The sequence below is a fragment of the Staurois parvus genome, unplaced genomic scaffold (assembly GCF_062004578.1).
Source record: "Staurois parvus isolate SC_StPar_1 unplaced genomic scaffold, SC_StPar_1.0 ptg000232l, whole genome shotgun sequence".
Taxonomy (NCBI): Eukaryota; Metazoa; Chordata; class Amphibia; order Anura; family Ranidae; genus Staurois; species Staurois parvus.
The window spans coordinates 3,392,813-3,536,991 of NW_028318028.1; the positions used below are offsets into that span (position 1 = coordinate 3,392,813).

General features: G+C 42.0%; 1 protein-coding gene across 1 annotated transcript; it reads right to left on the minus strand.

The window, feature by feature from the left end:
- Nucleotides 1-4,259: 4,259 nt before the first annotated feature.
- On the minus strand, nt 4,260-116,779 carry LOC149460238 (leucine-rich repeat and fibronectin type III domain-containing protein 1-like protein). The gene is made up of 5 exons (XM_089679808.1): nt 115,386-116,779; nt 50,567-51,958; nt 19,425-19,921; nt 17,108-17,182; nt 4,260-4,633 (listed from the first exon to the last, which is right to left on the minus strand). Exons 2-4 carry the CDS (start codon nt 51,946-51,948, stop codon nt 17,124-17,126), a joined length of 1,938 nt encoding a protein of 645 aa, XP_089535934.1. The 5' UTR covers nt 51,949-51,958; nt 115,386-116,779; the 3' UTR covers nt 4,260-4,633; nt 17,108-17,123.
- Nucleotides 116,780-144,179: the final 27,400 nt, after the last annotated feature.

Here is a 144,179-nt window from a genome sequence, read left to right on the forward strand (position 1 = left end):
AAGCAAAAAGAAAGAATCTTTGGGCTCAGAAAAAAGCCTACCTGGCAAAAGGCATTAGCAGGAAGTGTAGGTTGCAAATATAGAGTTGTGGTAATTCCTGCTTTTGCCAGTACCATCTTGTTGCCTTGAACTTTATATGTTCGTTATGTCAATCCACCACGTTATCACATAAGCCATAAAATATATAGACTAAGGTGCGTTGGACAATAGTAAATCTAACAGAATTATATAATTGGTGCTAAATTTTGATGCTGGTATTTATGACCTGATATTCAAATATGGTAGATCTAACATATCATTGAGAATTCTTTTAGGAATCGCCATTAGCAAGTGCATTAAGCAACTGTTTCCAGATGGATACTCTGTGCATTTATTCAAACAGATCAACATGTGAACCTTGGCATATGTTAGGAATACTGAGCACTGTGCTCTGAAGTGGTACTCTAAAGAAAGCGTATAATGTACTATCCTTTTGGTTGGAGTACAAATACTATGAATACAATTGTGGTGGAAAAATGATGTTGTGAATCATCTGATACATCTTTATATTGAAAATTGTGTATATTCTTTACAACTGTTGCTGTATTTTGATCCTTTGGTTTATTTGGTGTTTAAATGTTATACATATTACTGGTTTAGGGAAGAAAGCACACTTAACCTTGGCGTTTGTGGTTTATACATAATGTACAGTTGAATTGTATTCGTCCAGAAGTCCATAGCCTTAGACTGTTGTTCTTGCATGTTTTTATACTGTATGTTTGTGAATACTTGTGCTAATATTTATATTTTGCTGGTAACTGGAATGTTAATATATCTAGTCTGCAGCACTGTCAGGAAAAGGATTCTCTATCTAGCAGCAGAGGGGTCTTCTAGGCCTCAGGCTTTTGAAGTATCTTTTTTTAGCCCCTCTGAATGCCACAATTCCTGACAGGAAAAAATTTTCCCTAAAGCTGCGTATTGCACATCCTTTTAGGCGTGTCAGGCGTTTGACCTATAATGGATTTCCTTGGCCAGAATTATAATTTATTCTGGCCATTGGAATATAATATCGCTGAAATTGTCCAATCAGATCACGCAATTTCTCTTGGTGGGTTGGACTAACATCTGATAAATATCAAATCCTTCCAGTTAGAATCCGTCCAATTAGATAATATATAGCAATCTTCTGGAAAAACTGCAACATTTTCCAAATCCGCCTGGACCAACAAATATATGAAATGAATGCCAAACATACAAAACTAATTCCGAAAATGAATCAATTCAACATAACAAATATGATCAAACTAAATTCTTCAATGAACTAATGCATCCGAAACAAAATGAAAATGTCTGGAATGCACATGTCTAAAAATGACTTTGGTTACACTTTATGCAGCTTGCTCACTAGGCCACCTCAGTCTCCTGACTGGTGAATAGGGGAGCAGCAGGGCATTGATAAACTCAACTCTAAACTCTCTACTCCTGTAAGCATGTCTAAGAAAGGAGAGTGAAAACACTGCACAGTGCACAACAGTCTGATTGTCAAAGAGTACTGCCCCATCTTCTTCCAGTATGAGTGCTGCTGTACAGCGGGTTACAATAGACTTACGGTATATCAAGGCAGGTTCAGGTACTTACGGTATTTTAGTTACTTATGTTCTGTGCAAAAATACATTGTTTTAATAAATACATAACTGAATTAAGAAATGTTTCCTAATATATGCCTGGAGTTCAACTTTAATAATATTCAGATCAGTGATGTGAAAGAAATTTTAACTCTGTGTATACAGTGGGGCTAAAAAGTGGGGCTATCTGCATGGAGGAATGGGCCAACATACCAGCAACAGTGTGTGCCAACCTTGTGAAGACTTACAGGAAACGTTTGACCCCTGTCATTGCCAACAAAGGATATATAACAAAGTATTGAGATGAACTTTTGATATTGACCAAATATTTATTTTCCACCATAATTTGCAAATAAATTCTTTCCAAATCAGCCAATGTGATTGTCTGGATTTTTTTTCTCATTTTGTCTCTCATAGTTGAGGTCTACCTATGATGCCAATTACAGGCCTCTCTCATCTTTTTAAGTGGGAGAACTTGCACAATTGGTGGCTGACTAAATACTTTTTTGCCCCACTGTACATGTACTCCGTTTTGTATGCTATGCTTATATTTTGCACATGACCACCCTAATCTATCACATAATCACATTCCTGAGGCCTTATAAGAAATCTACTCACCTAAGAAACTAGCCTGTGTATTGTTTCAGTTATGCTATGCGTTACCTTAACCACTTGCCCTCCTGAGGATTTCCCCCCCTTCCTGACCAGGCCATTTTTTGCGTTCCGGCGCTGCATTACTTTAACTGACAATTGCATGGTCGTGCAATGCTGCACCCAAATAAAATTTATGTCCTTTTTTTCCCATGAACTGAGCTTTCTTTTGGTGGTATTTGATTGCCTGTGCATTTTTTATATTTTGCGCTTAAAAAAATGAAAATTTTGAGAAAAAAACAATATTTTGGACTTTTTGCTATTAAACATGTCCAGTAAAAAAATTGTCATAAATTTAGGCCAAAATGTATTCTGCGACACGTCTTTGCTAAAAGAAAAACCCAATACGTGTAAATTACGTGATTTATGTGACAGTTATGGCATTTACAAATGGAGGTATAGATACTGGGGTTTTTTTTTATGGCAACAATCAGCTACTTTTAGCAGGACTGCGGTGGACATTCTGACATTGGGGGAACTAACATGGTGTCACTGACATCCCCAGTGACACCAATACAGTGATCAGTGCTGAAAAAAAGCACTGATACTGTACTAATGGCACTGGGCAGGAAGGGGCTAACATGAGAGGTGATCAAAGGGTTAACTATATGTAGGGAGTGTGTTACTAGGGGGCATGTTCTTCAATGTAAGCACACTGATCGGGATGGTTATACTGTGCGCAGCCATCCCGAGCAGTATGTCCGAGCTGACAGGGAGGAAGACTGTTTGTAAACAAAACAGTCTTCCTCCCCATCAGAGATGCTCGGTAATCACCGGGTGCCAGCGGGTAATTACCGGCCAGGGCCCGGTGATTGACAGCCATGGCTGCCAATGGTGGATATACGTGATTTTGTGCACCCGTGCCGCCCTGCAGCAGTATTTCTGCTTTAGGGCGGTCAGGAAGCGGTTAAAGTGGTTGTAAACCCTTACATATACCCAGTGAAGGTGATATACAGAGAAGAAACAAGTTTACCTACATAAGTTGTATACGTTTATCCGTAGCTTTCTCTTCTTTAGAGCCTCGTAAAACACACAGATCAAAGGTTATTTCTCAGCTCCAGCATGCCAAGGGCAAGGATCTGATGCAGCTGTGCAGCATAGAGCAGGGAACTGAGTGTAATCTGAGACCTGAGTGAAGAGAATGAGCACTCCTCCTACTACACAGTCTCACTGAGAACAATGCATAGCTGAGGCTGTCAATCACCTTATGTGTGCTAGAGGAGGGACTGGGCCATCTCCCTGGCCTCTGTTGGCTGTTGACATAGACCAGAAGTCTCCAAACGTTCGAAAAAAAGGGCCAGTTAACTGCCCTTAAAACTGTAGGGGGACCAGATTGTGGCCAGTGACTTGGGTGGAAGTAAATAATGCCATAGGATTGGCGGTCAATGGGAGTAAAAAAAAATAATCGGTTTCAGTGTGACAATTAGTTCGCCATCTCTGGTGTCAGTGGAAGGATCATCCCATCATTTGTATCACTGGGAAGAATAGTGCCCCAGGGGCTGGATAAAGGCAAGCAAAGAGCCAGATCTGGCCCATGGGCTACAGTTTGGAGACTCTTGGCATAGACTGTCAGAACTAACTGATACAGTAGCAGAGGAATGACACTATGTGCTTTGGATTGAGGCAAGTACACACTATAGAAGGATATGCTCTGTTCATTTTTTATTTGAGGGGTTTACAACCACTTTAAAAGTACATTTGTAACGTTAATGTGATACCTACAGTAAGTATGAATGTGTATAGAAAAACTATAACACAACGAATAAAGGCAAGGAATAAATAAAGATGCTGAGTGTTTCTTTTTGTGTCTGTTCCCTACTGCAGTAGTTGTTAATATTATTTAGAACCACTAATCAGTGTGAAACTAGGAGTCGCTGGTCTAAAAAAAAGACAGTGATATTCAAAGTTAGACTCTGCAGTGACATTCTTTTCCACTATATTTCCTGTGATTTGTCACGTGATTAAATACCTCCTAGCCTATCTAACCATATTCATGACAAGAGCTTCTCAGAGGACAAGCTTTTATTACAAAACATCTGGGTGGTTTACAAAAATTATATATAAAAAACTAGAAAAACATCTTGGAGTTCTGTGGGAATTAGAAATGGTTTTGAGGTTGTTGCTGTCCAAGGTGGTTTGAAGAAGAAAGTGTTGGGGGGCTGATCGTGTTGTGAGAATAATATGAGGCGGCTAGAGGGGGGGGGATCAGAAACTTCATCCAGCTCATTTCCATGGAAACAAGTCTGTAACAGCGATCTGACGGCAGATGAGAGGGTAAGGAAACAGCCACAATGTAACCTCTCTCAATGAATCAGCTTTTAACCATCTGATGGCCGATGGGGCTTCCGGTAAATCCACATCCAACTGGCCTCTTCATCCTTATAACAGAAAACACAAACAAACACTAAATAAATAATCTAGGCAATCAATAATTTATTGCATGCTCATCTAAAAAAGCAGCACAAACCCCACCCCTGGGTACTTTGAGAGATCAAATGCTCCCATTTTCTTCAACAAGTCATTTTTATGATGATTTTGAGATTGGAGGCTTTCACGGACAAGTTACGCATCTCAAGAAGAGAGACGCCTGGGGCACAGATGTAGGACATAGTGAAAGACATTTAGATAGACCTACTTTTTACCAGTGAGCGCAAAGTACCGAAATCATCTTAGAATTGTAATAATGATGAAATCCTCTCTAGCAAATTTTTAGGTTATCAGATTTTTTTTTTTCTCTACATCTCTTAATAAGCACATCATTTTGGGACTTAGGATCGCTCCCAATTAACCATATATCTGTCCTTAAAAGAGAAGTGCGGATTTGGAAAAAAACAAAAATACATACTCACCTTGGTGGATGCAGCCTCGATCTGATGATGCATTTGTCCATCGCTGCTTTTATACCGAGAACTGAGTGATCAAAGACCGCTGGATGCTTAGTTCTTGATCTTCAGTGAGCAGAGACTGTCACTTTCCAGCTCTCTACTTGGCCCCTCCAGTGCTCACTGGAATGCTGTGCTGGGGAGGGGGCAGGAGCGGCTGGCTCAGTCTCCCAGCGGCTCGCTGAGAGGGTGAGCCAGCTGCCAGCCAGGCATCTGATGGGATCCCAACATTAGTCAGGATATCTCCAGAGTCTGGACTGGCTGAGTGATGGCAGCCAAATACAAACTTTAGCCCACTGTCAGCTGAATACAGGTCACAGGAGTGCAGAACAAAATGCATTCCAGTGACCTACAGTGGAAGTAGGACCAAAAAAGCTTTAGCCCTACATCTCCATTAAATTTTAATTTGTAAAAAAAAAACCGCTCCTATCTATTTTACTCAATGCAGGGTGGGAATATTGCTCCATTGATGGTGTTAGTGTAGTGAATAGTGCCCCATAGTTGGGTTCGGTAGGAGAATTACCACATCATTGTTATCAGTGAAAGGATCGGTGGATCAGTGTCCCATCATTTGTGTCAATGGGAGGAATAATGCTCCATATCTTTTGCATCAGTGAAAAAAAAAGTGCCCCATTGTTGGTATTAGTGCAATGAATTAGGGGTGTCGGTGGGAGCAATATAAGCATTGCTTGCTCTAAATATATTTATGGTCTGCCTAATCGAAGGTATGGCAAGGATGTGCTTTGGTTTTAATATAACTGCATTAATCAGCATCTCTCATTCCCATCCCAAGAATCCAGGAGGTATTAGAACACTTTATAATCAGGGGAAGGTATCACAGCAACCAAGACAGTAGAAACTGTGCCAAATGGTTAGTTGCATCAATCAAATCTTGGTATATTCCACAGTATAAAGGATGTCTGAATACCTTTTGCTTTTTTTGTTCTTAATTTAAAGCAGAACACCCATCAAAATAGTTCTTTTTTTACCATGCAGTGGGACTGTGCCCCCGCTGCAAGGAAAGCTGCTCGTTTTTTCTAGGGGTGAGGACTAAGCTCATACTCACTTGACACGCTGATCCCATGGAAAACCGGAGTCCCCCACAGTCCAGTGGTTTACTGTTCCTATCTATGGAGCATGCATTCAGCATGCCGATGTCAGGAACAGTTCACTTACAAGCAGGGCTGCTGTTAGTAACCATGGGGCCCCATACAACCAACCTGACAGCCCCCCCCCCCCCCCCCACGAAAAAAAAAAAAAACACAGTTTACTATGATACAGTTATGAATGAACACAGTGAGTGATCAGTTCTGCTTGTGTTCATTCAGGAAAGATAGGGGCTGGTAAATATGACATTTTTACCGGACCCTTCCCTCGCTCTCCTTCCTGAAGGATCCTAATGTGTGCTTGTAGCTGCCGGAGGGAAGCAGAGGAGAGAAGCTGGCAGCACTGCAGGGTGGGGTAACACAGGGGGGCCTGGGCAGCAGGGGGGAAAGATATGGAGTACAGGGATGGTCATGGGTGCGGTGAGGGCAATTACTGGAATCGATCTTCTTTACGGAGGGGAGAAGAAGCCAGCATTCAGCAGCTGCAGAGGGAGCTATATAGGGGATCAGTTCCAGTAATTTCCCCCCTACTCTCCCTGTCCACATACAATTCACCTAGCTGCCTGGGCTCCCCTGCTGACCAGGGCCCTGTATAGGAGGAATGGTGGTACCCCAATATCCACAGCTCTGCTTACAAGACCGCTGGACTGGGGGGGGGGCAGGAGCTAAAAGGTCTTGTGCAGGGAGGATTGTTGAGTCAGGTGACCTCTCCCCCAGAACAAAACAAGCATTTAACCCATGCAATGTGGGCACAGCTCCACTGCACGGGCAAAAAAAAATCCTGGAATTCTGCTTTAAGTAAAACACCAGATGAAGGGGTTTATTTACTAAATCTGGTTCATTCAGAATCCCGTGCACTTCTGCATGGGAACCAATCGGCTTCCAGGTTTTATTGCTAAAGCTTAATTGAACAAGCTGAGGTTAGAAGCTGATTGGCCACCATGTACAGGTGCACCAGATTCTGACTGCGCCGGCTTTAGTGAATAAACCCCAAAACCTTTTTCTTAGCTTTGAGTAGAGCTGGAAAGGGAAAAATCTCAGAGAAACAATATTGCTGTCTGAGGCACTGTGAGAAGGCTTCTGCTTACTTCCTGGCCCAGTGACTCTATGAGAAATGAGAGGAAATCCCCAACTGTCCACCCCCTACCACCAAACAAAAAAAGACTGTAGTAAAATCTAGACAGAGGTTTCTTTTCCAGTCTACTCAAAACTAGAATAAAGCTGTATGGCTGGAGTTTCACCTTAAAGTAAACCTGTGACTAGGCAATGGGCATTCAAGGATTTACAGGATATATTCTTAACAAGCAGTAAAGTAGCTTTACAACCCTTCCCCTCAATGTTAGGTAGGTGTTAGCATTGGGAGGCAGAGGCAGTGTCCCAATCACGTGATAGCTGTGATTGTCCCTCATTGGCAGTCACATGGTCAGCAGCCCATCCTGCTAGCTCCTGATCACAAACAGAATAAGAGCTGTCGGTGACAGCTTCGTCAGTGTGCAGTGACTGCGCCCTCAGCACACAGCCTTGAACTCCAATGTATGTATACAATATGTGTGGCAGCTGAGCATTAAAGTCCAACCACCCTGCTGCCATATACAGAGGTTGGACAAAAATACGGAAACACTACATGATTTGCAGGTGTAAAAGTGACGACATGTTTTGCGTTGAAGTGGAAGTGATATACCATTCTTTTGCTTCCACTGTGTCATGAGATACTTAGCTAAAAGTTGAATGCATCACTTTCACCATTCACTGCATGCGCTGCTAGTAATGCGGGGTCGTGTCAGTGCTTACTGAGCTTCAAAGAGGGCAAATTGTTGGTGCTCACTTAGCTGGTGCCTCTGTGACTGAAGTTCCCAATTTATTCGCCATGTCGCGAGGTACAGTACGTTTCCAGGAAAACGTCATCTAATAAGCATATGTGAGGTCGACGTGCTCAACTGACCGAAAGAGAAGAAAGGATATTGTGCTGGATTGTGACCACCAAATAAGAAAACAACTGCTGCAAAAGTGACTGCAGAGCTCAATTTCAGTCTTCATGGGATTGAGAAAGTGGAGAGAGAGAGAAAAATTGAAACCACATGCCCTGTCCATGGAAAAGCTGCTACTGCTAAATCCAGGCCAGAAGAGATAAATAGGTAAGTGCTCCTATTTGTGACAGTTTACTATTGTTGCCTATAGCTTCTGGATATATATATATATATATATATACATATATATATATAACTTTATATATACACACATTATATTGCCAAAAGTATTGGGACGCCTGCCTTTACACGTGCATGAACTTTCATGGCATCACAACCTTAGTCCGTAGGGTTCAATATTTGGTTTGGCCCACCCTTTGCAGCTATAACAGCTTCAACTCTTCTGGCAAGGCTGTCCACAAGGTTTAGAAGTGTGTCTATGGGAATGTTTGACCAATCTTCCATAAGCACATTTGTGAGGTCAGGCACTGATGTTGGCCGAGAAAGATGGCTCGCAGTTTCCGCTCTAAGTCATCACAAAGGTGATCTGTTGGGTTGAGGTCAGGACTTTGTGCAAACCAGTCAAATTCCTCCACCCCAAATTCACTAATCCATGTCTTTATGGACCTTGCTTTGTGCACTGGTGTGCAGTCATGTTGGAACAGGAAGGGGCCATCCCCTAACTGTTCCCACAAAGTTGGGAGCATGAAATTGTCCAAAATTTCTTCGTATGCTGTCACCTTAAGAGTTCCCTTCACTGGAACTAAGGGGCCAAGCCCAACCTTTGAAAAACAACCCTCCTCCACTAAAGCACAATGCAGTCAGGCAAGTACCATTCTCCTAGCAACCGCCAAACCCAAACACATCCATCAGATTGCGAGACAGAGAAGTGTGATTCTTCACTCCAGAGAACACCTCTCCGCTGCTGTAGAGTCCAATAGTGGTGTGCTTTACACCACTGCATCCAATGCACTTGGTGATGTAAGGCTTGGATGGAACTGCTCATCCATGAAAACCCATTCCATGAAGCTCTCTATGCACTGTTGTTGTGCTAATCTGAAGGCCACACAAACTTTGGAGATCTTTAGCTGTTGACTCTGCAGACAGTTGGCAACTGCTGCACACTGTGGCCTACCACTTTGTGGCTGAGTTGCTGTTGTTCCCAGTTGCTTCCACTTTGTCATAATAGCACCAACAGTTGACTGTGGAATATTTAGTAGCAAGGAAAGATCACAGAGACTTATTGCACAGGTGGCGGTACCACGCTTGAATGCACTGAGCTCCTGAGAGCGACCCATTCTTTCACAAATGTTTGTAGAAGCAGTCTGCATGCCTAGGTGCTTGGGTTTTTTTTACACCTGTGGCCATGGAGGTGATTGGAACACCTGAATCCAATATATTGGAGTGGTGTCGCAATACTTTTGGCAATATAGTGTATATATATATATATATATATATATATACTGCTGACAGAAGTATATCAGTCCTTATGTTGTTAACTTACATGCACTATACCAGTTTAATAACTCTGTGATACAGTGTCCATGTGTAGTGGTCACCTTGCTGTATATTAGTGGGTGTCCCAGTCTATTGCAATACAGCTTTTATGCAGGTCTTGTTATTCTAGGTAATCATGTCCCTTCTGGTTTGGGATTCTATAGCTAGTTTTAGCCTAGGACCCTATAACCAGCATAAGTTAGAGCCAGGTTAGGCATCTTGTGGTAGTTAGAGGTCCAGTTGTGTGACAGATTAGAAGCTACTAGGGACCAAGACAGAGTAGATAGGCTGACTCGGAGTTCCAATGTCACACCATGACTGGTTGAACTACAGCTGGAGGATCTCCCCATCACTGCTGTCTCCAACACAAAGACGGATACTGCATAGTGATCAGCCTCAGGGGACCCTGAAACCAAACTTTGCTGCAACATTCATTTGGAGGTATCTTTATTAACAGGGTCCCCATCAGGGGGGGACAGCCAATACACCTGTAGGGGGCTCAGGCATCCCCAGGGGCCTGGGACCCCACCAACAAGTTGTTGCTGCACATCAGGGCCACAAATAGCAGTGGGCAGAAGTGACACTTTCCCTGGTCAGAACATTATTATATTGGGAGGGGCACAGGCTTAGCATCTTTCCTGCCTTTCCTCCTGATCCACTAGCTGCTGGGATCACCCTTCTTGTTTACAGTGAGGGAGGGGAGAGTAGGTGCAGTCACCAAAGCAAGCAGCGGGAGCAGCAGCAGGACAGTGCAGCCAGGATTTTCTTTTGATCCAGTACTGAGAGTCTCCCTCAATTTGCTCTGCATTGTGACCGGCTCCAATGTCTGAGTGTACAGCTCCCGTTATGTCCGCTCACAACACACTATCTGTGTCACTTCTCCATCATGGTGGGCCACTGGAAGGCAGCAGACTACAATCCAGCTAGCATGGGGTCTTTCTTTACTTGAGAAGGATGGGCAGGGGGGTCTGTGTTGTGGTCCCCTCTGATCACCCTACTACAGTCCTACTTACTGGGGGTCTCCTTCTTCTGGAGGTAGGGTGGGCAGGGGGGGCTCTCTGTTGAATCCCCTCTGATGACCAGCTGCAGTCCTTTTAAGCAGGGGGTCTCCTTCTTCTGGAGGGGGAAAGGCAGGGTGGTTTGTGAGGAGGCCCCTCTGTTCACCCCCCTGCAATCCTCCTAGCTGGGGGTCTTCCTTTTTGGAGAAAGATGAGTAGGGGGCTATGTGTGGGGGTCCCCTATGATCACCCCCTACAGTCCTCCTAGCTGGGGGTCTCCTTTTATTGGAGAAGGGGGTATGTGTGGGGTTTCCTCTGATCACCCACTTGCAATCCTCCCAGCTGGGAGTCTCCTTTTTCTGAAGAAGGGTGGGCAGAGGGGGTCTGTGTTGGGGTCCCTTCTGATCACCCCCCCCCCCCCTCTGCAGTCCATTTAGCTGGGAGCCTCCTTTAACTGCAGGGGGAGGTGATTTTATATATATAACTGCTGGGGAACGTTGGTGGTCAGGCCCGGGGGGGCCAAGGCCTAAAGCTGTGTAAGGGGCCCCAAAATATCTGATGGCTTCCTTGTTTATTAATAATTATATTTACCGGGGTATATTTTATGTGCACAATTCCACCACGACTTCTATCAAGCCCTTTGCTGATAATATATGTTAGTACATTGGATGTATGTGCTGTTATTAATTTTTTGTTATATAAATCTTGTATTATTACTATACTGGTGTGTATCTATGTGCTTATGGCTATATATATGCTGGCTGCAGTAGTTCTGCTCCCAGAAGAACTACTGCAGAATCCCTTCTGTTCAAAGAGGCCCTGTCCTGAGTGGAGGTACTGCCAACTTTATTATCAAACCAAGGTTTGCTAAGGTTCTGGTTCTCTTATTTGCCTACAGGTTTAGCGCAATATCCTTTTTTGGGGGTAGTCATTTCTCATAGACCTGATTGGTTTATCCTCCCACTTAACTGTCAGTCTATGAAGTGGTCAAGCAATATATCAATATGTTATTTACAGAACAGAAACAAGGATCATTAATAAAGTTCCCATAATCTTTGGAATGCCAATAATTGACTTAGATAGGATTATTTCTCCTTTAAGAAATTTGGGATTTCACTTTAAGAGCCTGTACAAACAAAAATGGAACAAAGTAAGCAGTAGACTTTATTTATAAAGTAAATTTTTTTTATACTGTTCTGCCTTGCAGTATCAATTTTTCTGCAAAGGTTTAAAAGGTGCAGTTATGCTTTGAAATAAAAGCCGAAAATAAAAATAAACACCAGTTGACTATGTTGTTCTTTAATCTCTCCACTGTTTGTGACCATGGGGTAGAACATTTTAGTTTATAAAGAATTATTTTGCTGCCTTTATGAAAAATGTATTATGTGGGCGGTTTATAAATAAAACATGTAATACAAGTAAGAAATACACAAATACTACAGGTGATTCAGAAGTCATTTGTAAGATGATTGCAGAGCAACAGTCTTGTCCAAAAGTACTACGCTTAATTCAATTGTGTAGTAAGATGACAGAAAAACGGGATGTTTCCAGAGAGTATGGGCAAAAACTGAAAACCCTCTATGTATACTGGGATACACAACAACTATCTAGCCTCGAGCTACAGTTGCAAGAAAAAGTATGTGAACCCCTTGGGATTACGTGGAGTTTCGCATGAATTGGGCATAAAATGTGCTCTGAACGTCATCTAAGTCACAACAATAGAAGAACACAGTCTGCTAAACATAATACTACACAAACATTAGATGTTGCCATGGTTTAATTGCACATAACATGTAAACATTCACAGTGCAGGGAGGAAAAAGTATGTGAACCTTTGGACTTAATAACTGGTTGACCCTCCTTTGGCAGCAATAACCTCAACCAAACGTTTTCTGTAGTTGCAGATCAGACCTGCACAACGATCTGGAGTAATTTTGGACCACTCCTCTTCACAAAACTGTTTCAGTGTAGCAATATTCTTGGGATGTCTGGTGTGAATCGCTCTCTTAAGGTCATGCCACAGCATTTCAATCGGGTTGAGGTCAGGACTCTGACTGGGCCACTCCAGAAGGCGTATTCTGTGCTGTTGCAGCCATTGTTTTGTTGAATTACTTGTATGCTTTGGGTCATTGTCCTGTTACATCACCCATCCTCTGCGGAGCTTCAGTTAGCGGAAGATGGTCGTACGTTTTTCTGCAAAATGTCTTAATAAACTCTGGAATTCATTTTCCCATCGATGACAACAATCCGTCCAGGCCCTGAGGCAGCAAAGCAGCCCCAAACCATGATGCTCCCTCCGCCATGTTTTACAGTGGGGATGAGGTTTTGATGTTGGTGTGCTGTGCCTTTTTTTCTCCACACATAGTGTTGTGTGTTCTCCCCAAACAACTCAATCTTGGTTTCATCTGTCCACAGTATATTTTGCCAGTAGTGTTGTGGAACATCCAGGTGCTCTTTTGCAAACTTCAAACATGCTGCAATCTTCTTTTTGGACAGCAATGGCTTCCTCCGTGGTGTCCTCCCATGTACTCCATTCTTGTTTAATGTTTTCCTTATTGTAGATGTGTCAACAAAAATGTTAGCATGTGCCAGAGATTTCTGTAGGTCTTTAGCTGACACTCTGGGATTCTTCTTTACCTCATGCAGCATTCTGCGCTGTGCTCTTGCAGTCATTTTTACAGGACGACCACACCTAGGGAGAGTAGCAACAGTGCTAAACTTTCTCCATTTGTAGACAGTCTATCTTACCGTGGACACATGAACATCAAGGCTTTTGGAGATACTTTTGTAACCCTTTCCAGCTTCATGCAAGTCAACAATTCTTAATCGTAGGTCTTCTGAGAGCTCTTTTCTGCGAGGCATGGTTCACATCAGACAGTGCTTCTTGAAACCAGTAAACCCAAAACAGGTGTGTGTTTTTTAAGGGCAGGACAGCTGTCAGCAACACATCCAATATCATCACACTGATTGGAGTCAAGGTTGGCTCACTCCTGGCTCCAATTAGCTCTGGGAGAAGTCATTAAGCTTGGGCCTCACATACGTTTTCCTCCCTGCACTGTGAATGTTTACATGTTATGTGCAATGAAACCATGGCAACATCTAATGTTTGTTTAGTATTATGTTCAGCAGACTGTGTTCTTCTATTGTTGTGACTTAGATGACGTTCAGAGCACATTTTATGCCCAATTAATGCAAAACTCCACGTAATCCCAAGAGGTTCACATACTTTTTCTTGCAACTGTATAAAGAAAAAAGTAGCAAGTAAATGACAGTAATGATAAGACAAAATGAACAACAATAATGCCATTTCAAAATGGGAGCTGAAAGCAAATGAACAGAAGAGAAATACATATCGATAGATATTTGGTGTGGCCACCCTTTGCCTTCAAAACAACATAAATTCTTCTAGTTACACAGTTTTTGAAGGAACTAGGCAGGTAGGTTTTTACAAACATCTTGGAAAGCTAACTACAGATCTTCTGTGGATGTAGGCTGCTTCAGATCCTCCTGTCTCTTCATGTAATTCCAGATAGACTCCATGTTGTAGAGATCAGGGCTCTGTGGGGGCCAAACCATCACTTTCAGAACTCCTTGTTATTCTTTATGCTGAAGATAGTTATTAATGACATTGGTCATATTTTAGGGGTAGTTGTCATGATGTAGAATAAATTTAGAGCCAATCACATGCCTCCCTGATGCTAAGGTATGATGGATAAGTATTTGCCTGTATTTTTCATAATTGAAGATACCATTGATCCTGACCAAATTTCCAACTCCATTTACAGAAATACAGCTCCAAATTTGCAAGGAACCTCCACCATGCTTCACTGTTTTCTGCAGACATTCAATACTGCACTGCTCTCCAGCCCTTCCGTGAACAATCTCCCTCCTGCTACAGTCAAATATTTAAAATTTTGACTCATCAGTCAAAGCACCTGCTGTCATTTTTCTGCACCCCAGTTCCTATGCTTCCATGCATAATTGAATTGCTTTGTCTTGTTTCCACATTGGATATATGGCTTTTTGGCTGCAATTCTTCTATGAAGACCACTTCCGGACAGTTTTCTCCAGACAGTAGATGGATGTACCTGGGTCCCACTGCTTTCTGCGCTGATGGCACTGCTGGATATCTTTCGATGTAAAAAGGAAGTAAGGAAGATGTGTCCATCATTGCTGCTTTAAGTTTCTTTGGCTAACAACTGCGCCTACATTCCTTGTTTCTTTGTGCTTCTTAAAATAGCTTGAACAGAACATTTTTAAACCCCAGTCTGCTTTGAAATCTTTGCCTGGGAAAGACCTTGCTGATGTAGTATAACTACCCTGTGTCTTATTGCTTTGCTCAGTCTTGCCACGGTGTATGACTTGTGACATGAAACTGTCTTTCACAACCTCCCTTAATAGCAGAGTTTGGCTGTTCCTCACCCTACACAGCTGTTTCTGTTTCAGTTAATGACAGTGTTTCAACCTACATATGAAATTAAGGATCATTAGCACATGGGTGGTATAATTGGTAAGGATACTCCAAAAAAATCCTTGACTCTTTGCATGTGTACAATTTGTGCAAGTGTAAGAATTGATGCTGGTTTGAGACCAAATGGTAGTCACACCAAATATTGATTTAATGTAGAGTTTTCTTCTGATCACTCACTTTGCATTATGTAAATCAATAAAAATAAAGAATTAAACCTAAAAAACATGGACATTTTATAATGTCAAAAATTAACTTTAACAGAGAGATGTTTTTAGGAGTACCAAAAGTTGATTGATTATAGGCTTCTGTAATGAAAATACAGCCCCTAGTAGCATAATTACATCCCCTAAATATTTACACATGCCTGGAAATTGGGTATCCTGCATCCTGGATGACTTTCAATCAATTTGTAGGTGACAACTGGATTTCTGATGGGAATAATGGTGCAGTAATCATCACCCTTGGATTTAATTGGCTAATACTGTCTTGATAAGGGCCAAATTAAGTATATTACTTCTATATTTGGATTTAGCGATGTTACAGAGGGGAGGCATCTAATCTGGGGGCTGCTGACAGCTTCCAGCTCCACAATGGCCAGACTCGATAGACCACTTGGTGTTTTTTATGCCATCACTTTTCTATGTTTTTATGTTTCTATCTGTCTCAAAATAGTCCAAGGACTTTTCAGGAAACACTATATGGCTTTTGTTGTGGTGGAGGAAGCCTCCAAAAGTGCAAAAACAAGTTTATGGGATCCTACACCCAGCAGTCACTCACTTGTCAAAATCACCGTGCAGCTCATTTTTAACACTGGGCACATGCTTGTGTTGATGGCTCTCTACTGCTGGACACTTCTGCTCCCAGCAGTGTGGGCCATGCTCCTTCCACACTGGCAGGAAGGAGGATAGGGGAGTAAAAACACAGCCGGCACTGCGTCCCGGTTTTCGCCTCCTCTCCTCATTGCTCTCAGCACTGGGCTGACAGGAGTAGTGATGCCTGTTGTCACTACTCCTGTCAGCCTTGTAACAGAAGGAAAGTGCCCCCATCCCAACAGTAAACCATCGTGCCCAGGGCTACAGCCCCTCCCGCCCACCCCTTGTCTTGGCCCTGTGCACTTCTACTTAGACCCTCAACCCTTGATACCCAGTATGTGTCACAGCTCCCACCTTTTCCTGAAATGCCACTATGACTGAGGCAAGTAATAGAGCTGGCATTGTTCAGGAAGTGTTAAAATAAAGCTGCAGTTTGGTCATGGAATCTTTTTCCTACAAACATCACAATCAACTTCCCTATAGCTAATCACCCCAGCATTAAAAAAAAAGCTCCATTTACATACCTTGATCCACCATCATGACATTCTGGTCCTGAGTCTTCTGACTCACAGATTGGGAAGGTCCACCTTCAGGTGTTCATTTCTCTGCAAGAACACTTGAGCAATACCTTTCAGTATTCCATTGGTGGAGTCCTCACAGGTCCTGAAGACTCCAGCAATGGCAAAATGACATAAAAGTGAGGTGCAACAACAAGAGCCATCAATGGTGGGTCTGGCCTGTGGGGGTCACCAGTTTTCACACCTAGGACAGGCCCAGCAGTGGGTCATGGCATATTCACTGATTAGGAATAGTTTTGTTTTAAAAAAAAAGAGATGGAGGGTCCAATTTTGTTTTTGTAGGCTGTAAAGCACTTTAATATCAGAGTCAAGACACGTTTCACTTACATCCTCCACAGCCACAGCCTCTCTATCTCAGGATCCTCCTAAATGCTAGTACAAAAAATGCTCAAAATTAGCATTTTTTTCTGCCAAGAGCACTGGCATTTTTTTTAGCCAGTGTACATGGACCCTTACTAAATCATTTTTGGCCATACTACAGCTTTAAAAGCCCCTTTAAAAGTGCTCCTGCATTCTGTTCGTGATCATCAGGGCCTCGTACCTTTGTAGAGTTTCCATCAAATGTTGATGTCCGTCCACTCAGAAGATTGCCTCTTCTCTGCAGAACTTTTGCAAGCTGTGAATTGAACAAGAAAATGGACTTTATTGAATGTTAATCTCAACCTTTGGCTGTCAGTTGCTGAGCTTCTTAACATAAATGTCATGAGGCAGATTGAATTGTTGGCTCAAGCTAATTGAACAGATGCAGGTCAGTGAGCATTTGCTGGAACCACATAAAGCACATAAATGAAAAGCTACTGCTACTGATTTCAGACTTCGTAAAAACTGCACCTACTGATGTCTTTATCAGTTAATGAAGAACTCTCATGATCAGTTCAAAAATAGTGCTCCCGAAAAAAGCATTTTCAAATAATTAGAATTTTCTTTTATAATAATCGCAATAATTTTGTTGGAGAAATGCCTTATATCTAATCCAATGCCTGCTTCTCTGCTTCTCCTCATAATGAAAGTACAATTTTGGGCAATACTCCTAAGTCGGGATGAGCTCAGGCATGTATAGTACAAACCCAATGAGCAATTCTACCAGGAGGTTGCCACCTGTACTGGGCCAAGTATAGGCATCCGAGGTATTCCCAGCCTGACAGCCACATACATATATACATGCTTCTTATATATGTGCAGCCTCACCATAGTGACACTGAACTACTTGGGGTGGGGGGTGATCAGGGATTTTTTTTTTACACTGTGATTATCACTGTAACAGCAATCGTTTGAACTGTCATGAATGGATTTCTAATTAGACACCCGACATATTTTGTAAACTGAGCGTCCTTCATGTACCCTGTATTAAATGCTTAATTGTATGATAAAGATGTCATAGAAATATTTCAAGCAATCTATATATATATATATATATATATATATATGTATATTTACATTGAGCAGAAATAATTGCACTTTTCTTACAAGAAGCTATCTCATAGGTAATCTTAGCCTTTGTCGCCCACGCTCTGACTTGTTCTCATTAAAAGACATGTCCATGTTTTATACCGGTTAAACTACCCAGTGAAAAAAGACAGCGGTCTGAAGAAACGTGCCATTTCCAACTGAACATGTGTTAGTCTGAGAAAGTCTGTAGAATGATTATTTGTATGAAAGATCTTTTGTAAGTAAACATTGAGAAATCAATCTACAGAGTTTTTTTTTCATTTTTTTATTGGGTAAATGATATTTCCGTATGTCTATTAAAGATACATTTTAAAAATCACCAATTTTTGTCATTCTGCATTCAGTGCAATTAATAAAGTGGATTTTTAAAAACGCCCGTTGTAAGTACCTAAATCTGACTCAGTGGTTGCCTCTTGTAATCCCTGAAAAACAGAGCTCAGGCTGGGAGAGGGAGAAGCAGAAAAGGAAGCCTATTAGGTGTGCTGTAGTACTCATGTGCTGACAAGGATTACTGTATGTTATTAGAAGGAGAGAGCACAGTGAGAGGTGTGATGACCCAAGATCCTTCTCTTTTATGCTAGGTTCACACTAGTGCGAGTCGTGCGGCCCATGTTTGTCTGGGCATGGCAGCCTATTGATTGTCATCAGAAGACATCGATGAGTGCAGCACACATACTATGTATTGCCATACACATGTGACACCGATAATTCCAGGGCCATAATTTACAGTTAACTCTAAATTGATGACCTGTGACTTTGGGTATCGTTTCACAGGCTTGACAATTTTGGTGTCTAGTTGCACACAACATTATCTTTTATATTTGGGTATTGTACAGTATTACATTTGTGTGCACTAAAATTCATTTCAGCATATTTCATTCCAGTACAGCAAATATCATGCTACATCAAAAAATGAAAACTGCCACCTTTTTATTTTACGGGGTCTCTGTTCTCAGAAAATATATAATTTGGTGTGTGTGTGGGGGGATAAGTAATATTTAGGCCTAAAATGTGCATTGTAAGGCACCCTAATACTTGCAGCCAGGGGACACTGAATGCCCACCTACAAGTGGACATGGTGCCACTCGCATGGGCACACATTGCCTTGACCACAATGCAATTCATTGTGGTGCAACACTAGCTGCCGGTATTGACAGATGACACCGCCTGTCAAACTCTCACATATAAGTGAATGTGGCTGTGCCACAACTACAAGCCAAATTCTTGACTCAGTTACAGCGCATTCCCGCAATACAAAATTGGAGATCAGCAATAGAAAAAAAAGCAAGAAACCTCCTTTCACCATCTTCTACAAAGTGGTAGACACCACCGCAAGTGTTGAGAATCTTAACGTGTGCAAATAATAAAAAAAAATGGGACTGGCAGCAAAAGGGTTCATATAAACTCACCTTGTTTGGGCAGGCTATTCCTTGGTTCACACATGTCCTGTGCTGTTTTTGAGCTTGGTGACACCTCCTCTTCAGTACTGAAATTGGTGGTTAATGGAAGTTCTTCTGGTGCTCCTGCCAGCTTGGCACAGGAGTGGGCACAGGCCACACCTTGCTGTCCATTTGTCTGGGAATACACATTGCTGACCCTGGTTTTGCCCCCTTCCTCCTGGCCACTGTACACTTTGTACCGGATCATCAGGATGATGATAAACACCAGAACCGAAGCCACAATGATCCCTCCGATGATGATAATCATGGTGCCTCCCAGGAACTGGGTGTGGATTGGCTGACACTGGGTACTCTCCTCTTTAGTGTTGAACTGGACACATCCAACCATTCGGGTAGCCGTCAGGGAGGTCATCCCATCATCGTAGACAGCCAGCACACAGAGGTCATATTCACGGCCTGGAGCCAAGTCATTGACCAGAAAGCTTTTGTTACTTGGAGGGATCATTCTGAAAAGTAGAGAAGACAGGGTTAGAACAAACATGGCACTGTATGAGAGGCAGTCCGTAACTCATAAAGAACACTCATAAAGAACAATATACTGCAAATGAGATGATTCGGGAAATATGGCCTAAAAAGGTTTGGACGATGTGTAAAATCTACATAAGATCAGAATGCAATGATTTGTAAATCTCACAAACCCATATTTTATTCACAATAGAAAATAGAAAACACATCAAATGTTTAAACTGAATAAATGTACAATTCTAAGAAGAAAAAGCTAATTTTGAAACTGATGGCAGCAGCACATCTCAAAAAAGTTGGGATAGGGCAACAAAAAGCTGACAAAGTAAGTGGTAAAAACAAGGTAGAGCTGGAAGAACATTTTGCAACAAATTAGGCTAACTGGCAAAAGGTCATAACATATTGGGTATAAAAAGAGCATTTAGCCTTGGTTTGCATCTGTGCGGTCGCGCGGGCCGTAATTTGCACAGACACAAGAGCCCATTCATTTGAATGGACTCCCATGCCCCGGGACACGCAGGGAAGAAGTCCCTGCACTACTTTGTAATCGCAGCCCGCACGTGAACTGAGGTTCCCAGTACGGTTGCAATTTTGAGTGTGTGCGACGTGACATTAGAATTAATCTCACGTGCCTGCGGGTCCCACATTCCTCTGTGTGGGTGGTGTGGCTGCAGGTATTTGTGTGGGTCCCGCAGTGGCACCACCCACACAGATGTGAACCACGGCTTAGAGGCAGGAGCAATTACAGGCAGGAAAAAAAAACATCACTTGTGAATTCTGGGGAGGAGCGTTTCATCAGAAAAAACATTGAAACATGGAAAAAACATTGAATGAGCCTAAACGCCTGTAAACACTCCTAAACGCACCCAAATCTCAGCTGTATTTAGCGTTTGAGCATTCACTCATTACAATGGCCAGAGTAAATGAATATTCTGGTCAAAGGAATTAATGAACGTCCAAACTCTTGACATGACCAAACGCAGCTTTAGGTGCATTTTTAAGCTGCTTTTTCCTCCCTTGTGGAGTCCCGGGCCAAAGGCATCCCGGGGAGAGAAAAAAAATGCCATGTATGTATGAGGCCTTAAACTGATACTGTATACTTTTTTAAATATATAAAACTTTTTTTTAGAAATAAACATTTATCATACATTGCATTAACAGCACTGGTTTTGCAAAGCGGTACAATTTTTCTAAAAATAGAACACACCAGCACAACTGTTGTTTGCTTTCAACTGTCTCTCTCTAATTGAAACTTCATTTGGAGTCTTATAGAAGAGTTTATAAGAAAGGGGTGTGACTCACAGCTGTGAGTAATCTGAGATTTGTAAACAACATATTATTGGGGGTAATTGGAAAGAAGCCAGAAAAAAAATGATGCATTTTCAGCAAAGTACTGGTACGTCGCTGCCTGCTTCTAGGTACAGGTGCCCGCCCCACCCCCATCCCCGCTGATACCTGCTGTGATTGTACGCAGAGTCTACCAGCAAGTCCTAGCCAAGACCTGTTGGTTGCTGAGTCCAATCACAGCCCAGAGCCCTGTGTTGACAATCAACACAGGGCTTTGTAAAGAGAAAGCAATCTCTGTTTCTTATTCCTGCATAACAGGAATAAGAAACAAAGAGATCTTTTAGTAAAAGCAGCACACATTGCACATTGTTAGGTGCACATGTAACCCCTTGATCGCACTATATGTTAACCCTTTCCCAGCCAGTGTCATTAATACAGTGACAGTGTATAGTATTATCACTGATCTCTGTGTTAATGTCACTGGTGATGTCATTTCCCCCAGCCTCAGTTAGTGTCAGATTGCCCACCACTTTATCACAGTCCCACTATAGGTCGCTGATCACCGCCATTAGAAGTAGGCACACAGTTGATTCCCCTAAAAGTTAATTCCTTCCTACCCATTATTTTCATTAGTACTGTGTCAGTCACAGGGTTGGTGCTTCCACTAAGCAAACTAGGCAGCCGCCTAGGTCACACTGTCACCTAGGAGTGCCTGGGCACAGCACAGGCCACAATTCTCTTTGTGTGGGACACCGCCACATCATAATGACCCTTCAGCTGAGAGCAGGGGTGGCAGAGGGGAGGAAGAAAGGACAGAGGAAGATGCCGGGTATCTGGGGCCAGTGTAGCAGCTGAGATGCAGCTCCTTCCAGTGTTCCTCTCAGACTCAGTCCCTTACTGCACGCTGGCTGGTGACTGCTGATCACTGTGGAGTTCCAGCCCTTCTCTTCCCATTCATCAGTAGAGGTGGAGCTGCACCTGCAGAGGAAGGTAATGTCTGATTCTGAGAGGAATTGACGTCATACGCAAGGAGCAGGAACCGGAAGTGTTACAGCGGCCATCTTTGTTGGGGAATCGCTGGATTCTCGTGTGTGAACTGCTTGGGAAACTGTGGGAACTGCCTGGTAATCCCCACATAGTGGGGTTTGTCCATATCACAAATTCTAATTTTAAATGCAAGCAGATTCATTAAAATGTTACTACTCTGAATATACATGGAGGTACGTCATGCTTTATAGACCTGTGAAAGTGGATGGCATTATAACATCATCCTAACAATAAGTGAAGGAGGAGAGGAGGAGAAAGTTCCTTTGGAGGATTTCTACAAATTATACTATTAAGGCGTGGGTTCGATCTACTGTTGGTAAGGGTATATTGGCCTTACTCACTAGAAGTGTCACGTGTGGGTAGGAATCTCACTGAGTGGATCACTTCAGGATTTTATATATTCTTTGAGCACAAGTGTTTTATTACCTATTTTGAAGGTTTTCACAAGTGTTTCACTAATTTTATATCACTTAGTGTTGCACAATTTATGATACACATTTGTGTTTGCATGTATGTGTATATATAGGTGTATATATACATATATATACTTTTTTTTTTTTTTTATTATGTTATGGTAATGCACTATTGTGAGTTTCTTTATTTTTGAGGTTTTTTCCACAAAAATCATTGAACACAATCAACACTGCAAGGAATACATCTCTTTTAGTTCTACCAATTCTTGATTATCGAGACACTGGACTTTTATGATTTGGTTTTGATCACTGGGACACTGGACTTTATGTTTTTGTGTTAGTTTACGTATACAATTATATGGGGAAAGTTTTGTTGTTATACATATAGGTAGATTATTTGGTAAAAGAGGGTAGATTCTCTTTTGGACCTGTTTATTTAATGTCTGATTCTGATGTCTCATGTCTGTGTGAGTGTGGCCCGGTCGGCCAGCCATCCATTACATGTACAATATGGCAGCGAGTGATGACATAATCACAATCCCACAGCCTGTTCTTCTAGTCCCTGCTGATCTTTGTTGGTGTTGGTGGTGGTGTGTTGCATCGGATCTGTCACTGTGTGAAATTGCTTAGTTCAGGTGTTCTCTGTGTCTGCGTGTCTGCTGGGCTGCCTGCTGACACAGAGTTTTATCTCCCCCCACTGCTTGGGGAATTCCAGCCTGAGATCTGTCAGAGTATGGATCCATCATCCTCCACTCACTACAACTGTCCCCTGCCACCGCCAGTCACAGATACAGTCCGTCCGTGACACTGATTTTGTCTTTAATATTGGTGTTGGTGGCATGTTATGGCACTTATTTTTGCAAATTAAAAGAAATTTAGCAGTTTCATCTTCTCATGTTTTGTTGATTTAATATTCTCTGCTGTTTAAAAAAAATATTTTTTTTTGGGGGGGGGGGGGAGCACGAGTAGGTTGTCCCCACAACAGGAGGAGAGGGGGAATTTTCCATTAGGGACACTAGTTCTGGTGACACATTGGGATTTCCTCACTTTGGAGGGATTTCATTTTACTTAAGTCCTCTGTACTCATTGAGAATATCTGAAGAATGATCATCCAATTTTTTATTGCAAGCTGGTCTCATATTGAAAGTGAAGAGATTACTATAGTTATGAAAATCTGTACAACAGAATAAAAAAAAAAGATACATATTAAAAATTAAAATAAAAAATAAAGAAAAATACCTAGATCAAGGTTTGATCTAATTCAGTGCCAAGGTTAGTGTTTGGGTCAAGGTCAGGGTCAAAGGCCAAGGTCAGGGTCAAAGGTCAGAATTTATTTTTTTAAATTAGTATCAGTGTCAGTTAGTGTCAGTGTGTTTTACGTAAAAAAAACAAAATGCACACTATTGATTCTGGGCTGTAGTACAGGTACAAACAACAAATAACATACACGTACATGGTATAGCTGCGATAGTCAAGAGCTGGAAAATTTAATTTGGGATGTTCTTTGGTGGTAGGTTATGGTAGTAACAAGAAACGCACAGCTAAATTAAAAAAAATCTTTTTTTTACTATTTTGGGCTTTGATAATACAAAAAAAGTCAGGAGATATCCCCTTTGATAATATAAAAAAAATCAGGAGATATCCATTACCATTTACTACCAAATGAAAGCCCAATTTGTCCTGAAAAAAAACAGTCTAATTCACCTGGATGTACAAATAGTTGTGGTGATATGTACAGGTTTACTAACACATGTCAAAGTTGTAAACTTAGGCTTTGAGATTTGTTTTCCACTTAGGCACGAAGGGGTTAAAAGACTAAAAAAGTAAATCTAGCTCTAAAAAGTTCTTTCTGTGCTGAAAATAATGAATTGCCTATATATAAGAACAGTGTACATTTCCAGAAGAGGCAGCCAGAGATGATCGGGAATGTGAGAGCTGATACAGGTAGTCAGATGTGTGCTAAGAGGGAACAATGTGAAGTAACAGGATTGGGCAGGTGAAGCTTATAGAAAAGTAGGTCATGAAGAAGCCTTCTGCCTGCTGCCAATCAAACCATCATTTTATTCGGTTCTTTGAGTTTATTAAAGAGGAGCTGTCATTACAGAAATAGGAGAACTGCCATTGCTGAGGTGTTTCTAAAAGGTATGTGCTCTGGATCTGTCATCATTATCCATCCTTTTATAGTCATTGGCCTGGAACAAGCACATGAATTTCAGCTGTCCATACATTTGAGATGCACATACTTGTCCTGGGACAGTAACTAATTAAATACTACAATAAAGCTGTATTAACCCAAAAACAAAAATGTATTATATTGCAGCTTGCCAATTCTTAGTCTAGGTTCACACCTATGCGTTTTCCAGAAATGCACGGCAGTCCATTTAACATGATTTCCAATGAGACATGTTCACATCTCCGCGTTTTCATCCGGTGCGTTTTTTGAAAAGGGTCATAGACTTTTTTAAATACAAAATGTTGTGTTTTTGGTTCTATAGACTTCAATGGAGACACTGCAGAAAAGCATCTAGTGCGTTTTTGATACGTTTTGTATTTTATTCTGCCAAGCAGAAAGTTGAAAAAAAAAATGCAGCAAAAATGCATGTGCAAAAATGCAAAACACACTGCAGAGTCAGATCAAACGCAAACTGCATAGGTGTGGCTTTATCACTAGAAAATAAAAAAAAAGCCTGAAAAAAGAAAACTAGAGCAATCATCGTATTTAAATTGTATTTAAATTGTACCCAAGCCCAAGGAAAAAAACATTTAGAGCATTGCGTAATTCTTAGAAGCAGTAGCTGCATTAGTTTTCTTTATTCACACTTTTTTTTAAACATGGTACTTCTTCGATTAACTCACTTCCTGTCCTTGGTGACAGCCATACTGAGCGGCATTATCAGCCTAGGACAGGGAATGTGTGAGGACTACATAACACTATACTAGGACTACATAACACCTCCCTCTATTCTCCATTAAAGGGGAAAGTGTTTTGTAGTCCACCAAGATAGCAGGGAACAATTCTAACTGATAACAGTCCAGTGGCAGAGATTACAGGAAGTTCTAAATCTCAACATTTCTGGTGGGATGAACAGATATTTTTTGCACATGTTGAACAGATATAATTGCCTACCAGCTCTGTTATTGGCTCTCTTACATGGCGATTAGCAGGCCCCAGCCAATGATTCTTGGCCAGGACTCGCCAATTATCATAGCTAGTGGCAGGAAAGAGATCTGTGTTGGTAAATAACATAGACCTGACAGAGAAGAAAAGCGCCTCTAAGTGCAGTATCCAAAGAAAATTTATTAGAACCTAATGTCGGACACAAAGTCACCTGGTAGCCAGAAATCCTGCTGAATGATAGGGGATCATATACTTATTTCCTTCACTGTATATTATCTGAACAAATTTATGTGCGAGAATGACCTAAGAATGACATCTAGTGGTGGAAAAGTAGAAAACATGGAAAATGTGTAGCCCATGTGTAACATTGCGCCAAAATGCTTCACATTGCATTGTGGATCCAAGTAATGTCACCATGCCTATGCTGCACTCCACGGTGTGCTCCACTAACACCAGGGGATTGATTGATCGGCTCTCCCTTCCCAGCTAGAGGCACGATCAGCGCTATTGGCGTTTGGATGGACTCCCTCGGCTTTCCTATATACAGATGAGCCTGTTTACTTCTTTAAATGTGAGTGGTTCGACATTGGGTTCTAATAAATTTTCTTTGGATACTGCACTTAGAGGCACTTTTCTTCTCCGTTTCATTTATACCATAGAGTCCACTACAGATCCTGGATCAGCTTGCGCTAAGTGTCATCCACCAATAGACTATTGCATCCTTCCACACTGGATCCTATGTAGTTGGACTTTTAAAACTTTGCGCTTTGTGTCCATTGTTGTTAAACAACACAGATCTCTCTACTGACAATGGAGATGTGCCATTTTTTGTCTCCCTGCAAAGCAAGGAGCCAAAAACTGTCACATCCCCTAGTAAAACAGCACAGAGAACAAACATTACATATAGTTAGGCCCAATATGTTAACTCCTTCCTACCTAGTGTTATTAGTACAGACGCAGTGCATTTTATTAGCACTGATCACTGTTTTAGTGTCACTTGTGATGCCAGTTTCAGTTAGCCAGTGTCAGAATGCCCGCTGTCAAAATCCCTCTATAAGTTGCTGATCGCCGCCATTACTAGTACAAAAAAAGGGCAGGTAAATATTTAACTGACTGAAAGGAAGCAAATAGGAGAAATTTTTTGTTCTAAAAAATAAATAAAATATTATTATGTACATTTTAAGAATTGGTAAGCTGCAACATATTAAATTTTAGTTTTGGAGTTTAATACTGTTAAAACTCCTTAAAGCGATATTAAAGGCAATGTCCTGTCCCTCCTGCCGAGTGCCCCCAAAGTAAGCTGATTACTATGGGGGCACCCAAGCAGACTCACTTCCAAGCTGCTGCTCTGCATGTCCATTCACACACAGAGATGCGGCTTGGCCCAATCCTGTCTCTCTTCTCATTGGCTCACTGGCTGTAATTGACAGCAACAGAAGCCAATGACTCTGGCTGCTGTCTCAGCCAATGAGAAAGGAGAGTCCCCAGACAGCCGAGGCTCTGGTGCACATTGCTGGATCGCAATGCAGCTCAAGTAAGTATTGAGGGGGCTGGGGGGGACTGCTGCAAACAGAAGGTTTTTGAAGATAGAAAAACCTTCAGCCTTTTCAACCACTTTAATGTGGCTGCCTGGCGGCTCTTTTAAGTGGGCTTTAATGTACAGGAGATGGAGTAACTTCTGTTCTATGTGACCATTGTAATTGACTGTTACTGCAGTCACATGATCTGGAGCCTGTCCTTAGAGCTGTCAGGACTGCTCAGTCAGGGTGCTGGTAGCATGCTCTCAGCACACAACCTCATTCCACTGTTGACACATATGTGCGGGCACTGGGCCCTAATGCCCACCTTTCTTGCCATCACATATGGTGTGGTTGGCAAAAGGTTAAGAATAAAAATAATAGCACATTTAGAAAAAAGGAAAATGGCATTTCCCATATTTGTTTTCCGAGATTTTCTTTTTAAATAAGACCCCTTAAGAACAATAATGATGTGTGAACCATACTACCCCCAATTAGTGAAAGGGAATTGCAGGTGCTTTTTAGATATATCATGTTAAACCTCCATAAAATATCACATAGGTATCATCAACTAAATCTAATTTAATTATTACATCGACTGGGAAATGCAAAGAGCTCAACTGTGTAATCCGACCTCCTACATGTATTGCTAAAGTCAAGGATGAATTTAGACAGAGGAAGGAGAGGCACCCACCTTTGGAACTGTACAAATGGAACACAGCTGGGCCAGTAGATTCTTCTGCCTCAACATATAACCTCTGCCATCTTCTGGGCTTTATAGACCTGAGTTGTCAAAATGACAGCTCAGTCCTCCTGACATCACTGGGAGATCATGGCTCTGCAAAGAGTGGAGCTCTGCTGTCAATTTGACAGCCACCCGCTCTTATCAGGTGACACTGCTCTTGGTTAACATGGCACAGCGACCAGCTATCAAATTGAGGCAGAGCTCTTCTAATTATAATGACAAAGTCATTCTCACCTAGTGTTGGGCTGTCAGTGTGATGACACAGTTCATAAACCGAATGATGAAGTCATTTATGAGCTGAACAAAATACATGCTTTTCTGAGATATGGACGCACCTAAATAATATACCATGCCATCATCACATACAATGTCACTGACTACAGTGGCTGCTCTGAATAAGGTCTAAATGGTGGAGAATGTTTCCCCATAGTCTGTAGCCCAACATAATTTGTCTGTATTGGCCTGGGAGACCTGTATTCTGACAGCTGCCCAGAATAACCAAACAGTGCTTACATCTGATTGGATATAAGTGTTATTTGGCCAATAATATTACCCCCTCCTGGCTCCATACATTTTTCTACAGTAGATGTGAGGCAGAGTGGGGCCAAAAGGACCACCCACTGATCAAATTTCAGCTGGTTCAATAAGAACCAGCTGAAATTTCTCAGCATACGGCCATCTTTACTTGTCAAAAGTATCTGAAAGCAAGCGGTCTGTTTTCCACAGCAATCCGTCTTTGGAGGGCATCTGCTAAGAAGTAACAAGCCTTTATCTAAAGCGTAATTTATCTTTTCCGTAAGCTTTCAGTGATATATGTGCTACACTTTTACCAACATAATTGTGTTCCTTATCTGTGTTCTTTTCTTCTATCTCTGATAAAATTCCCAATTTGATTAGACTGTATAAAAAACCCTTGCACAGTGTGCCCTCATAGCCTTGTATAGAGCTGGAGATGCTTAGAGATGGTTATATACGAGTCTGTGATTGCTCACTGTACAGAAATGACAAGTGTAAAAAAGAGGATTTTGAATGAAAGATGATAACAATTGTGCCTCGGAGTAGGGCGAGTTTGTTTGATGGTTTACGAGTAGGGCGAGTTTCTTCTCTTCAGGTAAGTAAATAGCTGCCGTTGGGGGGAATGGTTTAGCTTAGGAGGGTAATTAGCTGTGGGTTGGTGTACTTGTACTGATAGTGCACTAAAACCGGCTGCACATTAGTATTATTTTGTTCAAAATGTTTCATTTCAAGAATGTTCCTTTGAGTTGATCATTAATCATTAATGAGATAAAATCAAGGGTCAATTTGAACAGCAGTGACGGGAAAATCCAAAGGAGTAAGATGGAAAATTTTTCTTGAAGGAACTTATTTCTAACAGAGTGCAATACCTACCTTGAGATTTGGTGGCCAGGCACTATAGCTGGCTTCTGTGTTCTTTGCCTATAGCAACCCTTTCCCATAAGGATGCACTCAGGTCTTATACACAGTGCTCTAGTGCCTGGGCAGGCTCAAACTAAACACAGTGAATAAGTACTTGCATTTGACATCCGGGTTCAGGGCAGGCAGTGTTCAAAGAGTAGTCAGGGTCAAAAGGCAGGGCTTACATCTGTCCATAAATCTACAGATAGTTCATAAATATCGAGCGATTTACAAGCTATGTCCGCTATGGACAGTGGCCACCCTGTAAAAAATAAGGCCATGGGCTAGCTTTGGAACTGTACATGCAGTTCCTAAGCTGGCCAGGCTCAGCCAACCTCGGGAAGAGGGGGCTGATGTTGGTGATGTCATGGCACTGCTTGGCGCATGTTACAAATTACAGCAGGTCCGGAGCCAAGAGGACCCGGGGGCGCTGCCGGGAGCCCAGGACTTCAGAGGAGACTGATGGTACAGACTGAAAAGTAGAAGCCTCGCTGCTTGGAGCCAGAGGACTGTGGTGGGACTCTGACTAAAAAAGTATCTGACTCGAGGCTAAGCAAGCAAAAATTTGGGAGGTCAGTGTGACATTATATTACTCCAGGTACCAACCAGGCCACACAGTTTCATTGGGGAAAGATAAGGGGGGGACGCTGATATACAGGTTCTCCTATATATCATTAACCCCCCTTACCTTAGTTTATTCTCTCTGCGGAAGGTGGTCTGTTATTGCCAGAGTTCCCCCCTAATCAGTGTCCTCAGAGTTTCCCTTTACATCAGAGTCTGCAGGATTCCCCCTTGCAATGCAAGGAGGAACTCTGCAGACCATGATGTAAAGGGGAACTCTGATGTAAAGATTAATGCTGCAGACTCTGATGTAAGGGGAGGTATTTAGTGACCAGAGACCACCTTACATCAGAGTTCCCCTTTACACCAGAGTCCCCAGCATTCTACCTTATATTATAATCCGTAGTATGCCCCTTTACACCAGAGTTCCCCTTGTACAGTAAGGGGGAATCCTGCAGACTCTGATGTAAGGGGGAACTCTGTGGACTCTTGTGTAAGGAAGAGGGGGGCTCCAGTAATTGGAGACCCCCTTACATCAGAATTCCCCTTTACATCATGGACGGTCTGCAGAGTTGCCCTTAATATCAGGGTTCACAGTGTTCCCCTTTATATCAGGATCCACAGAGTTTCTCCTTACATTGATGTAAGGGAGAACTTTGTGGACTGTTATGCAATGGGGAACTCTATGGAGTTGGATGATAAAGGGAGCTCTGTGAACTCTTATGTAAGGGGGGGGGGCTCTGATTAGTCCTCAGGGTTCCCCTTTACATCAGGGTCCACATAGTTCCCTTTTACATAAGGGTCCACAGAGTTCTCTCTTGCACTGTTCAGGGGAACCCTGTAGACGCCGATCTAAGGGAGAACTCTGTGCTGGGTTATATTATCCTGACCTTCATGTAAATGGAGGAATATGTTTTTTTGCCTTTTGTTATACCTTAAACACATTGCTAATAGCACTAGCTACATGTTTGTAGCTTAAATATTGATAGTTTCATTGTTTTGCACTGAAGATGGTCATTTTGTGTACTTTTTTTTAAGTGTAAATAAAAAATGTGGGGTCATGTCAGTAAACCTCACTAAGGTTGGCAATACTGTCAAATAGCAGGCTGTATTCTGAGAGCAAAGTCCAATCCAGGATCAACAACAAAGGAATACAAACTAGCTGGCAGGGCAGGGCAGGGTGTGTTCGAAGATGAAGGTCAAGGCACGGGAACAAGGCAGGAAACAGGGAGCTTGAAGCACGTGTTGCAAACATTATCACAAGCATGTCACTGAGGGCTTGGCAGACTGAAAACAGGTTTGGATACCAACCAGCCAACCAGAGACTGTGTGAAGCAATCATCCAGCAGGTGGACAAGCAGACAGGGAGAGTGCAGCTCAGCCAAAATCAGGATGCTGGAATGAGACCAGCAGCTACTATGGGTCAGGAGCGTTACATTGGTTTTTGTTCAGGGAAGACCATTCAGTCAAAAAGTGAATGTTAAATACAAATACAATTTTTAAGTACTTTCAAACCACAATTTGTCAAGTCACTGAATGTAGGTAGAATTTTCGTATGAATGTTCGTTTGAAAATCTGCGGGTGTATGGGCAGCTTAACACTTAAAAGTAACCCTTAATCACCTTTTAGCTAAAAGCCTTGCATAAGAACAGACATGAAAAGACACCGCTATTACCTTTATTGGTCAGATTATTCTCTTCTGTGCATCTGGGGCCTGACATTTCTTGACATGGAAGCTAAGTTCCACCAACTGCCATCCCCCTGTACTGGGTACTGATTGAAAAGTGTGTGTAAACTCTAATAATACATTTCTCGTATTTGCTCCCTTATGAGCTGCTAAATATACTATCGAAAGCATAGTTATTCATCCAGCCAGGAATCGTGTGAAGTGATAATGTCCTTTGCTTTCTTCTGCAGACAACATTGTTCACAGCTCTCTCTGTTGACTATAAAACACTTTCTTCTATGGTATGCAAAGCGGGAGGTGTTATATAGTCCCAACACACTTAGGGTGATAATGCTGCATTTCCTTTATACAGTATGGTTATCACCCTAAGACAAGAAGTATGTTCCTGGCAGAATCGCCAAGTGAAAATAAAGAAGATAAAAGTGTGAAAGAGGAAAATGAAATCAACCACCCCATCTATGGAGAGGTAAGCTGCAATGCATTCTGTTTTTGTTCTGGCTTTGGAAATGCTTTAAGTGCAGAAAAAAAGAGCAGAAAAGGTTCAATCGATAAGGCAGTCAAGTGCAAAAGATCGTCTCTTATTAAAAGTTGATAGCCAACATGTTTCAGAGGTAACAGAATCTTCTTCTTCAGGGCTTCAATGAATAGGTGAGTGATTGACTCAGCAGAGAAAAGTCCAATTGCTGTAACAAATCTTCTGTTACTGAAGTCTTGATTTAGTGAGATGGCGAAGAAGCAATCATTTGCACTTAACTGCTTCATCGATTCCTCGTTTTTGGGGCTCTTTTTTCATTTACACTTCAAATATTTACCCAAGGCCACTCAGCAGGTTGAAGGTAATCCTGATTTAGGAGCAGGCTTAGTAGCATACTGAAATCCAAGTTCTTGATATTATCAGGACCTCAGAAGTCCCTCAGTTCCAGCTCTACTCCTATGTAGGGTTGAGCTTGGGTTCAGTCTGAGCCCATGTTCAGCCAAACCTGGAAGAAAGCTGTTGGTGCTGGGCCAATCATCTATGACCAAAGCTGCACATAAACAAAAGGGCAATGATGCTTGTGCCATCATTGACTTAATATGGCCACACGATCAGTGATGTCACATATGGGTCAATGTGGCCAGAGCAATGAGTCAATGTGGCTGGGGCAATGAGTCAATGTGGCCATCTATGGCTGGGGAATATTTCCACCACAGATGATTGAACCGTTTATGGCAGCTTCCTCCTTGGTAGGCTAAATATGACTTAGGAGCAAACCCTACTCTTCACCAAACGTTTCTGTGTAATGGCTTCTTAAAGTGGAATCACCACCATCTGGTGCCATCTTAGCCTATGTCTGATCTACAGTTGTCATAGTGCGGCTCAGCTTTGACACCAGCCTTGGTGGCTTGACAGTTCAGTTGGGAACTACCATAAGCATACTAGTAACTGTAACAGTTATTATTCATGGCATGTCATTAATGCAACTGTTTTGGGAAGCAGTTAAATTGATGGGTTTAGTTCTGCTTTAAGCAGTCTTATTGGACACAGAATGGCAGCTGTCTAAGTTATGAATTCAGACAAGGTGAGGCCCCTGTAACAAAGTGATCCCAAAGTCAAAGAGGGGCACAGAAAAAGCTTCCCTGGCTAATAACAGTAACAGGATGCATCCCGTAGTGTCTACACTTGGGCAGCACATTTGCATTAAAAATTAAGTACAGGTTTATTATCAGTTCCCAGGGGGCAGATGGGCTGAATGTCTAAACAAGTGATGTGCAAAGGAATACAGCAACATAGTCACAGGTCAATGAAGTTCAACACAGAGGCTAAAGAAATCAGAAAAATGATGGACAAGGCTAATATAGAGGAGAGAATATGAATAACACAGAAAGCAAAAGGTGACAGAAAGAGGACACATCTGGCCTAGATCATAAGGCTGCATCGCAGAGAAAAAAATGTGCACTCAGCACAAACATTATAGGCAATTATACACTCAAGCAAAACCCCAAATGAACACCAAAAAAGCACAGGACAAAACTCAGTGGAACAGAAGCAGCAAAAATACATCAATAGGGATGAGGTTCGGGTTTGGTGCTACCATGGGTTCAAGATGAAGCCTGCAAGTTTAGGATTCGCAATTCAGGTGAATTTATGTGATTTACCTGGGGAATTTTTTTAAACCATATTGCACAGCAAGACCTTTGAACTATGATTTACATGGACCAATAAGGTGGCATTTGGATAAGTCAGCCCTTTTACTATAAAATAATGGTGGTACAGTGCAGACATAGTGTCAGTGTATTGCAGTGGTCTCCAAACTGAGGTCCAGGGGCCGTATGCAGCCCTTTGGTTGCTTTATCCGGTCCTTGGGGCACCTATCCTTCCACTGACATTATTCAGCCAACTGACACCAACAATGGGGCACTATTCTTCCCAATGATACCAACATTGGCGGTATTTTCCCCCCACTGATGCCAGGTAAATTTCCAATTCTGCTGGCCACAGTCCGTCCCCCCTAAAGTCTGAAGGACAATAAACTGGACCTTTGCTCAGAAAGTTTGGAGACCCCTGGTGCATGGCAAACTGTTATAGGTAAAGAATGGGAAAAGCTGACAAATTGCATAGGAATAGATTAAAGTGATTCTAACGGCTTTTTTTTTTTTTTTTTTTAAAGAAAAAATAGCAGACATATCTATACTTACCTGCTGTGTGCAGTGTTTCTGTTCTGTGTGTGTTCACATGTGTTCATTCACATACGGAGCCTTGGCTATGCCCCTCCCCCTCTCTCTTCTCATTGACTCACTAGCTGTGATTGACAGCAGTGGAAGCCAATGGCTCCCACTTCTGTCTTAGCAAACTAGAAGAGGGAGTCCAGGGATAGCCGAGACTCCAGTGCACATTGCTAGATTGAGAGGGAGCTTAGGGGGGGCTGGGGGGGGGATGCTGCACATAGAAAGTTTTTTTATCTTCATATATAGAATGCATGAAGGTAAAAAACCTTGGGCCTTTGAAGCCACTTTAATGTCAGTTAAAACACTGTACTGGCTGATGGCTAGCGCTTTGGGCAAACAATCCCTTTGCTTCTTTTTTCATCTTACTTTATTTTGTAGTTAATTTGAGGTCAGCAGTCACTTTTAGTTGTTGTCCTGTTCTTTTTTTTAAGGGGATGTTTTTCCATTTAATTTAGAGTATTATTTTCTATTCTATGCTTTTTTTTTTTGCTACAAAACTTTGAAAAAGTGCCCATTTGTTTCAGGGGTGGCATTTTAAGGCATTCATTTTTTGTGGGTTTTTCGATTTTTATTTTATCTTCATTGGGCTGTTTAAGGTTTAGGGAACTTAAAGTGGGATATTCACTTGTTACTGTTCATCTGTTCTTTAGGCTGCTAAGTGATCACTGCACAAATCTGTATCATTTGAAAGAGAAAAAAAGAAGCAAAAGAACCACGTGCACCTAAATGACCTCGTGTTATGTCATTCATATTCAATGCACCCCTATCCCCATAGATAAACTAAAAGTTAGGCATACACCAGTTAGGCCTATTATACCTAATTAAACCAGTCCTGCTGCTGGCCAATTGTACATTGCTGTATCATTTGTAGTATATTAACCACTTGCCCTCCAGAGGATTTACCCCCCTTCCTGACCAGGCCATTTTTTGCGTTAAGGCATTGCGTTACTTTAACTGACAATTGCACAGTCATACAATGCTGCACCCAAATGAAATTTACGTCCTTTTTTCCCACTAATTTAGCTTTCTTTCTGTAGTATTTGATTGCCTGTGAGGTTTTTATTTTTTGCGCTTTAAAAAAAAAATAAAAATTGTACTTTTTGCTATTAAACATGTCCAGTAAAATAAAAAAAATAAAAAAATAAAATGGACAAAATGCATTCTGCTACATGTCTTTGCTGAAAAAAAAATCCCAATACGTGTAAATTAATTGGTTTACATGAACGTTATAGCATTTACAAATAGCGATATATATACTGGGATTTACAAAACTATTTTTACTAGTAATGGCGATGATCATCGACCTATAGCGGGACTGCTGGACTGTAGTGGGCATTCTGGCACTGGGGAGAACTGTCTTGGTGTCACTGATATCCCCAGTGACACCAATACAGTGATCAATGCTAATACAAAGCAATGGCACTGTACTAATGGCACTAGACAGGAACAGGTTAACATGTGGGGCAATCAAAAGGTTAACTGTGTGCTGTTTTTCTAGGGGCTGTGTGTTAGTGCTTCACTGTAAGCACACTGCTTTGCATGGCTGTGCACGAGCTGACAGGGAGGAGATCTGTTTTGTTTACTAACAGTCCCCCCATCGGAGATGCTTGGCAATCAAGGGGCACTGGCGAGTAATCACTGGCTGGGACCTGGTGATTGACAGCCATGGCCGTGAATTGTGGCACGGGTAGTACCTGGAGATACAAAATCACATATATATATATATATATATATACGTGATTTTGCGCACCAGTGCCGCCGTGTAGCAGTATAGCTTCCATAGGGTGGACGGGAAGCGGTTAATCCATGTAGCAAAGCCCCAGCCTGTGCTCTTTGAGGTTAATTTACTAAAGGTAAATATACTGTGCACTGCAAGTGCAGTTACATTAGATCCAAGGGGAATCTCTGAAATGAGGCGAACCTCTGCTGATTTCTTTCAATCAAACATGTACAAACAAAAATGCTGTTTTTTTTTCTTTTTCTTGCATGTTTCCCTCAGATCGAGAGCAATTGCACTTTCAAAGCACTTCCAAGTGCACTTAGAGTGCACTTGCAGTGCACAGCCTATTTGCCTTTAGTAAATCAACCCCATAGTCACTAGAAACTTTGGTCCTTGCCTTGCTATTTAACATTGCCCTGTTGCTGGCTAATTTTACACTGTGGTGTTATCTGTGGACTGTTAATTCTTGTTGTAAAGCACCTGCCTGTACACTTTTCTCTAGTAAATTTTAACCAATTATCCCATGCTAACAATGTCCTGCTTTTGGCCAGTTTTACATTATCATCTGCGGTCTCTTAATACTTAATGAGAGCTTAATAGAAATTATCCATGAAAACTTTGCACCAATGATAGAAAGAACAGTAACAGCACACTACTGGCCAATTTCTTTCTACCAGTCAAAGCATACAGTTGATAAGGAAAGCACCTGTCACTGCTAAAGTTACCTGAAAAAAGCTTTTTTTTTTATACTGAAATGAATCAAATTGGGGTGCCAATCTAGATTGTAAAGGAAAAAACAATTCCACAGCCAAATTTGTACTTCAGTGCATGCACTTCCATGGAGACTGTCTGTGAAACTCATACTGTTCTGTAACACCATCTACAGCTATAGGCTATCCAAAGCATGCTTAACCAGTTGCCAACCACAGGTAGCCAAATGATGGCTGCACTGCGGCCGGTCAATTCTGGGAGGCCGTCATATGACTCTCCTGCGCGCCCTTGGGGGTGCGCACCTGGCGATCTCCGTTATTGCTGTGTCCTACAGACACAGCTGATCACGTGATGTGGTAAAAGGCCAATCACAGCGGTCTTTTACCACGTGATCAGTCGTGTCCAATGACACGCTGATCACTGGGAAATGCAATTGCCGGTTCTTCGCTGCACTTTCCTCACGCTGTCAGAGTGTGAGGAAAGTACTGCCGAGAACCGGCAGTTGTCAGAGCAGAGATCGGCATTGATCATCAGGGCACTGCCCAGCAGTGCCACCCACCAGTTCCGCCCACAAGTGCCCATCAGTGCTGCCTACAAGTGCCCATCAGTGCCACCTACCTGTGCCCATCAGTGCCACCCAATTGTGCCCAGCAGTGCAACCCACCAGTGCCACCCACATGTGCCCAGCAGTGCCACCCACCAGTGCCACCCACCTGTGCCCATCAGTGCCCACCAGTGCCACCCATCAGTGCAGCCCAGCAGTGCCATCAGTCAGTGCCACCTAGCAGTGCCGCCAGTCAGTGCCCAGCAGTGCCACCTATCAATGCTGACTATCAGTACCCATCATCAGTGCCGCCTATCTGTGCCACCTCATTAGTGCTGCCTATCCTTGCAACCTCAATAGTGCTACTTATCAGTTCCCGCTATCAGTGCCCATCAGTGCCGCCTATTAGTGCCCATCAGCGCTGCCTATCAATGCAGCCTCATCAACGCACATCAGTGAAGGAGAAAAATTACCTGTTTGCAAAATTTTATAATAGAAACAAAGAAAAACACTTTTTTTTCAAATGTTTTACTTTTTTTTGTTTATAGCGAAAAAATAAAACACCTAGCGGGGAGTAAATGCCACCACAAGAAAGCTCTATTTGTGAGAAAAAAATTATAAGAATTTCATAGGCAAACATAGGCAAACGTAGCTACGTACTAATGTAAGGGGATTATTGTCACAGAAAACAAAAATTCTACTATTCACTGTTTGTAGCTGTTTAATGACCCAACATACAAAAGTTCCTTCTTGTGTATGATTTTTATTTTCATTGCCACCTTCTTCTGGGTAGTTCTGTTTCCCATCCTGCAGGTATTTAGTATTTGATTATTTCTGTACAATTACTGTACACATTGAATACAAATCTGACGTTATGTCAATGAATGATAAAAATGTTCTCGCTTGCACATTCTTTTTTTTTTCAGTTGGAATCGCCTGACGAAAGCACTATGCTAATGGACAGATAATAGACTGATCATTTATCTTGAGTAAATTTTCATCCAATTTTATTATTGTGTGTACAGGCCTTAACCACGTGCCAAGTGTCTTAAGTACATTTACGTTGGCAGTTTGAAGTGGTATACCGGTGTGATGCTTGCAATTAAAGGGATCAACCAGGTGCATTTATTTTTAGCCAGAGATTCTCTTGTATGTGAAAGCCATCCTAACTACCCCTCCCACTGCCCTCTAGTGCCTTTTTGGGCTTTCTCAACCAACCGGGAGAGCAGCAGTGAAGCCAACGACTTTCCATAGAGCTGATCAGGAACCGAAACTTCCCCGATCATCTCTATGGTATACCAAACTTCTGGTTTTGGCCAGTTGTTTACCATCAAGGAACCGATCTGTGTTTGATCCGAAGCTTTCAAAGGTACTCTCAGTAGAGAGTACCTGGCATTGCCTATTGCTATCACAAGGGATACATTCCTGGTGATAACAATAAAAGGGATCAGAAAATAAAAGCATACTGTGTAAAAATATACAAATTTAAAGTGACCCCGCCCCCCCCCTTGTGCGCAAAAGCGAATGTAGGCGTTGGTTGCGCACACATACCTAAATGGTGTTCACGCCACACATGTGCGGTATCGTCGCGAATGTTATAGCAAGAGCAACAATTCTAACACTAGACCTCCTGTGTAACTCTAAACTGGTAATCTGTAAAGACTTTTAAAGAGTCGCCTATGCAAATTTTTAATTACTGTATTTTGTTGCCATTCCACGAGCGTGTGCAATTTTAAAGCATGACATGTTAGGTATCTATTTACTTGGTGTAACATTGTCTTTTATTGTCTGCCAAGAATTTGAGTATTACATTGTGTTTTTGTGTATTACAATTCATTAAAGTGTATTCTTCAATAAAAAAAAATTGCATTTCAAAAATGCTGCACAAATACCATGTGACATAAAAAATTTAAATATCCACCATTTTATTCTCTACTGACTATGCTTAAAAATAGATATAATGTTTGGGGGTTCTTATTTTCTAGAAAAAAAATACTGATTTTTAAAAACAAATGTGTCAGAATTGGCCTGGTCTTAAAGTGGCTTAATACAAACACTGCATTAAAGCCTTCCAAAGAGAACAAGCAACATACTCTAAAAGTTAATAAGGGACTAAAATTATTTTAATTTTTTTTCTTTTTTCACAATTTATATATAACACCAATTTATGAATGAAGACTGTAAATGCAGCCTTAATTCATAAATGAAGGAAGAACCAGATTTGGGTTGCCCTATTGACAGCTTAGTCCTGCAGATTACACTGAGAGATTGACTTTACTGGTGTTATCCATGGACCTTCAAAGCCTGATTGACAGCTGATCCGTTGTGCTGTTTTCAATCAGGAGCTAACAGCATTCAGAGCAATCAGCCATTTGTAAACTTCAGGAGTTTAGGTCCTGCACAGTGGCTGAGCAATGATGAAGAGGTAGGACAAGCTCCTATCTGAAACATGCCACCCAAGCACAGCTGCCTCTCCTACCTGAGGACCGAGTCCTGAATTACATAGGAATTACACGTTCCTGTACAAATCCTATGCAACTGTAGTTCGATTTCCAGCCTATTAATTTAAATGGGCTGAAATTGCACAAGATTGCACCAAAACTAGTACTTGCACTAATTTTCAAAAAGGCATTACACTGGATCGCATGGTACTGTGGTGCCATGCAATCTGGTGCAGGCACACACACTGCGTTTGCTTTCAGCGTTTAGGGTTGTCCAGTGTCCACCACTGTATGTCTCACAGCATCCAGCAGTCTCCAGTAATCAGTCTCCATCTGATGCTGGTTGCTGGGAGGGTATTTAGGTACTCCCATTTAGTGTTTTGCTGGCAGTAACCCTGATCTTGCGCCTGCCCTGTACTTTTTACCCTGCTGCCTTGTACTTGCTCTCCTTTGTCTCTGACCCCAGTTTTTTCCACTTTCCCATCTGTTTACTGCACCTCCAGTTTCCCCTGCTTTTCTATGTTCCTTATGTTGTATATATTGTATATAGATAGCTGTTAGTTAGGTTTTCTGTTTACTATGTTTATTAGTTAGGTATTCTGTCACTGGGGGTTTATTCACATTAGTATCAAGAGCATGGTACCAGCGATCAGGCCAGGACTTGCTGTTTGGCTAATGCATGTGCACATGGGCATATGCATAGAAGACAGATTGCTTGTTTGCCCGCACATGTGGGCACACACACACGAGGCCTGTTTAAACCAGAATCTGCACTGGTCCTGTGCTGTATGGTCTTCATCCCTTTCCCCATGATCCAATCTTGATGTGCATCCTTGATCCTGTTGGGCTTCTGCTCTGACCATGCTCTTGGATTATCCTTACTTGCTCATGTCTGCTATCTTCCTCCGCTTCTGACCCTGGCCTGAACTACTGACCATGCTTCTGCCTAATGTATCTGTGCCTCGATAGCCAATTGTTGCTGACCTCTGCCTGTTTCTGACTCTGATTCTCTGTACATCCTTGGTGTGCACCATCCACTGAGCTTGGCGCTACCTCAGTACATCACCAGCTGAACCTCTGGTCATCATATACGAGCGCTTTTAAGTTCCTGCTCACAGTGGCTACACCTTGGCACTTGTGCCTTTCTTTCACCCCTGCAGTCCCTGTCCTACTATCCAGGGTTATTTGGATGGGAACTGTGCCAGAGGCCACCATCGTCATCTCAGGCTCCACATACAGATATATGACAGTTAGTTTTATGTTTGCTGCTGAATTTTCTTTCACTTAAAAATTGAAACCAGATTATATACTGTATACTTTAAGTGAGATTTATTTACAGTGAAAATAAATACTGTAAATAAATCTCACTTAAAGTATACAGTATATAGTTTGGTTTCAGTTTTTAAGTGAATTTTCTTTCACTGTAAATAAATCTCACTTAAAGTATACAGTATATAGTCTGGTTTCAGTTTTTAAGTGTAGCCATGCAGATCTGGCCATCTCTACTGTTGAATCCTGCCAGGGGTGTTGTTAGCATTATACTGACACCCACAGCAGATCGCATACCCAATGTGTTTTGAAACGCGTAGGAAACATTGATTTGCTTCATCATGTTCCGGTGCAAACTTGCCCTCAGACATGCATTGTGTTGTGCTAAGCTCGGTGAAGTCTTCTGCAAAATAAATGGTTTTGCAATCCACAGAATTTTTTTAAGGGATGGTTTGCAAGGCATTATTGCAGTGCACACATCTGTACACTGACGAATCTCTACAGGCTAGGATACCACATTTTCTCTAAGGACCAATCAGCCACAATTGGACATGCAGCTGTTCACTAACAATATGAAGCAATATGTTTCCCCTAAGGCTGTCAGTGTCCTGATTATTGTCACAGTGTAATACAAAATTTGCTGAGATGTAGGCACTTTGACTAATTTTCCTTGGTGTCCATAAAAAGTTCAGTGTATGCAAAGATCCTGACTCCATGAAGTTGTTTAGTACCAAGTCAGAGATTTACACAGAAGGTGCCAAAGCCGATTTTTCTCTGGTGATAGGTATGGCAGTACGAATTTAGAAATTAAAAGTGATTTCATCATTTTCAGTCTGTTCTACAGTATTAGAATCTTCCTTACCATTCAGAAGAACAGTTTTAGGCCTCCTGCACACAAATGCTGAAAATATGTCTAGCCTATAATTCCTGTTGTTTTGCAATGCTCATGAAGCCACAGGTACCAAGTACAGCTGGCCATACCTGTAAATGGATGTATATAACTGTGCCCATTGATCTGTGCATTGGTGTTTGCCCATGAATGGGCATACAATGTATTTCTTGAACATGAGACTTTCACGTTAAGGAAATACATCATACATACTGTATATGTCTACATACAGCCATTCACTTCTGTGGCTGGCTGGCTGTGCATGGCACCTGTGGCATCCCGAGGGTGAGAATACATCAGGAATTTTATGCTAGGCACATTTTAAGCCTCTCGCCATCCATGTGCATTGGGTCTTTAAATATATTTGCAATGTACACTAAATTGTATAAACTAATATCACTAGTAGTGATGAGTGAAGTGGGAAAAGTTTGGCTCATAGAGGGTTCCTACGAACCCAGGAAAAAAATCTGTGAAACCCAAACATAGCACTGGCCAATGAGAAAAGCTAGTGCTGTCATCTTCTACCCAGCCTCTTACTGATGCCGGGCTGCAGCCATTCTCATTGGCCAACATGGGATGACATCATTCCTGCGCATGCACAGGAATGCAGTCATCGTGGCACACAGGCGCTGTGCAGTAATGCAAACTGAGTTGCGCTTGGTGCACATTTCAAAAAAGACTGCAAGCAGGCAGGTAGGTTTTAGGCTTCTTATACTGCAGAAGAGACATGCACGTCTCTTCTGCAATAAAGAGCTGCCTGAGCACAGTTTTTATAGTGGAACTTTAGTTCCACTTTAAAAACTGTGTTATCGGGATGTAGCACCCTCCTGGTCAGCTAGGGGTCGTAGACCTCAATTGTTACTGAGGAGGGATGAGTAGCAGCCTGGGTGTGATAACCGGCAGGGGTCAAATGATGGTCAGATCTGAGAGGCTCTGCAGGCTAGCCCTCTGGAATTTCCCCCTGCTCTAGAACTCTAAAAGCAGTGGGTGGATCTGAGGACTGGCTGATCTGGACTTTTGAAGGATCCTGGCCAATCCCCAACAGGAGGCTTGGCAAGAGGCCAGGACAGCCCTCAAAAGTGAGAGAGCCTGCTCAGCAGTGTGAGAGCTCAGGTGGAACACAGAGCGGATTGAAAGCTGAAGGCAGGAGCTCACCTACAGGCAGTGGAGCTTGGAAGGAAGAAATATCAGACCCTTACCAGCCCCCAGAGCAAGAAAAACCTGTGGAGCAGGGAAGGAGCAGCCCAGCTAGAAGGTCTGGTAGCAGCCACCAACCAACCAGCAACACAGGAGAAGGACTAATTGAGTAGACTTGCGCCCCCTGGGCCAGAGAGGGGAAGGAGCACTCTGGTGGGAAGCCAGATTAGCCACCTGCCAGGACTGTCTTATTTCTTAAAGTGACAGGCACTGGCTCCCCTACTAAGGGATTCCTCCAGACAGCTGGGTAAAATAGAGGATTTATCTGGGGTCTGGGATGGTACTTTAGGAGATGCTGGCTAGCTCTCCAAAAGAGACTGTTTGCTGTGGGGATTTCTGAACAGTTCCAGGAAGTTGTCCTTGGTTTCTCATTTCATTGGGCATCCCAAAAACCCTTTACCCCATCCAAGCTGAAATTCCTCTAATAAAAACCAAAAAACCCAAGACTGGTTACTGACTCCTGGATGCAAGTCTGTGAAAAATGTGTGTTGCCTGGCTGTGAAGAACTTCAGGTGGACCCAGAACTACAGCAACTCCTAAGGGGGTAGTGCTGCATGGATTTTGGCTTTAATTTGTTAGTTCAGTCCATCTAAATCTGATAGTGCATCTAACACTACCCTTACCCCAGACCGACAAGGCTGCTGTCAAACGTTGTCTCCGTTAGTTCTCCACCCCTCATACAGAACGTTTTTCACAGGCTAGATCACCAGGTGAAAATAAACTGAAAAGGCCTAAAAAAGAAAAATAATGCAGCCACCACATTTAAGGACTTGTAAGCTGCAATTTTTGCTTTTGGGTTTCATACCTCTCTAATTTTTTCTTGTAATTTTTAAACTGTGTTCTGTCCTAAACATTCAAGGTCCTCCTATGTTGCAGAGCCCCATTGCTCTTTTAAAACTATAAAAAAAAAACATTTTAGGTTGATGGTACTGGGACTTCTCATGGGATCCTTGGAAAGCTAAGAATCATAAATCCCACAAGCATATTTGCTCACGATGTTTGGAACGTAGAGCTTTTCCATGGTCATCAACATCCACAGGAAATGGTTGGAAGTTGTGTAAGGCAGAATTTTTTTTTTTTCGCTGTCTGTAATCCCACTAGAAATATCTGCTCTTAATTATATTCCTGATAACACGGTGCAAAACAGACACTAAAAGATATATATATGGAAAAAAAATAGCTGTGTGAATATCTCAAGCATTAGTACAGCCTCCATGAATAATCTCCATAATTTGTGTCATATGTTTATTTCCTATGATTGACAACTCCATCTAGTGGCCAAAATGCAGCATTTTCTTGATTAGGGTATTTTTATTAAGAACTTTGTCAGGTGTGTGTGTGTATGTGTGTATTTATTTACATTAAATTTTTTGTGGGAATGGGTAAGGTTGCTTTCACACTGAGGAGTTTTTGAAGCACTTTAGTGTTCAAAAAAAAAAGTGTGGGAAAAGCTCATGAAAAATGCTTTTCTATGTATGTCTATGTTCACTCACTGGCCACTTTATTACAACTTGCTAATGCCAAGAAAATATCCCCCACACCACCACCACCAGCTTGACCCGTTGATACAAAGCAGGATGGATCCATGCTTTCATGTTTACGCAAAATTCTAACCCTACCATCCGAATGTCGCAGCTGTATCAATCTGTCCATTCTCCTCTGACATCAACAAGGCATTTTTGTCCACACAACTGCCACTTGCTGGATATTTTCTCTTTATCAGACTAAACCCCAGAGATGGCTGTGTGTAGAAATCCCAGTAGATCAGCAGTTTTTGAATACTCAGACCAGCCCGTCTGGCACCAACAACCATGCCACGTTCATAGTCACTGAAATCCCCTTTCTTCCCCATTCTGATGCTTGGTTTGCACTTTAGCAAGTTGCCTTCACCACGCCTAGATGCCTAAATGCATTGATTTACAGCCATGCGATTGGCTGATTAGCTGTTTGTGTTACCAAGCAATTGAATCGGTGTACCTAATAAAATGGCTGGTGAGTGTATGTCTATGCATGTTTTCACACTGGGATGTTGTGCTTTCATTGCGGTATAAAAAAATCCTCCAGCATTTTTGGAGCATGTCTGTTCAGTTAAAAAAACGCACCAAAAATGCGTCTTCCCATTGAAATCAATGGAAAACACCTGAAAAAATGCACCCGAGGAATGTTTTTGTTGCAGTTTTTAAGTCACGTGTCCTTTAAAACGCACCAGGAAGCGTGGCAAAAGTGCAGTAAAAAAAATGCTTCTGCGCTTTTGTGGCGGATTAGTGTGAAAGTAGTTTAAGGGATATTATTGAGGTAATTCATTAATAAGGGTTGATATCCCTTTTATTCTAAAGGAAGGTTTGAAATCACTATAAGTCTACCACAAACTGACACATTCTCTTGGAGACCGGATGTGGGGAAGAGGTTCTTCTCTCCTCAACATGGGGATGAGGTGCCTTGCAAAGGGGGTCTTTACCACCCTATGTTTCAAGGTACCCTCTCAGTATTGAAAAGCATGAGGCCTGGTATGGTTTGGGTGGGACACCTTCGTTACCCACTCAGTTATGCAGGCGGCATGTATGGATAAGGGTCTGGTTTCAGTTGAAAGTGTAACACCACACTGGTTCTTTCTGTACATGGAAAAAAGGGGGGAAAACTGTGTTGGCTTCCCCATAAAATTCAAACCAGAACCTTTTTCAGTTAGGGTGGCCAGGGCAGTGCACCCCCTTCCTTTTCTGAACCATATCAGGCCACATCTGTTAATATTGTGAGGGTACCTTGTTTGGGAACGTAGAGTAGATCTAGTACAAGTATCTCCAAACTTTCTAAAGAAAGAGCCACTGTCCTTCAGACATTATGCAGGCTGGACAATGGTTCATGGGAATAGAACATGCCCTGGCATCAGTGGGCTTAAACAATGCTCCATCTTTGATTTTAGGGGGAGGAATAGTGCCCCATTGTTGGTGTCAGTGATTGGAATACTGCCTCGTCTTTGATGTCAATGGGCGGCATAGTGTACCATCATTTGTGCCAGTGGAAGGAACAGTGCCCCATCTGTGGTGTCTGTGGGAGAAATAGTGCTCCATCCTTGGTGTCTGTGCGAAGAATAGTGCCCCATCGTTGGTGTCAGAAGGAGGAATAGCGCCCCATCATTAGTGTCAGAAGGAGGAAGAGCGCACTATCGTTTGTGTCAGAAATAGGAATAGCACCCCATTGTTGGTGTCAGTAAGAGTGGTCGCGCCCCATTGTTGGTGTCAGTTGGAGGAACAGTGCCCTATAGTTGGTGTCACTGGCAGGAACTATGCCCCATTGTTGGTGTCAGTGTGAGGAATAAGGCCCCAAGGGTTGAATAAAGGCAAGCAAGGGAAACCACTGGTCCAGTACAGTGGTCTCCAAACTACGGCCCGGGGGCCATATGTGGCCCTTTGCTTGCTTTTATCCGGCCCTTGAGGTATTATTCCTACCACTGCAAGCAACAGTGTGGCATAGTTACTCCCACTGACATCAACAACCAGTGATGGGGCACTATTTTCCCATTGATGCCAGCAATGGGGCACTTTTCCTTTCATTGATACTGAAGATGGGGCACTATTCCTTTCATTGATACTGAAGATGGGGCACTATTCCTCCCATTGATATTAGCAATGGGGCACTATTTCTCCCATTGATATCAATGATGGGGCACTATTCCTCCCATTGATATGAACAATGGGGCACTATTTCTCCCATTGATACCAATGATGGGGCACTATTTCTCCCATTGATACCAATGATGGGGCACTATTTCTCCTATTGAAACCAGTGATGGGGCACTATTCCCCCCATTGATACCAATGATGGGGCACGATTCCTTTCATTGATACTAATGATGGAACACTATTTCTCCCATTGGTACCAATGATGAGGCACTATTCCTTTCATTGATAAAAATGATGGGGCACTATTTCTCCCATTGATACTTATAATGGGGCACTATTTCTCCCATTGATATTAATGATGGGGCACTATTTTTCCCATTGATACCAATAATGGGGCACTATTCCTCCCCCTAATACCAATGATGGGGCACTATTCCTCCGCCTAATACCAATCATGGGGCACTATTCCTCCCCTAATACCAATCATGGGGCATTTTTACTCCCACTGACGCCAGGACATTTTCTTCTCCCATTGGTCACAGTCCAACCTCCCTAAAGTTTGAAGGACAGTAAACCTGCCCTTTGTTTAAAAAGTTTGGAGACCCCGGTCTAGTAGATGGGGCAATGTGTACTAACCTATTTCCCCTGCAGTGCCATCTTGTTGTGAAATCTGGTACTACAGCATGGCGGTAAGATGAAGTCATTCCCAGTGGTACCACTATGCAATTATACTGATTGCAAACAACTAAATGAGGGTCCTTCTGCTGTTCAGTAGGGGGCTGCAGTAGATATCCCATTACTGCACAGACAATCTCCCAGCATATACTGTACATTTCCTTCGTATTTGAATAACCTGTATTAAATGTAAGTAGTTAAATCACTTACAATGCATCTACAGTATTACATAAATGTATAATAATTTACGGCATTCTGTGATTCTCCATAACATATCTGTGCATCAGGTTAAGGTATTCTAGCTCTGCTGTATTCTCCTGAAATGTATTTTATTAGGTTTCTAACTATAGTACACTAAACATTGCTATAAAAAAATGTTCCAGGTCATTTGATGATTCAACTATGTCTGGTATGTCTGGATATTTTGAATTAACCCCTCTTGTTCTGTGACCTCTGTAGAAGCCAATGGGGCATTTACAAACGTCACTGCAGCTTGGCGAAAGATAATACATTAATAAACAACACATGCATAATGGAAAATCATAGCGAGCAGCAGATGAGAACACACAGGCCCTTAGCAAACCTTACACAGATCAGGGCTTAAAGGGGAATGTCATCCTATAACTTGCTATTTTCAGGCAAAACAAATTTGCCATAACGTGCTGTTAGAGTAAGGAAATCCTCAACATACTGTATACTTAACTTTCCTTTTGCTCCCCTAAAAATTAATTCAGGGCCAAGAGCCAAGGGAAATATTTGGTATATCCAGATATGGAGCATCATGTGACTCACTCCATGTGATAACACTGGGCCAATCAGCACTGTAAGATGGAGAGTCCACAGCTTGGTGCAAGTTGACTTTGGTGACTTGTAGCTGGTAGACCTTTTCTTCGCTCCTATCAGAGTGGAATGGTTCGGAAACAAAAGGGGTATAAATGAAGGTGAACCTGTAGCTTTGCTCCATGTGGGCAACAGAAAAAATTGTATGTTGTAGAGTGGGGGGGGGGGGCAAGTTCAACTTTTACAGGAAATGTTGAAATGTAATTAAACACATTTGCCTGTAGCAGTGGATCTACTGATCATTTTGGCATGGGGTTTTCATGCAGTGCAAAGCAAACAGGTCACTTTTGTAAATTAACATTTTTGAATTGGTATTACATTTTACATTAACAAAAAAATGTTTTTTTATTGGTTTTACATTAACAAAAAAAAAAAATCAACCAACACCCAAATATTATTCCACTGTTCTGTTATACATTGTGGGGGAGATTTACTACAACTGGAGCAATCAGAATCCAATGCAACTGTGCATGGTAGCCAATCGGCTTCTAACTTCAGCTTATTCAGTCAAGTTTTGACAAAACCTGGAAGCTGATTGGTTTCTATGCAGAGCTGTGCCAGGTTTTGCACTCTCCAGTTTTAGTAAATCTCCCCCTAAAAATCCTATCAAATAAATAGCATACCACACAACATTAAAATTAATTCAAGTTAAGTACAGAAAAATGATGGTGTAAAGATGTTGAGCAGGAGTTTTGGAGTAAGGCTTCTTTCAGACATGTCAGTAAGTTTAACGCTCTCTGAAAAGCAATGTAGGGCGGTGTAGGAGCGGCTCACAGGCATTCAGGAGATGCTACTACCTCCCTATACTATCTTTTTTTTTTTTTCTTCAAATTGCCAAACTGCAATTTCACTTTGCGTCACAACTGGAAGCTAAGCCTTTGGTGCAGTGCAGCCCCATTGAACTCAAAGGACGCGTGTGATAGATGCTGCCACCTGTCAAACTCTGCAGCTTGAGTTTAAATAGCTGCAGCTGCAAAGCAAACCATCATGGCCACAGTATGTGTACAGCCCTGTCAGACTGTAACATTAGAAATTGGGTGAGTGGCCGGAGGGCAGTAAAACTGCTTATTTTTAAAACCCCCCAGTCGCCTATGTGAAATATCCCCTATGCAATAGGATAGATCATTACTCAAGCAGAGCATGTCTTGGGAACATATCACCTAAAGAGCATATTCTAACAACAAACTGAACACTAAACATGTTCATTGCACGTAAGATGTCAAATTTGCTTTGTATAGAGGTCAGAAAAAGCTATCCAAGATAATGCTAGTTGCATTTGAAAACTGTGTTGATGGGTAACTTTTGGTGCCAACTCTTCAGCTATATTAGTGATTTCATAAAAATTCAGCAGCCCAACTGCAAGGGTTAACTGCCTATTTCTGCTGGTAATGCAGATTTACTTACTTGATCCTTGATGCTTTTAATACACTTTAATGGCACACGGTGCCTTAGCAAACCAAATGCCATACAGTAAAGGTTTAGATTTACTATAACACGCGTTATAGTACAATTTTTGGCACCCACTTTGACATTACATGTTGGATGCTAGCAGCTATTTCTACAAGCCATACAACATTCTCTGTAATAGAAGCACTGGGCACTGGACCACTAAATCTGGGTAATAATAGAAACTTTTAGCAATTCGTCTGGTATAGATGAGCTTTCTTTAGGCAGCTGTTCAGGAATCAATCACCATGCATGCAGCTCGTAACGCGAACACAGCTTTAAACTTAATGGAGGAAAGCGCCATAACAAGTAATGGAAAGCCAAGAATACATTTTGTTCAGAAGGCATAAACACTGAAAACAGCCAACGTGTTTTGGTGGGTTCAAAAGCTCTTCCTCCATCAGGGCTAAAAAAGTATTATATAAATGATTTTGCAAAGTACACATAGTTCTTAAAAATGAGCAACATGTATAAAAACATCTAGAAAAAGTATTTAAAGAAACTCCAAAAAATGTATATGTGTTGTAAATTTTCATAAGCTCTGAGAACTTGTTATGTATTAAATGTTTTATATATTTTCTATGTAGCCCTGAAGAAGGGGTCACTTTGACTCCCCCCCCCCCATTGCGTTGTCTATTTTTACAGCATACATCAGAATAAAACTTATGCTGGACTACTGTATATAAGCCTAGTCATGGCATGCTTCTCCATGAATGATTAATACAAATATGGGCCTGGATTATATCTATAACTTTACATTCTTTTGCACCTGCCTCTTACCTGTAAATCAAGCTGTCATCTGTGGAGCTGTTATACTGCACCTGGTACATCCGGATTCCAGGAATGTTCCTGTCTAAAACCCACTGTATAAGGACTGAATTATGGCTCAGCTCCGCGGTGATCACCTTCCTTTCTGGGTGACCAGAAGAATCATTATTAGAAGTTCCAGGCTTAGCTTGTGTAAGGATATCAGAAGGCCCCTTATCTGGTCTTTGTGCTCTTTGACTGGCATTGGCTGGATGAGGTAGGGGACTTACTGTCAACTGTACAGACCCTGTTGCATCCCCAGCAGTATTGGACGCAATGCAAGTGAACAAGCCTGTGTCTCTTACAGTAGTGATGGTAATCTCCAATGTGCCATTTTCGTAGGAGACAGCTCTAGAGGAATTTGAAACCACTTTGCCCTCAGGTGACACCCAGTGAATGGTAGGCTCAGGGTCACCCACAGCTTTGCATTTCAGGACAACTGCTTCTCCCTCCATAACTGCTGTGTGAAGTGAGTGGTGGGTGACAACAGGAGGGTCACACATAAATTCTTCCTCTGATATACTCCAAAAATATTTTCCTAGAAGGTTTGTCGGTGATGCACAGGTTTCTAAATCATCCTCCCTAGTCAACCTCCGAAGCCATAAAAGCTCACAGTTACAATGCAAAGGATTTCCTCCAAATCCCAGAACAAGTGATGACAGTGGTGACCCTTTGGACTTTGCGTAGACAGGGATGCGAAGAAACAAAGGATCTGGGGGAATAGTCTTTAGTTTGTTGGAAGTCATGTCCAGCCTAGCCAATTTGTGAAGGTTTGTAAAGACTCCTCCAGGAACATAGTCAATAAGATTGTGGTCAAGGCTTAGAGAGTTTACATTGGTCAATTTGGCTATGGTCTGCCAAGGAATTTGAGCCAGGTTGTTGTAGGAAAGGTCTAGATCTTCTAGAGTACCCACAAAATCCTGGAAAGAATTTGGTGATATGTTACTGAGCTGGTTGTTGCTAAGGATAAGATGTCTAAGGTTCATTAGTCCTTTGAGCTGCTCATCTCCCATCGATAGTATACGATTGTTGTCCAAGTGTAAAGCCCGCAGTCCACGCAGATCAGCAAATGTGTAAGGTGTGATGTGGCTGATGGTGTTTCTTGAGAGTGTAAGGTGGAGTAATCGGGTCATGTTGGTGAAATCCTTCCTGCGGATTATTGTGATGAAGTTATCAGTGAGCCTTAATTCCACAGTTCGACGATCTATCACTGCAGGGACAAACAGCAGTCCTGTTTTAGCACACAGAATTGCCAAGGATGGAGCAAGGTTCTGGCACAAGCATCTTTTGGGGCAAAACTGGGCAGCAGCAACACCCACAGTTAGGGTAAAAATCCAGAGACAAAACCCCTTCATGATGCAGGAACTACAAAGAGAAAACAAAGGTTAATAATGGGTCAAATATTGCATTTTTTATTAAAGTGTATTTAAAGACAGTTCTTTTATATTTTGGATTGACTGATAAACTGAATAAAATGCATGTATATTTTTTCTTTGTCATCTGTCCTTTGGAAAGATTTTCCATCTATTTCTATGGCAACTCAAAATTGTTTTTTTCACACTTTCAGTCAAAGTGACACTAGGGGGTCTAGTTATAAAAAATAAATAGTTGTGTGAATGCCTTAGCATTCACACCACCATTATGAATAATTCCCGTAGTGTCTAATATGTGTTTTTTTCTATGATTGTCAGCTCCATCTGGCGCCCATACTATAGTACTTTCCTAAAATAAGCAAAGTGCAGCGCTACAGGACAATATGAAAAGTTCGATCTCCAAAAAGTTCGATCAAAGAAATGATCTAAACACACACATAAATGTTCATAGGATCAAGCAAATGATAAATGAACACAGCTAAAATCGGATCCAGGAAATGGCAGGAATGCGCACTCACCGACCGCACATAGGAAATGCGCGTTTTATTATGTATCCAATCAAACGAGTACCGATATCCCACAGGGAGAGATGTCCTCAAACGATCTGCTCGGCTAATATGGTCTCCTTAGTTTGGAATGGATCACTCACGGCACACGTCCCTTCCAGGTGCAGGTATCCCTCCTCCGGGTGATATGTAGCTGTGTCTGCCGACCCCTCAGTGGGGGGTAAAAAATGGAAAAGTACCCATAGTGTAGTATATCCAATATTTATTGATAAAGAAAGGGTTAAAACCCAGGTCAGTAATATTGCTGGCAGTAAGCCAGAGAACACAGAATTACAAATAAAAGTAAGTTACTGACCCTTGTAAACAGCAAGCACCCAGACCTCCACGTGGTCTGGGTGGTAAAGAGGCGTCACAGGCTGTCAGTTCCTCCTGAGGCCTTTCGTGCTAAGGCACATCTTCAGAGGGGATACTGACCAGGTCAATATTACTGACCTGGGTTTTAACCCTTTCTTTATCAATAAATATTGGATATACTACACTATGGGTACTTTTCCATTTTTTACCCCCCACTGAGGGGTCGGCAGACACAGCTACATATCACCCAGAGGAGGGATACCTGCACCTGGAAGGGACGTGTGCCGTGAGTGATCCATTCCAAACTAAGGAGACCATATTAGCCGAGCAGATCATTTGAGGACATCTCTCCCTGTGGGATATCGGTACTCGTTTGATTGGATACATAATAAAACGCGCATTTCCTATGTGCGGTCGGTGAGTGCGCATTCCTGCCATTTCCCGGATCCGATTTTAGCTGTGTTCATTTATCATTTGCTTGATCCTATGAACATTTATGTGTGTGTTTAGATCAATTCTTTGATCGAACTTTTTGGAGATCGAACTTCTCATATTGTCCTGTAGCGCTGCACTTTGCTTATTTTATTTATATCAAAGGTGGTTGTGATCATCTTTAGTGCTATTAGCTGCTCACTTGAATTTCTATTAGTAGCGCTCACTTTTTCTGTATACTATAGTACTTTCCTGTTGTGGTATTTCCGGAAAATACTGCATTATGGTCATACTGCTAACATTCATAGAGAATACACACATTAGACACATTATGGAGATTACCTGAGAAGGTGGTGCAAATGTTGATCCATTTGCAAAGTGAATCTTTTATAAATAAACCCCTAGGACAAAGAATGAGAGAGTAAATCCCCCCAGAAGGGACAGAGACAACAATAAAAACCTGGCAGTGGTTCTAGCCTCTCATCACCCTATCCAAAACTTAAAAAATGTTTTGGCTTTACATATATCTTACAGTTTTCAACAGTGTTTTCTTGAACAGCACCAAAGGCTCTTAGGTGTACTGTCTCAGACCCCGGATGATTCTTTCTCTTCACCCAGCTGCCTGAGGGTATCCCTGGGTAAGAGGGCCCAGTAGCTGTTAGATTAAAACAGTGCCAGATGAAAAGGTAGTTGGGTCTTGCACCTGACTGCGCTCTCCCCTTTTCTGGGGGAGTACTCCCATTGTCCTCTCCTGTTAGCTTGGTGAGTTGGTGGTTGCCTTCAGGCCTTACACTGGGCTGTCTCCTTCCCTGCTGCTCAGGTTTTCCTCTAGAGGAGACGTTGAGGCAGTGGAGATCCTCTTCTCCAGTGACCTGCCTGTAGGTGGGCTTCTGTCCCTGGGTCCCTTCCCAGGCTCCATACTTCAGCCTTCCTCAATCTATCTGCCACCCAACACTGCCCACCTCCCAACAGGCTCTGCCACATTTGAGGGTTGCCCTGGTAACCATGCCCAGCCTCCTGCCAGGGGTTTGGCCAAGGTCCCTCAAACATTCAGATCTAGGCCCCCTCTCCTACTCCACCTCTCTTCCAGAAAGCTCTCAGGTTTCTGGAAAGGTGGGAGGGCTCCAGAAGCCCTGGCCTGATAGAGCCTCCCAGCCTGTCCTGAGGTGAACTCACTACTTCACTCCCAAGCTGACTCACCCCAGGCTGCTACTCAGCCTCTAACTAACAATAGTGCTACCTAGCTAAGCTAAAGGGCATTACAAGAAGTATTATAGGTTGTACAATGTACTTTTACATACAAACAAAACAGAAAGCCTCCATTATGTGCAGCATTATTACTGGAAAAACTAGCAAGCCCACTGAGGATGTAGCTGTATCTAAGCCAATAAAGCTGATTTGGGCCCAGATTGCTGCTACCACTGCTTAGGCTATTGGGAACTCTTGTGGATACTGCTTGTACTTACAGAAGCTTCTTACTACTCTGCTGAGTGCAAGGGTTATCACTTAAGGATATTTCTCAGAGCAGGTGCACACTGGTAATTTAAGTCCCGTACATAGTGGTGTATTTAGGTTTCGTGCTGCCCTAGGCAACACGAAAATTGGCTCCCCCCCCATAGAGAGACCCTGACACCGGCCAACACCTCCCTTCCCCACGAAGAGAGCCTGACATTAACCAACAACACCCCAACGCCCCCACCCGAGAGAGCCTTCCACTACCACCGCCCCTCCATACACTGGTGACCCCCCACCCCGGCAAGAGATAAGACACTAACCTTCACAGCTCACCGGGAACAAGAGTCAGGCTCTGAATACACCATCAAGCAGCCCACAGCCTCTCTCAGATCCCACCTGGTCCCCATGCTGCATGCGTTCCTTCTTTCTTTCCTTCTTTCAGGGGACAGCACTGCCCCCCTGAAAAATGCTGCTGCCCCCCTGAAAAATGCCGCCCTAGGCAACTGCCTTGTTTGCCTTGTGGTAAATACACCCTTGCCCGTATACATGATGAAAATATTGGATGAAGGATTGTCTGGGTTTTTTTTCGCATGCTAATCTCATATCAAAAGTGAGGAGGTTACTGAAGTTACGAAAATTCTTATTCGAGGGAATAAAAATTGGAAAGTGAAGTGATGTATTTGTGTTGTATTTTTGGACGAAAACTGTGCTGATTAAACAAAAATCGTACGATCTGGTATCAGACGAGAAACATTTTCATGCTTGTCCCTTCAAACAGTTTCAGACGAAAGCTGTGTACTAATGATCAGATTATCGTACGATCGTTTCAAAAGCGGTATTTCTGATTGTGTGTACTAGGCTTTAAGGCTGCCATTGCCATGCACATACTTGTCACTCATCGGGCCAATCCATGCAGGACATGGAATGGTCCACTCATTGATTTAAGTGTTCCTTTACCATGACCCTTTACCCTCTGCTGGTTGTTACTGAGCACTTCAGGTCTGTGCACACCTGCCCTCATTTATGGACTTTAAAGGAAACCAGAACCAGAGAACACTTTGGGTTTTTGTGTGTGTGTTTCTACCATGTGCGTATCCTAATCATTGGCTTAACTCTGCTATTGTCCAGCATTGCTCCATTTACCAGTCTGGAATTTATACACTATTTGTCTGTGCCTGACTTGGTTGTCAGACTGATGACTCTGCTATTGTCTATTGTCTGCTCTGTCTGAGGAGTTACTCTATTATCTGTCCTGCCTGTTGCTGGCTTTAGCCCCTGGCAACAGAGTGGGTCTACCAATCTTAGTGACACGCTTGCATTTGGTTGTTTTGCCAAGTGCAACATAAGACATATGAATAGGACTTGTTATTCTTTATAAAGGAAAAGCTTTCAAGGAAGCTGGAAATTTACTTTTTTTGTGGCCATTTTTTGTAGTAGTATGCCAAAATGCACCTTCCACTACCCTCTCATAAACAATGCTGCTGCTAATTAAAAGGCATTGGCTTGGTGTTGTCACCAAATTCACATAAAATGCCCAAGACTGAAAGTAGAGAAGAGTCCAGCCAACCTTTTTCAGACACCATTCAGAGAATGCTTTGCATTTTTTTGAATAAATGCAACAAATTCTCTGATTGGAAGATATGGAGACTTTGCATTCATTCAGAAAAAGCACAGCATTCTCTGAATAGCGCCTGTGCCCAGAAGCCAACCTCCAATGTTCAGAATGCAGATGGACAGCTGCTTGGCATGTTACCCAAAAGCAAGTAGAGATCATTGGCCAAAAGCAAGTAGAGATCACCGGCAGCAGTTTCTACTTCAGTGATTTCAAGCTTCCAGGGCCGTCTGCCAGATATGGTATTCACATACTTACATTGGACCAAGCTGGACCACAAACTTTAGAGCCCACCTTCAACCAAAACTTTATTAGTTTTGGATAATGCGGAGGAGGGTTAGAGCCTCTGTCTCCATTTATTGCTGTATGTGTCAACACTGGGGACAGTTTCCCTGAATTTCTCTGTAGTACCCATCACCAGAATGGGAAATGAGGAAAAATCTTCTCGCAAAGAGCAATAAAAACTTAATAGGGGGTTCTACACATCAAGGAGGTTATTTACTAAAACTGGAGAGTGCAAAATCTGGTACAATGCTGTATAGAAATCAATCAGCTTCCAGGTTTTATTGCCAAAGCTTAATTGAACAATCTGTAGTTAGAAGCTGATTGGCTGCCATGCAGAGCTGCACCAGATTGTGAGTACACCAGTTTTAGTAAATCTACTGACATGTGTTATATCCAAAACATGAATATTTGGAGTTTGGTTTAGGCAGGTGTCTCTGCAAGGGAAATCTTTATCTGAAGGTCTCTTTCCTGAAAAATTCTCCAGAGACACATGTTGCTATATGGAGGGTATCTAAGCAAATGGAGAGTTTCACGTTTTCCAGGAAACTCCCTTTAAAGAAAAAAGCACCTTAAACCACAGCTTCAGGCGCGGCAACCATTAATGTTCTAGAAAGAAAAACATTGCCGCCACCAATAAGAAAAGGAAAATGCACTGACAAGAAGATGTCTAAAATCTGCAGAATAAAAGCATTCATTATTCACAAAACAACTGTTCACATTTACAGAGCCCCAGAATAGGGAAATAAAACATGCATTATGGAGAATTCAGCAAAATAAATGTTAGCTACAAATCCCCTTTCAGCATTTTAGGTGATTATTTAAGCAAATGAATTTCTTAAAGGAGAACTGTCATTATGGAGCGCATTTTCTGTTCTTTGTGTATAATTAATTATACTTAAACCTTCTGATTTATTAACCAGGAAACCTCCCCCTCATTGCGCCTTGAGACGTCTTCTCTTAAAGGTCTTGCTTCAGGCAGAATGCCAAATCAGATTAGCATAAAGTTGGGAGGAAATTGGATGGCAATGGAAATTGTGCAGAGGAAAAAAAAAAAAAAAAAAAAAAAAAAAAAATATATATATATATATATATATATATATATACACAAGGCTTGAAAAACTGCTCGCCTGCTCCCCAAATGCGAGGAGAAAATCCTCTGTGGCGAGCGGCTGTGAGCGGTGAGCACAAATGAAGCATGGAGCGACTGCACCTGCGCTCCAAGCCTCATTGTGAAGCCGAGTTCCAGTTTACAACTTACGGTCTCTGGCTTCTGTGGCACCGCCACCGAGGGGACATGTGCAGGAGAGGTCCGCTATCCACCGCTGAGAGGAGACACCCTCTCCACCTCCGCGGAGGACTCGGGGGACAGTAAGTAATGTATACAACATGTCCTATCACTATAATGGAATACAGGGGAGCTGGGATATACATTACTCAGTAATGTATACCCCAGCTCCCCTGTACTTTATTATAGTGATAGGACATGTATACAGTAATGTATATCCCACCTCCCCTGTACTCCATTATAGTGATGACATGTATACAGTAATGCATATCCCAGCTCCCCTGTACTCCTTTATAGTGATGACATGTATACAGTAATGATTACTGTATACATGTCATATCACTATAATGGAGTACAGGGGAGGTGGGATATACATACTGTATACATGTCATATCACTATAATGGAGTACAGGGGAGGTGGGATATACATACTGTATACATGTCGTATCACTATAATGGAGTACAGGGGAGGTGGGATATACATACTGTATACATGTCGTATCACTATAATGGAGTACAGGGGAGCTGGGATATACATTACTGTATACATGTCATATCACTATAATGGAGTACAGGGGAGCTGGGATATACATTACTGTGTACAGTTTTATATTTTGGACTATTTATTCCAAATAAAAATGTAATTTCATAAGCGTTTAAAGGGGCGTGGTTGGGGGCGGGCCAGCAGTGGGTTTGGGGCAGGTCGGGTGTGAGACCTGGGCAAGGTTGGGTGGGGCAACAGGTGGAGAGTAAGTTTTGTGACTGGCTAGTATGTCTGGACTTGAAATTTTAACCCCTGTGTGTGCGTGTGTATATATATATATATATATATATATATATATATATATATATATATACACACACTATATTGTGAAAAGTATTGGGACACCCCTCCAAATCATTGGATTCATGGATTCAAGTGTTCCAATCACCTCCATGGCCACAGGTGTATACAATCAAGCACCTAGGTATGCAGACTGCTTCTACAAACATTTGTGAAAAAATGGGTCGCTCTCAGGAGCTCAGTGAATTCAAGCGTGGTACCGTGATAGGTTGTCAGCTATGCAATAAGTCCATCCGTGAAATTTCCTTGTTACTAAATACCATGGTCAACTGTTAGTGATATTATAACAAAGTAGACTCAACTGGGAACAACAGCAACTCAGCCACAAAGTGGTAGGCCACGTAAAATGACAGAGCGGGGTCAGAGCATTCTGAAGTGCACAGTGCACAGAAGTTGCCAACTGTCTGCAGAGTAAAAAGCTAAAGACCTCCAAACTTCATGTGGCCTTCAGATTAGCACAACAACAGTGCATAGAGAGCTTCATGGAATGGGTATCCATGGCCAAGCAGTTGCATCCAAGCTTTACATCACCAAGTGAAATACAAAGCATTGGATGCAGTGGTGTAAAGCACATCACCACTGGACTTTAGAGCAGTAGAGACATGTTCTCTAGAGTAACGAATCATGCTTCTCTGTCTGGCAATCCGATGAACGTGCCTGGGTTTGGCAGTTGCCAGGAGAATGGAATTTGCCTCACTGCATTGTACCAAGTGTAAAGTTTGGCGGAGGAGGGGATTATGGTGTAAGGGTGTTTTTCAGGGGTTAGGCTTGGCCCCTTAGTTCTAGTGAAGGGAACACTTAAGGTTTTAACATACCAACACTTTTTGGACAATTTCCTGCTCCCAACTTTGAGGGAACAGTTTGGGAATGGCCCCTTTTTTGTTTCAACATGACTGCGCACCAGTGCACAAAGCAAGGTCCATACAGACATGGATGAGCCAATTTGGGGTAGAGGAATTTAATTGGCCTGCACGTAGTCCTGATCTCAACCCGATAGAACTCCTTTGGGATAAATTATTATTATTGTGCTTCTGAAAAATGGTCAAACATTCCCATAGACACATTCCTAAACCTTGTGGATAGCCTTCCCAGAAGAGTTGAAGCTGTTACCTTTTTCTTCTTAGAAATTGTACATTTCTTCAGTTTAAACATTTAATTTGTTTTCTATTTTCTATTGTAAATAATATATGGGTTTATGAGATTTACAAATTGTTCCATTCTGTTTTTCTGTAGATTTTACACAAAGTCCCAACTTTTTTAGACTTGGGGTTGTAGTATATGAAGCTGGATGTGAAGCTCCGCTTCCATAAATAACAAGAGGGCCATTCTTCCCCATCCACCTCATTGGCAGTATATTGTTCTAAAACAATAGGCGTTCTTTATGAGTTATGGACTGCCTCCGACAGTACATCTTTGGAATGAATTAGAGCGGAGACTGCAAACCAGGCCTTCTCGTCCAGCATCAGTGCCTGACCTCACAAATGCGCTTCTGGAAGAATTGTACAGCGCTGAGCAAACCCTTTGGCGCTATATAAACTCGTAGTAATAATAATAGTCAAACATTCTCATAGTCACGCTCCTAAACCTTGTGGAAAGCCTTCCCAGAAGAGTTGAAGCTGTTATAGCTGCAAAGGGTGGGCCAACTCAATATTAAACCTTATGGACTAAGACCCAGGACGCCATTACAGTTCATGTGCGTGTAAAGGCAGGCATCCCCATACTTTTGGCAATATAGTGTGTGTGTATATATATTGATACAAATTTCCATAGCTGTTTTCCCAAAAAAACTGAGTGTATATTAATTCTGTGTGAATGGAAAAAATCATATGTTCTCCAGCTATATTCTCTGCATTCTGAATATGGAAAATACCATATTATGATAGGCCTTCCAGAAGATTTTTGCCTCTGCTCATGGCACATTGTGGCCATTCTGCCTAAGAGTTTTTGTGAGGTCAGGTACTGATGTTGAATGATGAGCTCTTGCTCACAATCAGAGTTCCAGTTGATCCCATTGGTGTTCACAAAGGTAGGTTTGAGGTCAGGTCTCTTGAGTTCCTCCATGCCAAACTCATCAAACCATGTCTTTTATGGATCTGGTTGAATTTGCGCAGTTGTCTAAAATGTCTTCAAATGCTGTAACATTAATAGTACCCATCATTGGAAGTGACAAAATTCAATAATTTAGATGAGTGTCCACACAATTTTGGCCTTATGGTGGGTTTAATGGACAAGTGTCAACAGACTTTTTGCTAAATAGTTTACTATCAAAGGTTCTTGAGGTAATGAATAATGGATGAGTATGACAGCGCTGGACCTTCAAAAACATGTTAGCAATAACAGATCCCTTATTACTATCTTGAGAGGTTACTTTTACATATTAAAACCTCCATCAATAGAACAACCAAGCACAGATTCTGCCTTTTTTTGCTATGAGAATAAATAAGGATAGATAGATATAAATAGCACTACCCCCTTAAGAGTTGCTAAAGATTTGATCCCTCTATAGTCCTACAAAGCCAGGCAACACACATTTCCTTCAGACTTTGCACACAGCAAACAGTACACAGTCCTTGAGCTTGTTTTTTTGGATTTTATTAAGGGGTATTGAACTTGGATGGAGTTGAGGGGTGTATGGGATGCCCAGGGTAACTATAAACTGAGGACAAACTCCGTAATAACTATGTACAAGTCCATTTGACAAAAATTATCTTCTTGGAAAGCTATCCAGCTTCTCCTGATGTAACTCTTCAGACCCCAGATGAAATCTCTTCCCCCAGCTGCCTGAGGGAATCCTTGGGCAAGGGGCCCAGAATCTGTCACTTTAGAATCAGCAGCAGTCCCAGATGGGGCTAATTTGATTTACCACCAGAATGCCCTCTCCCCTCAAGATGTGTAGGATTACTCACTCAGTCCTCTCCTGCAAGCTTGTGGGTTGGTGGCTTCCTTCAGGCCTTATGCTGGGCTGGCTCCTTCGCTCTTTCCCAGGTTGTCCTCTCTCAGGGGACAGTTGAGGATGAGAGATCCTCCCTTCCAGCTCCTCCACCTGGACCCCCTCCCAGGCTCCTCACTCCAGCCTGCTCACTCCATCTTCTACTCCACTCACTCCACTCTCCTGCTGCTGAGCAGGCTCAGTCACTCTTAAGGGCTGTCCTGACCCCATACCAAGCCTCCTGCTCAGAGATTGGCCAGGACCCCTTAAGAGTGCAGACCAGCTCCTCCTCACCCCCTCCCACTAAGACTTCTCCAAGTCTATAGATCAGGGGGAGGTATCAGTTAGCTGATCTGCAGAGCTTCTCAGCCCTGACCCAAATTTGGGCATCTGACTATTGCACCAGGCTGCTATTCAGCCTCTGAATAAAAAAAAAATATATATTATCTATACCCCCTAGCTAACTAGGGGGGTGCTACAGATAGATAGATAGATAGATAGATAGATAGATAGATAGATAGATAGATGAATAGATAGATAGATAATTGTGCACACGGAAACTGGTGCAGCTGTTCATAGTAACCAATCAGCTTTTAACTTCAGCTTGCTTCAGTTAAGCTTTGACAATAAAACCTGGAAGCTGATTAGTTACTGTGCACTGCTGCACCAGATTCTGTGTGCACCAATTTTAGTAAATCTCCTTCATAGAGTTGGTAACTATGGTCATTTTATTTTATATGCTGAATATTTCTATTGATAAATCGATGCTGGCCTGGGATCCAAAATCTGTTTTTCTGTGCGTCATAATGAACTCTTTTAGACAGCTATGTAACACCCTTGGATTGCATGAACTCCATTAATGGTAATCATTGTTGGGATGGAGGAAGCGGCCCCTTAAGTGAGATCTTATCATTGTCTCTCCGACAACCACTGACTAAGCTGCATTGTGAGGATTCTACTCTGTACATCTTCCCTAGCAATTAGCAGCTCAGAAAAAGCAATGTCTTAAGTCACTTAAAATTCCTGCAATGACAAAGTGAGTATTAAATAAATGCACATTGTGCAGCTTTAGCACGAGATGCAACAGAAACCTCTTCTGTTTTTTTTGTATTTGGCTAACCTTATAAAGTCAATGTGCCATACCCTAATCCTGCCAGTTAGAACAAGCCTTTAATGAGAGGCTAACGAGCGAATTATCTGTGGGCGAAATACATGATTCAATATGAAGAGTTTATAGTAATGGCTCAATTTCCTCCGCCCGGAGCCAGCTAATGGCAGGAAAGGGAGGGAGAGATGAGCTAAGATAGAGGGAGAAGAAGGGTGAGGGTGGAGGAGACAGTGATAGGCAGACTCACAGAGAGAGAGAGAGATGGGTTGTGGAGACTACGAAGCATCAAGAATAGGGACAATTAGGATGGGAAAGGCAGGAAGAGAGTGTAAGGGAGAGCCAGAGGGGGGAAGGATGAAGAGTGGACACAGGGATGGAGAGGAAAGAACATTAGACATGGCTAATAAAGGTGGAGGGGAGAGAGATATGAAAGAGAAGAGACAATAAGAGAAAACATGGCTAATAATGTGGAAGGAAAAAAGAAAGAAAAGCAAAGGAAGGAAGGGAGAGAGGGAGGGAAGGAAGGAAGGAAAGGAAGGAAAGAAAAAAGGGAGGAAAGATAGGAAGGAAGGAGGGAAGCAAGGAAGGAGGGGAGGGGAGGGAGGGAAGGAAGGAAGGAAGGAAGGAAGGCAGAAAGAGGGAAGAGAGAGAGTGAGGGAAGGAAGGAAAGGAAGGAAAGGAAGGAAGGAAAGAAAAAAGGAAGGAAAGGTAGGAGGGAAGCAATGAAGGAGGGATGGAAGGAAGTAAAGGTAACTGGCATGAGGAGGGAAAGAAAAAGAAAAGAAAGAAAGAAAGAAAGAAAGAAAGAAAGAAAGAAAGAAAAGGAAAGGAAAGGAAGAAAGAAGCATGCAGAGAAAGTGAGTAGGCATGAGGAATGAGGGAAGAGAAGGAGGGAGACAGGGAGAAAAATAGGTGAACAGGCAAAAAGCAGAGAACTCCCAATAGGAATGAGATGATGTATACTGCTGCAACACAGCATCTACCTTATTCGTAAAGAGTCTAGTTTTATTCAACACATATATCATTGCACTTGTTTCAGCCTCTGAGCCCTCTTGCTCCTTCATCACATTAGATAATTGTGCACTCGCTGAAACAGACAGATGAAGTGTGGAGCCCTGTGGCCTACCAGACTCAGGCACCTTAAACATTTGTGGTTAGGCTAAGCTGGGCAGATTTCCTCTGTTGCATACAAGAGAAGAAGCCTAGAAAATGAATTGTGGCAGCACAGGCAGACCGACAAATCTCAGAGGAGCAGACTGTGCCAGCACTGTGACCAGGGGCATTGGAGGAGTCATACTCTTTGCTGTGGTTTTCCAAATACTAAGCAGTGAGGGACACTTTCTTCGAGGGGCCTTCCACTCATATCCCCACTTCACTTCCATGGAATCGGAGATGAAAATCCAAGTTTACTGAGAAAATAGAATTCGATGGTGATATAGCATAACATGTTACAGCATGTCATTGCCTAAGATGGACGTTATTCACCTATAGGTGCCTTGTTCCTTATAATGCTCCTAGTCTCACCTCTTACTCTCTTCATATTACTTCTTCCATTCGATAATGTATAGGAATCATCACTAATTTTCTTCTCCCCTATAGTGTCACCCTCCTCCACCACCCCCCCCCCCCTCATAAAAAATAATCTGCTAAATACGTCCCTTTACATTTGAAAGAGAGATAAAGCAGATACATGTAAAATGTAAGCTGTGGCTGTGGAGAGTAAATGGTTGGGGAACATGGAGAATGAGGGCTGGAAGTAGAGGTGGGGTGCATGAAGAATGAGTTAGGGTCTGAAGAATACGAGGTAGGGGGTCATAAGAAGGGAACAGGGAAAAGGGAAAAAAAAGATAGAGAGATAGGGTGCATGAAGAATGAAGTCAGATTTAAAAAATTACATAATGCCTGTGGTCAGTAAGAGGAGGAACAGTGTCCCACCATTGGAAAGAATAGCGCCCCAACTTTGGTGTAAGTGGAAGGAATAGTGCCCCATCATTGGTGTCAGTGGAAGGGCTATTGCCCAATTACTGGGGTCAGTGGGAGGAATAGTACCCCATCATTGGTGTCAGTGGGAGCAATATTGCCCCATTGTTAGATGTCAAAAGGAGGAATAGTGTCCCATCTTCGATGTCTGTAGGAGAAATAGTGTTTCATCATTTATATCAGTGGTAGGAATTATGCTTCATCATTGGTATGAGTGGGAGGAATAGTGTCCCATCACTGGTGTTAATGTAAACAATAGTGTCCCATCATTGTTGTCAGTGGGAGCAATAGTGCCCCATGGTTACATATCAAAAGGAAAGATAGTGCTCCATCTTCGGTGTCTGTGGGAGCAATAGTGTTTCATCATTTATATCAGTGGGAGAAATTATGCTCCATCATTGGTGTTAGTGGAAAGAATAGTGCCCCATCGATGGTGTCAGTAGGAGGAATAGTGCCCCATCATTGGTATCTGTAGGAGGAATAGTGCCTTGTATCAGTGGGAATGATAGTGCCCCAAGGGACAGATAAGGGCTAGCAAAGGGCCACATCCAGCCATGGTTTGGAGGCATCTGGCATAGAGGAAGGAGCAGGGGTAATGGTTAGAGACAGATAGAGTAGAGAGACACAAAGATAGGTAGAGTGAGGGGGTCTGGACAGGAAAAGATAAGAAAAAGAGGGAGATAAAGAGTGATATAGATATAGCAGTGTAAAACAGGGCCGAGACAAGAGGTGGGCAGGAGGGGCAGCTGCCCTGGGCACAATGTTATCATGTAAGGTGGGGGCACTGTGTGGAGAGTTCCTTCCAACAAGCTGGCAAGTGAAGTGACAGCAGCTGCAGAGTAACAAACATTTGTGCTGGGGATGAGAGTATTTGTACTAGGAGGCGGAGGGAGAAGAAGCTTAGTGCTAGGGAAGGGGTTTTGGGGGGATATGTGCAAGGAGGGGAAATTGGGCAGGAGAGGATTTGTACTGGAAGCAGGAAATGCAGGGGCAATATGAGTGTATGATTTTAGGAGCCAAAATCTGGGGGGTGGGGTGCTTGGAGAGGATTTGTGCTTGGGAGGATGTACTCGGAGGTGATTTGAGGGGGTATGGGGGAAAGGATTTGTGCTAGGATGTGAGGATTTGTACTGGGGGGGTGTCGTGTTAGTAAGAATGATCTGGGAGAAGATGTGTGCTAGTAGGGATGAATTGGGGAGGGATTTGTGCTAGGAGGGGACATTTGGGGGGAAACATTTGTGCTAGGAGGGAGAATTTGGAGGGGGAGAAAATTTATCCTCAAAGGGGACTTTTGAGAGGTAGAGGATTTGTGTTAGGAGGGGGGATTTGGGGAGAGAGGGGATTTGAGCTCTGAGTGGGGATGAAGGGGACAAAGATATGTGCTGGGTTGGAACTTCAGCGGGGGGGGATTTTTACTGGAAGAAGGGGAATTTCTGTCTGAGGAGAATTTATTCTTGGGGGTAAGCATGCAAATTAGTGTTGATTTGTTTTGGGGGGAGGGGATTTTTGCTGACACATAATGCTTATACATTTTGGGGGCACCATTTGGCTTCTTCACCCTGGGGGCTAGACCAGTAGTGTATTTACCCCTTGTGCTGCTCTAGGCAACACTAAAATTGGCAGCCCCCATCTGCGACCACCACCATCCACCACTGCCGACCAACACCACCTTCACCCCCCCTAGAACCACAAGGGAATTCAAGCCTGTGTTCAGCGGTGGGAAAGAGGGTGACTCTAGGCTGTGGATGAAGAGTGGGGAGAGGATGGAGCAGAGAGCAGTACCTGGGCATGAAGGATGTGATGGCCAGGGCAGCCAGGTCCTCATCAACTCCAACCGAGGGGATGGCTTGCTCCTGCAGGGGACAGGTGAATTGTCCCAGTGTGCAGGGGCATAAGCAAGGAACCTGCAGGAGAGCTGGCGGGGGAATCAGGGAGCTCAGATGAGCTTGTTGGGGGAGCACCTGTCTTATGATAACAAGGGGGTTGCGTTGCCCCCGGGAAAATTGTCTCACCATGCCAACACCTTGTTTGCCTCTCAGTAAATACACTGCTGGGCTACATGACCTTTTCCAGCACTGGTGGAGAAGAAGAGAGAGAGCTGGGACAGAAAGAAAGGGAGAGGGAGGCAGAGAGGATATAAAGAAAGAATCTGGGTTAATGAGTGATGAAAAGAGAAACAGAGAAAGAGACTCATGATTATAATGCAAGGATTAAACATAGAGCAAAAAATTGGAACAAAAGCAAAGCCAGTGCAGGTGAAGGAGAATGCTGACACTGCATTTCAGAACACAAAGCTTCAAGCGAATCAGTTAGGAAAGGAATATGAGAACTGCTCCTACTGATTTGTTTTTGGAGTTGTAAGAAGAAAGGAATAGATGACATACAATGAGAGCGGGCAGGAGACAGAAAGGATGCTTTTAAGTGAAACAAGACGCAATAAAAACTTTCTATCCAAAGGATTCAGTCTATCTATTTTGTTTGTACATAAAGAAAAAAAAGTTGTATTGTGTAACAAAATATTAACGTATGTAGTAAAAGGTATTTAGTGAGCGCTACCTTAAAATAGGAATGAAAGTATATATATATATATATATATATACACAACAATGTTAATGAGCTGCTGATACACCGAAAAAGGTAACCAAGAAAAACCTCCAATAATACATGTATATCCAAATAATATGGTGCAGCGCTAAGTATTGATACACGTTAATACACACAATAATATGCTATTTCAAACTTATGCAAATACGTGATATCACTCTGAAGGTGATCATTAAATGTTAAAATTAGTTCAATGTGATTGTGTAGATCATATAGAGAACACAATTCCAGGTGAGTGGACGTCCTGATCCGGGAGTGACAATTGGTGCAAACCAAACGAGTGGATGAAAAACGCACTCACCAGATGTGCGTTTAAGATACGCAATAAATAATCCTGCGTCACCAGACAGAAATAATAGAGCAGCTATTTGGACAGCCATCTGGACAGTGACATAAAGAACTGCAATATTTCACCAGAGATACTGAAAACCCCAGGAAATTACAACAAAGACAGCATTCCTTTGAACTGAGATGAGCAACGCTTGCACATCCAAAGTGCCCATTTGGAGAAAAATATGACCCTGGTGGTGATACCTGGTAGTGGATCCTGGTGACCTTTTTCTGTGGAACTTGGATGGTGATCCGTGGGGTAACCCGACCCGAGATCTGACAACCTATCTATGGCCTGGTGACGCAGGATTATTTATTGCGTATCTTAAACGCACATCTGGTGAGTGCGTTTTTCATCCACTCGTTTGGTTTGCACCAATTGTCACTCCCGGATCAGGACATCCACTCACCTGGAATTGTGATCTCTATATGATCTACACAATCACATTGAACTAATTTTAACATTTAATGATCACCTTCAGAGTGATATCACGTATTCGCATAAGTTTGAAATAGCATATTATTGTGTGTATTAACGTGTATCAATACTTAGCGCTGCACCATTTTATTTGGATATACAAAATATCAACGTATGTTAAAGGGGCTTTCTTCCTTTAAGAATTAAATAGAAAATCCTGTGGCATGGTCACCAAAGTTTGGTCAGCATCTGTGGTCTACCAGCTTGGAAAACCAGCCTGTTCTCAGTACAAAGGAATGTAAAGAACTTCAAACTAATTTAGCCCTTTTCACTGCCTATAATTTCTGCTCAGAAGCTTGTGCTTCATTATTATCTAAATAATAAATATGCATCGGGCGTTTTCTGGTACCCAATCGTTACTGTGCTGGGAGTATGCTCTCAGCACAGTAAAGTGTTTACCTAGGGGCTCACATATGTGGCCGCTTGGCAATAAAGTCCACCTGCCAAGAAGCTGCATATATGTGCCAGGTCAATGGGAAGTGGTTAAAGTGTGTTTCTACTTTTGCAGCCAAATTGAGATAACATTTGTTTTATATTTGTTACATGTTCCCATTCACATAACATAACTGAAAAAAAATTGCAGCTTACCATTTTTACATGTTCATTTCTAGAAATTCCAGCACTGAAAATCTTACTGTGTTCTCCTTGTTTATGAATGGGCTATAAAGCTGTGATTGCCATATTTAAACTTGTGTGTAATGTGCTGGCAGATATTATTATCAGTTGTAAGCTAGAGTGGACCACTGTCTATACTAAAAAAGAGTTAACGATTTTGAAGCTTGCCCTCTTCATCGTACGTTATTGAGAGGATGTTCATCCTGTCCTAAGAATTTCTATCGGGACAAACTCACACAAAGTTGTTCAGAAATGCTTGCATTCAGTCATGACACCTTCTCAAAAGAAACATCTAAGAGGTAAGAAATTAAAAAACAAAATATGCATGTCATGTAAATGGGAACACATAACTAACATATACTGGGATTTTCTAAAAATTTACAGCAAAAGTGGACCTGGACACTCTCAAATGTATTGGTTTCCTAATGGACTTTGAAGGACATTTTATTGAATGGTGCAGAGTTCACCCTCAGGAAGAGTACTCACCAATGTCTTTTACACTTATTGCTTGACTAGGGAACTTTGCTATAGTGACAGGGTCACTTTAAATAACACATACTCTTTGGGGGAGATTTACTAAGACTGGTGCTCTCAGAATTTGGCATGGTAGCCAATCAGCTTCTAACTTCAGCTTGTCCAATTACGCTTTAACAATAAAACCTGGAAGCTGATTGGTTTCTATGCAGAGCTGCACCCGATTTTGCTCTCCCATTTTCGTAAATCTTCCCCTCTGAGACAATTGTTTCCTCTAGTAGACATTAATGAGTCACATAAATGTACTAACAATTCTCCAAGGAGGTCTGAAAAACCTGCAATTAACTTGGGAAACAGACTATTGTGTTGCCTCCAAGGGATCATCTCACTCTCTAAAAGATTCCCGGAATGCCATGGAAAATTATATACAACACAATGATTATAAAGCTAGAATATACTGTAAATTTTTATTTTTCATGTAAAATGTTCAGCTTTAATAATTACCAGCATGGCATGAAAACAGTAAACCGTAATAAAATATAGAGAAGATATAAATATTCAGTAGAAAAGGTGGATTTTAATCCGGCAGGTGGCTTATATTCATATTTCTAAAATGGTCAAAATGTAATTTTTCCAAGCATGGTTCTGTCCCTTGTTTATGAGGAAACCCCTCCCACCAAACGTAGCAGGGCTGACAGCAATATAGCAGAGGGCACACTTGCTCCTCTCCTATTGGAAAGGTGGAGAGGGGCACACTCATTTCTGTTTTTTTAAATGGCAGTTAAAGTGGAAAAAAATGAAAAGGTGTACTGGATCCCCCCACCCCCTTTACCACTACACTTACCTCTGTGGGTAATTAGCTGTCACTGCCTATGCAACCAGTGCAGCAGTCCAGGGAGCCCCTCTCTTCTCCTATGTCTTCTTAGGGTTTCTAGGATGGATCATGGTGATTTTGATTGGTCATATGCTGGCACGTGACCATTTTGATCAATCGGAATCATTCTGACCTGTCCTGGAACCCTAAGGAAAGAAGGGGAAGAAGAATGTGGATTTCAAATCCCTGGACTGCTGTGCTGGCAGTGACAACTCATCACCCACAGAGGTAGGTACAGCAGGGACCAGGGGGTGGGGCGGGTGTAGGGTCTTAATTCAGCAAGAAAGAGACAATATGTGATTAGGAGCCAAGTTAGAAGTGTCCAAATTGTGGTACCATCCCAAAATTTCAATCAAAGTAGAAACAAAAGAAAAGCATAAGTAACTACACCTAAGCATAAATATGGAACTCTCTTGCTCAGAAAAAAGGGACTTTACATGTACCTCACAATGGGATAAATAAAAAACACAAAACTAAAAAAAAACTATAATTTTTTAATACATCTAGTTAAAATAGGCATTTCACATAAAAGCAATGAATATCACGGTCAACCACCAGCATACAGTCTTTTAAGTTTGTGATGAACAAACAATAAGTATATAGGATCGACGCGTTTCACTGCATTTGCTTCCTCGGGATTCACACTTGAGATGCAACACTAAGTCATATCAGATCACCTAGCATGAAAGGATTGAAACAGTATACATCCCTTCTTGTGAGGGAGAAGAGGATCACATTGGTTGATGGCCTATGCAGTTTTGGCAGTTACCAGCTATTGGTTTTGTTGATCTTATACTTGTGGATAACATTGTAGGGGTTAGTTTTGGACGGCCATGGGTGTATGAGCAGTGTGTAATTGGATGTAGGATAGGAGCCGTATGGGAACAGCCTGGAGTGTTATGTACCTAATTATAAGCTGATCCCTGCTCTTCCCTGTTTAGAGCGAGATCAGAGTTTGATCCTGCTCTTTGCTTAATATCCCCCATTTGGTTCCAATTAGGTAATGTGATCCTCTTCTCCCCCACAAGGAGGGATGTATACTGTTTTAATATTTTCATGCTAGGTGATCTGATGTGGCTTAGTGTTGCATCTCAAGCGTGGATTCTGAGGACGTAAATGCAGCGAAACGCTGCATTTCTGCTTTTCAGATAAGCGGAACTTATCTGAAAAGCAGAAATTTCTCATTGCTCAAGGAACCCCTAGCAACCTCTGGAGGAACCCTAGGGTTTTAATCTTTTCCACACAGAGTAACCCTTGAAGTAACTTTTCAATCCCAGGGAACCCCTGTAAAAAACTACTATATCTACAACTCATGATACATTAGTGTGGTGGTCAGTTGGAAGAACGCTAGGTGATCTGATGTGGCTTAGTGTTGCATCTCAAGCATGGATCCTGAGGAAGTAATTGCAGAAATGTGAAATGTGTCGATCCTATACGCTTATTGTTTGTTCATCACAAACGTAAAAGACTGTATGCTGGTGCTAGACCAGCCTTTTTCAACCTTTTCCCCACAGAGGAAGCCTTGAAATAACTTTTCAATCCCAGGGAACCCCTCCTAAAGACTACTATATCTACAACTCATGATACATTAATGTGGTGGTCAGTTGGAAGAATGCTCCTTACTCTTGTGGTCATTTGGAAGACTTACCACCTAGTGGGTGGCTAAAAAGATCAACGGTGTCAGTGGGAACTTATCTGAAAAGCAGAAATGTTCTCATTGCTCAAGGAACCCCTAGCAACCTCTGGAGGAACCCTAGGGTTCCACAGAACCCTGGTTGAGAAACCCTGTTCTAGACCATGATATTCATTGTTTTTATGTAATATGTCTATTTTAACTGGATGGAATAATAAATACTATATATTTTTTAACGTTTTGTGTTGTATATTTATCCTTAGGCGTGGGTATATTTTTGTCCCTGCTAGGGTCTTAATTCACCCCTTTATTTTTCTTGAAAATATGAACTTGCATTTTAAATCTAAAGCTAAAGCTGAAACATTCAGCACCATGGAGAGCTATTCCCAGTAGATGTGCTTGCAAGGTAAATACTCTTCTTCGCATGTATTGTACAAGTGGGAATCTTTGTTCATTGACTGCATTCACCTGGTGCACATTCATTCTATTGTAAATTGGGTGAAAGTGATGATGAAATGCGCAGTGAATACTGACAATTCTCACTGGGCACATGTCCGTGAAGGATTAACTGGGCAAAGTTCCCCTTAGTTTACAAAAACACTATGTATCACAAACAGTTGTCAATTTTTTTTTAAATTTTTTTTTACTAATTGTCGCATCTAAGCACTGCTAATCCTGCAGCCTCTTTGCAGTCAGTTCCTGTCTACATGCACTCCAGAGATGACTGCACAGGGAAGGATACCTAATGGTGGCAACAGTGCACCATACTTGCCTAATGTGTGTTGAAACAGTCGCTTGTCTCCATTGGAAACCTGAGCAACAGAGTGGCAATGCAGGATCACAAATGGGGGAGGAAAGGCAGAGTATTGTCACCATATAACATACATTGCCTGAACAAGGACGTCATGGCAGGATCACCGGATATTATTTTAATAAACGCTGCCCATTTAAAAACATTCAAAATAACTTCTAAAATTACAGTAATATGTAAAACAGTAAAACCCAACTCCAGGAAGCTTGAAAATTCTCCCCTGCAGAGGAGCTGCAAATGCACTGCAAGGGTTAATTGCTCATGTAACCGCTTTCCCGGCACCATATAGCAGATATACTGCTACAAGGCGGCAGGGGTGCCCAAAATCACACATATATATAGATGTGATTTTGCATTTCCGTTATTCACGGCCTTGGCTGTCAATCACCAGGTCCAGGCCGGTAATTACTCGCTGGCACCCAGTGATCGCGGAGCATTACCAATAGAGGGAGGGAACTGTATGTAAACAATACAGATCTCTCCCCTGTCAGCTCCTGCAAACTGCTTTGTATGACTTTTCATAGCAGAGCCATGCAAAGCAGTGTGCTTACAGTGTAAAGCACACACAGCCCCATAGTAAAACACGCACAGCACACAGTTAACAATTTTATCACCCCACATGTTAACCCCTTCCTGCCCAGTGCCATTAGTACAGTGTCAGTGCTTTTTTATTAGCACTGATCAGTGTATTGGTGTCACTCAGGATGTCAGTGACACCAAGTCAGTTCCCCTCAGTGTCAGAATGCCCGCTGCAGTCCTGCTATAAGTTGCTGAATGCTGCCATTACTAGTAAAAATTAAAAAGAAATCCCAGTATACTGTATATACCGCCATTTGTAGACGCTATAAATTAATTTACGCGTATTGGGATTTTTTTTTAGCAAAGATGTAGCAGAATACATTTTGGCTGAAATGTATGACAACATTTTTTTACTGGAAAAGTTTAATAGCAAAAAGTTAAAAATATTGTTTTTTTCTCAAAACTGTCGGTCTTTTTTTTTATAGTATAAAAAATAAAAACCGCACAGGCAATCAAATACCATCAAAAGAAATCTCTATTTGTGGGAAAAAAATGATGTAAATTTCATTAGGCATGACTGCACAATTGTCAGTTACAGTAACACAGAGCCGTAACACAAAAAATGGCCTGTTCAAGAAGGGGGGTAAATCCTCTGGAGGTCAAGTGCTTAAAGTGGAGCTCCACCCAAAAAAGGAAGTTCCACTTTAAGGACTGCTCCCTCGCTCCCCGTTAAGGATTGGCACCTTTGGGGGGCGGGGGGGGGGCGGCTACCAGAATTTGACAGGTACCCGCTCCCACTTCTGATCCGATCCCCTAGGCGATCAGAAGCGGAAGGTGTCCTCGCTCTCTCCCTCCCTGTAGTCTTTTGGGACACGTGACAGGTCCCAGAAGACTACAGGACCATTCATGAAGCGCAGTACTACTCGCACATGCAAGTTTCCCAGAGCTGTGCTTTAGAGCGGTAATAAACCCAAAACCATAAATGTAATATATTGCAGCTTACCAATCATTGAACGTGGTGGCTGGATCAGTTTCCAATTCTTAAGCTTTTTTTCCCTTTGTTTTCACCTGTTGATCTGGTAAGTGAATGAGCACAGGAGGCACAGCAGAAAGCAGCATTGTCACTTTGGGGGGAGGGGAGAGTTGAAGTGGTAGTAAACCACTTCTAAAAAAAAAATCCCCTGCAAGGTAAAGGCATCGCATACTAACACATTATGCAAAACTTACCATAAAACAAAGCCCTCCAGTGGCTCACTGTCACCGATGTAGAGGTTTCCATTTACGCCCGGTCTTCCTTCCGGGTTCATGAGCTCCGCTCATCTGTCTTTCTGAGCCGCGATGACATCATCCCGCACATGCGCACAGGAGTCTTGGGACACAGCACAGTGCTCTGGCACGTGTATGTGGTTCCTTCAGAGTGCATACGCTGCTGTATGAAAAACCCAAATATCTCCTTAACCACTTCAAGTCCGGACACTTTTACCCCCTTCCTGTCCGGGCCAATTTTCAGCTTTCAGCGCTGTCACACTTTGAATGACAATTGTGCGATCATACAACACTGTACCCATATGAATTTTTTAGCATTTTTTTAAGACAGATAAAACTTTATTTTGGTGGTATTTATTCACCACTGGGATTTTTATTTTTTTTTTGCTATATAAATGAAAAAGTCCAAACATTTTGAAAAAAAGTGTTTTTCTTATAAAATTTTGCAAATAAATACTCTTTCTTCATAAATCTTAGCTAAAATTTATTCATCTATGTTTTAGTAAAAAAAATAACCCAAATTAGTTTATAACCAAAAATTATAATTTTTCAAAAAAATTTTTAAATTTTTTTATTTTTTTATATTATTATTTATGTGTTGTTTTTTTTTCACATACTGTCACCCTAGCAGTGCAGTGTCACCTTAGTGATTTTGTGTTTTTTACACTGATTGCTTTTAAACCCATAAAGGCTGTAAAAGCAATAATTTCTCCTTCTCTCTGGCTGCATTCTTGCAGCCATTGAGAAATACTGTGTGAGCTGTAATTGGTCACAGCTTGTCACATGGTACAAGGCTGTTGTGAATAGCCTTGTACCATGTGATCTCTGTGATCATTCACAGATTTCACACATAGCAAGCAATGATGTCAGGAAGTGACATCTTGCTTACTACTCTTCATGTGATCACTGATTGGCCAATCAGTGATCACATGATCGGGACCTCACACAGAGGTCCCATACAATGACCGGATTGCAGTGCTGTGTGCTCCCAGGGAGCGTGCACAATAAGGGAGTGGGGAGGACGTTTATAAACGGTCATCCGTCCCTGCACTGCTCCCATCTGGCCATTTTTATACATGGGCCATACGGGAAGTGGTTAACGGTGCACGTTTAGGAGATATTCTTTTTACCTACAAGTAAGCTTTATTATAAGTAAAAAGAAATAAAGTGGATTTGCTACCACACTTTATAATCAGTTACAGCAATTAATTTTTTCCTTTCGGGATAACGTTTGCTTGAGCAAATGAAAGCTGATCATTGTGAGCACCCCTGCCAGTGTTATGTGGTTTGTCTCATCTATATAAACTGATACATTCTGCTGAAGAGCTTGTTCTTTTGAAAAACAACAAATGTGTTGGCTGGATCACCAAATGAAAATAGAAAAAAAAAGTCTAAGAAAGAAAACTAATGCAGCAATCACATCTAAGATTTGATAAGCTGCAATATATTCAATTCTTGCTTTTGGGTTTATTGCTGCTATGGGTGAGATTTTAGTGATTGCATTTACATTCATACTAATGGGTAGTCGCTGATCCCAAAGAAGACACTCAGATCAAGGTGTTCCAACTGGCTGCAAATATTGTATTGATGAGTAATGGCAGTGCAGTGGCTCAATAGTTAGCCCTTCCACCTGGCAGTACTAGGGTCGTTGGTTCAAATCCCAGCCATGGCACCTCCTGCTTGGAGTTTGTATGTTCTGCCTGTGTGGGTTTCCTCCAGGTACTCTGGTTTCCTCCCACACTCCAAAGACATGATGGTAGGTTAATTGGCTCCTGTCTAAAATTGGCCCTAGTATATGTATGTATGAATGTGAGTTAGGGACCTTAAATTGTATGCCCCTTGAGGGTTAGGGACTGATGTGAATGTACAATATACCATATATGTAAAGCGCTGTGTAAATTGACAGCACTATATAAGTACCTGAAATAAATAAAATAAAGCTCTGGAGCCTGCACCTTCCAAACAAATTCAACAGGTTCTCTTTACCCCATCACCAGACCATTGTCCACACTAGCCTATAATAGATCCTACTAGACCTACCAGTGTTCAATCCACAAAGACCGCTCGCCTGGCAGGGAAATAATTGTTTTTTCTCACCTTGTCCTTCCATAAAGACGAAATGGGCCCCGCAGGAAACGCGTTCATGTTGCAGAAGGTGAGCAAACCGGATGGAAACGGAAAGCCAAAAAAACTGTGATAAGTGGAAGTCTTAGCGCCTCTATGTATCACAGTGAAGCTCTAAATGAAATGTTTGTTCCAAGAAAAATATTCCCCGAGTATAAATAGAATGGGACGAAGAGCGAATGTAAGCAAGAGGGATGGAATTCAATGTATCTTGTGGAGAAGAGAACAGATTGTGCTGGATCTCTATTCCAGATAATGGTGTTCTCTTCTACTCTCTCAGGCGGCACAATGCTGCTCTACAGCCAGGCAAGAGATGCAGACTAAATGTCATCTAATATCTGTATTTAGGGGAAAACAAACAGCGAGAACATGTAACGCTTGTTGTTACCGTTTTTCAGGGAGGGTGTCTGGCTTCATCCCTGGAACAGTCCTTGGTTTACAGTTTTTTTCATGTTATACCTAAAAATCTCTTCTTGTTCTGCCTATTTAATTCACATCATACAGTGACTAGAGACCGGTAAAATGGCAGCTGACATTTAATCTGCTTACGTTTTGCCTTCCCTGGTTCCTTCTTCACCCTTTTATTAACAGGCAACCTTTCCATTTTCATTACTTATCTTATTTGAATTCCGGTAATGTCATCACTGGGTCTCTGTGCTTCTCTATGCAATGCAGGTGGGTCATGACTGAGGGGAGGCGCCAGTACATAGCTTCTTTACAAAGCTTCCTGAAAACATCACAGCACCCTGTCTGAGTAGTCTTCAAGAGTTCTAACCCAGCAAGCAGTGGGCTGACTCTTGGGAGGAGATATGCAAATATCTAAATGCCTTGATGGGTGGATGTCAGTCTGAAGGGAAGGATTTTCCAAGGCAGACTGCATTTGCCTGCAGGCTGCCCTAGGAAATACATGTGATGCTGCGTCCCCAGGACTGACGGAACTGAAATCCAGTTAATAAAATGGGTGGGTTATGAACAGTAAGGCTAGGAGGAAAGGGTTAGAGCAGTGGTCTCCAAACTGCCGCCCAGGGGCCAGATGTGGCCCTTTATTTGTTTTTATTCTGTCTCTTGGGGCACTATTCCTCCCAATGACACCAATGAAGTGGCACTATTTCTCCTACTGACACCAATAAAGTGGCACTGTTTCTCCCACTGACACCAATGAAGTGGCACTGTTTCTCCCACTGACACCAACAATCGGGCACTATTCCTCCCTCTTACAGTAAGGCTAGGAGGAAAGGGTTATAGCAGTGGTCTCCAAACTGAGACCACTGGGCAAGATGCGGCCCTTTACTCTCTCTTTTTCTGTCCCTTGGGTCACTATTCCTCCCACTGACACCAATGATGAGGCACTATTCTTCTACTGACACCAATGATGGGGCACTATTCCTCCTACTGACACCAATGAGGTGACACTATTTCTCCCACTGACACCAACACTGGGGCACTATTCCTCCCATGTATAGTAAGGCTAGGGGGAAAGGGTCAGAGCAGGAATCTCCAAACTGCAGCCTAGGTGCCAGATGCACTTTTTTTCTGTCCCTTAGAGCACTATTCCTCCACTGACACAAACATTGGGGCACTAATTCTCCCACTGACACCAAGATTGGGGCACTATTTCTCCCACTGACACCAACTTTGGGGCACTATTCCTCCCACTGACACCAATGATGAGGCACTATTCTTCCACTGATACCAATGATGGGGCACTATTCCTCCCACTGACACCAATGATGGGACACTATTCCTCCCACTGATACCAATGATGGGGCGCTATTCCGCCCACTGATACCAATGATGGGACACTATTCCTCCCACTGATACCAACACTGGGGCACTATTCCTCCCACTAACCCCAATGATGAGGTGCTATTCCTCCACTGACACCAATGATGGGGCACTATTTCTCTTGCTGTCACCAACATTGGGGCAACTATTCCTCCCACTTACAGTAAGGCTATGGGGCAAGGTTTATAGCAGTGGTCTCCAAACTGCAGCTAAGGGGCCAGATGCGGCCCTTTACATGCTTTTTTTCTGGCCCTTGGGGCAGTCTTCCTCCCACTGACACCAACGAAGTGGCACTATTTCTCCCACTGACATCAACATTGGGGCACTATTCCTCCCACTGACACCAACAATCGGGCACAATTCCTCCCTCTGACACCAACAATTCAGCACTATTTCTCCCACTGACACCAGGTTGAGGCACTACTCCTCCCACTGACACCACATTGGGGCACTATTCATCCTACTGACACCAACATTGGGGCACTATTCCTCCCACTGACACCATCAATAGGGCACTATTTTTCCCACTGACACCATCAATAGGGCACTATTTTTCCCACTGACACCAACAATAGGACACTATTTCTCCCACTGAAACCAAGTTGGGGCACTATTTCTCCCACTGACACCAAGTTGGGGCACTATTCTTCCTACTGACAACAACAATGGGGCACTATTCCTCCCACTGATAAAAACTAAGGGACACTATTCCTCCCCCAGTACTGAAGAAAAGGCATTGTCAACTCCCAATGGCTACAGTCTGGCCCCTCTAAGGTCTGTATACTGGCCCTTTGTTTATTAACCTCCCTAGCGGTCTGATTATGTCAGTATTTCTGTGCTCAAAGTGGTACATTTTTTTGCATGGAAATATGTAATTTTTTTATTGTAGGCTGTAATTTTTAGGAATAACTCACTGAAATCTGTCCGAACAAGAGTCTAGTAAACATCCCGGGTATGATAAAACTTGAAACACGAAATCATAAATTATAATTTAATAAATAACCATAAAAAATAATAATATAATAATAAGGCATTTAATTCAATAATATAATCAAACCAAAAACACTGAAATTTGAAATATAGCGCCAAGTTCTCACATCGCTGAGAAAAGTCGCAAAATCGTTTTCAGTGTCTGATGATGAATTTCCCCACGAATCATTATCACTCAATTCTGCAAGTAGTTCTGATTTACTATCGCTGTTCTCTAGCTGATCTAAAACCACTTTTGACCTAAAGGGACGCTTTTTGGACGCCATGGACGTTTCTCAGTTTCCAGGCAGAAAGAACAGTAAAAATGCAGGCAGGGCGCAGGACAAAGCACTCGGGACAAAATGTATGTGAAATGGTTTGATACAGTAATGTTATACTATGTGATTTTAGTGAATTTAGTGAATGTCACTTTTTGTCATTTTCATATTTCCCGCCGCTCCGTCCCCGTACATCCCGACGCTCGCAGGGGACAGAACCCAGAAAACAGATGCCGGCATCGGCCGGAGGACATTACAGGGGACACTGCAGGAGGGACATCGTGGGAGCGCAGGACAAGGTAAGAGAAGAACAGATCCCGGGACAGCGTCGCATGGTATTCCCGAGTGTAGCTCGGGGTTACCGCTTGTGGTGCTGAAACTTTACCCCGAGCTGCACTCGGGAATACTGCCAGGGAGGCTATGCTTGGAGACCCTTGGGTTAGAGGATGCTGCATGTCCTCTAGCCTGGAAATTAAGAGGACTCCATCTAACTTGTTGCAGCTTCTATTGCACACTATTTTGCAAGAAGGACATTATTATTATTAATATTATTATTATTATTATACAGGATTTATATAGCGGCAAAAGGTTTGCTCAGCGCTGTACATTATAGTGGGGGACAGAACATGAGACAATACAGTAACAGTACAATACACGAGGGGTTCAAGGGCCCTGATCTTTTGAGCTTACAATCTAGGAGATCTTGTTTGTGAATTGCTGGTGATGGATTTGTTTCATTAATATACTGTGTGTGTGTATATATATATATATATATATATTTATATATTTTTTTTTTTTCATTTCTTTTACCCTCATAAGAAAGACTGATTAAAATGCAATTAATTGATTGGCTGTCACGGCCTTCTTCCTTTTTATTACTCGGAGCCCTACATGATGAGCAGGGATCATCACTAATCCCTGACCACTATGTGTTATTCTCGCTGTGCTGCGTCAGCCTATTTACTTCACACAGGGATTCATTGTAGTCAATACACTAAATTGATTTAAAGGCAGTTGAAGCCTGTCCTTTGTAATTTCCCATAGGATTACTCTACCAGAATTATCATGTTGGTGCGCTGCGACATCGGGCTTATTATATAGAGCAAACATCAATGTGCAAAGTACAGTAATCCAGAAGTAGCCAATCAGGCTTGATCTTTTTGCTGACCTGTCGTCAATAGACTGAATTTTGATTGGTCGATACAAGTTACTGTAGGAGGCACATTAAATAGCTCATTTCCATGCCTTATCGATCAGACAGCAAACATTTTCCCAAAACAACATTTGCTGTGCAAACTGGCCCCATACCCTGCAGTCAGCAGTTATTGCCATCTGGCCCATAAGCCTAACACTTTGGCCTCCGTAAAAAGGGAACAGATAATAAATTCATTTCAATCACATTTAAATAAATGATTTGCATTGATATCACTCCATTAAAATGCACTTGAATTTAATTTAATACATTCATTTCAATCCCTTTTAAATTATTAAACAGAAATATTATATTGGGATAAAAAAAATACTACTACTATCGCATTATCACTGCTTTAAAGGGTGACTCCACATTTGTAGGCAAAAAGATAGCAAATAAAAAAAACATAATAGGTAGGGATGCACTGAAATTTCAAGTGACCCTTCCCCTTTGTTTACTGTAGCACCGGGGCAAATGACAGCTCCTTCTCGGAGCTATAAAGTGAAGGAAGAAAAAAGTCGGCAATTGCATTTATAAACCGGCAATTTAGTGGTGGCAAGTGATGGAGCCTGTCTGTATAAACTGCTCCCTCACTGTATACACTGCTCCTCTCCTGCCCCCTCCTTGCACACACTGCCCTCCCCCCTATAAAGAGGACCTGTCACTTATATGCTATTATTATTATTGGTCCCCTATGTGATAGCAATAAAATCATAAGTTAAAAAAATAAATAAAAACACACAATAAAAGTTAAAAAAAAATTGAGCCTCCCCACCCCCACATATGCAGACATTTTGATTTTGGTTTTTGACCACATGCATCCTATATTTTCGGTTTTGGTTACAGCAGCAGAATTTACATTTCAGTGCACCACTAATAGGGCTAGTTCACACCACATGCGTTCCAATTCTTTTTTCTGCATGCATAGAAAGTAGGCTATATAGTTTTCAATGGCATAATTAACATCAGTGCTTGCATTTCTAGTGTGTTCCGGTTCCAGAAAAAAAAGTAGAACAGGCTGCATTTTTCCTGCACTGAACTGTATTGGAACCTGGTAAAACACGTCAGAAATGAACTAGAATGCACTGAAATGCTTCAAAAACACACTGGACCCCAGTAGAGTGAAAACAAAACTGAAAAAGAAGAAAAAAATCATCTGGGACACATCTGGAAATGCATTAAAAAATGCAACACAAATGCACCGAAATGGACCTGGAGTGCGTTTGTGTGGTATAAACCAACCCATATGGTATGTACAATTGCAACACAAGACATATTGTAATTGAATGTTATTCAAAATGACCTTTCCTTTTCATTCTGCAGTGCTGTCATTTTCTGTAAAATGCAGTTCAATATGGCTACCTGGAGACATTCTGTACACAGATTGTGTACAGAGCAGGGTCAGACTGACAACTCATGGGGCCCCTGGGCAATAGGGGATCATAGGGCCCCTGTATCCTTGCCCAAACTCAAAAAAGCCTATGAAAAAGGTACCAGGGGCATCTGATGGGGCCCCCTACTGACCCCGGGTCCTTGGGCAGTGCCCGAGTTTCCAAATGGTCAGTCCGCCCCTGGTACAGAGTGCCCCCCCAAATGTCATCTCCTGCTTGTGTGATTGGCTCACTGATTTTCCCAGAAGTCTGCATTATGACACAAGTCAGATTTTTGGCATCCTAAACAATATGGTAGTGTGACCAGAGCACCCCTACCTGGAAAAAGGAGGTTACTGAATGATCCACACGGAGTAATATGGGTACAAAAATTACAAACAATATTTTATTTGATCACATAGATCATAAGGAGGTTAAACATGAGCACGGTGAACATGTCAAACAGATAAAATCATGTTTAAAAACACTTAGCGTCTTCATTTCAGGGTCATTCTGGCAAGTAAGGTACCATATAAGGCAATATAGGGTAATGGTGTGGCTTAATCCTAGGTTTCCATAAATCTCCAACTGGTATTAGAATGAACCATATATTCTGCAGATATGTTCAAAATATGAGCCAGGATGTGTAGAGTAGCCTCCTGGTGTGTAGAAACTGGAACATAAAAATAAAAACTAAAAAATAGATATATATGAAGATATGGGAGCTGAATCGCACCTAAGCAACACCAAACCTCCCTATACAGTAGTCAGTGGACACTTTCATTACCTTCTCAGTTGTAAGGCTGTCATACCCGCTTCTCAAATGTGGGGACTTCCTGGGTAACCACCCCAAGTGAAACAAAGTCCACAGTACCAAATGATTCTGGGGATATATATAAAAATTATTGTATAGATCACAGGCATCAAGTAAAACCCTGAAAACAGAGACAAAATATAGGTATATTACCATCAATAAAGATCAATAAGACTCCCGTCGACTTGAAATAGGATCAGGTCCTTGATACTTGTTCAAAGGTGCATATGGGGGTGGGAAGCCAGGTAGTCACAATGCTTAAATTCCAAACACATATATTATGTATGTAGCAGGCCGTGAGTACCTGAGTCTATATACCCAATAAAGGGTTTCCAAAAATTACTCAATCTGAGAAAGATGAAGCGGTTTAAATAGGATATGGCTTTGTCACAGCATACAATGCCTAAGTAGGGTAGCGTATATATGTATATACATTATCCTCTGAAGAGGATTTCCAAAAAATTCCCCAAAAATGCAGGGTAAATTAGGCCCATATGACATACCCTCTTAACTCCATATATGCTCTATAAATCTAAACAGCAGTGAGCTAAAATAACTTGCCACCGGTGGAAGGTATATTCCCATAAGGGATTGCCGTTTGCGAACCGCTGTAATAGTAGCCTTATGGTAGTTTTCAGAGGGCCTCGTGCCTTCCTAGCAAGGAGCTGTGACACCGCCGTTCCTTCCCACCTCGTGGGCGCCGCACCCTATGAAGACGCCGAGCGTAGTGACGTCATTACGTTGACGCGTTTCGTCCGCCAATCACCGCAGACTTCGTCAGAACTGGGAGGGGACTTCATTCCTTTGCCTTATATGGTGCACTAATTGCATACCAAAAGTCTCCACGTCGCCCTCTTGTGTTGAAAAAGTATCACTACATTCAAAAAATCCAAAGTGAATTAAAAAACATATATTAAATTTAAATTGACTGCTGGCAATAGAGAGGAGGGACCATACTACAGTAAACCAGATCATCTTTAGAGAGGATAATGGAAAAGGATGATTATTATGATTCAAGAGGGGAGGTATCAAGGCCAGGTTCAAACACCTAATTTTAATATTAATCTAATTGTTATAGAAATTTAATCTACAGTGGGAAAAGAAAGGGCCTAGTGGTTAGGTTCATACTTTGTCCAAATAAGTCCATATTTCCTTCCCATACAGGATACCCCAGTACGAGTTATAGCTCAAGGTATATTAAAGGTTCCAGAAAATTCAATTTAAGAAAACTTTAAAATTGAGTTCTGTATTTAGTCCGTATGGGACAAGTGCACCCAGGGTATAGATCCAGAATTTTTCTTTTTGTAGGAGGACTTTGTCAAAGTCACCTCGACGAGCTGAAATATTCAGCAAAAAAATCCCTTTCACTTTCAAGCCTTCTGTTTTACCCCCATGTACTTCTCTAAAGTGTTGTGCCAGTGGGTTCTCTTTTTCTCCCTTCCCTACGTTCCTATTTTCATTTCTGATATCTCTCAGGTGTTCACCAATCCTAGTCCTGAGGTTCCTTTTAGTTTTTCCTATGTATATCTTCTTGCATGGACATTCTATCATATATATTATTCTACTGCTGGAACAGTTAATGAAACTTCGTATCTGGAATGCCTTAGATTTATCATTATTAAAGAACTGGTTGGACTTATGTACAAATGGACAGATTTGACAATGGCCGCATGGAAACATACCACATAGGCCTGTCCTCCTAGTTAACCAATTCCTTTGTGGTGCCCTCTGAAACTCTGATTGTACTAGTATGTCATTTAAATTCCGAGCTCTTTTTGCTACCATTTGAGGGCTCCCCCCTACCACTCTTGCTATCTGCGGATTTTGAGTTAGTAAGTACCAATGAGAGTCCAGGGCCTTCTTGACTTCACCCCATTGTTGTCCAAATTTAGTTATGAATCTTATTGGTTGGTTTACCGAATTCACCTCTACCTTTGATTTTGGTTTATTTATAAGCTCCTCTCTTGTTCTACCCAGAGCTCTTCTTTTTGCTCTTCTTAGGGTTCTATGTGAGTAACCTCTTTCTCTAAATCTCTTGTAGAGCTGAATAGATTCATTCCTATATTGAGCTTCTTCTGTACAGTTCCTTCTTATTCTCTGAAACTGACCAATAGGTATTCCCTGTTTTAAACTCCTTGGATGATAACTATTAGCATGTAAAAGTGTATTCGCCGCTGTTTCCTTCCTAAACGTTTTAGTGACTAATTTATTTCCTTGTATTGAGATTGATAAATCCAAAAATGTTATTACCTCTCTATCTGCTGTGTAAGTAAGTTTGATATTCCTATCATTGATAGGAATAATTGATAATGATAGGAATATCAAACTTACTTACACAGCAGATAGAGAGGTAATAACATTTTTGGATTTATCAATCTCAATACAAGGAAATAAATTAGTCACTAAAACGTTTAGGAAGGAAACAGCGGCGAATACACTTTTACATGCTAATAGTTATCATCCAAGGAGTTTAAAACAGGGAATACCTATTGGTCAGTTTCAGAGAATAAGAAGGAACTGTACAGAAGAAGCTCAATATAGGAATGAATCTATTCAGCTCTACAAGAGATTTAGAGAAAGAGGTTACTCACATAGAACCCTAAGAAGAGCAAAAAGAAGAGCTCTGGGTAGAACAAGAGAGGAGCTTATAAATAAACCAAAATCAAAGGTAGAGGCGAATTCGGTAAACCAACCAATAAGATTCATAACTAAATTTGGACAACAATGGGGTGAAGTCAAGAAGGCCCTGGACTCTCATTGGTACTTACTAACTCAAAATCCGCAGATAGCAAGAGTGGTAGGGGGGAGCCCTCAAATGGTAGCAAAAAGAGCTCGGAATTTAAATGACATACTAGTACAATCAGAGTTTCAGAGGGCACCACAAAGGAATTGGTTAACTAGGAGGACAGGCCTATGTGGTATGTTTCCATGCGGCCATTGTCAAATCTGTCCATTTGTACATAAGTCCAACCAGTTCTTTAATAATGATAAATCTAAGGCATTCCAGATACGAAGTTTCATTAACTGTTCCAGCAGTAGAATAATATATATGATAGAATGTCCATGCAAGAAGATATACATAGGAAAAATGAAAAGGAACCTCAGGACTAGGATTGGTGAACACCTGAGAGATATCAGAAATGAAAATAGGAACGTAGGGAAGGGAGAAAAAGAGAACCCACTGGCACAACACTTTAGAGAAGTACATGGGGGTAAAACAGAATGCTTGAAAGTGAAAGGGATTTTTTTGCTGAATATTTCAGCTCGTCGAGGTGACTTTGACAAAGTCCTCCTACAAAAAGAAAAATTCTGGATCTATACCCTGGGTGCACTTGTCCCATACGGACTAAATACAGAACTCAATTTTAAAGTTTTCTTAAATTGAATTTTCTGGAACCTTTAATATACCTTGAGCTATAACTCGTACTGGGGTATCATGTATGGGAAGGAAATATGGACTTATTTGGACAAAGTATGAACCTAACCACTAGGCCCTTTCTTTTCCCACTGTAGATTAAATTTCTATAACAATTAGATTAATATTAAAATTAGGTGTTTGAACCTGGTCTTGATACCTCCCTCCTTGAATCATAATAATTATCCTTCTCCATTATCCTCTCTAAAGATGATCTGGTTTACTGTAGTATGGTCCCTCCTCTCTATTGCCAGCAGTCAATTTAAATTTAATATATGTTTTTTAATTCACTTTGGATTTTTTGAATGTAGTGATACTTTTTCAACACAAGAGGGTGACGTGGAGACTTTTTGGTATGCAATTAGTGCACCATATAAGGCAAAGGAATGAAGTCCCCTCCCAGTTCTGACGAAGTCTGCGGTGATTGGCGGACGAAACGCGTCAACGTAATGACGTCACTGCGCTCGGCGTCTTCATAGGGTGCGGCGCCCACGAGGTGGGAAGGAACGGCGGTGTCACAGCTCCTTGCTAGGAAGGCACGAGGCCCTCTGAAAACCACCATGAGGCTACTATTACAGCGGTTCGCAAACGGCAATCCCCTATGGGAATATACCTTCCACCGGTGGCAAGTTATTTTAGCTCACTGCTGTTTAGATTTATAGAGCATATATGGAGTTAAGAGGGTATGTCATATGGGCCTAATTTACCCTGCATTTTTGGGGAATTTTTTGGAAATCCTCTTCAGAGGATAATGTATATACATATATACGCTACCCTACTTAGGCATTGTATGCTGTGACAAAGCCATATCCTATTTAAACCGCTTCATCTTTCTCAGATTGAGTAATTTTTGGAAACCCTTTATTGGGTATATAGACTCAGGTACTCACGGCCTGCTACATACATAATATATGTGTTTGGAATTTAAGCATTGTGACTACCTGGCTTCCCACCCCCATATGCACCTTTGAACAAGCATCAAGGACCTGATCCTATTTCAAGTCGACGGGAGTCTTCTTGATCTTTATTGATGGTAATATACCTATATTTTGTTTCTGTTTTCAGGGTTTTACTTGATGCCTGTGATCTATACAATAATTTTTATATATATCCCCAGAATCATTTGGTACTGTGGACTTTGTTTCACTTGGGGTGGTTACCCAGGAAGTCCCCACATTTGAGAAGCGAGTATGACAGCCTTACAACTGAGAAGGTAATGAAAGTGTCCACTGACTACTGTATAGGGAGGTTTGGTGTGGCTTAGGTGCGATTCAGCTCCCATATCTTCATATATATCTATTTTTTAGTTTTTATTTTTATGTTCCAGTTTCTACACACCAGAAGGCTACTCTACACATCCTGGCTCATATTGAGAACATATCTGCAGAATATATGGTTCATTCTAATACCAGTTGGAGATTTATGGAAACCTAGGATAAAGCCATACCATTGCCCTATATTACCTTACTTGCCAGAATGACCCTGAAATGAAGACGCTAAGTGTTTTTAAACATGATTTTATCTGTTTGACATGTTCACCGTGCTCATGTTTAACCTCCTTATGATCTATGTGATCAAATAAAATATTGTTTGTAATTTTTGTACCCATATTACTCCGCGTGGATCATTCAGTAACCTCCTTTTTCCAGGTAGGGGTGCTCTGGTCACACTACCATATTGTTTAGTATGCATTTTCTGGGTTTATGGATCCACACTTACATGTTAAGTGAGCCGGAGATATGACTATGACACTAGTCATTCGTGTCATTTCAGGTGGCCTCTTTTTGTTCTATTTTTGTGACAGATTTTTGGCATCCCCTGCACCAAAAATATAATTTTTGGTGAGATACTCCCAAATGGAAAACATGTCTAAAGGGATGCAGACCCTGCCACTTTCCTCATTGAAGCCCTGCAGGTGCAACAGCTGACAGATAATTATAATATCATTCCCATACAGATTCACTCTGCACATGGACACAGGAAAACAACCAAATAGGAATCTGCAACAGAGTTTGTAAATACAATGTACATAGATCACACAAAAAATGTTTTTTTTTCTCAGTAAAAGTGGAGTTACTCTTTATATGGTTTAGGGCAACTAGGCAATGGTCAAGGTGAAGGGAACTTTGTGAACCAATCAGAAATGTGATTGTTCTGCTTACCTTGCTAATTACTGACCACTGTGCCTTAGGGCTGCTGAAAATTGGAGAAGAAAAAAAAAGTTTGGCATCCTCTGAAACAATTTTTAGGCTGTCTCTGTATCATTGACTAGAGCCTTCCCTGCAGTATTCTTATTTCCGCAGGTATTGACCTATCAGCAGGCCCTGAGGCTGACACCTGGAGCTGGGCACCTGCCTATAATTATGCAAATACCAACTTTCAGAAAGTCTGTATTTGCAGATTATTACAGGTACTTATATAGTGCTGCCAATATATGCAGTGCTTTACATATATATTGTACATTCACATCAGTCCCTAACCCTCGAGAGGTGTACAATCTAGGGTCCCTAACTTGCATTCATACATACACATACTAGGGACAATTTAGACAGGATCCAATTACCCTACCAGTATGTCATTGGAGTGTACGAGGAAACCAGAGTACCCTGAGGAAACTCACGCAGGCACAGGGAGAACATGCAACTCCAGGCAGGTGGTGCTGTGGTTGGGAATTGAACTGACAACCTTAGTACTGCCAGGAGGAAGTGCTAACCATTTAGCCACTGGGCTGCCCATTGGTGCATAGGTGCTTTAGGACTCCCCCAGCCCACAGTTTACAGTTTATCAATGTTTCTTGACCTTTTTCTCATCAAGGCACCCTTTTAAATTATGCAGGGTTTCAAGCCCTTCATTGATTCAAACCCCTACTAGTTTTACATGTTGCAGCAGAATTCACACACATAGGACACCCAACAACAGAGACAATTTATTTTTGCAAAGCAAATACGCTTTTGCACGCTGGTACTGACTAATATTCCGGCATTTGTTCTCCCACATTTTCTCTCCACCATGCAGCTAACATGACCCCAGTACTGAAAGAGAGGGGCGGGGTCAACAAGGATGCTGTGCAGGTGCCAGAAGTCCCTTATTAACCGATGGCATCAATAGTTGTTAGGACATAGGCGGCTGGCCCAAATGGTGCTCAAGATTGCAATGTAGCACAATGAAAACCTATGGTATGTGTAACAAAATGGCAGGCTTGATCCACCATCTGACTTGTACACAATTGGGGCAATTTTTAGGCATTTTATCAAGGCAGCCGAGAAGAACCCAGAAGGCACCCCAAGGTGTCTAGACTCCCTGGTGGAAAAGGATGGTTTATATACTGACCACTTATGGTGTCTCCAAAGATAATGTCTACAGGTGGTCACCCCCCAAAAATGATGATCGCATGACTTTGTTGATAAGTGTAATGCCCCTCTAGTTAGCCAGGGGAAGCTAGCTAGGTTTTTAGTTAGAGGCTGGATAGTAGCCTGGTATGGATCAGCCTGGGATGAGTCAGCCAAGTAACTTTAGGTCACTGCTGAGGCTCTGTAACTCAGTTCCCTGATACTTCCCCTTGCTCTAGAAGCTTGAGAAGTTTCTAGAAGGCAGTGGATGGTGGTGTGGGAGGGGCTGATCTACATACTCAAGGGACAGGGGCTTGGCATGGTGTCAGGACAGTCCTTAGGTATAGGAGAGCCTGATCAGGAACTGGTCAATGTCGTGTGGAAGATGATGTGAGAAGGCTGGAGTGTGGAGAATGGGAGGAGGCCTCCATGCAGGCAGGGGCCTCCCTGCAGGCAGGAGCAGGGAAGGAGGATCTCTCAGACTCAACCATCCCCTGAGAAACTACAGCTTGGGAAGCAGGGAAGGAGCCAGCCCAGCATAAGGCTTGAAGGCAGCCACTAACCCAACAAGCTTACAGGAGAGGACTTATTGAGTATTCCTACACCCCCTGGGCTGGATAAGGGAAGAGGGCAGTCAGGTGGCAAATCCAACTAGTTCCTCACCTGGGGCTGCACTACTACAGTGGCAGTTTCCGGGTCCCCTTGCTCAGGTATTCCCTCAGGCAGCTGGGTGAAGAGGAGGATTCATCTGGGATCTGAGGAGGTACACCAGAAGGACTCGAGAACTCTTCAAGGAGAGGCTGTCTGTCTATGAACTTGTACATAGTTGTCAGGAGATTTGTCCTCATGTTCACAGTTCCTTGAGTATCACATACATCCCTCAACCCCATCCAAGTTCAATACCTCTTAATAAAAAAAATCTTAAAAAAAAACAAGCTCAAGGACTGTTTACTGTCTTCAGTGTGCAAGTATTGAAGAAAATGCATATTGTCTGGCTGTGCAGGACTACAGGTGGACCCAAAACTCAGCGACTCCTACGGTGGTAGTGCTACATAAGCAAAAGAGTTAGGGTTAGAGTTACAGTATGGTTTGGGATAGCATCAGGGTTCTTTGCTTCTCAATATATCTAAGGTCATGTAATATAAAGTGATGTAGCGCTTACACAAAATAAATACTGTATAAACAATAAATATTGTGCATATACAGTGACCCCACACACACTCGGTGACTTGCAATTAAGAAGTGAAAAGTAAATAGAAATACAAGTGCAGCCCGTGGGCTGTGAAGCTACATAAATATATAAATCACACAAAGGATAAAGGCGATAAAGTAAACAAAGTGAACAAACAACCAAAATAAGTATGTCACTGCGCTGCCGACGCGTTGCGTCACATTATCACATGACCCTGGTTAACCCTGAAGAAGTCACGTGATAATGTGACGCAATGTGTCGGCAGTGCAGTGACGTACTTCCAGTTTTAAGACGCCATCTTGCTACACCCATGTAGTACGCCCATAAACATGAGGTTTACCAATATGAATGCTTTGCACAAGGATATGAACATGTGAGTGCATTTTATGAAGTGTTTGGGGTAATATTCTCTCATCATTAAAGCAGTATTACACTATGGGAGTTTTTTTGTGTTTTTGATGAGATTATTGGCCATATTCTATCCGGAGAGTGTTTTTTGCCATAATACCTGTTCGTGAAGGGATATTGCTGTGGAGAGAGGGGTCATGATTTCCAGAAGGAATCTCTTGCATGGAGGATCCTAGTGAGTGATCCAAATGCGTTTTGACCCTTAGCAGGTCGAAGCATTGAGGTGAGCGCGTAATTCAGTCACTTATGGATACGTGTGATCATTCACTTGAACACGGGTGTTTGTTGGAAGATTAAGTGTTTTGGAAAACACCATTTTTTGGACTTTTAAATGTTTTTATTGGCTTGAATTTCGTGGGGAATTTGTAGAGAGTGTCTTATTATATATACACGTTGGAATATCATTTTGTTACTAATACGCATGCAGTAGTATATGTGTTTATGTATTGTTCACTTTGGTTTTATTTTTGATTATTTGAGTGTATATGTACACATGCATTTAGTATTTCTCTTGGACTTTTCTAGAGCACAGATATAGTCATTGGAATTTTTTGGAACTTTTTTTGACCTCATTCAGATCAATTAGTGGGAATTAGTGTGATCACTAGATTTCTATTCACCATCCTTATTTTAGTTGTTTGCTCACTTTGTTTACTTTATCACCTTTATCCTTTGTGTGATTTATATACTGTATTTATGTAGCTTCACAGCCCAGGGGCTGCACTTATATTTATATTTACTTTTCACTTCTTGATTGCAAGTCATCGAGTGTGTGGGGTCACTGTATATGCACAATATTTATTATTTATTTTGTGTAAGCACTACATCACTTTATATTACATTTGCTGTACAGATCTATGAGTATATGATTGGATGTTGGCAGCTGCGCTTAGTTTAGTTTGTTTTTTTATAGTTAGTAGGCAGAAGCGCAGGAGGTCTCACCTTTTTATTCATATCTAAGGTCATGCTTCCGACTAAAGTGGTGTACACACTATGAGAAAATTGGAAGAAAAATTCCCTACAAGGCACGATCATTAGATTTTCGTATAGTGTGTACCAGAGGCGGACTTACAACTCATGGGGCCCCTGGGCAATAGGGGATCATGGGGCCCCTGTGTCCTTTCCCAAACTCAAAAAAGCCTATGAAAAAAAGGTACCAGGGGCATCTCATGGGGCCCCCCACTGACCCCGGGCCCTCGGGCAGTGCCCAAGTTTCCAAATGGTCAGTCCGTCCCTGGTGTGTACACAACTTTTGACATCCAATTCCGACTTTCCAAAATAAAATTTCCAAAGGGACAAACTCCAAAATTTTTCTCATACGTTAAACAGAACGAACGATTTTTGTTTAATGTGTACTGTTTTGCACAGGTTTTGTACAAGAAAAATCAGATAAGAAAGAATGTGAATGATCAGAAACAATAAACAACAAAAAAACAAAAAAAGCCTCTATCATACGAGAATTTTCATACAATTAGTACCAGCCTTGGTTGTGACCTGCTGTGAAACAGCGAGGAAAACTGGAGGATTGTTCATCCAATTTTCTTATAGTGTGTACTGGGCTTAACAAAGGGCCTTATTTTTGGCAGATCCATGATAATTACATTGACTTCCCTGTACAATGATTTACGATTCCTGAATGAGGAAGAATTATGTTTCAGATTCATTACTCTGAATTATCTGAGATTCTAAATCTTAAATGTGGTGTGAACTAATCAATGTGTGCCATTCCAAGGTTTTAAAAATAAATGTCATGCCTAAGAGGAGATGCAATGGGGGTGATTTACTACAACTGCTGCAGCTGTGTATGGTAGCCAATCAGCTTCTAACTTCAGCTTGTTCAATTAAGCTGTGACAATAAAACCTGGAAGCTGATTGGTTTCTCTGCAGAAATGCATCAGATTTTGTAGTCTCCAGTTTTAGTAAATCAACCCTAATGCATACACCAGAAAAGCCTTTCCTGTGCCACTCTCTGATTTAGTTTCATTTGTTACTAGCACCTGAATTTTCCTGATTCCATATATATAACATCCCTTCTTCCATTCAACTGTCCAGTGAGACTGCCTCAGGTGTCATTAAGGCATTAAGGTGCAAAAAGTCCAGTGAGAACACCAATGCAAGAAGTGAGAGCCCGGTGTTCATTCACAAGTTTTGGAGTTGCAAAAATCTACCCCTTCTTCAGGGCACAAAATGTATACATAGTCAGGAGGACTTAAAATGGCACAACCAATTTATTATTTGGAAGATGAAAAACAGAAAGTGCCCATAGATGTGTGCTGCTGATTATTTGTTCCTGGGCACTGTCCATGTTTTATCTTCTAAATAACAAATGGTGGTGCTTGTGTCATTTTGTGTCCTCCTGTTTGAATACAATATTTTGATCCCTGAAAAAGGAAGAGATTTTTGTACCCATGAAATACAGTGCTGCTTTGAAAATGAAACATGAACAGTACCCAAGAACAAATAAAAAGCAGCACACCCATGGGCACTTTCTGAATTTCATCTACCAAATAATTAATGGTGGTGCTTTTGCCATTTTGAGTCCTTCTGACTGAATACAATATTTTGATCCCTGAAAAAAGGAAGAGATTTTTGTACACACAAAGTGCATTGTCATTTGGAAGAAAAAACATGGACAGTACCTAGGAGCAAAAAAAGAGCAGCACACACCCATGGGCACATTCTGAATTTCATCTACCAAATAATTAATGGTGGTGCTTTTGCCATTTTGAGTCCTCCTGACTGAATACAATATTTTGATCACTGAAAAAGGAAGATATTTTTGTACCCGCAAAGTGCATTGTTGTTTGGAATATGAAACATGGACTGTATCTAGCAGCAAATAAAAAGCAGCACAAACCCATGGACACTTTCTTAATTTCACCTACCAAATAATTAATGGTGGTGCTTGTGCCATTTTGAGTTCTCCTGATTGAATACAATATTTTGATCACCGAAAAAGCAAGATATTTTTGTACCCACAAAGTGCATTGTTTGGAATATGAAACATGGCCTATACCTAGGAGCAAATAAAAAGCATCACACACCCATGGGCACTTTCTTAATTTCACCTACCAAATAATTATTGGTGGTGCTTGTGCCATTTTGAGTCTTCCTGACTGAATACAATATTTTGATCCCTGAAAAAGGAAGAGATTTGTGTACACACAAAGTGCATTGCTGTTTGGAAGACGAAACATGGACAGTACCCAGGAGCAAATAAAAAGCAGCACACACCTGTACACTTTCTGTACACTTGTACACTGTACACCTGTACACCTGTACACTTTCTGAATTTCATCTACCAAATAATAATGGTGGTGCTTGTGCCATTTTGAGTTCTCCTGTTTGAATACAATATTTTGATCCCTGAAAAAGGAAGATATTTTTGTACCCACAAAGTGCATTGTCGTTTGGAAGATGAATCATGGACAGTACTCAGGAGCAAATAAAAAGCAGCACACACCCATGGACACTTTCTGAGTTTCTTCTACCACATTTTGAGTCCTCCTCAACATTTTAAGCCCCGATGAAGGAACAGATTTTTTTCTCCCCCGAACCGCGTTGGCTCTTTTATATTGTCTTGTTGTGAATGAATATCATTAGAAAAGCCTTTGGACTTGTGTTGGTGCTCTCACTTTTTCCATGTGGATTCCAAGCTTTGGGTCTCTCATTTCGGGGTACTGGAGCCATTGACTCCTATATTAATTTGATTCACCTTGTAGACGTTGATACATTAGAGTGTTCAGCTCTCACAAAGACTTGTGGGTAATGTTTGTTGTACATAATCAGTACTTACAGAAACCTCTGAATAAAGTTACCTACATGCAGTCAGCACTTGCAGAGCCCTCTGGGTAAAGTCACCTACGTTCAGTTCAGTCAGCCATCTGCTGCCCTGAAGTTCTGTTCATAACTGAGCCCCCAGTTAATTCTTCTTTTGCTGAACACAGCAAAAGTCTTTTCTGATTTCAGCTCATTGAGCTACACAGTGGAAGAAGATATTTTGACTGCAGTTAAAGTGGACCGAACCACAGAGATATATTTTGTTATTAAATGCATGCATGCCAAATGTCACACTTCTAGGTATGTATTATATCATGCAGATATTACAGCACTGCCCCTGGCAATGCCTTCATCTGCTTTCCAAATCGTTCAGACATCATCCAAGGTGTGCATCTACATCTTGGAGTGAAGTGCTGGCTCATAAACAACACAATCATGTAAATACTGGTGCCTGTGTAGTCTTTGGCAGTGTTCACAAATGTCTGACTCAAATCAGCCCCTGCTGCTGCCTCTCACTTTGTGACTTTCTGCAAAGTTTAAATGCTACAGTCTGACCATTAGGGGATAGGAGACTGAAGAACTGCTTTCTCCTGCTTGCGGCAGACTAATGACCTTATCTCAGCCTGGGATAATTCAGTAGACTGGAATAGTGAACGTATGTTCATCCAAACCTGAGAGATAGCTGTCATAGCTGGATCAATGAACTGTGGATGGGAAATTCTTTGCCCCACAGCTCACGTACACAAAGGAGCCGGGGTGCTTGAGACATCATTGACCTAATATGAGCACATGATAGAGAAAAAACAGGTGGCGCACACACCTAGTGCATTATCCAAGGTTTATTGTAGGAGTAAAAGAATAATAAAAACATACTCACAGACAAAGCATGTATCTGAAAAGCATAGAAAAATGACAATGGCCACAACGGCAGGCAAGGTGTTCTCACTGTCAGTGCGGTCAAATTGCTGACGCGTTTTGGGGACGAATCCCTTTCCTCAGAGCTGATGACCAACCTCTGATGCTGATGTATGATGAATGGAAAGTAAGAGCCTTGCTGTTGATGCCTGAGTGGGATGGTGTGGGAGTGTGCTTTATGCCTGTGGGGATAAAGCACACTCCCACACCATCCCACTCAGGCATATCTGCTTTTTAGATACATGCTTTGTCTGTGAGTATGTTTTTATTATTCTTTTACTCCTACAATAAACCTTGGATAATGCACTAGGTGTGTGCGCCACCTGTTTTCTCTCTATCCAGTGGCTGATTTCCCCGTCTGAGGAGGGCTGCACCCCTGAAGCATTTCCTTTGGTTGTTGCTGTCCTGGTACCCTTGGCTTCCCTTTTGGCTGTGCATATCCTGAAGCGCTGGAGAGTACATATAATATGAGCACATGGCCATGTTAGGTCAATGTCATTGTACTAATATGGTGATGTGGCTATATTAGGTCAATGATGTCTGGAGCATCGCCGCCCTTATGTACATATGCAGTTGCAGAGCGTGGAATCTCCCACCCGCAGCTCATTGGCCCAGCAATAACAGCTAATTTCCAGCTTTAAACCGAACCCAAGCTCATCTCTAGACTGCAGCTTAATAATTGCTTTTTAATGACATAAGGTGGTGCTTTCATTAAAAGTAAAATGACGGTTGGTGTATATTTTTTACATGCCTGGAATGTATTAATGCAGATTTGTAAAAAACTAAACGGCCCGGGTTAATTAATTATTAAAAGTAAGCAATGTCAGTGAGGTAATAGGCACACCATGCCTTGCGGAAGTCACTTGTACATTTCGTACTAATAGCCTGTATTGTGGTTTAGCCTGTACAATTGCTTCCTCCGCTGAAAAATTATTATCAAAGGCAAAAAAAAAAAAAATGACTCTATTTAAAAGCATCTCAGCATAGGTATGCTCATTTCCTTGTGGGAACAGAGTAATATGTAGCATGCACCAACCCTACGAACCAATCAGAATACATATTTTACATGATTCGCAGCTATACGTTGCTGCTGTTTGTTATTGCTATTTCTCTTTTGCACCGCTTCAATCAAAAGCTGCTAAGGATCAAATCATAATGATCTTAACCAGCCACATTATGGAGACACCACACTACTCAGAGCTTAAGCTGACATTTATTTTGATTTATTTCCAAGGTAACAAAAGATCGCAGAGTTAAAAATGAACTACCCATACCATGGTAACTGGTCATTTTATGTTACCTGGGAAATAAATTGCAATTTTACAGTGTATTTAAAGGGTTAGTTCACCCTTTCAGAAAAAAATGAAAAGGTGAACACTCTACACCAGGGGTAGGCAACCTTTCAGGGGTTGAGATCTACCTGAACAACATGGAGGAAATAAAAAATCTTCAGAGGAAGGGGGGGGGATATATAAAAAAATATCTATTAAGCTCCCAATAAAAATACAGCATAGTGTCATCCGCTCCCCTTCACATCATCTCACCCACAGTAGTGTCCTCTGCCCCCCCCCCATAGTAGTTTCCCTCCCACCAACCCCCACAGCAGGGGCGGACTGACAATTCATGGGGATCATGGGGCCCCTGTGTCCTCACCTACATTCAAGCTACACCCAAAAAAGCCTATGAAAGGTACTAGGGGCATCTCATGGGGCCCCCTACTGATCCTGGGTCCTCGAGCAGTGCCCGAGTGGCCAAATGGTCAGTGCACCCCTGCCCCACATTAATGTCCCAAGCCTCCCCATAGTAGTGTTCTGCCCCCCTTCACATCACCCCCCCATAGTGTCTTCTGCTCCCCATAGCAGTGTCCTCTGCACCCCCTCCACCCCACATTAGGGTCCTCTGCCCCTCCCCCTATAGCAGTGTCCTGTGCCCCACACAAAGAAGTCTTCTCTGCCCTCTTCACATCGCCCCCCACACACTCTAGTGCCCTCTTCACCCCATAACAGTGTCCTGTGCCCCTCAAAACAGTCCTCTGTCCCCTTCACACCCCCCACTGTAGTGTCCTCTGCCCCCAAATAGCAGTGTCCTCTGTTCCCTACATACATCTCCCCCCACCCCACAGTAGTGTCCCCTACCCCCCCAATGCAGTATCCTCTGTCCCCTTTACACCCCCCATTGTCCTCTGTTCCATTCACATGTCCTCCTCCCCTCCTCCACAGTAGTGCCCCCCCCCCATGCAGTATCCTTTGTTTCCTTTACACCCCCTAGTGTCCTCTGTCCCCTTTGCACCAGTGTGTAGGTAGCACTCTCTTACACTGGTGTACAGCAGAGCGGGGAGCAGGAGGTATCACAGTACTGGATAGAGGGTGGAAGCTGCCGGAGTTAACTTTTCGCAGTAACCAGCTGGTGATTGGTTTCTAGGACCGCCTGGCAATCACCTGCTAGTAAATGTGAAAAGTTAACTCCAGCGGCTCCCTCTCTCTATCCAGTACTGTATCTCTTCCCATTCTGTATTTTGCAGTGAAGAGGAGAGCGGCAGAAGGTAGGGGAAGGACAGGCAATGCAGGGCCATGTTCCTGGTCGACACATTGGCTGCCCATGGACGATGGGTTGATCAAGATCAACAGCTTGCTGACCCCCAGTCTACACACTTCCCATTCTCCTGGTCTCCCTGTACTTACCTTCTGTGGGTAATGGCCTGTCAGTGCCCATGCTGCCAGTGCAGTACTCTGGGGGTTTGAAATCCTCACTCTTCTACTTCTTTTTTCTACAGGGCTTCCATTATGGATCCAAGTGATGTCCTATGCTGCCGCTGGCCAAGCAGAATTGCTCTGATCAACCCCAGAAATGGCTGCTTAGGGCCTTTTCACACCAGAATGTGGCTTCTGTGCGCAATTCCCACCCCACGCGGGAACGTGGTACCCTTGTTGGATAGGCGAAGGTGCCATTAATTGCTACTGGCACCCCATACACATCTATCAAACACAGCACGTTTTCAGCCACCAAACCAAGTGGTACCCAAGAACCATGCAGTTTTGTGTGGCCTGAGTTTGAAAAGCTGGATATGCTGTACCTTTTCTCGTTCCTGTGCGTTTAGCAGCATATTGAAATATATAGGCTGTCAAAAGCTGAATGTGCGTGCTCCGGTGTGAACCGACCCTTATAGTCTCCATTGGCAGCCTCTGTGACAGGATAACAATGCAAGAAAGCAATTGGGAGACTGGGACAGAGAAGAAAGTGCCTGGCAAAGGATCTTCATGGCAGGCATTATTTTAATTAAGCTGCAAGTTTTGGAATATAGAAAAATAGATTTTGAAATCACAACAAGTGATCGCTTACAAGAGATTAGAGTGAATGATTTTAAAGTGTAAGTTGTAAGTGTAAAAATGAAAAGGTGAACTAACACACTACACCCTCCCCCCTGGTCCCTGCAGGGGTTTTTTTTTTAGGGCAATTGTTTATGATACACAGACATTTATCAAATTAAAGGTCATTCAGGTAAGGTTTGCATCCAATTTGTGAGATTACTCTGGTTTTCTTTCATTTAACCACTTGATCACCCTGGATGTTAACCCGTCCCCAGCCAGTGTTATTAGTACAGTGGCAGTGTATAGTGTTATCACTGATCACTGCTATAGTGTCACTGGAGATGTCAGTGGCAGTTAGCAAGTTCCCCTCAGCATCAGTTAGTGTCAGATTGCCCACCACACTGTCGCGTTCCCATTAATCGCCACCATTAGCTCTATTAAATAAATAAATAATAAATAAAAATTCCATTATATAAACCATAGTTTGTAGACGCTATAACTTTCACACAAATAAATCAACCTACACTTGTTGGGATTTTTTTTTTACTAAAGACATATAGCAGAATACATTTTAGCCAAAATGTATGAAGAAATCAGATTTTTATTTAATTTTATTGGATATGTTTTATAGCAGAAAGTGAAAAATATTGTTTCTTTTTTTTATTTTTAGATCTTTTTTTCATTTATATTCACAAAAAAAAAACAGTGGTGATCAAATACCATCAAAAGAAAGCTCTATTTGTGTGAAAAAATATTATAATATTATATAAATTTAATTTGGGTACAGCATTGCATGACAGCGCAATTACCAGTTAAAGCAGCCCAGTGCTAAATAGAAAAAAATAGCTTGGTCATGAAAGAGGTAAAAGCTTTTGGAGCTTAAAGTGTAACTGCACTGCATCTGAGCACCATAAACAAAAAATGCTATTAAATTCATTTTTAATATTAAAAGCAAACTCACCCATCCATCCATGTCTCCATGCTTTATATTTTTATTAACCACTTGAGCTCCTGAGGATTTACCCCCCTTAATGACCAGGCCTCTTTTTCCTACTTGGCGCTGCACTAATTCAACTGATAATTGCGCGGTTATGCAATGCTGCACCCAAACGAAATTTACGTCCTTTTTTTCACACAAATAGAGCTTTCTTTCAGTGTAATTTGATCACCTGTGCGCTTTTTATTTTTCACGCTATAAACAAAAAAACGCCAAAAATTTTGAAGAAAAACAATATTTTTTATTTTCAGCTATAAAAAATATATAGTAAACTCAAAGTTGGTTATAAATTTAGGCCAAAATGTATTCTGCTACATGTTTTTGGTAAAAAAAATCCCAATAAGTGTATATTGATTGCTTTGTGTGGAAGTTATATCGTCTACAAACTATGGTATAAATACTGCAATTTACGCCATTTTTCTGCTATACAGCGCTGCGCTAGTTTAACGGACAATTGCGCGGTCATGCAATACGGTACATAAATGAAATTTACATCCTTTTTTTCCCCACAAATTGAGCTTTCTTTTGGTGGTATTTGATCGCCTGTGCGGTTTTTATTTTTTGCGGTATAAAAAAAAAGGCTGACAATTTTGAGGAAAAAAAAAACAATATTTTGGACTTTTTGCTAAAAAACCTGTCCAGTAAAAAAAAAAATCTAATTTAGTCATAAATTTCTGCCAAAATGCATTCTGCAACATGTCTTTGCTAAAAAAAAAAACCCAATACGTGTAAATTAATTGGTTTACGTGAAAGTAATAGCGTTTACAAATGGCGGGAAAGATACTGGGATTTTTAGGGTTTTTTTTATACTAATAATGGCGGCGATCAGCGAATTATGGCGGCGATCAGGGACTTATGGCCGCGACCAGCGACTTATGGCGGGACTGCGGGACTGCGGTGGACATTCTGACATTGGGGGGTACTGACTTGGGGTCACTGACATCCCCAAAAACACTAATACAGTGATCAGTGCAAAAAAAAAAAAATGACACTGTACTAATGGCAATGGGGAGGAAGGGGTTAACTTTATTTAGCAGGGAAGGGTTATAGGAGTGAGGGAAGTGTTTTACTAGGGGGCGGGGGGGTGTACTGGGCGGGACAAGGCTGATCGAGAAATTGAAACTATTCTTTTTCCATCCTCGAGCTGACAGAGAGGTGACAGACAGCACAGCTACTGCAGCTGTGCTCTCTGCCACCGTTTACCGCCGATCGCCGGGACATAGCCGCTAATGAGCGGCTGTGGCCTGGCAACTGACATCTGCGGTGGTGATCCACAGGATAAATAGGGCGGCAGCGCGCCTCGCGCGCGCCCCCTATTTGTTTACAAAACATACGTTTTAAAACGTGGTTTTGCCTGTGAGTGCCGCCCTGCCGCCGTACATGTACAGTGGCTGGGCGGCATGCGGTTAAATAATTTTGAAAAACATCTGGTATTTCTGCCAGTGGCCATCTTGAGTGAGGGCAGATGATTCATGTATCATTTACTTCCTGAAATCCATCTGCCCTTAGCTCAGGCATAGGCTGAGCTGAAAACCCTCCCTCCCCTTCTGAACACTACTGGAATGTAAGACATCATTTGCCTAGGCAGGAAACCAGAAAGTAGCTTAAGAAATGTAAAAAAAAGTTTAAAACAAGCAAATTTGATACACTTTCCTGTCTATGAATGTTAGCAGCATAAGGATTAAAAATAGTTCATGTTGATTGACCATCTACGGATGGTTTGCTTATAAACAGAATCCAGCCAGGGATCTGTCATTTTACAGTGGTGGTATTGGAAGGTGACATCATCAGGCAGTGGACTGTAGTAGTGTTAGGTCATTGTGACTGATGTGGGAATTAAATTCATGGGCAATGTGATTGATGCTAGATTTACATTGATGGACATTGTTCAAATCTGTATTACTGTATTGTAATTGAAGAGCTTTTTCTAGGGTGTTGAAGTGTTTATTTACTTTTAACTGAGAATGAGTAATAATAGATAGTCATATAACTTGTACTACTCTTTACCATGGGGGGTGAATATCAGGGGCCCTCTTTAGTATAATCCTCACACACACACACATACAGTCATGGTCAAAATTATTGGCACCCCTGCATTTCTGTCACATAATGCACCACTTTGCCCATAAACACAAAAACGTGGAGAAACAAAAAACCAAATCTGACACTTTCCACCCAAAACTCCAAAAATGGTCTGGACAAAATTATTGGCACGTTCTCAAAATTGTAAGAAATAATTGCATTCCAGGTTTGTGATGCTCCTGGAATTTGTAAAGTCACCTGTATCAATTAACAGATGCTGACAATATAGAAATCACACCAGTAACCAGTTAAAATGGTGAAAGGTTGACTCAGGCATTCTGTTGTGTGTCTCTGTGTTCCACATGGAACATGAAGAAGAAAAAGAGCAGCAAATAATTGTCTGAGGATTTGAGAACAAAAATTGTGGAAAAGCATGGACAATCTCAAGGTTACAAGTCCATCTCCAGAGTTCTTAATATTCCTGTGTCCACTGTGCGTAACACTGTCAAGAAGTTTACAGCCCTTGGCAGTGAAGCTAATCTCCCTGGATGTGGATGAAAGAGAAAAATTGATCAAAGATTGAAGTATTGTTCAAATGGTGGCTAAAGAACCTCGATCAACTTCCAGACAAATTCAAGCTGACCTTCAGGCACAGCCTGGGTACAACTGTGTCAGCTTGCAATATATGTCACCATCTGAATTAAAAGAAAGGCTATGGTAGGAGACCCAGGATAACCCCATTGCTGACACAGAAACATAAAAAAGAACAGATTGGAGTTTGCCAATTCTGGGAGAATGTGCTGTGGACAGATGAAACAAAATTACAGCTTTTTGGTAAAGCCCATCATTCTACCATTTTCAGAAAAAGAAATGAGGCCTTTAAAGAAAAGAATACAGTCCCTACAATCAAATATGGTGGAGGTTCACTAATGTTTTGGGGTTGCTTTGCTGCTTCAGGCACTGGATGTCTTTACTGTGTGCATGGTGGCATTATGAAATCTGAAGACTACCAAAGAATTCTGTGGTGAAATGTAGGGTCCAGTGTCAGAAAGTTGGGTCTCCATCAGAGGTCAATGAGTCCAGATCTCGATCCTATAGAGCACCTGTGGAGAGATCTCAAAACAGCAGTTGGGAAAAGGAACCCCTCCAATCCGAGAGACCTGGAGCAGTTGGTGAAAGAAGAGTGGTCCAAAATTCCAGTAGAGAGGTGTAAAAAAATCATTGATGGTTACAGGAAGCAATTGCTTTCAGTTATTTTTTTCCAAGGAGTGTGCTACAAAATATTAAATTGAGGGTGCCAATAATTTTGTCTAGTTAATTTTTGGGGGTTTGCGTGGAATGTGTCAGATTTGGCTTTTTGTTTTTCCACTTTTTTGTGTCATACCAGCACAGACAAAAGAAATAAACATGAGAATGCCTAAACATTTGTAATTGCAACAATTTTCTGAGCAAAGTGGTGCATTATCTGACAGAAATGCAGGGGTGCAAATATTTTTGGTCATGACTGTACACCCAAACCCCACATGGCTTTTGGAGGACCAGATGTCTCAGATGGGTCAGAAGGCTTTGTCCACTTAACATAGTGTAGCCAGGTGCTGGTTATATTGTTATGCCTTTCAGTGACATTTGCAGATGAGACTATGATTAATCCTGTTCCCCTTAGTCCCTTGTACTGGAACTGCTACATCAACTGCTCTGTTAGCAGAGTGGATCCAGTTCTTCCGACAGCAGAGGATCATGGGACCTATAGCCCTATAGTCAATCCATACTGTATTCCTGAGTTCTGATTGAACTGCAACTACCAGAGAGCTGGTTGAACCAGAAGGATGCTGGGAGAGCAGTTATATTCTACAGCAAGGGACTGGCTCTCAGAGCTGAACACAGGGGAACTGTCATTCTTCTCCAGAGACAGATTGTTGGCCTACTGCTGTGTGACTCTGCACATCAGTTCAGCGCAGGGGTGAAAACAATCACCACATTGGGATCGCATGAGCTTCTCTGCATCAGGACTGTAAATATCTGGTCTTCACAGAGACATCTCTCCTCGCCGCACTGACAGGCCGTCAGCTGTCAACTCTGCACATCCCTGAAAAAAGCCAAGAGCTTGGGAAAGAACTCTTGTTCCTAGAAGGCCGTGATATCCATAGGATTGGTGAGTGGGCAGATGCCCAACCTCTATGTAATCACTCTAAAGACATTGCATGCAGACACCTTAACACTTCAGTATCAGTAGATCTTTACTTTGAGCAGTACCACAGCCTATCTGTTTAACTTAACTGAATTATCAGTATTCGTTACTGTTTATGGGCCCCACCATTGCTATCAGAAGACAATGGACACCACTTCATCAGGAACTTTAAACATCACAGAACTCAAGTTGCTATCTCTAGTTAAAGGAACCTTTTCTCCTCTAAGGCCGTTGTTATTCAAATTAGGGTACTTATATCTATTTATGCAGGAGTATAGCTTTACATAATTCTCTGCATCCACCTTTGCGGCGTTGGTGGCCTAGAGTGAGCTAAGAGGCCAACAAGCCTTTTCTTCCCCCTCTTGCTGCTGCTGTTACAGTTTAATAGTTGAAGCTTACTACTCATGACTGTATAATTTGTTAAAGGTTGCTAACTGATTATTCCTATTTTACCAGTGTTCTATTCCTATGCGTTAACTGGGGCTGTATATCCTAAACCTATTATTCTTGTTCTCTACTCTTTTGTCAGGGCAACCATGGGGACAAGCATTATCAAGTGGCCTCTGTGGGAGTAGTACAACATAGGGAGAAGCTTTGAAATCATCTCCTGCAAAGTCCCCTTCCAATGTTGAAAGCCATGTGGCCTTGTCTAGTATAAGAAGGGAAGGATGGACACTCACTGCCTTTCTGTTTCCAGAGTGCATGCCTGGATAAGGGTCTAGTATGAATTTTAAGGGGAATCTCACAACATTATTTATGTCACTAAAGGGTCAACTTGTACTATTCTGTAACATCATGTGCAGGCTTCAATGCATCTTCCAAGCAAGTTAAAGTATTTGTATATTTTCATTGTTGCCCTTTAAGTCACATTTAAAGATTCATCTCCCTCCTGAATGATATTTTTGTAAATTATGTCCCTCATGGCAGCGCTAAGCTACCAATGCCCTTTTTAAACAAAAGCTTGCAAATTAGCCTTGAAAAGATCCAGACAAAATAGTAAGATTCGGCTGCCATAAACTTCAATAAGGTTCAGCTTTATGTTCCAGGTTTGCAGACTTCCCATTGGATTTACCGAACCCTCTGCAAGACACATTTTTCCTGGTACGCTAATCCCTAATCTTCTGGTTGACTGTGATCTTCTTTAGTACTGGCAAATGCTAGGGTAGATTTGGGAGTGGAATATGTACATTGTGCTGTATTGAAAAAGTCAGTGTTTTGATACATCCCACATGAATTGATGTGCCGTCATTTTGTAGTATCAACACAGTGTCCAAAAACTGGTTTATGTAAAAGAGGCTTCAATGAATTAACAGATACTGTACATATTAGTATAGTGATCGCCGTATAGTAGAGAAACCCTATTTTCCATCACAGGCATGGCTTTCTATTTAGTAATTCCACAGAAGGAAATTTCCAACTGTCATTTCGCCTCCAGTGACATCTTACATAAAACAATAAGCTTCCCAACAGCACAGCGACATTATATAAAAGTCTGAGATCTCATCCGCTCTATACTGTGCAGGGACTTTTGTGTACACAGTTATGAATATTATTACTGGCACTTCCTACATACATTATAACTGTTTTTTAGGTTAAATTGATTATAGGAGTTAGCATATACGGAAAATATGTAACGCTGCCTCACTAAACACTGCACAGTATAAATTAAGGTATTTAACCCCCCCCCCACAAGGCAAACAGCTATATGAAATACATTTAGAGAAAATGTTACCCCAATATTTCATATTTCTGATATGTGACTGTTGCACCATATACCTTTGTTCTGGACTGCTGTTAGAAACCATATAGCCCCATGCAGCCAACCTGACAACCACCCCCCCCCCCCCCAAAAAAAGCCCCATAGTTTACCATGCTTCAAGTTATGAATGAACACAGTGAGTGATCGGTGCTGTGTTGATTCAGAAATGAAAGGGGCTGATATATATGACATATTTACCAGACCCTTCCCCCACTCTCCATCCTGCAGGATCATATTGTGTGCTTGCATCTTCCAGTGGAGAGGAGAGGAGGGAAGCCGGCAGCACTGCAGGGTTGGGGGCACACGGGGGGCTGGAATGCAGTGGTACACAGGGAGGGTGATGGGTGTGGTGGGGGCAATTACTGGAATTGATCCCCTGTATGGCTTTCTCTGAAGCAGCTGAAAGCCAGCGGGAGGGAGAGGAGAAGAAGCCAGCTTTCAGCTGCTGCAGAGAAAGCCTGGCTGGGTGGGACTTTCGGCATTCTGGGTGGCTGTCATATGATGTCCTCCCAGAACAAGCCTTGCGGCTATGCTGTGGATGCGATCTGTCTCCGGCTGTGTGCCAATGACTGATCAGTGTAGTGGCCCACTGCCAGTACCATGTGATCGCTGTGACCAATCACATGTCAATTATAAACAAATTTTCTTTGATTCATGCCATTCATTGTGTACAGTTGTGTTGCTAGCTGTGATTGTTCACAGTAAACACATGGTCTGGGGGTTTGGATCCAATAATCACCCCCCCCACACCATGCCACAGCTAATCACATGGTACATATGGGCTGTGATTGGCCCTGCCTGGACCATGTGATTACTGTGAACAATCACAGCTAGCAACACAACTGTACACAATGAATGGCATGAATCAAAGCAAATTTGTTTATAATTGACATGTGATCTGCTGTGATTGGTCACAGCGATCACATGGTACTGGCAGTGGGCCACTACACTGATCAGTCATTGACACACAGCCAGAGACAGATCGAACCCACAGCATAGCCGCAAGGCTTGTTCTGGGAAGACATCATGGGGTTTATTTACTAAAGCTGGAGAGTCCAAAATCAGACTCCCTTCTGCATAGAAACCAATCAGCTTCTAACCTCAGCTTGTTCAATGAAGCTTTGGCAATGAAACCTGGAAGCTGATTGGTTTCTATGCAGAAGTGAGTCTGATTTTGGACTCTCCAGCTTTAGTAAATAAACCCCCATATGACATCCACCCAGAATGCCGAAAGTCCCGCCCAGCCATCAAATTGCTATAGACCGGGTGGGATGTGGTTAAACTGAATGGGTTGTTTTACAAGGTAAGGGTGCACGTATACATTAAGGGTGCTGTTTTATCTGCAAAAGGATTTTTATTTAGGTCCATTCAGTCTTGAGATTTAGTGCTCATTCACTTGAGTGCAAATAACCATATATTGTGAAAAACAAGAAAATCTCTGTGCTTGGGAGTGACATGTATTTGAGTACATCTGCCTGTACAAATCAATGACAGGCTGCTGTTGTACACTGATAACCGCATACCTGAGCATTTATTTTTGTATAGGGATGGATAAGTGGCCCTGGAAAGCAAAAAAAGCTCAAACGTGTGGGTACCAATATACAGCCTGTTAATGATTTGTATAGGCAGGTGTAGATAAACAACAAAAAAAGTAGTAGTTACCATGAACCAACTACCGAAGAAGGTAATAAACACCCAAGCAAACTACTTTGGTAGTTGGTTCATGGTAACTACTACTTTTTTTGTTATATATTTTTAGGTTTACACCCACATCTTGAATAGGTGCAATTTTTAAGCTTATTACAATAGGCTACCCCGCCTAAAGCATTAAAGTGGTACATCTATATTTATAAATAGGTGTAGGTAAACACCTGTCACTCCCAGACACAAAAATCAGCTTTTTTTGTATGGTCTAAAGCTGTCTACTCCCACATCAGTAAGTGCCACATAGTTGTGCCAGACAGCATTGCCATCCTGGTTACTTGATGTTTCTCTTCTTCAGTTAAGCTGACTATACATGAATCAAAATTTGGCCAGTCCAGCAGCAAAAATTGTAATATGATCTTGCAACAAGTGAACCACTAATGTGAGCAATCTTTAAAAAAACACTCTGTGTGCTCCAAACCTGAAATTCAATCTGCTTACCAAAAGTAGAGACTCCAAATTATAGTAGGTCAATAGTTCTTGAAGATGAAGTAACCCTAATAGCCACTGGAAAACACTGTAGCACAGACCACCAGCATTGACAACCAGCTCTTCAGATCCTTCACCACTCACAAATTAGTAACTTGCATCACACATGGCCCCAGCATAAGCCCAGTTAAGCCACAAAAAAGAGGAATAAAGGAACCAATAGTGCATTACCTTTATAAACCTGAGACATATGAGACAACAGCATAAAAATTTCAACTCTGCATGGGATGTCTACATGGACAAAACTCGCAGGGGTGGAGCTGTCATCATCACGCATGCACACTGCATCATGCAGAGTTGAGATTTGGGGCTATTTCACCCTCAAGCGCTATTGACCTCATATAATTTGGGGTCTATACTTCCAGTAAGCAGACTGAAGTTCATGGTGGAGGAGTGGGCAGAGTGATTTGAAGATTGCTAGCACTTGTGGTTCACCTGTTGCAAGATCATGTCACAATTTTTGGACTTTGCACCACTTAGATTTTAAGTATACTTATCACTGTATGGTGTTAATTCCACGCTATAAAGTGAACTGGCCACATTTGGTGGTAAATATTTTAAAGTGACAGTGCATCTATTTATTGATTATATATCACCTATGGGCTGCCTTAGGCAATACAGCCTGGTCTTCTCACCACCCCCAGCCTGTAATTGGACAAAGAAGATGAGCAGAAGATGGATTATGTCATCCATCTGCTCTTTCGTGATTGGCTCGTAGTTCCCATCCCCCATTTTCAGTCCCGAAATTCTGCTGTACTTGCAGTAACAGCAGGCCAGTATAAAGTCAAATCCAGGTACTTACACTAGTTAAGTTTTTTGAAAAAACATTTGCAAAAAATGAATTATTAGATAACTACATGAAGATCTTCTTGTCAAGCCAGGTCACTTCAACTTCCTGCACTGCACTCCACAGCCGGTCAAACTGATTGGTGGCCCTTAAAAGTCTACAGTATGGAGATTTTAATCAACTCTACAGCAGATATCAAGGATCAGAAGAGCACAAGGCCAGTAATTAGCAGAATGAATATACATGGTCCAGGGGCATGTAAAACACATCAATTCACTCACTATTCTCCAGTTCAGGGGGAAAACCTGGTATGCCTGCTATGCCCCCAGATCTCTTCTTTAATGCCTGCATAAAATGTGTTTTATTATATAACCATCAGACATGGGTAGTTATGAGTTAAATTCAGAGAATACTACAAACCTTTGTAATTCATTGTTTGTGAAATTGTGACACATTTGTAAGATCTCATGGCCCAAGGTTATCTCAAATGAGAATCCGCACAGAATGACTAACCAGAAAGATATTAGCATCAAAATTAATTAAACTGAAAGGTTGAATAAGGCATACTTTGCAGAAAGATGACAGTGAACCATGGAAGAATGCAATACAGTGGAACCCACAGGGGACAATAAAAAGGGGTGGATGTTGAAAATCATGGAGGAGAACAACACTGTTACAAAGTAGAAAAAAAAAATCTGGATCGATTTCAAATACACTGCTAATGACTGAGCCAAAGGAAAATATTCATGACTATCTGTGTCCTTGATAAAACAGCACACTGTGGTTATTACAACTCTATGAACGTAGGCAAAATTAACACAGTTGTTGTTGTTCAATGATTCATAGGAACCAATCAGAAATCACTTTTCTTCAATAAACACTATATGAGGGTCTATCTATGACTAGTAATCCTATTGTCACTAGACCTGCTTTTCCCAGGCTTTCTACACTGGTGGAACCCTTGAAATAATTTTGAGATCTCAAAGAACCCCCTATATAAAATGATTATACTGTACCCACATTTCACAGTAAAACAACATGAATAGTGATCTGCTGAAAGCTTTAAATAAAACTATAAAGAATATGGCATACCTAAAATATTTTACACTCCAAGCCCAATACTTTACAACACTCCCTTTCTCTATATATCAATAATAACCATGAAAATTAATGAATAATAACGATCAGAAAAAACACAGACTACGAACATTGTAATGTCCCTTTACATTAGTGCTCAGTGGAGAAATGCCCCCTTATATGGCTGGTCAGTCAAGAAATGCCTCTTACATTGGTGGCCAGTGGAGAAATGTCCCCTATATTGATGGTCAGTGGAGAAATGTGCCCTTACATTGGTGGTCAGTGCAGAAATGTCCCCTTTCATTTGTACTAAGTGGAGAAATACCCCCTTACACTGGTGGTCAATAGAGAAATGCCCCCTTAAATGAGTGGTTAGTGGAGAAAAGCCCCCTTACATTAGCAACCAGTGTAGAAATGTCTCCTTTTATTGGTGGTTGGATGAAAATGCCCCTTACACTAGTGGTCAGTAGAGAAATGCCTTCTTACATTGGTGGTCAGTGGAGAAATGCCCTCTTATATTGATGGTCAGTGGGGAAATGTCCTCTTATATTGGTGGTCAGTGGAGAAATTACCTCTTATATTGATGGTCAGTGGAGAAATGTCCTCTTATATTTGTGGTCAGTGGAGAAATGCCCTCTTATATTGATGGTCAGTGGAGAAATGTCCTCTTACATTGGTGGTCAGTGGCAAAATGCCCTCTTATATTGATGGTCAGTGGAGAAATGTCCTCTTATATTGGTGGTCAGTGGAGAAATTACCTCTTATATTGGTGGTCAGTAGAGAAATACCCTCTTATATTGGTGGTGAGTGGAGAAACCCCCCTTACATTGGTGGTGGTTATTAATAGTTATGAAAATAAATGAACTCAGACTGGGAGAATTGTGATGTCCCTTTACTTTAGTGGTCACTGGAGAAATGCCCTCTTATATTGGTTGTCGGTGGAGAAATGTCCCCTTACATTGGTGGTCAGTGAAGAAATGCCAACTTACATTGATGATCCATGAAGAAATGCTAAGTTACTTTGGTGGTCAATGGAGAAATTCCCCCTTTCATTAGTGGTCATTGGAGAAATGCCCCCTTACATGGGTGGTCAGTGGAGAAATGCCCCTTACATTGGTAGTCAGTGGAGAATAGCCCTCTTATATTGGTGATCAGAGGAGAAATAACCCATTGATAGACAGTGGGAAAAAAGCCCTATTGTACTGGTGATCAGTGGGAAAGGAACCCCTTACAATGAATGCCGGTGGGAAATTTCTTATTGGTAGTCATTGTAGCTGGAAGATTATTCTATCATTGCTGACTGCTCAAGGAACTCCTAGCAACCTCTATAAGAACCTTGGAGTTCCATGGAACCTGGTTGAAAAAGCCTGCACTACACAGTTATATATTAATGATCTGGAGGCAACTGCTACGGTTCTTAGCCATATAATCACCAGAACTGCAGCCTCAGATGTTTACAGTGAAAAAGGTGTATAGATAAACCTTTTTCTGTTTCCCACTGTAGATTCCATTTTTCTAGTGAATGATCAATATTTGTAATAAACGTAGATATAATGGTAATTAATGACTGTTAAAGGTGGGACCAACAAAATTAATTTTATTACATTATGTTCATATTTAAAATATATTTTTAAAAAAATCCACACAAGCATCAATCCTATCTGTCATATCATAGAAGAGGTTGATGTGGCTTCAAAAGAAAAATACCAAGTCAATTTAGGTACAAAAAAAAAAAACAGGATCAATCATCAGACAAGATGCCAAATGATCCACGCATTAAAAGGGGAGGGTCACTTGCTGGGCATCAAGTTGTTAATAAGGCAAAACACTATTTACAAAATGCAGTAGCCTCTGCACGACAATCAGAAACAATATTTCACTGTTTTGCTCTAAACTGTTGAAAAGGTCTAATTTGATTTTGATTTGAAATTGATCTCTTTATTATGTAACCATCATATTTTTGCTATATGGTCCAGGTTTCAGCTCTTGGTTGCAAAGGGAACTTTTGCATTGGTCTCTGCCGTAAAATTGATGTTTACCGTGAAGATAGAAATAGCAGGAGTTTCCTCATGATGTGGAACTAAAGGGTTCAGCATGGGCCGGCATCTGTGCGTGCTAAATCAAGGATTGAAGATTGTGAACACTTGTTTAAATTCTACTAATATGGAAGAACTTGCAAATGGTAACATAGCCCCATCCTTTCCCAATGCAGTACTGACCCTGCTAATAACAGATGATCTCCCTGCCCAGAGGAGCTGCCCAAGGAGGGTGGCGGAGAACACATCATTATCCTGTCTTCCAGTCTCCATGTCTTTTTGTGTGATTAACAGGGAATCACCGCTCTGCCCTATCTCTCTTGTCTTTCTTTCTCACTCAATGTTCTTACTTTTCCTCCTTTACTCCTCTCCATCCCTCCATCTCTACCACTATCCTTCCTCCCCCTCTATCCTATTCCCTGGCTCTCCCCCTCTTCTTTTTTTCTCCTCTCTCTCTCTCTCCTTTATTTGTCTCTTGCTCTTTCCATTCTTTCTCTCATCCCCCTTCCCTTTCTATTTCTATTTCTCTTTCCCTTTCCCTTTCCTGTCTTGACTCTCCCTTTCTCTGTTTTTCTGCCTCCCCCTCTTTTTTCTCTTTACCAATCTTCTCTCTTCCATCTCTCTTCCCTTCTCATCTCTCTCCTCGTTATCCATCTTGACTCACCCTCCCTCTCTTTTCTGTCTATCTCTTTCACTTTATTACCTGTTTCCTTGCCTTTCTCCCCTCTCTTCTCTCTCTCTCTTTCTTGCACTTATCTCTATGCTTGACATTTTTTAATGTTCCTATTTCTCTCCCTCTCTCTTTGCTTTACCTGTCTTCTCCCTCTATCCATCTCTTCAATCCCTATCTCTTTACCTGTCTTCTCTCTTGTTCTGTTCTTATCTCTCTACCTGTTACTTTTTTCTCGTCCCTCTGTTTTTTGACTTCCCCCCCCCCCCTTCTCTCTCTTTGCCTCTCTCTTTTTTTTTTTTTTTTGCTCTTTTGTCTCTCTCTCTCTCCCTCTTCTCTCTTTCTTTGTCACCCTCTCTCTTTAAGTCTTCTCTCTCTTTACTTCTCCTATATCTCTCTCTTCTCTCTGTCTTTTTCCTAGTTGTGTCTCTTCTCCTCTCTGTTCCATCTCTCTTCTTTTTCTTCTCTTATCTCTACGTCTGTCATTTTTTAATAATCTCTCTCTTTTTGCCCCCCCTTTTCTCCCTTTATCTGTTTTCTTTCTCCCTTCCCCTCTGTTTTCTACCTCTTTACCAATCCTGTCTGTTCACCCCTCTCTTCTCTCTTTCTTTCTTTGTTGCTCGCTTTTATCTCTCTACCCATCATTTCTAATTCCCTCTCTTTTTGTCCCCCCCCCCCCCTCTCTGTCTCTCTTCCCCCATCTCTCTTTTTACTTACCTTTTCTCTCTTTCACTCACTTCTATTTCTATCTTTATGTCTCTTTGCTCTCTATCTCTTTACCAGTCTTGTCTCTTCTCCCCTCTGTTCTCTCTTTCCAACTGTCTCTACCCATTATTTTGTTTTATTGCCCTCTCTTTTTTGTATTCTTTGTCACCTCTCTTCTCTCTGTCTCCCCCCATCACCATTTCCCTTGCCTGTCTTCTTTCTCTTTCTCTTTCCCTCTCTTCTATTTACTTTCCTTATGTCTTTTTTCTCTTTACCAGTTTTGTCTCTTCTCCCCTCTGTTTCTTTCTTTCTTTCTTTCTTTCTTTCTTTCTTTCTTTCTTTCTTTCTTTTTCTTTCTTTTTCTTTCTTTCTTTCTTTCTTTCTTTCTTTCTTTCCCACTCTTATCTCTTTACCCATCATGATTTTATGTCCCTCTCTTTTTGTCTCTCTCCCCCTCTCTGTCTGTCCATATACCCCTCTTCTACCTCTCTTTCCCATCTCTATCTTTATCATTTTTATCTGCTCTTCCTCTCTTCTTTATCTCTCTTTTTTGCTGCTCCTCTCTATCCATCATTTTGTTCCATTTCCTTTTTTGTGTATTTCTTGCCCCCTCTCTTCTCTGACTCTCTCTCCCCCTTCTCTCTTTTTCCCTCTCTTCTATTATTCTCTTTACATCTCTTTTCTCTCTATCCCTTTACCGGTCTTGTCTCTTCTCCCCTCCATTCTCTATCCCCTTCCCTCTCTTATCTCCCTAACCATCATTTTGTTCTATTTCCCTCTATTTTGTAGTATCCCTCACCCCCTCTCTTCTCTATTTCTATCCTCCTCATTATCTGTATTGACACTCCTTCCCTGTCTTCTGTCTCTATAGCCTCTCTTATGTCTTTATATTTCACCGGTCTTGTCCCTTTTTCCCTCCCATCTATGTCTCTCTTTTCCTCTCTTCCCTGTCTCTTTTCCTGTCTTCATTATCTTCCCCTCGCATCTCTCACTCTCTCTCTCTCTCTCTCTCTCCTCTTTTACGTTCCCTTCTTCTCACCCTCCCTCCATCACTTCTCACTTTCGCGGTCTCACTTTCACTAAATACATAATCACACGCATACACACTCACACGCATACGTGTGAATATTGTACATCATACATCATAGTGAATTACTGTGAAATTGAAAACAGATAATAACTAAGCAGTTGTAAATTGCCATATTGATTTTAACTAAATATAGTGTATCAGCCTAGGGCATGTTGAGGTAATATAATCATTGAGAAAACAGTTGTACTTACTAAGAAAATGTCATTTATTTTCATATCACAGCCTTCTCTACAAGTGTATTATATGCATGGAATAGGCTACAGACAGATGGGCAGACAAGGACCGTGTAGGATGTTTAAATGCCATAGACAAGCTGAAGCTATTAAACAGGTCAGTAGTTAGGTGAAACCTTCATAAGTCAAAGGGAGGTGATTTACTAAAACTGGAGCGCTCGGAATCTGTGCAGATGTGCTTGGTAGCCAATAAGCTTCTAACTTCAGCTTGTTCAATAAACCTTTTCAATAAAACCTGGAAGCTGATTGGTTTCTACGAAGAGTTGCACCAGTTTTGCACCCTCCAGCTTTAGTAAATAACCCCCATTGTCTTTGAGTTCCAGTATGATTTTACTTTCTAAATCTATGTATTTGTACAAAATGATTAGCATAGCACGCAAAACCTTTACCTTATGATGGACGGTGACCTCTCACATTGTGCTTGTCACTAATCCTGTAGTAAGATCCCCAAAGGAGGGGTTTGATAACAGCAGTGTGTCAGCTCATTGTCTCAGGAAGAGATGGGACTGTAGGAAGAGATGTGACTGTACCATCCTCTGAAGTACCTGAGGCCCAAGTGAACTAAGAAGAAGGTCACTGCTCATCAGAATCTGCACCAGAGCCTCAAAGATGTTGAGGAAGGTCATTTGGCACCAGAGCAAATTCAATTCCGTTGACCCAAACTGCACTCAATCAGGGGACATCAGTGAGGTCCTGGAGTTAGATGTAGTTTTGTGGGATAGATTTAAAAGAAGCTTGTTGGGAAGAAAATGAGAGAGTGGTAAAATGGCTTACAAAAGGTAATTCTTGAGACTGGACTTAGGAATGTATTTTAGTCCCTGGCAAGGGTTTGGGTGTAGGTTTAGTTCTCAGAGGCAAGTGTAACCTATTTGATGCTTGTGCCTCACTGGCAGTGTAAAGGTTAACCAGCAGAAAATTTACCCAAATGAGGTTGATCTGGAGAAGGAGTTATTCATGTTTTAAGGTTGGTGTTGAGATGTCGATAGGTTGATCTTCTGATGTCGATAGGTTGGTCTTGAGATGTAGATAGGTTGATCTTGCGATGTAGATAGGTTGTTCTTGAGATGTGGATAAGTTGGTCTTGAAATGTAGATAGGTTGGTCTTGAGATGTAGATAGGTTGTTCTTGTGATGTGGATAAATTGGTCTTGAAATGTAGATAGATTGGTCTGGAGATCTATTTCTTTCACTTATCCTTAAACAGGGTGTGCTGTTGCTCTTTTAGCTACACTGCTACATCAGGTCAGAAACTGCACCACAACACACACACTCTCTGAATGCACAACGCAGGAGGGCGTAGGGGAGTAGATACAATTTCAAAGATTCAGTGCTGAAGGTCTGATTACTTAAGGGGTCCTAAGAGAAGCTGCCAAGTCCCTGGTACAGGATACCAGCCAGATCCTCTTCATTCTTGTATACCTTATCCTCTGGCACAATGAATCTCTCAGCAGTTGGCTGTAGCAGATATTGTTCTGTGTGAAGGTGATGATGATACACATAATCCAGGTGATAAAGCAACATAGCAACTCTCAGTTCAACACATCCAGGCTGAGGGTTGCAGAAACACAGATTCTGGGCAAGGTTCAGATGGAGGTAGAGTCCAGATCAGTAACCCTGGATTTCAGGCTGCAGGGCTCACAGAAAAGAATGACCAGAGCACAGAGCAGCCCCAAGCTCTTGCTGAGTGCATATACCCTAGAGATATGTTAAGCTTTCAGCTGTCAGGTCTCCGCAGCAGCTCAATGTTCCTTCACTGTGCCTGTCCCTGGCAGACTGGATGTGGGGGAGTATGATCCACTTCATACATATGTAAGAGAGCAGGCGCACTCCCACCATCTGACTTAAAGCAGCAAGTCACAGCAATGCTAGCTGTGAAGACTGCAAAGCAAGAATGTCTAATGATCAGCGCACAGTGATACCCTGCAAACACTGCAAACTCATAAGCAGCTTCAAAGTACTCAGCTGGGTAGACTAGATTGCTTCCCACGCTAAATATAGCTTGTTTTTATCAGTTTCCTTATAATGGCATATCTCTGACTCTTGCTCTGTCAGTGTGTTAGGAATATACAATAACAGAGACTATATACATATATTAACTAATACCATAACAGGAGTTCATTCAATCAGAGCTATTTTATGCACACTGAATCGCAGAAATCAGCTTTTGGCATTCTTTGGGTCAAAACAGCAAAAGATTACTGCTGATTATGAATTTCTATCCTTTAAATATTGCTTTTTTCTTCTTTAAGCCTATAGCTAGATTATTGGAGGGGGGAAGGGAAATATAGATGAGTCCTTCATGGCAATAAATGGGTTTACAACTTGTATTTAACAAAGAATTGATCTGCTCTGTTGCTATGGGCAATGCTTCTGTGCTTCTTTCCTGTTACATAATGAACACAATGCAAAGATGTGCAATGACCCATAGTAACCAATCCAAACTTGCCTCTAATTAAAAGCTGGTGACTGATTGGCTGCTGTGGCTTGCACCACCTCATTGCACTTTCTGCATTTATCAAATTAGCTCCTAAGTAGTGGAGGAATTCGTTCTCACCCTCCCCAGCTCCTTGTATGAGGATCCTGATAGCTAAATTCCCTGCTTTTGATGATTCACTGTCAGTTCAGCAATGCAGATTATGTCCTCAGTGTCTCTCCTTTGCTCATTAATAGCAAGCCAATACACAAATATATTCTGAAAAATCAATTCCTTCCAAACACAAGCAGCGAAATTAAAGCTTTGCTGAAATTGCCATCCTGCACCCCTCCCTAGAGACCCTCACCTCCTCCCAGCTTCTGAAACATTGAAGTCGTGCTTGGAAGAAAAGGGTTCATTTTCTTCTATACAAGATGAAATCCTTCATGGTGATTGGATTCCTATACACTCAGGCTCACGTTCTGTCTATAGATGTCTGCAATGCACTTTGATCCTTGTCTCCATCAGTTAGTGAAGCATTAACACTGCCAATGGCTTGTCATCCACCACTGCTGACCTGTACATACAGGCATTACCTATTCCACCCACTCATGCCCCGCACACTGACAGCTTTCCCTTGGGAATCACTGGCCCAGATAAGCAAACTTTCATGGTTCTTGTGACAAATAGCTTTAACTTGTTAGCTGCTGGAGAATGCTATGTCTACCCCTCCCTATCCCCCTTCTCCCAAACAGAAGTTGTTGGATGCCTCACAAAGTACATTACATTCTTCCAGCACCAAGGACAGCTACGGCACACAGTGGGAACACTACTGATTAAACCAACAGTCAGTCCATCAGCTCATACAAGTAGGCTCCCTGGTGTAGTACAGTATGAAAAAACAAAAAAGCACAGGTTGTAACAATACTTTCTACATTAACACGTGCTGCAATGCAGTCAAACATCGGACATGTTGATGATGTATAGGGTGGTTTTTAAAGGACCGCTAGATTCAAAATGAAACAATTACATTATGTAAAACAGCTACTAATAACATTCTCAAATATTCATGTGAAAGCCGCCTGAGTCATTTTAAATTTAAATAATTTTGCCTTCTTTGTCTCGTTAGTTCTGTAACAGAGTTTTCTTTTAAACAATAGAGTCATTAGTCTCATGGCTAACCCCCAGCCTGGAGGAACAGGCCAATTTATTTATTTATTTAATTTCTATGGCCTAGGTCAGGGATCTCCAATCCTCTCAGTATGAGGGCCACATCATATATTTCACAAATATTTATGGATAGATAAATCCTGCACTGGCTTCCAAGACACACAATACTTTATGTAGAACAGGATAAAACAGAATACACTAGCATGGAGGATATATTGTTTTGTTTTATTCTGTTTTAACTAAAGTATTGCATGTGTCTTGGAAGCCAGTACTGGATTAATCTATTCATGAGGAAGCTGGGCTAATGGGAGCCTTCTGTGCAACACATCTCACACTGGCGGTCAATGATATAAGGTGAGCAAAGGTCTGCTATGGACAAATATTTGCCGACCCCAAAACAACTAGTCCCCCCTTTTGCATCAGAAGTCCCCTCTTTCACATCAGACCCTCATTTCCATCAGAGTCCCCCTTTCACATCAAAAAATTCCTCATCACATCAGATCTGTGGCCCCATTAGGGAGATTTGCCCTCTCTATTTGTCCTGTTTATCATTATCACCAAGAGCGAAAGTGAAAGAATAATTTGGGTTGTCCCTAAAATGAGAATAGAGGGGAATAAATGAGGGCACTTGTTCTGGTGCCCTGGTGAAAACCAGGAATTCCCTTATTTTTTAGGGCCTTTTTGCTCACTTTCTGTTGTGGCTATGGGACACAAAGGGAAAGTAAAGCTCCCAATGGGACATAGATGGCCAAAAGGAAACTGACAGGAGTTATAACTCTCCCATACTCTTTCCAAGATAAAGAAAACAATTTTCCTGTACTTTAAAATAAAAGTGCAGGATCTAAAAAAAAAAATAATTATCACCTAGGTAGATGCAACATCAGTCTGATGCTGCGTCTGTTCCCCGCTGCCCCTAGGACCGAGAACTGAGCAGTCAAAGACAGCTCATTACTCAATGTTCAGTGAGCAGAGAGTGGTGACTGTCAGTCACCGGCTCTCTGCGCTGGCCCTCCAGCATTCAGGCTGTAGAGGGTCAGGAGAAGCTGGCTCAGGTACCCAGCAGCATTTTGAGAGGCTGAGCAAGATGCCTGTCAAGCTTTTGGGTGGATCCCAACATTAAAGTTGGGATACCTCCAGAGTCTAGACCGGCTAAATATGGGTCACAGGAATGTAGAGTGAACTAAGTGTAACCTACAGGAGAAGTATGGCCAAAAGAGCTTTCTTTTTTTTACTTGGTGTGATCCACCAAAGGCTTTACATGACTGCCATCTTCTCCTAGCTTTTGTATAGAACATGGCTTCTTTAGGGACTGCATGTTACCTATCATCTTCCCACACCCTATAGGGCTTTCATCCTGGTCCAGAACTTTTTCTTTTATGGGTGTTTTGTTTATTTGCTGTTTACCAAAATACCTGTAGGTAATTTCACTATCTGTCACCCATGGACTTGCCCAATGCCTAAGGCTAGTAGTAGAGTGAGGTGGCTAATGCACTTAGAAAGACAATAAGACTGTAAGAACAGAATTTCATGAGGGAAAACGAAGGTGCAACAAGAGAAGCAGGTCCATCACTACAATGCAGACATTTAGTAGAACCTACACAAACTTTTAGATGCCTTTTAAAGAATCCAAGATGTCCTAAATCCAAGCTCCTATAATATACTAATTTCACCACTTCCTAGTAATGTCAATAGCTAGCCCACCTCTCAAGTAAGATTCTATTGGCCAGTAAAACTGCCTATAATATTCATGAGTTATTAAGAACATTCAAGAGGTGAAAAGTTTGGAACACTCTCCACAGTAACACAAACTGTTGACAAGTGCATGTTACAGCAGACTGTGATTTTGAAGCACCCAGTGCACAGAAGAAGGGATCTAAAGGCACTTCCAAGAACCACTAGGTGCTTACATTGTAGTGCTTTAGCCTGTGAGGGGTCATCAAGATACCAATAAGAATACTTTAAAGTGACTGTTATGGTTAAATAAAAGTTGTGATCAAAAACATACTTGCAAAAAAGGATATACTTACCTCTCCCAAAGCCCATGACACCAAACACTGGCCTAATCAAAAGGAATTGTCTTACTAAGTCCACTACATAAATGGGCACTTCTGGAAGTGTTGATCTTATGGTTCTCCGCAGTAACTCAGTGGTTCCTCACCTCAACCCCCAAGTCACTGCAAGACCTGGGGTCATTAAAGAGAACTTGTGACCTTGCTCTACATGGGTAATGCACAGGTTTGCGTCTAGGTAGATATTTCATGTGAAGCAAGATATAGCAAAGACTGAAATCGCTTTTCAATTTAAACTGCTATTGTGGAGAAATCAGCTCTGAGAAATTGCTGATAATTATGACATCTTCAATTAAGACCTTTATAGCTTAACGCTGAATAGGAGCACTGGACACTGCCCTGTGCCTGATCATTTCAGATCATTATTAAGAAGTATTCAGAATGGCTGTACGCAGAGAAATTTAATATTCTAACAAGTGGACACTGCTCCAGGTTGATCTGCTACATGATCTCCCATGCTATCCTCATTTTATCGGTTGCAATGCCTAGCTCGTCAGCTGAAATCCAAGATATACAAAGTAACTTCAGATGGCTGCACTCTGCTAAAGTTCCAGTTTATATAAAAACCATGTATATGCACATATACAGGCAAACAAGGTACAGGGGGTGCATAGAGGAGTTGACACATCTCAAGCTACTGTAGAGCTTACTCATGAGTCCAGTCACAAGTAAGCACTAAACTATGTCAAATGTGTCGACTCCTTTATGCCACTCCTGTACATTTTTTGCCTGTATGTGTGCTTTAAGATGGTTTTTCAAAAAACTGGAACTTTTGCGGAGTGTAGCCATCCAAAGTTACTCTATATATCCTGAATTTAATATTCTACTTTATATTTATACTGACCAAAACATGTTACTTTATATTAAATTGTGCCACTCTTGTCATTATACAAACATCAGACTTTTCTAGGTTAAAGTTTATTAGAATGAAGAAAATGCAGGGTACGATTCAGGGGTAAAAGAAAATGATATCTTTTAACACAAAGTGTGGCACTATTCCCACAGGGGCCACTTAATAATGCTTGTGCCCAGTGGTTGCCCTGACCTTGCAAGCCTCCCGACACCTCTGGCACTCTGGGTTTAGACATATTTCAACAGTATAAAATAATAATGCAATCCTTTATACAACTCTATATTAAACTTCAAAAGAGTAGGCTACAGGAATAATGGGTTTAGGATATACAACTCCAGTTAGCACATAAAAGCAAAACACTGGTAAAATAGAAATGATCAATTAGCAACGTTTAACAGATTATACAGTCATGAGTAGTAAATTTCAACCATTTAACTGCAACACTAGCAGTAAGAGGGGGAAGAAAGGGCTTGTTGGTTTACTAGCTCCCTCTGGACCACCGGTGCCGCACTGGGGAATGCAGAGAATTATGTAAATGTATACTCCGCTATTAATAGATATAAGTACCCCAATTTGAATAGAAAACTAAAGAATTGTAGAATTTGCAACTTGAGTCCTGTGATGTTTAACCACTTGCCTATCCAGCACCCCCTTCCTGCCCAGGCCAATTTTCAACTTTCAGTGCTGTTGCACTTGAATGACAATTGCACGGTCATGCAACACTGTACCCAAACCAAATTTTTAGAATTTGTTTTAGACAGAACTTTCTTTTAGTGGTATTTAATCACCCCTGAGGTTTTTATTTTTTGCTAAACAAACTAAAAAACACAACATTTTGAAAATAAAAGTTCTTAGTTTCTGTTATAAAATCCTGTAAATAAGTAATATTTCTCCTTCACTTATGTGTGCTGATGAGGCTGCACTGATAGGCAGCAATGATGGGCACTGATAGATAGCACTGATAGATGGCACTGATAGGCAGCACTGATAGATGGCACTGATATGTGGCACTGATAGGCAGCACTGACATGCACTGATAGGTAGCACTGACTGGCACTAATAGATGGCACTGATTGGCAATGATAGGTGGCACTAATGGGTACTGATAGACTGCACTGATGAGGAGGCACTGATGGGCATTGACAGGCATCACTGATGGGCACGTAAAGGGAGCACTTTTGCACACTGATATGTGGCACTTATGGGCATCGACAGGCATCACTAATGGGCACTGAAAGGCAGCTGTGATTGCCACTGATATGTGGCATTGATGGACACTGATATTTGGCATTGTTGGGCACTAATATCTGCCATTGATGGGCACTGATCGGCGGAAATGATGGGCACTGAAAGGGGGCTGCACTGATAATCATCAGTGTAGATGTCCCCTCTGAGGAATGTGGCTTACTGGCTCTCCTCTCCTCACGTGCTATCAGTGTGAGGACAGGACTGCTGATAACCATCATTTTCTGTTTTCATGTGATCAGCTGTGATCAGCTGTGATTGAACACAGCTGATCACATGGTAGAGCCTGATTCATCAGCTCTTTATCGTGATCGGTGATCTTCTGTGTCTTAGGGACACAGCGCACTACCGATCACCACACCGCGTGCCCCCGGGCAGAGCTAGAGTGGGAGGATGTCACATGATGTCCTTCCAGAACACAGGTATCTGTTGTCTTCTGCTAGCAATGGTGGGGGCCCACAAACATTAGTGAATACTGCTAATTTGCTAAAAATTAAGTTAAACAGATAGACTGTGGTACTGCTCAAAGCAAAGATCTCCTGTTACTGAGTAGTAAAGGTGTCTGCATGCAGTATCTCTAGATTGATCACAGAAAGAGGTTGGACATTCACTCACTCACCAATTGTATGGACAGCATGGCCTCTTAGGAACAGTGTTCCTCGTCAGGCTTTTGGCTGGTTGCACTGATGTGCAGAGTTACTGCCTGACAGCCTGTCATCACGGCAAGCAGAGATATCAGTGTGAAGACCGGACAATGGCAGTTCCAATGCAAAGACGCTAGTGTGATCCCAGTGTGGCTATCAGTGTCACCACTGTGCTGAACTGACGTGCAGAGTCCCACAGCAATAGACTAGCAATCTGTCTCTGGATGAGAATGGCAGTCCCCCTGTGGTCAGCTTTAAATCCCATGCCAAGAGAGAGAGAGACAGTCCCTTGCTGTAGAATATATCTGCTTTACCAGCATCCTCCTTGTTCACCAGCTCTCTGGTAGTTGTAGTTCAATCAGCGCTTAGAAATACAGGATGTATAGGGCTACAGGTCCCAAGATCCTCTGCTGTCAGAAAAACTGAATCCACTCTGCTAACAGAAAGTGATGTAGTGGTCCGAGTACTGGGCACTAGGGGGAAAACATTAACCATAGTCTCCTCTGTAAATGTCCCTGAATGGTATAATGATATAGTCTGCATCTGGCTACAAAAGCAATTTTTTTTAACTTTAATAAATAGATCCAATTGTGTGCAGGGACTTCGTGCTATACCCTTAAAGCATCTGTATACCCTGACCTGCAGAACATACAAAGAGAATTAGTTACAATTCCCAGTGTAATTCCCAGTGTAACATGCTCTTGATCTTTTACATGCACAAGGTGGATGAAGGCACTGAACTCTAAATTACTATAGGAAATGTTGAATTGATACCGGATGGTATCCATCATAGGTGATAAAGAGAAATCTGGTATTTAGGCTACTCATTCAGAAGAGGGACAATATAATGACCAGCCTGAGTAGAATGTATGTGAAGGAAAGGCACATGGGTGCCACAAGTACTCTGTAATTTATGAAGTAGACTTGTTTGATTGTAATTCAATAGGAAAATCCAACACATTTACTTTGGATTTCTGATTAAATAAAACCTCTTTATGCCCATTCAGAGACCACATCACACTGCCATAATTTTTGTGGTGCTCCTATATTTTATTTTTACATATATTTAGTCTCTAACATTGCTGCTCAGTAACTGCTGACAAGTTGTTATTCCATGTGGAGAACTCAACTCTAAAATAGTTCTGTGGAGTTACTACTCTCTCTGAATCCATTCGAATGTAGCACTACCCCCAAATAAGCTGCTGTTAATGTTCACAGGTTCTTTCCCTGATCAGCGCAAGGCAACCAATCACACCACTGTCATCCACCCAATCTGGCTTAGTAAACTGTCTAATGATAGCATTTTGTTCATTTATTGCTGGCGAACTTGGAAAGGGAGGTCTGAGAGTGCAGTAAGATACCCCAAACTAAACAAATTCCAAACAGAGGACACTTTTATCTGGATGATAGTGCTAGCAATTCCCAAGGGAATGATAATCAGCTAGGACAGTCTGTATCTGCACAACCATGCACCCAAAAAATGTAGAACATGCCATGGAGGACTAAGGTAGACCACGTTTCACAACCTGAGACCAAAAGAACTCCAACTCAAGAGAAGAGTCTTTACTCATAGAGTCCCAAAGCATGCACAGGCAATAAGCATGACCTCAACAAAACTCCAGAGTCCAACCCAGGAGTACTCCAGGGCAAGCAGATCCATTCCCACAGAGGAAAAAACACCCTCTCCTCTGGGCTCCATTCTATTTAACAGGAGCTCATCCACCATCTGGGCACACCTCCCCAGCAATTGGCTAGTCCCCATAAAATATTCAGGTAGGTTATTGGAGTCCTCCCATCCTTATATCCCGAAGCTTCTCCCAGAGTCGGGGAGGTAATCAAACTCCCAGCCTGTGGAGCTCTGAGCAAATCAAACTAGACAATTCTGGCTCCTTTGCCTACAGCAGAAGCCCCATACCAACTTCACCTAAAAGCCTATGTATGAGGGCGCAAGTTTATCCTGTGTTGAGCCCTGATGAAGAGGGAGTAGTGTTACCCCCAAAATGCATTGGATGTTTTATATGACTATTTTTTAGCAACAATTGAAGTTCTCTTTCACCAGGTTTTGGTCTGGCGCTCCTTTCTGTATTTCTATGGTTTCAGTCTCTTACATGACAGCTTGGATGTTCTAGGTTAAGGGACCTGACCCTAATGGAAACAAATCAGGAGCTAAATAAGGTAGATTCCATTTGCTGATTTGCAAGCTTTGGAACTGAGATTCTTATCACTCCTTCACTGCTTAAAGAGACAGATAACCTTATTGCTGTTATTTAGGCAAGATTCCCCTCATTGATGTTGATTGGTTTATGGTGCTGTTAAGCTATTTTGCCAATAGTCCTCACAGCTTCAAGCTTTGCACCTTGAAAAGTAAGTCAACAGTGACAGACTCCCATATTTTTTCTCTTGGCTGGTACCCTTTAAGGCATAGAGATAGACAACTATTATGAAGTGTTCAGGCTGAATAGGTTATTATGTAAGGTGGAATCATACTGAATGAGACTGGTTTCTTCAATTATATTAGCATTACCGCTTACTGCCTAACCCCAGGTTATAACAAGTCCTCAGAACTGATACTGCAACTAATATAACAAGAAGGTATAATTATCTGTTAAAGACATTTAGCAGTACAAGCCTTGAATAGGCCTCTCTGAGAGGATTTTGTGGAGGTATAAACTGTGCTTTTGGCTTTTTTGAATGTGTTAAAGAAAATTATCAGGTTTATTTTGAGGTACATAATTCTTTATACCATAATAATCACTGTTATGCATTGCATTACCTAGGAAACATTGATAAAACAGCCTGCTGTTATCTTCGATTGAATCCACCATCTCAGTATTGAGGGGATAGTTATAAAACATGCAAAGGAAATGCATTTATTTGAATCGTTTAGATTACACCTACACCGCATGTAGCGCTTAGTAAAATAGAAGAATAGATATGGCTAGTTATATCAGTTCCTTACTCCAAAGAAGCTTACGCTCTAACTTTCCTATTGTGGCCATATAAGCTATGATTGAAGAGCATTCAGCACCCGTGTCACTCAGGAAGTTTTCTGCTCACGTTAAAGCAGCCTCCTGCAGAGCGAATCAATTTAGATCAATGGCAACTGCAGCCCAAATGTTGCATGCAATGTGCTGGGTCAGTGTGATGCCAGGCTACACCAGAAAATCTAAAAAATGTATGGTGATCCACTCATACTTAGTTTACTCTAACTGGTGTAGCACTTGGGGGGGGGGCTTGGCGGTGGTCAACAATATGCACCAAGTACCCCCTTTAATCTGTGTTACCAAGCTTTATAATCAACCTTTCCTTTGTCCATGCAGGGCAAGGTAAATGGTTCCCTTAGCACCTGACTGTCTCCAGCAACATATACTCCCTTTTCTTCTCTTCCATGATGATAAATTTGTCCATGGGTAACAAAGTGAATTTTTCAGAACACCCCTTCTCCCTTGTGATAGTGTTAGGCAGAGGGTGACTAGGCTAGCTGGTGAGGCATGTGTCTCCATGGCCAATACTAATAAGATATTGTGGGCTGGTGACCCTCAGCAAAGATGCTTCACCTTTCACACATTGATCACAGTGGGACCTGCTGTCAGTAACATTGCTGGGCAGATGAAAACTGAATGCTGAGATCGCGAAGGAAGCTGATAATGGAAAATATTAAGACGTGTGTCACAATAAAACATTTCTTTTAAGACCACCCACCTTTCATTCTGTCCTCCAGTCAATGAGGTATCATGGCTCACTTTGCATGGTACACTTTCTTTAGCGCATAGAAATCTCTCCCTGCCGTAAAAAAAACTAGTCACTTGCGTTTGTGACCTCCAGGCAAAAGTTTCCTAGTTGTCACATGGTACTAGGAGCCTCATGATTGGTACTGTTTGGTGGGGGTAAAGGAGTTCCTGGTGCAGTTGTTCAAATTAGCCACTAAGTGTAGTCATAGTTAGACCCTTGCAGTGAGAGTAGAAAGTGTAGTTGTCAAGCTGTAGCCACTAGATCAGGGGTGGGCAAACTTTTTGACTTGAGGGCCGCAATGGGTTCATATATTGGACCCGGGGGCCGGACCAAGAGTAGATGAATGATGTGTATGTGTCATCCATAGTAAGTATAGTAATATTCCCCCATAGTAAGCATAGTAATTAATCCCCCATATAGTAATTCATCCCCCATAGTAATTCATCCCCCATATAGTAATTCATCCCCCATATAGTAATTCATCCCCCATATAGTAATTCATCCCCCATAGTAATTCATCCCCCATAGTAATGAATCCCCCATATAGTAATTCATCCCCCCTATAGTAATTCATCCCCCATAGTAATTCATCCCCCATAGTAATTCATCCCCCATATAGTAATTCATCCCCCATAGTAATTCATCCCCCATAGTAATTCATCCCCCATATAGTAATTCATCCCCCATAGTAATTCATCCCCCATATAGTAATTCATCCCCCCTATAGTAATTCATCCCCCCTATAGTAATTCATTCCCCATATTAATTCATCCCCCATATTAATTCATCCCTCACAGTACTATTCCCCCCCAAGTAGTAAGCCAAGTCCCCCCTGTGTCAATTCACTTACCTTTGCTCCGTGCGTTCCTCTCGCCGTGTTCCCGCGCCGTTCCGGTCTTCAGGGCGGACTGTGAGAGGAGCCTAGCTCCCCTCACGTTCGTCACGCTGCCCCGCCTACACATCCTGACAGACAATGTATCACGCTCCGCGGGCCGGATTAAATAGTCCGCCGGGCCGTAGTTTGCCCATTGCTGCACTAGATGCATCCAAAGTAGTGAGTGGAGAGTACTATAGATAGTGAGGTATTGCCAGCCCTGCCCCTGCTAGTGTGGGGAATCCTGGATATACAGTATAGTCTGGCGGAAACCTGCCTGTTGTTGGTCATCAAGAAAACAATGCAAGGCCTGGCAAAGATTTAATCTCTAAGGCTCTAGTTTCAGGGCACTTAAAGCGGAGCTCCACCCAAAAGGGAAAGTTCTGCTTTAAGGCTTCGTCGCCCGCTCCCCATTAAGGATTGGCACCTTTGGGGACTGGGGGGAGGAGGTACCTGCATTTGACAGGTACCCGCTCCCACTTCCGCTGCAATTGCCTAGGTGATCAGAAGCGGAAGTTATCCCCCCCTCCTCCCTGTAGTCTTCTGGGACAAGTGACAGGTCCCATAAGACTACAGGACCATTTACAAAGCGCAGCGATTCTCAAGCAGCGGGCACTCAGCTGTGAAGCTGCAAGCTGTCACATCCGGGTGCCCACACTAAAGATGCCGACGCCAGGGATACAGGATGGCCAGTGAACCTGGCCGGTATGAGGACACCGAGGGATCGAGGGACAGGAGAGTGCCTGTGTTTTAAAAGTCAGCAGCTACAATTTTTGTAGCTGCTGACTTTTTTTTTTTTATTTGACTGGGCCTCTACTTTAACATTAGGGGGGATCATGGATAGAGAATGCATGACTGTTAGGAATACTCTCATCCCCTTTGCATGGGATGCAGAACTCTGGAAAACCCCATAACTGGTATGGTCTCTTCCGCTCTCTGCTTGTTATTACTGCATTTGCAACTCAAGAAAAGTGCTATCACCTTTGGGTGACTGAAGAATGTAAATATGTGAATCACCAGGTTCAGAGCAGTTAAAAGGCTTTCTGTCTGTTGGGTGGACTTTTCCTTCTCTTAACTTCTAGTTGGGAATGTCCATTGGAAACATTCAGTACAAGTGCTGGGTGAAGCTGCTATTGGAGTATATTGTTGTAAGGTCTGAGGAAGGTATGGGACTGAATACTGGTGGTATTTGTTAGGCCAGGTTTGGATTTCTCATGCATTGGTGCACCAGGAGAGGATCCTGTGCCGACAGTATCTGGGAAATCAAAGGTGACCAACCTATGACATGCAGGAATGAGTTTACAAGTGGGTACTTGTAAGCAAGGGCTTGATTCATAGACAGCAATGATCATGCTGGCCAACAGCACCTCCCACTGTCCTGCAACAAGAACATGATGGTGTACAACACCTGAGTTATAAAGGAACTCTGATTGTCCATTCATACTTTACTTGAACATAGAAATAGTATAACTGTAGAACAGTGCCAACACCTCCTTCTCTCTCCATAAACTTTGCAAGATCTTGCAAAAATCAGGGATACCGCTCAGACTTTCCAAATTTTGTTCTGAAGAAAAGATCTCAACTTAGGTCCTCTCCTCCAAAAATGCCATAGAACCTACCCCAGAGGGGCATTTTTCTGGGTCCTATTGGCTTCACATTCTAGCTGCTCTAGACTACTACTTCCCATTCATCTACCTTCTATCTCAAGTGGGTGTTATATATATATATATATATATATATATATATATATATATATATATATACTGTATGTATGTATGTATGTATGTATATATATATATATACAGTCATGGCCGAAATTGTTGGCACCCTTGATATTTCTCCAGGAAATCATGTATTTCTCACGAAACGTATTGCATTAACACATGTTTTGCTATACACATGTTTATTCCCTTTGTGTGTATTGGGACAAAACAAAAAAAGGGAGGAAAGAAAGCAAATTCGACATAATGTCACACAAACCTCCAAAAATGGGCTGGACAAAAGTATTGGCACCCTTTCACAACTGCGGATAAATAAGAATGTTACAAGCATGTGATGCTCCTGTAAACTCACCTGGGGCAAGTAACAGGTGTGGGCAATATAGAAATCACACCTGAAAGCAGATAAAAAGGAGAGACGTTCACTTAACCTTTGCATTGTGTGTCTGTCTGTGCCACACTAAGCATGGACAACAGAAAGAGGAGACGAGAACTGTCTGAGGACCTGAGAACCAAAATTGTGGCAAAATATCAACAATCTCAAGGTTACAAGTCCATCTCCAGAGAACTAGATTTGCCTTTGTCCACAGTGCGCAACATTATCAAGAAGTTTGCAACCCATGGCACTGTAGCTAATCTCCCTGGTCGTGGACGGATGAGGAAAATTGATGAAAGATTGCAACGCAGAATAGTCCGGATGGTGGATAAGCAGCCCCAAACATGTTCCAAAGACATTCAAGCTGTCCTGCAGGCTCAGGGAGCATCAGTGTCAGCGCGAACTATCCGTCGACATTTAAATGAAATGAAACGCTATGGCAGGAGACCCAGGAGGACCCCACTGCTGACACAGAGACATAAAAAAGCAAGACTACAGTTTGCCAAAATGTACTTGAGTAAGCCAAAAGCCTTCTGGGAAAACGTCTTGTGGACAGATGAGACCAAGATAGAGCTTTTCGGTAAAGCACATCATTCTACTGTTTACCGAAAACGGAATGAGGCCTACAAAGAACAAAACACAGTACCTACGGTAAAATATGGTGGAGGTTCAATGATGTTTTGGGGTTGTTTTGCTGCCTCTGGCACTGGGTGCCTTGACTGTGTGCAAGGCATCATGAAATCTGAGGATTACCAAAGGATTTTGGGTCGCACTGTAGGGCCCAGTGTCAGAAAGCTGGGTTTGCGTCCAAGATCCTGGGTCTTCCAGCAGGACAATGACCCCAAACATACGTCAAAAAGCACTCAGAAATGGATGGCAAAGAAGCGCTGGAGAGTTCTGAAGTGGCCAGCAATGAGCCCAGATCTAAATCCCATTGAACACCTGTGGAGAGATCTTAAAATTGCTGTTGGGAAAAGGTGTCCTTCCAATAAGAGAGACCTGGAGCTGTTTGCAAAGGAAGAGTGGTCCAAAATTCCGGGTGAGAGGTGTCAGAAGCTTATTGATGGTTATAGGAAGCGACTGATTTCAGTTATGTTTTCCAAAGGGTGTGCAACCAAATATTAAGTTAAGGGTGCCAATACTTTTGTCCAGCCCATTTTTGGGGTTTTGTGTGACATTATGTCATATTTGCTTTTCTGCCTCTGTTTTATATTTGTTCCAATACATACAAAGGGAATAAACATGTGTATAGCAAAACATGTGTTAATGCAATACCTTTTTTGTGTGAAATACTTGATTTTCAGGAAAAATATCAAGGGTGCCAACAATTTCGGCCATGACTGTATATATATATATATATGTGTGTGTGTGTGTGTGTGTGTGTGTGTGTGTGTTTGTATGCAGTAAGGTGATCCACCACACCATTAACAATCCCAGAGGTGGAACTTAATGATGCAGAGGAATTGTCCCCCACATACACCCTCACATTGTGGTTGTCAGTGTAAGGGGAGGACATGTAGCTCAGAACATGGCTGGGCCACTATACATCAGTGTTGTAACAGGGGCCAAAAAGGAGTACATATCCCTGTGTAAGCTCCAACATATCCATAGTGCTGTGTTACCATAGTACTGATGGCTGAATGGAACAGAGAAAGGTGAGTATGTGCTCTTAGTGAGAAGAGATGCTAAATGAGCCATTAAGTTTGAAAAAAAAGAGGAAGAAATGGTTCATTTAAAGGAGTTTTTCCCCCTTTTTTTTGTCAGCTTTGATCCTCAAAGTGAAAAGGAAACACAAATTGCATATCAAAACTAAATACTTACAAAATGCACTTTAAAATTCCAAATAAAAAAAAAAATACTGTAAAACTATATATGCACAACTGATACACATCGATGTCAGTATTGACCCATGGCTGTGTTACCATAAACTTTGCCTATTGCATTTGAGCTTTCAGTCTACGTCATTTCCAGGACAGGTTTCCTTCTGGTTATTGACTGTAGGGCAATACTGAAAACTCTTAATACTGACACATCTGTACATCAGGCCTATTGCTAGGTTCATTGGTCCAGTTAATGGAATGGACAGATTCATCCAAATTAACCATAAACGCAGTGGACACATTTTTAGGAATGTTTGTTGAAGGTCATGGTGTCATTTTGCATTATTCTTCAAACACTGGGCCACACAGACAATGGGGAGAGGAGATAGGAGAGGTAGAAGGATCTGAAATAAAATCACTGAGTGTGAATGGTAACAGGCGCACAAGCATACCTTCTTAAAGTGGACCTTGTTCCATAGTCATAGTGCTGCAGTTTTAAAAAGTCCATGGAGAAAAAAGGTAGTAAATATACTACTTGCGTTATCAGGTTCCACCCAAAGTGGCTAGACTAGGGTGATGTCTCTATCCTTCCTTGAAAATCCCAAGGAATGGTGAATACCTCAAATTCCATGAGATGATGCCCCTGGACTGTGCAGGAGCACCTTCTAGTGACATATAAGACATTCAGAACTCCCCCAGGATCTCCCCAGGTCAGTTAAAGTTGTTAATCAGTTTCAGCTTTGGTGTTAAGGAAATTAACAACAGGTGCACTTGATGGGCGACAATGAGATGACCCCCAAAACAGGAATGGTTTTACAGGTGGAGGCCACTGACATTTTTTCCCTACTCATCTTTTCTGACTGTTTTTCACTAGTTTTGCATTTGGCTAGGGTCAGTCACTACTGGTAGCGTGAGGCGATACCTGGACCCTACAGAGGTTGCCCAGGCCATCCAACTCCTCCAGGATAGCACATCAATGCATGCCATTGCCAGAAGGTTTGCTGTGTCTCCCAGCACAGTCTCAAGAGCATGGAAGATATTCCGGGAGACAGGCAGTTACTCTAGGAGAGCTGGACAGGACTGTAGAAGGTCCTTAACCCATCAGCAGGACCGGTATCTGCTCCTTTGTGCAAGGAGATAAAGGATGAGCACTGCCAGAGCCCTACAAAATGACCTCCAGTAGGCCACTGGTGTGAATGTCTCTGACCAAACCATCAGAAACAAACTTTACGAGGGTGGCCTGAGGGCCAGGCGTCTTCTAGTGGGCCCTTTGCTCACTGCCCAGCACCATAGAGCTTGATTGGCATTTGCCATTGAACACCAGAATTGGCAGGTCTGTCACTGGCGCCCTGTGCTTTTCACAGATGAGAGCAGGTTCACCCTGATCACATGTGACAGATGTTAAAAGGTCTGGAGAAGCCATGGAGAATGTTATGCTGCCTGTAACATCGTTCAGCATGACCGTTTTGGTGGTGGGTCAGTGATGGTCTGAAGAGGCATATCCATGAAGGGCCTCACAGACCTCAAAAGCTAGACAATGGCACCCTGACTGCCATTAGGTATCGGGATGAAATCCTTGGACCCATTGTCAGACCCTACGCTGGTGCTATGGGTCCCGGGTTCCTCCTGGTGCACAACAATGCCCGGCCTCATGTGGTGAGAGTATACAGGCAGTTCCTGGAGGATGACGGAATTGATACCATTGAATGGCCCCCACACTCGCCTTACCTAAATCCAATAGAACACCTCTGAGATCTCATGTTTCGGGCCATCCGACACTGCCAGGTTGCACCTCAGACTGTCCAGGAGCTCAGTGATGCCCTGGTCCAGATCTGGGAGGAAATACCCCAAGACACCATCTGCTGTCTCATTAGGAGCATTCCTTGACGTTGTCAGGCATGCATACAAGCACGTGGGGGCCATGCAAACTACTGAGCACCATTTTGAGTTGCTGCAATGACATTTCAGCAAAATGGACTATCCTGCTGCATCATTATTTCACTTTGATTTTCGGGGTGTCTTTGAATTCAGTCCTCTGTAGGTTGATAATGTCATTTCCCGCCGACAGATTTTAATTTCTTACTGAAGCATTTTGACATGGAGGGTGAGAGGTGTAAATAAATTAGCCAATCTTGCTTTGAAGTTTAAGGTCCATTTTGAAGTAGTAGTAAACACAAACTGAACAACATTTAGGGGTTGATTTACTAAAACTGCTTGGTGTAAAATCTGGTGCAGCTCTGCATAGAAACCAATCAGCTTCCAGGTTTTATTGTCAAAGGCTAATTAAACAAACTGACTTTAGAAGCTGATTGGCTACCATGCACAGCTGCACCTAATTTTGTACTCTCCGATTTTAGTAAATCAACCTCAAAGTATGCTAAAGCAGCCTGTAATGTTAACTATTGTAATTTTAAAATATTTTTTTTTCATAACATGTTGCATTTCAGTGTTGCTGACCTTCTACAACTTCTTTGCATCCACCTTCTGTCTACCTGCATTCCAGTGATGGCTGCATGGCATTTCTCAAGGCGGATTTCATGATGGTGACATCAGTATACTGTAATGTGTGTTAAAATAACTACTTAAGGTCTCTGCCAGAGTAAGGGCCATCATGGCAGGATTATCACTGGACTTCTGATGGTTATACCAGGATGATGCCTGCAGCTGACATTTGCAGCCGACAGTTGGAGCACCTTGCTCCTGATGACGTCATCTTTGACAAAACTTGTAGGGCAGAGATGCACACATGCCACTACGCATACATGATCCCACTGCAGCCATATTGGATTCTGGAATACGAGTTGTTTCTATGAAATGAAGTGCTTGATTGTCATCTTCTCATTGTCAGTGCATTTACCACATTAAATTGGTGTTTTAATCTGGATTACATTATGGAGAGCCTGTCTTTTTCTTTTTCGTGATACTATGTCCAACTGAGTATACATACTATATATGTACAGTGATCTGATATAATGCAGCAGTACCATTGTTTGACATGTAGTTATGAGGAAAGATAGATATCTTGGATTGATACACAAGTGCCAGATGATCACTCTTAATTGGGTGTCATATGATTCTGGTAGGCCTCCCTTTGTTGTACACCAAGGTGCTGTTCGTCATTAAGAAGTTTTGGGGGCATTTGGTAGCCACATCTGTCATTTGCCTCATAACTGAGTTCACAGTTTTTGGCTTCACATTTGGATTCCTTTATTTTTTCAATTTGTGGTGACACATAAAGTATTTGCATTGCACATACATTTTAATTTATCTTAGTGCTGCACTATTGTTTTATGATATATACTGGAATCTTTATTTATTAATTTTTTAAATAATACTAATAGCGGTGATCAGCGACTTATAGTGGGACTGTGATCGTGTGGAGGGCAATCTGACGTTAACTGAAACTGGGTGGAAACTGTCTAACTAACACTGACATCATCAGTGAAAATAATTCAGTGATAATACTATACACTGTCACTGTACTAATAACACTGGTTGGGAAGGAGGCTTTGCATGTCGAAGAAGCAAAGAGATAATTCCTTCTATACAGAACCATGTGTTGATTCACACAGGGCTCTGGGCTGTGATTGGACACAGTCAATCAGTAGGTCCAAGCCATTAATCATTGGCCGGGACCTGCTGAAAACTCCTGCTGTGTACAATCAGCAGGTTGGGGTATGCGCTCCTTGTACCCAGAAGAGGCTAGCAATGCACAGGTATGTGCCTGTATGGGCCGCCTGTCCACAGTGCATTGTGGGTGGTCCTCAAGTGGATATTGGAGCTGTGACTGATACAATAAAATTGCGTTGGACTGAGCCTCTGGCTGCTTCATGTGTCAGAAGTGGATTCCAGTAATCTTGCTGCTGAGTGTTGGGAAAACACCCTGTTAGGCTAACCTAGACAGAGCATCCCATGGCACCCCCACTTGGTGAAGAAAATCCCAGAGTAAACAACAGTATAGCAAACCTGGTCTAGCTAGGGTCAGTAATGGATAGGCATAGAGAGGGGCTATCCTGGAACCACAAGAAACCGTCAGGTCTGAAGTATCTGATATCCCCAGCACAGAGACATGCAGTTGTCAAGAAACACCAGGAGCATGGTGAGTGGGCTTTACAGTTCGGCCCCATATCACTGGCACACCATGCGTGTGGATGGTGGGCAGATGTGTAAATCTGTGGGGGCTCTGGTTGCTACTCATGGCCAGTGAGTGAATCTGAGTGAACCCTATATGCTGGGCAGACCTCATGGAGCAAGTAGTGGGTGCTTTTGGCGCGATCGGGTGACCCCACACACACACGCAAACAAAAAAATGAACAAGAATTGTTGCAGTTACATTAAAGAATATGTAAACCCAGTATTTCATGTTCCTGCTATGTGCGTGCTGTACCATGTACCTGTATGAAAAAATATCCTGTTCTCTTTGCTTCCTTTGTGTGAAATACCTGCTGTTCCTGACAGTCCCTCTGTTTTCTTAAAAACTGACCATGCTAGGCATGAGAGCAAAGCATGGTCAGTTTACAAACTTTGCTGGGAACTCAGCTTGCTCTCCTCCAATGATCAGACTTGTCCTGCCCTCCCCCAAGCAGCCATTCACTGGGAAGACCAATGTGCTGCTGTTTCTCCACCTCTCTTTGCAGCTGAGAACTGAGGGTATGTGATCATGTATTAAATAGGGGGTAAAAGGTATTTTCAATGTTCTTTTATATGTATACAAAAATGTTTTACCTTTCATTTCTATTTTATACTGAATGGGTCATATAACAAGGTGAAGGTTTACATATACTTTACCAAGTTACAACATTACATTAAATTCAATTAGTATTAAAATATACTTTACATATACTTTAACGGGTTTAAGTATTAAATTAAATGATATGAGTATTAAAATATACTTTAAAGTTATACAGTGTTGTTGCCACTACTGATGTCCTTTTCTTTTATTTATTTCAGGTACTTATATAGCACTGTCAATTTATGTAGTGCTTTACATATATATTGTACATTCACATCAGTCCCTGACCCTCAAGGGGTGTACAATCTAAGGTCCCTAACTCACATTCATACATATACATACTAGGGCCAATCTAGACATGAGCCAATTAACCTACCAGCATGTCTTTAGGTTATGGGAGGAAACCGGAGTACCGGGAGGAAACCCACGCAGACATAGGGAGAACATGCAAACTCCAGGCAGGTGGTGCCATGGTTTGGATTTCAACCAACGACCTTAGTACTGCCAGGCGGAAGTGCTAACCATTTAGCCATTGTGCTGCCCGATTTTAACCATTTGCCACCTGCCCTATGGCCGAATGGCGGGCGGCAAATGTCATCAGCGTTCCGGGTGGACGCCATATGGCGTCCTCCCGCACATGCGCAGATTGCGCTCCTGCAGAGCCGCGCAGCGGTGCGATCTGTCACCGGCCGTGTACCTCGGACACGGCCGATGACAGATCTGAGTATCGGCCCCATTGCCGGTACCATGTGACCTGCTGTTACCAATCACAGCAGGTCACATGACAGTTGTATACAATGGATGGCTTCATTCATGCCATCCATTGTATACTAGTGTCTAGCTGTGAATGGTCAGAGCTAATCACATGCACATGTCATGTGATTAGCTGTGGCCAAATCACAGCTAAGCACAAAAAAAAAAAAAAAAGAAACCTGAATGAATCAATGTCATTCAGGTAAATGCTTGCTTATAGCAAAGTAATTCTTTGCTATAAGCAAATTGTGTAAAAAAAAAAAAAAATACTGATCACTTCCCCAAAGTAGTGCAATGTTACTATGGTAACATTGTACTACTTTGGTCATAGTGAAGTATGAAAAAAAATCTTAAAAAAAAGAAAAAAAATTTAATAAAAAATGATAACAAAAATAAAAAAAAAATATATAATTTTTTTTTTTCATACTGTCACCAGTCAGTGTCCCTGATCACCGCCATGCCAGTTATATGATGACGCTGTACTGCACTGGTGACAATATGTAAAAAAAAAATAGTGAAATTAATTTTTTTAATTTTTTCATTTTCTGAAAAATTATGACAAGAAAATACAACTTCAAAAAACTCGCCATGCCTCTTATGAAGTACGTCGGACTGTCTACTCTGCAAAAAGGGGTCATTTGGGGGATATCTGTACTGTTCTGACATTCTTGGACCTCAAGAAATTAGATTGGCTGTCAGTACTTCAGGATTGATCAATTTTCAGATCTATACCATAGTTTGTGAACTCTATAGCTTTCCTACAGACTAAAAAATACATCCTAATTTGGGTTATTTTCACCAAAGACATGTAGCAGAATACATCTCGGCCTAAATTTATGAAGAACAATTATTTATTTGTAAACTTTTATAACAGAAACAAAGAAAAACTTTTTTTTTCAAAATTTTTGGTCTTTTTTTGTTAATTTAGCAAAAAATAAAAACCCCAGTGGTGATTAAATACCACCAAAAGAAAGCTCTAGTTGTGTGAAGAAAATAATAAATTTTAGTTTGGATACAATGTTGTATGACCGTGCAATTGTCATTCAAAATGTGAGAGCGCTGAAACCTGAAAACTGGCCTGGGCAGGAAGGTGTAAAATTGCCCAGTATTGAATTGGTTAAAAATGCTAGTAGCTTGGCTGGTGTGACACACCACTTCATCCTCTTCTTTCTGAGGCACTGACCCAATACAGCTAGGCATACTTATCTGAATATATGTCCTGGATCATTAACTCACAATATTGAACAAAGAGGAACAAAATGACAGCCAGGCAACTAGAATTTTCAGAAGGAACTGTCAGCGTTGACAGCCTCCCTGTTTCCCTAATAAAAGGTTTCCTTTAATAAGGCATTTAAACAATTAATGACAACATTCCAAGTGATACAGCGATAGAAGGTACTTTTTCGGGTTAATATATTGTATGGTTGAACTGAATATATACTGTAGATTTTTTCTTTTTTTTAAAACTTTTTGTTTCTTTTCTCACAGAGAACAAACAAAAAAACTTACATAACAGAGCCTCTGGGGCATTCCCCAGCTCGTGTTACACTTCTAACATAGATTACTAACAAAAACAGTCATGAACAACTTCAACCAATCGGTAACTTAAACCCCTGCTCGGTCCAATTTAAACAGAGAAAACTGATGCTATAATACAATCTTCTCCACCATATTACACAGACATAGAAAAATAAAGGAAAACAGTGACATCTCTCCCGTCCCATTGCAAAAGATCTATAAAACTACTCTATTTACCACCGCCCACACATGGTCTGAAACATACAAGTATAACCAGTAGAATTCTAATGAGCTTGGGAAGATGCGTTGGTAGAAGAAGACTTAATCCATATATGCCATACTTTGTCCAGACAGCCTCGTATGAGACTCATATGAGGCTTTGTATAGGAGGATGGAGGCATTTACTAGGGACTTCCAGAAGTTGAGAGATGGTATCTCTGGCAACCTCCACTTCAGCACTATGGCCTTGCGTTTCGGGAGCTGAACTCCCTTCCTCAGTGCTCTGTACCATGAGACCTGAACATTATTTTAAGGGTTTCCCTACAGTAAAAAGGTTGAGAAAAGTTGTTCTAAGTTTTTGTGTCGATATTAACTTCCCTAGCGGTCTGATTATGTCAGTATTTCTGTGCTCAAAGCAGTACATTTTTTTGCATGGAAATATGTCGTTTTTTTATTGTAAGCCTGTAATTCTTAGGAATAACTCACTGAAATCTGTCCGAACAAGAGTCTAGTAAACATCCCGGTTATGTTAAAATTGTAAACATGAAATCATAAATTATAATTTAATAAATAATCATAAAAATAAATATAATAATAAGGCATTTAATTCAATAATATAATCAAACCAAAAACACTGAAATTTGAAATATAGCGCCAAGTTCGCACATCACTGAGCAAAGTCGCAAAATCGTTTTCAGTGTCTGATGACGAATTTCCCCACAAATCATTAACACTCAATTCTGCAAGTGGTTCTGATTTACTATCGCTGTTCTCTAGCTGGTCTAAAATTGCTTTTGACCTAAAGGGACGCTTTTTGGACGCCATAGACTCTTCTCAGTTTCCAGGCAGAAAGAACAGTAAAAATGCAGGCAGGGCACAGGACAAAGCACTCGGGACAAAATGTATGTGAAATGGTTTGATACAGTAATGTTTTACTATGTGATTTTAGTGTATTTAGTGAATGTCACTTTTTCACATTTTTAAATTTCCTGCCGCTCTGTCCCCGTACGTCCCGACATCGCAGGGAACGTAACCCAGAAGACAGATGCCAGCATCGGCCGGAGGACATTGCCGGGCACACTGCAGGGGGGACATCATGGGAGCGCAGGACAAGGTAAGTGCAGAAGGGATCCCGGAGCAGCACTGCAAGGTATTCTTGAGTGTAGCTCGGGGTTACTGCTTGTGGTACTGAAACTTTACCCCGAGCTACACTCGGGAATACCGCCAGGGAGGTTAAAGGAATGTATGGCCAAAGCTCCTTCTCTGGGTCACAGGAGTGCACTTAGCTCTACACTCCTGTGACCCACCTTATACCCTCTGTCAGCTGATGTCACAGAGCCAGTCTAGGCTCTGCAGGGATCCTGACAATCATGGTGGGACCCACCCAGGTGTCTCATCAGCAGCTGGCTCAGACTCTCAGCATGTTGCTGAGAGCCTGACCCAACTGCTCCTGCCCTCTCCACAACCCTGTGCTCCAGTGAGTGCTGGAGGGTCAGAGCAGAAAGACGGTGACTGACAGAGCTATCAGCGGTCTTTGATTGCTCAGTTCTTGGTGTAGAGCCAGCGAAGGATAGATGCTGAATCTACATAGGTGAGCATATACGGTATGTTTATTTTTTTTATAATCCTTCACTTCTATTTTAAAGCAAACCCAAAGTGGGAAGGGCAAGCTGTTACACAGCCAACCCAAGCACTGCATATTCAACTTAAGGCTGGAGTAGTGTGAGAAAACGTCCATGAAACTAGTGTTTGAAATCACTTATCAATCCTAATACATTGTAACCTTTAAGGCTCCATGCACTCTGGCTTAAAAAATTCCAGTGCTCTTGGTAGAAAAAAATGCTAATTTTGAGCATTTTTGTATTAGTGTTTAGCATTTTTCTGTTTTCAGTGTCAGAAAAACGCTGTCAAAACGCAAAACAAAAGGATTTGTCTTTCTGCCTAAACTCTGATCTTAAAGCAGAATTCTGCTCAAAACTTTTATCTTCCCATGCAATGGGGCTGTGCACTCACTGCATGGGTTAAGTGCTCATTTCATCCAGGGCAGTGGTTCTCAACCTTCCTAATGCCGTGACCCTTTAATACAGTTCCTCATGTTGCGGTGACCCCCAACCATAAAATTATTTACCCAGTAATTATAATTCATGAGTGTCGTTTTACCTCCAATACTGCTGCTTTCAACACAGTAGCTGCTTTTAACAGAGTAGCTGCTTTCAACACAGCAGCTGCTTTCTACACAGTAGCTGCTCTTTACACATCGGAAATATGTGTTGTCTGATGGTCTTAGGGGACCCCTGTGAAAGGGTTGTTCGACCCCCAAAGGGGTCGCAACCCACAGGTTGAGAACCACTGATCCAGGGGCTCAGGGAAAAGCTGTACTTACCCATTCCTCTGATCCACTGAAAAACTACACTCTCCCACATCCAGCAGAGGACTATTTCTGCTGTCCTCATATTCAGAGCTGGTCTATGGGCATGATGACATCCCATTCACAAGACCACTAGCGTGTGCGGGGGCAGGAGCAGCGGTGACTAGTCTTGCCTTCAGAGGATCAGAGGATTAGGTAGGTATATCTTCGCTTTCTGAGCCCCTAGACAAAAATGAGCATTTAACCCATGCAGTGTGGGCTCAGACCCACTACATGGGAAAATAATAATTTTGCCTGGAATTCTTTTAAAAAATGCCTCTAGATTACTTAATGTGCATGAACACCTAGGATAACATTAATTGCTTCTACAGGCAAAACGCTAAACTGCTCTATGAGCAGAGTTCTTTTTTAAGCCAGTGTGCATGGACCCTTAAAACACATACATATAGTTAAATAACCGAAAAAATAAAATTGAAGTCCAAATGAATGGAGTGAATCAATGAAGGTACAAGTTGCTTTTTAAAAGGAAAATCTGAGCACAATTTTCCAGCATGTCCCTTCAACAGAAGTCCATCAAGCAATCAACTTCTTTTGAGCAGGGGCTGTCAAACGCCGATGGAAATTCAGCCAGTCCTTGCTGAACCAGCCACATATCGATCATGTCCAGCTTTAGATATCATCATTTTTAGCATCTCTGATTTGTGTACACTATGGAATTCAAACTTATCAATGTTGTTCCTAAAGCAGACAAGTGTGTCAGCTCTACTGTATCTTAATATATATGTTGATAACCAAATTAAGTATACCAAGATATAAGATGGATTGCACAACAAGCAAATATTTTTATCGTTATCTATATTCTTCAATCTGTAACTGGTGGCACCATACAGATCTACCCCAAGTCACCCCTACTGTCTGGCATGCTATCTGTCACAGTCACTGATAATTTACTTGTCTGTGGGATTTCAGCAGCTTTATATTCTTTTTGATAGTTTCTGCAAAACCGCTTGGAAGGATGAAGATCTTTGAAAAGCAATAATCCATGATGTGCCGGAATCATGCTGCCACCCACCACTGGCAGGAGAAACACAAACAAAACAAGGGGGCTTCAATTAGTTTGAGTGACAATATGAAAAACCTGAGAACTGCATGAATTAGAACATTTATCTTCAAGCTATTAAGATATACTGTGTGAGATAGACAGGAAAACCTAAAGGTAGCAGAAAAGAAACTGCCCGCACAGAGCCTACCATATGGAGCCGACAAGTCTCAGACTCTTATTGTATTGAATGTGTGGCTATAGGGCTTTATAGGTGGACGCAAGCATTGCAATGTTCATTTAAAGCTGACCTCCAGGCAGATATAAAAACAGCACTAGTTCATTCAGTAGAATATTTAATAAAAGTCACTGATGCTAAACTCCAGGCAAACACTAAATACAAAGATGAAGTTCATATATAGGAGTTCTTTTACCTACCAAAGGATTTGTGTTTCTGTCCATCTAGTCCTAAAATTAATACAGCTCTGCCCCAGAACACAGCCCTGTCTAACAGCTGCAGTGACATGATCTTTCTCTGCTGCAGTTTCACTTTCACGTACAGGTGCACACCACACCCAAGCCTGTGACTGGGAAGTGAAAACAATAAGCAGCACACCAGTGAATTCAACTCCCCCACACTCTGCTCTCTCATGTTCCTTGAAATGAAGCACACCCAAGGCTACATTCAGAGGGCCAAACAGCAGTGGCCAGAGGCAGCTGCTAGCAATAGTCTGTAGATCAGTAAATATTTAGCTGGTGGCTGTAAATGCTGCCTGGACACTGAGCAGCTATATCCGAATAGAGCATCTGACCAACCCTTGACGCAGACAGTGTGCATCCCGGCTTGCACACCACCCAACCCTGCTCATAGAGGCTCTCAGAGAGTTTTTGAGGCCGCAGTCACTAGGGCTGAATGGTATTGAACCCTGGATGCACACTGGCTGCAGATTCTTTATTCACATGTAACTGCTCAGTGAGCAAGCAGTAGTTCCAACCACCAACAAGAATTGAGTGTGCCTCCACGGTTGCTCACCACCCGGCTCACAAACTGTATGAGAGGTTGAAAGCTTTTGTGGCTGTATGGTGCTACTAATGTATGGGGAATATGCATCTAGAGACTAATGCCCAAGTCTGCTTCCTGGGCAGTTATATTTCTATTGATTTCCCCATCCATTTTAAAACAATGTCAGCAGAGTAATCTTGCATTCTGGCTGTTGTATTCTGATAGCCAGCACCTACAGCTGTCAGGATAACCAAGCAGTGCATATATCTGATTGGATGCAGGCACTGTTTGGCCAATAATTTTCTGCCTGCCTCCCTCAACAAAAGTCGATTGTAAAACCAATTTTTGGGGGGGTTCATGTGCGACCGGGGATGAGGAAGGTCACGTCTCATTAGAGCTCTGTCCATCCCCAGCCTTAGCGACTCACCCGCGGCCCATCCACGGCCTACAGACGTCCCCCGGTGAGTCTCATCAGCCCTTCACCCGGCCTGTAATATAAGGGAGGAATAATAGGGAAGATCGGGTGCTGGAAGCCCCCTTCCCCGCTGCCACATGATCCGCAGCCCTCCCCACTGCAGCGATTCCTCGCTAGGCTGCAATCCCCGGCCTCGAATATGGCCGCAGGCCCTAGGACAAGC

Bases quoted from the DNA above. Each gene is read 5' to 3' on its own strand.
- LOC149460238 (XM_089679808.1), bottom strand. From the start codon at position 51,948: ATGAAGGGGTTTTGTCTCTGGATTTTTACCCTAACTGTGGGTGTTGCT. The intron at 19,922-50,566 runs GTAAGAGGCAGG...TCTACTTTTCAG, and splicing joins GATGACAGCTTGATTTACAG to AATGATCCCTCCAAGTAACA. The intron at 17,183-19,424 runs GTGAGTTTATAT...TTCAATTCACAG, and splicing joins GAATAGCCTGCCCAAACAAG to CTTGCAAAAGTTCTGCAGAG.